Raw genomic sequence first — 144,179 nt, forward strand, 5'->3', positions numbered from 1 at the left:
TTTGTCACCTAATGTGCATGGAACTGTTGGTCTTCCAGGGTCCTTGTATTTAACTATACCATTGTATTCGGTGATGGACGGAAACTGTTCGGTGAGGAACGCTTGTTGAGAAACATTGGTTCTTCTTTTTGTGGTGCACATATCTTTCAGAAATTTTGCATGTTTTGGCAATTGTTTGAAAGCATCGAGAAAATGTAAGTTGATCGTTAAATTCTTAAAAGTTTTTTGAATTTCATTAAAATTCTCGCCAGGTTTATTCTTTGCCAAACGGGCAAGAAACGGAGCCTTGGGGCGGAATTTGGCATAGGGATCCGTTGGCTCGCTTCCCAATTTTTGAGTTGGTGACTTTGTCGGACTTGGTGCTTCCACCATAGGTTAATTATCGGAAACAGATTCATTGAAACCTCCGATTACATTTGGTTGATCATCTAGCATACGTATTTGATTGTTTACGGTTTTGGCAGATCGAAGAGTAGTGATTGCATTCACCTCACCCTGGTTTGGAGCATTTTTACTAGGTGCATTGGTGAGTTCAAAGGCAGTGTTTGCTAGTTTAGGGTTCGGAACTGCTTGTCCAGGAAACACGCCTTTCTGACTCTTTTCTTGTGCTAATTGTTAAAGTGATTGTTAGATAGACGTTAGTATTTAAGATTGTTGGTTCATATAAGCTAAGAAAGTCTCGTTTGTCCTATCAGTAGCGAGTGGCACAGGTTGTGCAATAGGGACTAGTTCACGATTATTACTGAGAAGCTGTTGATTATAGCCAAAACTAGGATTTGCTGGAACAAGGTTGCGGTTGGTTTGGTAGTTAGCATTGGAATTACTTTGAAACTGATTTTGACTTTGTTGGTACTATAGGAACCGTTATGGTCGCAGTTTACAAATCGTGAAAATCATGCGCAGCGGAATAAAGGTTCTCACAATTTTGTTTAGGAACATACCTTTGATCAGCTGTGATAACTCTGAGAATCCAAGCTCTACGAATCAGCAACCTCTTGATCTTCTGTTATATTCCTATCTTAGAATGGACGTTGTGTGAGCAACGATCTACCAGCCCCTTCTTTCCCACTTGGCCTCTCTCACTCACAAGATTATAACCGAATTTGGAACTTGTCTTTCTTGAGCAAAACCTGAGTTTCTCTTAGTGTAAAAAAAAGGGCCAAGAAGAAGGGTTTCTTTTTATAGGCTACAATAGGGACCATGAGGAGAAATTAAGGTTGGGCCCCCAGACTGGCTTGGGCTTCCCATGTTCGCCCAGAACACACGGCCCAAGTTCGTCAACAAATGACTTATTCCACTAAAGGCCATTGTTGCACTACTGCCCTAATCCCAAATTACGTGTATTACGTTTATGAGCTCCATATTATATGCTCGTTGATCTCCCCGTGTTTAAGATATCGAATGCCCGTTGATTAAGTCAAGTTACTGACAACTACATTAATCAACTTCTTATGTCCTTGAGTAGTACCACTCAACCTCATTGTCATATCAGATTAAATCCAGTTGCAAGGTTTACATGACAATCATTATGAGCTCCTCAAGGGGACATCATCAGCCCGACTTCCTGTGGGTCACGGATTCCTTCTATAATCAATAGCACACCTTACATACAATGTCATTACCCAATCCATCGAGTTTGTTAATTCACAAATGAATCTCACTCATTGATGATTTAAAGCAATGTACAATGCACATAAGTGTTTGTTATTATATCCGGATTAAGAGGACAAACATCTATAATAACAGAGGTGTTTGTTCTCTTATATAGTCAGTATAAAGAGAAACAACCTCCCTTGGTCCTGTTCAATACACACAAAGTGTACTAGTGTAATCCTGTAGTCAAGATAGACTAATACCAGATTATACTACAATCGTACCAATGGTTTGTCCAAATCCATCTAGGTTGTAAACGTTTACTTATACTTTATAAGGTACTGATGATATGATCTTCTGTGTGTCACCACACACCATATTATCTACAACATAAAATATTAGACGCATGCATATAACTAATAATATATATAATATGCACAACATTTGCCCATATGATTCTCATTCAAAATATAAAGAATTAGAGTTAATACAAATGTAATGCTTTTAGTATATAACCCTATCAATCTTCCACTTATACTCAAAGCATTGCTTTTTAGTATACTACTAATAGGTACTGCTGATTATTTCTTTAGTGGTATGGAATAAATTTGGTGGATGGTCGAACAGGTGGATTGGCAAAACCTGGAGGAGCCATCTGTTGGGTATTTGGGCACCAAACAAAATTCGAATGTTGTCTCCAAGGTGCATTAGGAATGTTGAATGCACACGCCTCTTCTGATGGTTGGGAAGGGGAGCCATATAACAAGGGACAATAAGTATCAGGATGATCAGGACTGAGACAAAGAATACATAAGGAAGTGTCAACGTTCATGGCCTATTTTGGGAGTTGATCATTTACTTGAACTGCAAGGGCATCTATTTTTTTAGTCAAGGATTCTATCAGATTTTTTAATTCGGGATCGGGTTTTACCTCAAAAATAGATGTAGCTTCTGTAACAATGTCCTTAGATGACCTAGAAGAATCAGTGTTACCCCAATGTGTACCTCTGGTTGCTTGTTTTTCAAGAAAAGTATATGCTTTAGTAGCTCCTTTCTCCATGAAGCAACCTCTTCTTATTATATCGAGAGTTTCTTTTTGATGATCAGAAAGTCCATTAAAGAATGAACGAACAAGGACAGCGGTGTCGAGCTGATGAACGTAAGGCGGGATCCAAAAATCACCGGCAATATCCTTAAGTTTGATACAGGAAGAAGGTCCTTCCTGTAATGCAGTATAGAAGTCCGAAAAGGGTTTCTTAGCTGGTGGAGGTTCAGCAACCATAACGAATGAAGTTAATGGCAGCAAGGGATCGTGATGATTTTTATTAACATATGAAGAACTATGTTGAGGTGAGAACTTACACAATTGTTTATCTTATTTTTTCCTACGATAAGTATGTTCAAAGTCTTTATTATTACCAGATCTTAATCTCTTGCAAGCATAAAATTAGATTTGAGGCACAAAAGGAACTTATTATTACTTGAATTTTATTATTGTCTGAAGCATTAGAGCCTAAGTTGCTGCTAACGTAGCAATGAAGCTATGAATACGTGTGCATAAACCAACAGCCAGGTCACAAAAAAGATATGAGGGAGATTTTCCGTGCAAGCACGGTTCTAATTAAGTAACCTCAAACTTTCAAGTTTCCTAGACACCGTTGGAATATGTTTAAGATTTATGAGATTTTTTTTATTTTTAATTAAAATTTATGCAAGGGGTAAAGTACAATCATGCAATCATGCAAATACAACTCATACGTATAAAATTGAAGTACAAACATACAAATACAACCTACTCATACATACTAGATACAGTAGCATGTGAAGATACTCTACTCATACGTATAGAATAGGCAAAGTTGTCTCATTAATAATTATTTCGATACGCACAGGCAAATACACATCAGTAATACGTATACGTAGGCTAAGAGGCAAAAATATATTACGTATACGTATATCTACGCTAACAGACAAATTGTAACTACTCATACATATCTAGATATGGTAGCAAGCAAAGATAATAGATGTACACGTATATATATTGATAGGTAGAGATGTAACATATACGTAAAAACTAAACAAGCAACGTATTATATATAGACTAATATACTACTCGTGTTTTGCATAATAATTCGATTTTGTCAATACTCATTGAGATTGCGAATGTCATATAGAGAGCAACTTCACCCCTTAGGGTTTAGAAACAACTTACCAAACTCAGATTTTAACCCTCGTTGGAATGTTCTCCTCTTTCATGACAAAATCAACTTATTAAACAAGACAGTTTACGCCTACGTAGATAGATACTAAACATGCAACAACAGCCACTTATACGTATAGATAGATATAACCAGGCAAAACAGTACCACGGGCATGTATATATACATTAATATACAATTCATAATCATTTAACCGCGTATATATATTAACAGGCGTATTCACATGATTCATACATATTTCTAACCTAATACGCAAATAATAGTCCATTACCTACGACATAATAGATAACACATGTGAATCATACAATAGTATATTAATATTAGAACCTATTAGCGTCCCGCAAATCCACCAAAGAAATGAAACAGTCATTTCAACCCGAACACCAAAAGGAATTTTGAAGTAGCTGTTGCAGTTGCAGAAACATTGGCCCTTTATTTGAATGACAAAGACCAGTAGGTGATGCTATTAAAAAACTAGCAAGAACATAGAACATCAACCAGCTCACGCGGTAGTCTTTGGCGACGCCTTGAAGTCAAATATCGCGTCAGACGCGGACTAGATCGTGTCTGATAAGCCAATTTTTTCACAGAAGTCTTAGGTCAGTGTTTAGATTAGGCTCCAGGTCCAAACTTTTATTTTATGTAAGTGCCACCAAAAATCGGATTTCGGATCAATACCAAAACGCGGGAAAATTCAAAAAATCGAAGGAAAACGCAAGAAAATGAAATGAAGGAAAGGTATGAGATTGGGTTTCCCTTGAAGCAATTCCAGCTTAGAAGGGAAGATCATTTGGTCCTTAGGATGGTAGTGACGCCATTTGATGTTAGAAATTTTTGCACCTATCCCCGACAGCGGCGCCATTTGATGATAGCACCTTGCGGTAATCGCATATATATATTAACATGTATATTCACATGATTCATACATATTTCTAACCTAATACACATATAATAGTCCATTACCTACGACATAATAGATAACACATGTGAATCATACAATAGTATATTAATATTAGAACCTGTTAGCGTCCTGCAAATCCGCCAAAGAAATGAAACAGTCATTTTAACCCAAACACCAAAAGGAATTTTGAAGTAGCTGTTGCAGTTGCAGAAACTTTGGCCCTTTCTTTGAATGACAAAAACAGTAGGTGCTGCTGTTGAAAAACTAACAATAACAGAGAACATCAACCGGCGCGTGCGAGGTAGTGCTGGCGACGCGAGTCAAATATCGCGCATGCGACTAGATCGTGTACAATAAGCCAATTTTTTCACAAAAGTCTTAGGTCAGTGTTTAGATTAGGCTCTAGGTCCAAACTTTTGTTTCCTGTAAGTGCCACAAAAAATCAGAGTTCGGATCAGTACCCAAACGCGGGAAATTTCAAAAAAACAAAGGAAAATGCAAGAAAATGAAATGAAAGAAAGGTATGAGATTGGGGGGTTTCCCCTTTGAGCAATTCCAGCTTGGAAGGGAAGATCCTTTAGTCATTAGGATGGCAGCGACGACATTTGATGTTAGAAAGTTTTTGCACCTATCCCCGGCAGCCGGGATTGCGGTAACCGCATATATATATTAACAGACGTATTCACATAATTCATACATATTTCTAACCTAATACGCAGATAATAGTCCATTACCTACGACATAATATATAACACATGTGAATCATACAATAGTATATTAATATTAGAACCTATTAGCGTCCCATAAATCCACCAAAGAAATGAAACAGTCGTTTCAACCCGAACACCAAAAGAAATTTTGAAGTAGTTGTTGCAGTGGTAGAAACTTTGGCCCTTTCTTTGAATGACAAAGACCAGTAGGTATTGCTGTTGAAAAACTAGCAAGAACAGAGAAAATCAACCAGTCGCGAGGTAGTCTTTGGCGGATCTTGAGTTAAATATCGCAAGACGCCGACTAGATCGTGTCTGATAAAGCCATTTTTTCACAGAAGTCTTAGGTCAATGCTTAGATTAGGCTCCAGGTCTAAAATTTTGTTTCCTGTAAGTGCCACCAAAAATCAGATTTCGGATCAGTACCAAAACGCGGTAAAATTCAAAAAAACGAAGGAAAACGCAAGAAAATGAAATGAAGGAAAGGTATGAGATTGGGGGGGAGCAGTTTCAGCTTGGAAGGGAAGATCCTTTGGTCGTTAGGATGGCAGCGGCACCATTTGATGTTAGAAAGCTTTTGTACCTATCCCCGGCAGCGGCGCCATTTGATGATAGCACCTTGCGGTGTAAAGAATTGAATTTCCTTATCCATTTCAGTACTAACTCAATGTTTCCTTACGGTTCGTCGTTTGTCTAGTTCGAATAGGGATTTGTTCCAACCTAAGTTCTAGGATACATTACCAAACTTTAGTTTGCTCTTTTAAGAAACTAATGAGTAAGGTTTTTATGTTAAGTCTCAATTTATATTTTACTTCCTAACGGACACTTGTCATGCAAAACACGAAAACGGATCAAAGTTGATATTTAACAAACTAAATAAAAAGAGAAAGGGTAGAAGGCTTATGCTACTCATGCAAGGTCTCACTATATTCCTTATAGAATAAGATTACTACAATTTCTAATCTGTTTTGGGGTCATTAACAAACCCCAAACGGATTAAGAATCGATCGTGAGATGAACTCATCTCTAAGTCCATCTTTCAAGCATGAGGAGTTGAACTGATATTTCATCTCTGAAATACCATTTCAACTCATGGACTCATAAAACATACTCCGGTCAAATAGAGGAGTATGAGGTCAATTAAGACGCGCGCGCACGCGACTAGCCCAGGCATGAACGCGAGTCATTCTCAACCTCCAAGCCTCAAGTTTGGCCGGACACTACCATTTTGGGGTAGGGTGCTAAATGGATCCTAAGTTCTAAGCAATTAATTATACTTTTAAAAGACATATAAAAATCCTCACATGAGCATCATTAACACTCCACCTTTGAGGGTTTTAGCTCATGATCATGGGATTAATAAAAGACTACAAGTTTATCTATACTAATATAAGAGGGGAAGAAGAAGAATAATAATACACACTAATTTACCTAAGGGAATATTGAAATTTTATTCAAGAACTAAGAATGTTCCACCTTTAAAACCATTATAAGTTTTCTAATATAAAATAAAAAGTAAAAGTAAAATACAAGACAAGGAATGGAAAGGAGTCAAGGGAGTAAATGCTAAAATCAGCCCCCTTCAATACATATCATAGCTTTCTCCCTTCTCCCACGTGAAAATCCCCTCCTCTCTTAAATTCAATCCTATCTAAAACCAAATCAAGCCAAAATAATCAATATTCTAACAATCCAAATTCAAGTCTTCCTAATTAATGATATGCAAGGTGTCATGTGGTGCCAATTATTTGTTTGACTTGTGAGCTTGACTTGGGACATGATGACTCATCCACTCTTGCAGGCTTACAAAGTGGGTCCACATGCTGCGTCTAGTGGCGGGCTGGTCTTTTGGCATTTTTACAACTTCCTGCCTTTGCGTAAAGTTCGTCGCACTGATCGTCTGAGCAACTCACTTGCCGAATTCGGAGTCCTAGTTCGAGAGATATAAGCTTCAGAAGCTTGATGCTTCTGTGCACGTAATCCCGTTTTGACTTGATTATATTCTGTTTGAGTCTTTGGGCTTTAGTTCGGATTTGTTGGGCTTCACATGAGTTTAATTGGAAAGCTTTATGTATACTCCCTATTTTGTGCTTAAATACTGACTTTATCATCATTTTTACGTTGGTTGCGCCAACCTGCAAAAACACAAAAATACGATTATTTCATGATTATTAAGTACATAATTAACTGAAATGTTACGTCTCTACGGGGTTTTATAATACAATTTTGGGTGCTTATCAATACACCAATCAAGCCTTTGGTCCAAACTAAAGCTGGTTAGACTATTTTCTGGTTGTGTACTGGTGGTCAAAGCCCAAAATAGCGATATCGATGAATATATCGGTGTACCCAAAAACTAATATATATCAGATATATCGGAAATATCGGATATATCAATTTTTTTTCGTGACCAGTCCAAATTATCAAAAATATTATATATATCAAAAATATCAGATATATCGGAGGACATAATAGCAACATTTATTTATCAAGAAAACCATAAAAAAAATATTGACAAATAATTAACCACAATGTCATAATCTAATGTACTCAAAGTCTCAAATTACAAAATAAGATAAATAAGTTACATCAAGTCATCAATACATAAATGAGTGACGTGGCTGGTCAACTTCCATACCTGATTCTTGAATCCTGACTGCTTCACAATACCCTACCCAAGTGTATACAAAGTTATACCCACCGTCAAGAAATTGTCGAACATGCCACTCATTTTTTTGTGTTGGAAATTCTAACATGATTCCAATTCGAGGAGTGTTGGTGTAACTATACATTGGGCGCAATGCAACAAATCCAGGTGTAGTTCCAATAGGTTCATAACTTAGATAGATTTGTCTATATGTTGGTTCAGGTTGTGGTGCGCCATAAGATTGTTGATTAACCCCCATCCAATATCCATATAAAGAACCATATGACGCACTACTCGCAGGGTAATTGATCATGCCACTAGAAGAATCGTTATCTCTTGATTGGTTGTATCCCCAACCACTACCATATACACTCTCATTGTCATGGTCATGTATCCTTTAACTCATACTCATTGCTTCAAAATTAGAAGAAACTGAATCAATATCAACATCATTTCGTATAATGTGTCATCGTTGTCTTCTTTGACCAACACTTCCACGCCCTGGCTCATACATTCTTTGGGAATTGTCATTAAGAACTCCTCTACCACTATTGTTTTTGGGTGCAACCTTATATACTTGTGGGTCCAATGGAGTTTCCTCATCAGTTGAGTCATGCAATTGAACGTTAAAATTACCTTTACCACCACCACCACCACTATTGTTGTCACTATCACAACCACCACAATCATCATCATCAGTATCAGGTTCTTGTGTCTCGTCATCACTAGAGATGTTCTTGGACAAATTATCTTGTGTTTGGAGAGGTGTGTCAAATTCAAATCCAAACTCAAACTAGGGCGATCGTCATCTTCTTTATTACTCATCGACCATATCTTCAACATCCGGTCAGCCCTACCTGATTCTCAGATCCAACACAGCGCTAAAAAGATTTTTATCAATAACCCAGTCAACAAATGGATCAACTTGTTCACTATCCATAAATACTTGGGTGAGGTCAATAATTTGATCATTATCTGTATTTTATGACGCCTTTGCTTCAAACGCAAGTTGTAGCGGACCTTTACCAACATCATCAATTTTGGCTACCAATATGGTTCCTAAGTTTCGTGTGAATTAGGCCGAATGTGCTCCAATTGCGCTCACACCCAGATGATGAAGCTGTTTGAGAAAGGATTTTGATCGCCAACTCCTTTAGCTCTTCTGTATCACCACCATACAACTCCCACCATTCAGATGCATTATTTAAACAAAAAAAGCACATATTAATTACCTATAGACAATGCATTTGAGTGATTGAGAGTATGAAAAAATTATTTCATTTACCAGGGTGTTAAATTGCTATTCCAGCCTGTGCTGCAGGTGTACCAAATTCCCCAACATGATCTCGAAACGACATCATCTAATAGACCAAAGTGTTAGTGACCCAGCATAAATGTAAAATTCAAATTCTAACTTGAGAATATCAATATTCTTATTTTTACCTGATGCAATACTTTTGCTTGTTTGCTACCATCACTAAATAACACTTTTGCTACTTTTATAACTGCTTGTTTGTGGGGATCGGAGAATCTGAACTTCAATGTGTATTGGTACTCTGGGTTCAGATACATTGCTAGTAGAAATAAACATAACTTTTAGGAATATTTAAAATAGAAATAATTTAATTAACTCAAACTAAATCAAGTAAACTCACCAGCTGTGTGTAGCACATGCAATAATTGTTTTGTCCATCTTTTGTCGATAATATCAAGGACCCAACCACATCTAGGGATTTCAGAGATTTTCTCCCTCATTATTTCAAAGGCTTGCTATACATATGGCATTGTTGGCTTCTTGTCACCATCTAACAACCTTAGGCATCTGTACAAAGGTTCAAGAATTTGTAAAACATAGTTAACATCATTCCAAAAATGCTCTTGAGCGACTTTATAACACCCCGTCTTTTTTATTTGTTTTTCCTATAATAATAATAATAATAGATAATAGATAAAAATAATATATGATAACTATCAGCTTAGGAATAAAAGTTTCGTAAGTAATAGATAAGTGTTGTCCTTGTTTTTCGGTGAGTGTTTTTTTAAACTAATAAAAAAAGGAATTTTCTCACGTAGAGTTTTTGAGGGAAAAACACAACGAGAGTTTTAGAAGAAAAAAAAATAGTTTTACTGAAAAGGTTTTGAACGAGGAAGATCGTTTTTTCGCCCGACAGTCGACGTCGGTCTTTCGGGGTTTTTCGCTTTCGGGAAGCTGTTCGGTTTATAAAGTCGGACGATGTTTTTAAATATTTATTTTCTGCTAATCATATCCGTAATACTGGTTTCTTTTTTTTTTATTATCTTGTAAACTCTATTTATGGTGCCGACTCTGTTAATGGTGCCAGCTGTTAGATACCATTTTGAACTACTACAGTAAATAAAACTATGACGAATGTGAGCATTGAACTGTCGAAGCCTTGACACCGGTTGTTAATGGCATCGCCATCAGCACCAAACCGTCCTATTATTTGTTGTGTTTGAATTATGTTTTATTTGATTTGTGGTGATGTTGAACTGTTGTGGTCATAATTGGTGATGTTTGGTTGTGTGGTGAAGTGTTGGGTTTTGAAGTGGTGTTTGGTTTGATTGGGTGCTGGAGAATGTGGGGGGAAGCTTTTACAGAAGCATTAATGGCGCCCATTTGAGTTTTTCACAGTATAATGGAATCACGAATTGTTGGTATAGGTGTTTAGGGGTTTTCTAAAGGAACCCAACCGCTGGGTTCAATATGGGTGGCGAGTGATGGTCGGTGGTGGTTGTGGTGGTGGAGGCGCTGTGAGGGGAAGAAGATGACCAATGATTTCTTTTTCTGTTGGGCTTGGGCCGAACCATTCCTATTGTGGTTTGGGTAGAGCCAACTCATCTTGTTGAATGGGCGGTGGTGGTTGGAGGTGGAGGAGAGGTGCTGGAGGAAGAAGAATGTGAACAGTGAATTTCGATTTGGGCTTGGGCCAAATCGTGGGTGGGCTTATGTGTTTTTTTTTAAATTTTAGATTTTCATTTTGGACTTAAGTTTAGACTTTGGGCCTTAGGCTTTGGGCTTTTGGGTTAGAGGAGTTTAGGTCTGGTTGACTGATGTTGACCATGGGCAGGTTGACTGTTGTTGACCATGGGCAGGTTGACTTTGATTGTTGACCAGGGTTGACTTTGACGAGTTGACCCAGTTTGACTTTTAACTCGGATTATGATTCGGTCTATTAGGATAGGTCTAGGGTTATTAGCATGCTTGGCTAAGACCTTTATATATATACGTGTGTACGTGTATTAACTACTATGTGATATTTCAGTTTTATATACGACGCTATGACACTTAGACATCCATGTAATTAATAACGCGTAAACCAAAAATGCAAGAAACAAGATACTCCTTAGTTCTCTGAAATAATATATACAATAAAGTTCAATAATGCGTAAACAAATTTACTGCACCCTTTTAGAACTCTCCACACCTCAAGTTTTGGAAATGAGTTTTATGACTGATGATGTCATATGTTAGGTGGGCATTTATTGAATGTGCCATAAATGGCCCGTTAGCGTTATAAATGGGTATTCATTGAATGTGTCATGAATGACTCGATTGTTTAGACTACCTAAGAGAGGAACTAAGGTATTCGCCTTGCGGGTTAGTTGTATTCCTTGAGTGTACGGGAATGTAGGGTTGGGTATTCCTTGAATGTGGTGGGAATGACCCAGGGCATTCATTGAATGTGGCGGGAATGACCTAAGGTATTCATTGAATGTGCCATGAATGACCTGAGTTTTTGTGCCCGAAGAAGCTGTGAAATATGTGTATGAAAGCCCAGAGATGGCTATGCTATTGTGGTATTCGGTGGGAGAGAGGCACACATAAATGTGTGATTTGGTAAATGTGTGGAGTGCAAATCGTGGAGTAGGTACTAAAGGGTGGGTGTATAAGAAAAGTAATTGATTAATTGATAAGAGAAATTGATTTGATTATGCGAGTGTGTTTGGGCTTACATTTGAATACCTATAGGATATCTACATATGTTATATAAAATTTATAACTTTCTTTTGCAGGAGAGTAGGACTTAATAATATTTTGTGCAGGGACGCGGTCCTACCCTAATACAGCAGTGGATATCAGTAAGTTTTAGTTCAGTTACTTAGTTATTAAAACAAATTATTATAACGAGCTAATAAGATGGGAGTCTTGCTTGGGAAGAAACTATGCCAGTTGAAATGACGGAACTACCTGTCTTCCAAGCTGAGAATGATTATATTATGATATATTTAAGGTGTTAGTTGGATAAGTAAAGATTGGAAATGTTTATATGTGGTTAGTCTACTCATACCAAAGAAATTCCATTTTTGTTCGACCCATGTTTGCTTTTTTAGCGTGGGTGTGTTCTTGGGAACATAGGTGAAGGCAGTGGAACCGCGGCGTGTGATTTGGATTCTTGCCTCGAGCAGTTCGTCAGTTCTTTTATTAGGTCTGATTCTTATTGGAAGGATGTAATAACGTAGTTTACTTTTTAGCATGACATGAGAACATGGTAGTGAGGTTTTTATTCAAAGAGTTTGTTTGATGTTTTATTTGGACGGAAGATAGTTTAATAAAGTGATGGTGGTAAAATTATGGGGATTATGCAGTTTAAGTTTTTTTTTTGGTAAAGATTATGCAGTTTAAGTTGATTCTTTTATGATATGGTTGTTAGGGTTTTGTCATGTGTTGTATCAACCCCGTCATAGTCTAGGTTTTTAAACAAGTGAACATAGTGATGTTTGAGATATTTATATTTCAAATATTCACTTTGTTATTGTTTAGAAATTCGGGATATGACAGACTTGCTCCACAGCCATCATACCCTCTACAGAATTAGCCGATAGGGTGTCGAGATATCTTTGATCCATGAACATCTGCCTAAGCGATATCTTTTTCTGCTGGAGACTTTTGAGAGACAAGTAGTTTGTGGCGAATCTAGTTGCTGCAGATCTAACTATTTCGCCACCACATGTCTCCCTCATTAATACTATGACCCTGGATGCATTGTAAATGAACTTTGTAATTGAATGAGCTTTGTTGATACACCCCGCCACCCGATGATACTTGGCAATATCTTTTAACATCAAGTCTATGCAATGACAAGCACACGGTGTCCAAAATAAATTATATCCTGGTGTCTTCATCAACAATTTTCCAGCCTTTTTGTAGGCAGAACCTTGATCAGTTACTATATGCACCACATTTTCTGCACCTATCTCATCAACAACCTCTTTCATTAACTTAAATACGGTTTTGTGATCTTTCGGCTCAATGCTGATATCGAAAGACTTCTTGAAAATTGTTTCCACAATAGACCATAAAGTTAACGAGGGATATCTTTCTTTTGTCCCACCAACCATCACACATGATGGTGCATCCATAAGTTGGATACTTCTCTGCCACTTCCATTTCGAATTTGTCGATATCATCATTTTCCATCTTTAAATATTTTCCCAGTACCTCTTCAGCAGTTGGCTCTTTCACTCCAGTAAGACATTTCGTGATGAAATCAATAGGTGGTTGGTAATATGGATTGTTTGTCGTTAATGCATGTGGAGGTACTCCGGCAAAATTGAACCATGAACCGATCCGTCTACCCAATTTCTGCGTCCATGTCTTCATTTTACCCATGTCTTTGACACTAAGTTGGTCGTGTCCCGACTATCTAATAGTGTATGGATCAATTGTTTCTTGTCTCATGGTTTTGGACCTCCGCAAACCCATGAATCCCTTTTCTTTGTTGCTTGATCTAGAGCCACTTCCTGACACAAAAGTAGTACGATGCTGAAAATTTCTTGCATGTTCTCCTTCCCTTTCTAGCTGTCTTTCTTCCCATTGGTCAGCTACAGAGTTTTTTCATGCATGTTGCATGCCCTGAAACTCCTCACCCCTCCCTTCGTTTGCTCTTGCTTCTTCTTCTGCGTCAGAATCATTGGAATCATCGTCAAAATGAGCGCACATTGTCTCTTCAACTCGAGTTTCACGCTGCCTTTTTTTAAGTGTTTTATTTGTGTCATCCTGTAGTAGGTCTCGCATTGCAATTCTTACTTGTCCGGGGACTTTCTTACACCTTACCACTTGGCTACCAACCCCAGATAAATACTGTTTTAGGCGACTGACCCCACCACTATGAAATTCTAGTTGGCAGTAATTGCATTTAAACTTCCCCTTTGTTGTTATCACAGTTTTTCCGAACACGTTGAAATGTTGTACGTAGACAAATATAACTAATTAATCAAAATGATTGAGCTATGCATAACAACATAAAAGTCCAACATTCTCAATTTATCATTCATTTTCTCAACGTAGGTTTATTTATTTTCTCAATTTAGATCAATTTAGTTCTTATGAATTTATGAGAATTCTTTTATTTTAGCATAATAGCTACCTTAATTTATAGATAACATAATAGCTACATTAATTTTTGTAGGAAACTAATTAAATTTTCTTTGTGATCCTATCATATGCCCCATCAAAATGATCCCTTATGAGGTATAATAAACTAGTACTACCTTAACTGTCAAGTCAATACCCATTCCACGATAGTTTATTGCCAGCAACATTGGAATATAAACTCCTCAACTCAGCACAGAATACCAATACTAACAATCGATGAAAGAAATTGTTTTGATCTGCCGTAACTTTGGACATATACTACCACTCTAGGCAGGCACCACCATCAAACTGATAACAAAAAGGATTGGAAATAGAAAAGGTAGAAAAAGATTCAATATTTATCACTACTGAACCCAACCCGCCCTCAATCGGCATATATTTATCTAAACAATCGCCTAGACCTCTTCACTGTTTCACCACCGATGTCATCTTTACTGCCAGATTAACCCTTGTAACCTCAATCGAATCTCAATCAAAAACACTTGTCCAAAAGACGAACAATACCCATAAAAAACATTGATAAAATCTATTTCGGTAAAAGCAATCAACATTAATCACTAGGTAGCTAGCTAAGCACAATAAAAGGAAAGAAGAAGCTCTAATCTAAGGTTGAAAATTTCGGACGACAAATTGATATGTCGCTGAAATATTTCATTTTTTAAGCAATCCGAAATTGAAATATTCGATATTTCACAGCCGAATATTTAAGCCTTTTTTGCCCGATATATATTGGTAAAACCAAAATATATCTTTATATCGATGATATAATCGATATTTCCGACTTATTCGACATATATCTTTTGACTTTGTTGACTTTGACCGATGTTTGACTTATTTTTTCGATATATCGATATTTCTGATATATTTCATTTTTTGAAGGGTCTGAAATATCGTCTGATTTTGAAATATTAGGCCTTGGAATCATGGTAATTTACATTTTTAGTTGTAAGGTGCATTTTGGTCACACATGTCCTATCATTCGGAAAAGCAATTTGGCCCATCCGCCCATGCCAATAGCGGGACCCTATGACCTTATCTTATGTCCAATCCGTTCTTTTCTCTTATGTCCCATATCAAGTCCACTTTTTGTTCTTTTAGTTTTTTTTTTTTTTTCAGAACTATAAACTAAATCAGTGTTTCTTCATCAGTTCATCCTCAAAATTCAACCGACATCTCTCATCAAGTAACACAGTGATCATGAAGAACACGTTAGCACTATTATTCCAACACATTTTATGTTTCGTTTACTCACTTCATCATGGGCTCCTTTTATTTATTTGTTAACTAATTATAATGTGGTAGGTCTAATGTCTAGAAGAAAGAAAATAATCTTACTTAGATCAAGCATGAATAATGAAATTTGTAGATGTATCATATAAAAGTTATAAACAACTCACCCAGCACTCCCAAGTTCAGATTGAGTAACATTAACAAAGAAGATTTTTGATTAGATTAATAATTTGTGCATCACCATATAAATTATAAAGTAATCTCATGAACAAAGTTATTGAAAGCTCATTTGAGTACAAAAAATGAAAATGAGTACCTGGATACAGAAAATGCCGCTATATTTTTTCCCCGTGGGTTATTGAAATTTGAAAGCTCATTTGAGTACTAGACTTTGGTTTATATTGGTGATGAGTTGGTGTGAAGGTTGAGGAGAGATGTTTTTTTTTTGTGAAGTTTCTTTTTTTGTAGATGTTTTTTTTTTAGGAGAGTTGGTGTGAACTGTGAAGATTGGTGTGAATCCGATGATTTTTTTGCTGACAAAGGGAATGGACAAAAAGTCTAAAAGAGATGCTAAAGCATAAACTTTTTTTTTTCACTTTATTCCAAACTCTGTAATCCACCAAAGACCCTTTGTTCCAAACTCTCTAATCTCACCGATATATATCGGATATTTTGCCGATATATATCGGAAATCTTTATATTAAAAAATAGTCAAAAAGTCAAATGATATATATCATAAATATCGGATATATCGATTACCTTGGTGATATAAAGTTTTATATCGGAAATTCGGATATATATCGGGAAAAGAAGGGTTCTATATTCGGTGGATATATATCGAAAATATCGATGTCGGTATACCAAAATACCAATATATATTGGCGATATATCGGATATATCAACGATATTTTGGTCCATGCTGGTGGTGGGGTGTGGTTTGTGTCATATGCTCTCGTCTATGCATTCCTTTGAGCTCTGTTTTGGAGCCAATTAAGAATGAACTCATTTGAGCATTGCAACTATGTTTTGGAGCCCCTGGTTGTGTATGTGGGGCATAGTTTTCACTATTGCCAATGTAGTTACTTTTCTTCAACACTATATGTCTGGTGGTTGAAGAACCTTGTAGATCTGTTGACAAGATTTTGCACGGGTCTCGGTTGTGCTGTTGGTTGGAATTCTGGTGAAGTTGGGGAGCTTTGTGAGTTCAGTTCGTCAATAATTTGTCCCAAACCTATTTACTTGTAATTTGTTTGGTTTATTTGAATTTTTATTGTAAGGGTTCACTGCCAATAATTCTACGTTGACACAAGAAATTGACACATTGATCCGACACAGTGATATGACGGTCATGTATCATCATTCTTTTAGGCTGGGTGTAATGACTCCCCATTCCCTCAAAAGTGGAGGGAGTGACGGTGGTTCCCCCTCATCTCAATATAGCTCTCTATATATAGAGAGTGTTATTAAGGAATAGAGAGTGCATTCCACGCCACTTGAAATGGTGTGGTTTGTAAAAACTTAAACGACGCCACTTGAAGTGGCATGGAATGGAGTCAATTGTTTTGTGTCCCTACCAAGTCAGAAACTAATTATGACCAAAAATATTTTGTGTCCCCACTAACCCAAACGGTGCCATTTGAAGTGGCGTAGAATGGTCTGAACCATTGGACACCAAAATTGACTCCCCATCCTCAAAACATTGTTTTTTGGTGGAATGGAGATAGAGGGTGGATGCACCATTGGAGTCAGCCTTAAGCTTACACAATGATACCTGACATTAGGGCAAAGAACGAGTCGAATATGGCTATATCTGAATTCGAACCCGAATCCGAAATTTTATATCCGAATCCAACCCAAACCCGAGCTGAACCCGACTAACCCGATTGGATAACACTAAAAATGCAAAAAAAAAAAAGCCCAAAAAATATATCCAAACCGGACCCGATTCCCATATTATCTGCCACGTCACTTAGTTAAGTAAAAAAAACGCCTATACCAAAACATCGGAATGTATTACAATCGACATGTCGATATTGCCCCCCAACATTTTCATACATTTGTAGCTACCATGCCTGTTATAATCGAGGGATAGTTTCGTGACAAAACCGCATAAATTGGGCGGGGTTTTAAGCAAAGATTCAAAGGCTGCCTCGTATTATAATTAGGGTTTTAGGTTCAGTCCAAAAAAAAAAAAAAAAGATGAGCGTGGCGGTGGATGCAGCATCTGGCCAATTATTTGAGGACCATATTCTTCATCTCATCCAGCCCAAGCCCTTATATCAACAACAGGTCCTCTCTTTCATTTTTTTTTTTATGCTGACTTTGTGGGAACTTTTTCACAATTTAACGTGCTCCATCTTTGATGCATTTCTTGTTGGAACATTGGGAGCTTGATGATCAGAATAAAGGATAAAATGTTGGTCTCAGATCAGTGTAATAAAAATATGATTGTCTCAATACTGATTTTGTCATTCTTGATGATTGTCTAGGTGAATTCACTGGCAGAAGTTGATCTTCCGGAAGTAAGCTGGCACCATCATAAGCATATTTTAGCATTTATCTCGGGGCCTGATCAGGCCACTGTATGTGATTTTGAAGATTCAGGTTGGTAATTTCTCAGTTTTTTCGATCCACATTATTGATATTTGTGGAATTTCTTGTGCTGTAACTGCTTCTTTTAATACTTTGTAGTTGCAATCTACCTCAAATTGTAGTCTATATAATTTATGTTGAAATTTAGTACAAATTTTTGAACAGATGGCAAGGATCCATGCGTTTTAATCAGTGAGTCGCAAAGAGATATAAAAGCTCTTGAGTGGAGGCCAAATGGTGGGAAGACACTCTCTGTAGCATGCAGGCGAGTATTGTGATATTGCACATTTTAAATGATATTTGAATTATTTCATGTTTAGTTGTGCACCTGAATCTATCAGGGCCAATAATGAGATTTCTTGGTTTTGTGGTAGGGTGTGTCAGTTTGATACTGTGATATCTGACTCATGTTGATCATGTGAAGGTTTCCTTCATTGTTTTTTACACCATGTCAAGGTTGTTGCATATAAGAGTCTGTACTGTTTATGAACATCACTGTGATGAATGCTCCTAAGTTATGTTATACGCAGTCTGAGTATTCATGATAATTGTCAATTTAATAGCACCTTGCTAATGCAGCATTATCTCGCATTGTGAAAATCCATGTGGTAATTCAATGACTGTTTCTGATTTTTCCAGGGGTGGAATTTGCATGTGGTCTGCTTCTTACCCAGGCAATGCAGCCTCTGTGAGATCAGGGGTTGTTTCTTTTGTGGGAACTTTCTCTAGAGGCTCAGGAATACGATGGACCCTAGTCGACTTTCTCCAAAGCCATAAGGATGAACAAATTAGTGTACTCTCTTGGAGTCCTGATGGGAGATATCCTTTCCAACTCCAATCTTCTCTGTAAACTGTTATTGTGTTTTTAGTTGATATTTCTTTCAACATGTTACCTCTGGAACTGTGATCATCATAAGTGCTTCTACCTTGTCAGGCAGGTGTCTAACCTGATCCAACCCAGAATGTAAACACTCACTCATTCCAAGTAGGTCAAAGCCAGAATGACTCTAGGATCTGATAACTTAGGTGATGGACCTTACTTTTAGGGTCCAATAACAGGATATACATGGTGGTGATCCAACTAACGAGTGATTGGATTGGTTTGACCTTTCTTATTTCATACTTCAATCTGAGAAAATCAGATCTGACAATGATGAAGCTGTATACTTCATACTTTGAGATTAAATACAGCGAGGATGCAGTGACATCATATAATGAAACTCTTCATGTGACCCTGAAGTTAATAAGTTATGTTCTTGCATTTTTATATTGCATTCACGTGGAATAAGATACTCCAGATTAGTTTCTAATGTTATATTTTATATACCGTTTGAACTATCCTTGACATTTATATACATATTTGGCATCTGCTTCACATGAAAGCTCTTCGTTCACCATATGGGATGTTGCTCAAGGTACTTAAAAGCTTTTCTGTATTTTGTTTTGAATCAAATTTCGTTGGATAATTGAGAGCAATTTATTTATTGATTCTTTAAAGATAAAATTAGGATCGAAAAAACGTGCCCCCCCCCCCCCCACAGACACACAAACACACATATCAAAAACCCAAAAAAGGGAAAATGAAAAAAGATGTGAGGGTGTACTGGTCACTATGAATATTCAATGTGCATATCAATATAACTTTTGCTGCAGAATGAGAGGTGATAATGAAAATTAAGATAGCTTGGATTGGTGATTGGGAAAAGATTTGATTGATTGTGATTATCTATTCTTAAGTATGTGCATTTTGTATATTCTCCTCAAGAATACGATATCTTATTTGGGGCGGCATCTGTGCACATGAACTTTCTCTTCATTACTTCTTGTTTGACTTCTAGTACCAATGATGGGGATTATGCTCAAATCTGTCTAATATCAGACGAACTAAAAAAAAAAGCCGTGTCTAGTGACACCCTTCTGTTCTAGTGACAAAAGTCTTGGATATATGTCCCGAGCCGCAATAATGCTGTATTTTCTTGAAAATTAACACTTGGTGTGCTAAAGAAAAGACATTTTGCACTAAATAGTAATTTTTGTTGGGTTAAGTATTTTTGATGAATTTCCTCACCAATTCCATCATTCACAGGATTGGGAACTCCTATTCGACGGGGATTCGGGGGCACATCAATGCTAAAGTGGTCATCGCTTGGTGATTATTTTTTTACCTCAAAGCTGTAGGGTTGTCTTCTAAATGTCAGAATTTTGTTTTCGCTTGATTTATGCTTAATTGTAGTCAATCTTACTACAACTTTTGATATATAAAATTTTATCAACATCCATTTAGTGATGGAACATTTTATCTGTGGGAGACAAACACATGGACGTCGGAGCTGTGGTCTTCCTCGGGTGGGGTTATCACGGTAGGTGAAAATTATCATTTTTTTAAGACAAACTTTATTAGCATGTGGTTTATAATATTATAAAATTTCAAACACGGAAGGCCTTGTATATTGGTTATAGTTAGAGGGTTTCTTTGATACTGATGTGGACATAGAGTCATGGTCATGGTTAAGCCCAAGGGTGCACACGCATTAGGCGTCCCCCTATTAGTTGGTTTATTTTATTTTAGCAAGTTATTGCCACATGACATACTTTAATTGGTTTGCTCTGTTGTCAAGGTGAATCCCTATTATAAATAAAGGGTTTGTAATTAGGTTTAGTGAGTATTGAATATGGGCATCCAACTTTAAACCCATTGGTAATAAGTGGAGAGGCTCGTGAACATTTATATTATACTGCAAGGCCTCACACACCCTATGTTGGACTATAACAAATATGAAATATCTCAACACTCCCCTCACGTGTGGTATCACTTGAGCCTAACACGTGGACAACACACTTGGGTGATGTGGAATAAATGGTCCTTTAAACATATGACTGTCCAACTTAAAACCAACTGGTGATAAGTGGAGCGGCCCCAAGATTTATGTATTGGTTGGACATGCTTTAGACTCCCGATGTGGGATTAATAATCTCAACAGTAAGAGTTGATGTTATTGAGTTATTTGAGATTAGAAATAAGGTGTGATTTTAGGGTCTATGAAGAACTAGGGTTCTTGATTATTTTAAAAAGTGTGGAACTTTTATAGTTGTTGCTTATGCAAATTATTATCCGCATTGGATACACTGTTGAGGTTTACTACAGGGCATTGGTTAGTGTGAAAACCCTTCCAATCCAACCACAAATTCAGTTCCTTCATCCCACTTAACCAAACCATATGGGAGGTACGACAGTACGAGGTTTCCTCAAAAGGCCTCTGTGCTTAAGTAGAGATTGTCCATATGTTAAGTGTTAGAGTTCTATGAGGACATCTCCCGAGTGGGGTTACTAGGGCCGAAGGCCGCCACAAATATTATAGGCAATTTCTATTTTTGTAAACACTGATTTTCATATATATATCGAAGTGATACAAGGCCAAACTTACTAAGGCCGTATTCTCTTTCTCTCCAAACTTCTTCTCCATTAACATAGATACAATTTCACTTTAAGAATCCCAGTTCTTGGAGAGAATCTAACCAATGTGGGAATATAACAGACCTGCACCAGGTGCAACCTTCACCTCTCCAGGCTAGACGCCTTTCAAGCGTACCCTTGGGTATCATGGTTACGTAGGCTAGCCAAGGTGGGTGCAGTAGAGTAGATTGAATTAAAGCTTGGTCTCGTTGTTGTTGTTGTTGTTGTTGTGAGGAGGCCGGCCATTGATATTTAACAAGCTCCAAATTGTTAGAAACCAGAACCTTCTTGTAACGATCGCGCTCCTGTTCCCAAAAAATTTCCAATGGACTTTATTCAAACCTCTTCTTTAAATGTTAATTTGGTTGCGTCTACTTCTTGTTGCCAGCTCTTTCTTATTTTATGGGATTCCCATACTTTAAGTCTTGAACGTTGCTGCTCTGACTACCAGTCCCTTCTCATCGATTCAAATTGAAATTTATTGGTTCTTGTTTTCTTTTTGCCTGTAATTCTAATGGTTTGTGCATGTTTTTTGTTCACAGACAAGTGGGATTTTGATCAGTTTGTTTTGCATTTTTTGCTATTTACTCCACTTTTAAATTTCTGTTATGCTTTTGTTCACACCCAATTGTTTTTTGGCTGTTGTTGTCAGGGAGCATCCTGGGATACTGATGGGTGCATGATATTGATTGCTTTCTCAGAATCCTTAACACTGGGTTCCATTCACTTCGCGTCTAAGCCTCCATCATTGGGTAGTGTGTTCCCTATTACTTCTAGTTCTTTATAATATCAGTTTTTCTTATTTCTTTCTTGGCTATACTTTTAGTTATTTGGGACGAAACAAACTTATGACACTTCAGCATGGCAATGTCAATTATATTTTTGTCCGAGTAGAACTTCTCTTAAGAAAGAATCCTTTGGGTATTCCTGTGGCTCTGTGTTGCATTGATTGGATCACTAGTTTAGTTTGTTTGGTATCATCTCATTATTATTGGTCCAGTGATGAACATTTTGTAACATGTTTATAGTTTGTTTAGTATTTTCAATTTTTTTGTAACTGCTTTGTTAAGGAAGCAAATGCTCTTGGGTGGGGTATTTTCTCTTCATGACAAATTGTAGTTTCACGTGTAGGAAGATGGAATATACAATCCCGGTAAATTGAGGATGAAGTGATTAGTTACTGTCTTTGTGCTCCCCTTGCCGAATGCTAGCAAAATTGTCTAAGCATCTATTGACCTGTCACCTATGAATATGTTGTTGGTTGTTATGTGATGCCAAGTCTAAGATTTATGGGGTGGGTGATGTGGAGAACTTAGAGGGAATTGCAAGTGTTTTGGGATGTTTCCAACCACATACTTGGGTCTGCCATTGGGTGCTAAAGGTGATAGAGAAAGTTGCATTTCGGTTGGCAGGGTGGAAAGCTAAGTGTCTTTCTTAAGGGGGAAATTGACTTTGATCAACCACTCTTTTGAACCTTTCATTATTCCTTATTCCTTTGGGGGGTGGTGAAACATTTGGAAAAGTTGTTTAGAAGACTCCTATGAGTTAGTAAAGGAGATAAGCCGAAGATCCATTTTGTAAATAGGATAGACTTTGTGATGTAAATAGCAGTTGCTACTTATAGTAATTTTCAGAGTTACTAAAAATAGTAAAAATGAATATTACTAAAAATTATACTCCGAATATTACTTTAGATAGCAATTTTTCTTTGCATCACTGTCTTCCTAAAGAAGAGGTTGGTTTGGGAAAGTGGCTTTGCAGATATGGGGAAGAAGAGAAACATTTTTGGGGGGAAGGTGGTGGTGGATAAGTATGGAGGAGGATAATAATCAATGACTATTAACTAATTGATGAATTGATATGTTATTCTTTACCGATTAATTAAAAGCTCATTTAATAAGTGGGTTTTGTGTGGTTCCCAGGTTATTAATAGATCAAAGTTCTACTGTAACTTTTAAGATGTATATAACCTTTCAGGGACATTAAATAATAGTTTCCATGATTCCATCCTAATAACTTGTTTGTACAGATGCACACCTACTACCAGTTGACTTGCCAGAACTAGTATCCTTAACAGGAAGGTAAGGACTATGCTACTTTCTTGTTTAGTTTTCTTGTTTTCTCAAGAAGTGTCTGATGTCAAACTATGTAACTTCATAAGAATAATTTTGTCTTTCTGTTTGAACATTTAATAAGAATAATTATAATAAAAAAAAAAACACTGAGATATGGACCCTGCTTGTTTCCAAAATTTCTCCATTAACTCCTAGTAGGATTAACGAGCAAGAATGCTGCATCAAATAGTTTATTCCGAAATCTGTAACTCTTGCATTGCTAATTTAACGCCGCATATGTATCTAGTTTCTGTGAATTTCCCAAGAAAACGTGACAAGTATTCTTGTTTGCTGTGTTTCACCAAACCTGATCCATGACATGTCCAATCAAGAACTGAACCAATCACCTATTTCTAAGTTTTTGCACTTTGTAATTTATCAACTACTATTCTCGAAATTGGAGTCACTTTGTGTCCTGGATCAACCTTAATAATACCTCTAGGTATGCTGATAAACAAGTAGTCTATATGGATGTAAGCATTCACACTTACTTTAAGCTATTCCAATATCATGCAGCCAGGGCATTGAGAAGATTGCCTGGGATGCCTCAGGGGAGCGTTTGGCTTTATTGTGTAAAGGAGGCAATGAGATGTACAATGGTCTTATTGCACTATATGATGTCAGAAGGAATCCTCTCATTTCTGCATCACTAATGTTATTTTCTTAACTCTTTTCTTTCTTTGTAATGATTATTCTCTCTCTCTCTCTTTTCTTTTTCTTTTTGCTTCACAATGAAATTCATTTCCGGTTATTTCTGTTGATTGTAGTCGAAAGGAATGTGTTGAGGCATTCTCTAATCTATGTTTTTGTTTTGAATAAATCCAGTGGTTTCATTCGAGGGCCTGGACAGAGTCCAAAACCGCTAGCATTCTCGTTTCAAAACAAGTTTAAACAGGGGCCTTTGCTCTCTGTGGTAAGTTCTTATCTCTTTCTTTGTCTCAGTTGTTGATGTTGCTGTGAGATTTCACCTTCCCTGAATGGAATTTTAGCACTAGAGGATTTTATTTTTTTGGTTTTTAAATAATTGTATAAGAACCTCGACGGGTTCATTCTACATGTACAAGCCTGTACGTTAGTACCAGCATAGAAGTAGTGCTAGGTTGATTGCTGCCCCTAGTGTAGAAAATTTCATGTGACAGGCAGGCATTTCTTACCTGGTTCTATGTTCCTGCTACCCAATTTTACTCGTCATAACCATCTTCGGCCAATTTTGTATTGCAGTCTTTGTTGCTGCACATTCTCAACATAAGTAGATCATTTCACTGTAAACTCACCTGATAAGCTAGTACATCTCCCTACTGCCAGTCCACTTCAAATGTTAATTAACTACAAAGATGCTTGGCCCCTCTGATGTGTTCCCAAACACTGCAGACTTCTAGTGATGTTGGTGATATTTTATTAATTCTTATTGCCCATTTTGATGCTCTTGTTGAGTTTTTCCTCAAGCAGTGAAATATATGTTTTTGTAAAGGGATAAGTTTTCACAATGAAAAGGGAGGTTTGCCATTTCATCACAGAAAAGTTAAGATCTGTGTCTTTTGGCGTCTTATATGTTTAGGCGCGAAGCTAGGTTTTTTATGAGCAGAATCCTTGAGGCATTCGCCTTAGGGTGTGTTCAATTTCAAACAGGACAAAGTCCCATGGAAACCCAATCTTTTGATTAAAATTTATAAAATATGAGCATGCATTGGAGAATCTCCCCATCTTTTAGGACTTTTCATGAACATTTCTACCATGAAAGTTTTCATTGACCTCCTTATGTAATTTTCTCCACTAGAATTGTTTTTGAGGGCGCAAAAAGTTCCCCAGCATGCTCATTGTTTGTGATTTAAAAAAAAGTGGGGTTCCCATGTGTTTTTTTTCCTATGTGATACCAAACATCCCCTTAGTTTGTAATTTTAAACCTCACTAGTCTCGCTTTTAAATATGAGTGATATGAAAATGAAGAAATAATGTTTGGACAAATCAAGAGAGGAGGTTAACATGAATAGAAGATAGGATATCAATAGAAAATTGAAATGTATCGATAGGTTTATTCCATTTCCCTACTTTAGTCAAGAGGAAGTCTGGAGAGGAAAGAGAAAGGGAAGATACAGCCTTATTAGTTTCGGCCTTGTGTCACTTCAATATGTATATGAAAATTAAGATTTTACAATAAAAGAAACTTTCTAAAATATTCAAGAGATGTCCTCTTAGAACTCTGTCCTTAAATGCCCCCGGGAGATGCTCTCTTAGAACTCTAACAAAAAATGCAACACTTGTGGTATGAAGTTTGCTTTAACCATCAAATTTTACAGTGCTTATAGGCAGGAAGCGTATGCAAAATTGTAGGTGTGGCATAGTAACTTGGGCTTAATGAGCTTATGGAAAATGTAAGTGCATGTACAAAACAGGTGGTGAAATGTAAAAGAAAGGAAGTACATGCACATGTCTGTAATGATACTGCAACCAATAAGAGAGAACATACAACACTTTTGTGAAGGCCTTAACCTTTCCTTATAGTGGGTATATTGTATACCCAAATACACAAGTCTTTTGACATACTCTGTAAGGTATAGGACTGTCCTTTCCTTGGCAACTCTTTCCCTGAGGCGTTTGTTAGGTACCACACTGCTTTCCATTAAGTTTTGATTGGTGAGATATTAACATTTGAGTACTACTGATGTCAATGACTTGGTAAATAAAAGCTATGACCTAAAGAAAGTCACTTCTAATACCTCGGCTGGAAACTCATACCAATTGTGAAAAGAAAATAAACCAATTTGTTTCATTTGGTATAACAGCTGGCAGTCCTGATGTTATCATATCTGCGTCTCACCTAGAAGTGTTAAGTATTATAAATCCGGACAGTGATATTTTGACAATATAAAACACATCTATGACCAATTTTCAGTCTGTTGCTTTTTGGCCTTCTTCTGAGCATCTTTTCAGTCAACTTTTTGCCGTGCTGGGACTACATGGCACTCTCTCTCTTCAAGAATTAAATTTTGGGTTTCTTCTTCTGAAACGTGGTAAAACTGACTGTTGTCTGGCTTGATATATTGTGATATGACTGGGTAGTAATTTTTCTTTCGTTCTTTTTATTCTTTCCGTATACATATTTATAAATTTGTATTTGAATCGTGCAAGGGTATATTTTTAATCAAAAATTTGTTTCAGTGCTGGAGCAGTGGATGGTTCTGCACTTACCCCCTTGTATGTCAGTGACATCTGCTCCTGTACTAAAGGTATTGGTCTTCTTTGTAAGAATTGAATGCTGTTAGTAAGGTATTGGTGTGATTATGAAAAGAAAAAAAATAAGGTGTTGGTGTAAGTTATACGTTTTAGTACGGTGCATCATATCACCTGTTGTTTCAAATGTATAATCCACAATAAGTTCAGTAAGTCGGCTATCTCCTGCACCTAATAATTTGGTTCGAGAACCTTTTCGAAAAACTTGGGCGCTCAAGCACACAATAGTTATATATAACTATATATGACTACCTTGCCTTATTCTCTTCAAATTTCTGTTTCCCGATTTGTATTGAGTCAATTTTGAATTTCTTTTGTAGGTCTTTGTGTATTTGCGTTGAAGGAACTTGAAGTCATTGACAAAAGGGGTCGAGGGATTTGCCTGCAAACAGTGACTTGCAGTTAAAAATACCAAATGTGTTGTCTTGGTGTTAAAGCAGTTATATCTTCTATTAATACCTTTAACTAACTGCAGATGAAACATTTTCATGTTTATTTTTATTATTTTCTTTTATGTTGCGGTGTGGAGTGAAAAACTGTTATTCGCTTTGTTGTTACAACTAGTCCACATGCGCGGTGTAACTAAAGAATATATAGAGGCAGATTAATTCCATTTATTTATTTTTTTGGAATTGATGAACTGAACTTATTGATCCGTCATATTATAAATTCTGCGGAGAGTCTGCCAGGTAGTTACAAAAGGAAAGAGTTCCCGCCTCTTAACCTAAGAGCCAAGTTTATGAGCCTTGAGGAGTTGAGGTTAGCAGTAACTGTAGTCCCTCTAAATGTAAATATGGTCTGTCATGGACCTCAGGGCCTAAACAGAAGCAATGTTCTAAAAAACAAACGCTAGGCAGTAGTCGGAAGGTAAGGGAGCGCCTAGACTTTCTAGGCGGTGTCTAGATGGGCTAGGCAGTTTTATTTAATTAATTATTTAAATATATATGTATAATTATTATTTTTTCTTAGGATAAAACATCTTATTGGAATGAAATGATGTCACTAAAATTTGGAATAGGGGTATTAAGGTAATATAGTCTTTTTCTAGAAAAGTGTGGTTATAATTTTTGTTTTTTTTTGTAAGGGCATGTAGTGTGCACAGAGACTAGTTGCAAATAATCAACTAACATCATCTCATATCCATCAATGCATGCTTGAAGTTCTAATCCGGTAAGAATAAGATGGAGTAATCTTTATTTCAAGAGGTATTCCAGTAGAAAATTTCAGATTGATGTAAAATCCAGCATACAGGATCACAAAAACGATCAGATCTGGATCTGATTTGAAGGAATTTGAATTCAATTCAATCACCCATATTTGTCTTTTGTTTCCATCTTCAATTGAGGTTGAAACCAGGTACGATTTACCAACTCTCTCCAATTTCTTTCCACTCATTTTCTTTCTTCTCGGCACCCCAATTCTTATTTCAATTTGATCTCATCAGATCTGATCTAATTTGGACTCTATATTTTTCTTTCCCAACTCTTTTTTTCTTTCTCTTCCTTGAATCTCTCTAAAATTTCTTTTCAGAACCCGAGAAGAGAGACTGCCGATTGATTTTGTAAGTTCTAGTGGGCCTTTTTAATTTAATTGGGCTTGTAACATTTAAGTCTGTCTTTTTTTTTCTTTTTCTTTTGGACCCTCTAAACCGTCCAGTCCCGCCTGGCCGATTAATCACCCGCCTGGGTCTTTCTAATTGGACCGCCAATTTATAAAACGATTACATACAAAATCAGTTCGGCCAGGCACCGTCTAGCTCCTAGGTGACGCCTAGACGGCCGGCCGCCTAGGCCGTATTTTAGAACACTGAACAGAGGAGGTGCTCATTTCATGTTGCAATCAGCGAAGGCATATTTCTCTGTGCGGTCTTGTTACAGTCTCTGCTATGAGGTGAAGTGTCTGACCCACTTCTAGGAGTGAAGCTATTTTCTTCCACTCTCAAGCCTATAGCTGAGCACAGCCTTGAGGTTTCTCAGCTTCTTGGCTTCACAGTTAAAGTAGCCGTTTTCTGCAATCTTCAGCTGCTGGCCTGGTTTGAATTGAATCTGTGCAATATATGGGTTATATTAATAAACCCAAGTTGTGGGGTGTCCAATTTCAGGTCAACAGTGAACCACAGTCCGCACATTACCCTATACCCGCCATTGTGAGCATACACACCAACAGAATGGATAATTGGATATGGTCGTTTTGCTGGTGTGCGCCAGCCTGTATAGCGTTCACTTCCCTTGCAGAATTGCAGATATAAAAAGTATTGAGAATAATAACAATACAAAGTTTAGATGAAGCTCGAAATAATTAAGATAAATCTTATACCAATTGAGGCGCTTTAGAATTATGTAAGACCATAAAGCAAGAAAAATTGATCAATCAAAAGAGCAGATTATGCTTAAATCATGATTTGCTTTTGAATTCAAAAGGGACACAAGAAGAAAATATCCAGAGAAAGTATAAATTTAGTAAGGTTCGTGGAGAACAGTTGGAAAAAGGAGAGGTACAGTTTTTTCATGTTTGCCTTTGAACCAGTGTTATCAGACCCGGCCCGGTGGTTTGACCCGCTGAACTAGCAAACCGGTCACCTAACCGGGTTGGGTCTATTATTTGATCGTTTGAGGTTCTCAAATCGCACAAATTGAAAAATTAATACACTGACTTGCGGTGTTATCAGACCCTGCCCGGTGGTTTGACCCACTGAACTGGCAAACTGGTCACCTAACCGGGTTGGGTCTATTATTGGATCGTTTTAAAAACAAAAATTGGTAGGGGTTCGAACCTAGGGTTCTAGGGAATACAGAGGACATAGTGTTCACTGAAGCAAAAATATCCTTACTTAACAATAGAATAATTTATATATTTGTATATAATACTTCCTGCAGTTCAACCCAGTAATCTAATCCAACTCACCAGTTAATCGCCAACCCAGTGACCCGGTCTCCTGGCCGGGTCTGATAACTATGCTAGGAACTTGGCTGGTCTATAAAGAATTCTAGGTGGGAAATTCTAGAAGTATAAATTTGGTTTTAAGTATAGTTTACTCGACATTTTTTGACATCAAGTGGAGATGGCCCAAAGCTTGGATATAAATCAATGATTAACAATACGAGCATGGGTGGACCCAAAGGTAGGGCTAACAAGTGGTATAAGAGCATCATCAATACGTTGTTATTTTTTATTTTCAATGTGACAGTTGACAATTTTTATAGCAATTTTCGTCACCAACGCGTTGTCAAATGGTTGTTTTGATTTTAAGAATTGTCAAAACTTGAGCCAAATTGTTGAAGAATATAGAAATGGTGTGCACGGGACAACTTGACCCGTCCAAGAGTGGGATGGGACTACTTTAGCCATCCAACATTTTTTTGTTTTCTTTTAATAAAAAATTCAAACGGTTTGATTTTGTACCGTTGGGCTTTAGTACCATTGGGCTTTTGTACTATTGTGCCTGAACGATTTTAGAAGATTTGCAAAAAAATGTACCGTTGGGCCTGAACGATTTGAAAGGATTTGCAAAAATTGTATCGCTGGGCTTTTGTACTGTTGGGCCTGAACGTGTATTTGAGTGGTATTAGATTATGTTTTAGCGTACTAATTTATTTAAATTTTATGTTGTAATCTGTTTTTATTGTTTGCATGTATTTCTTTCTTTAAATAAAATTGTATTTTGTTTTAATGAAAATATATTTTTCTTGAAAAAATGTGTTTGTTTATAAGTTGAAATTAAAAACAAATCAACTCAACTAGAAATGAAAAACATTCAACTTAATTTGAAATAAAAAACAAAACATCTTATAAAATTATACCTTAATTAAAACACATTACAAAAACAATTAAAGACAATACACTAAGGAATTAAACAAAATACAAATATTACATATCCTACACTTAAATTCTAAGAGGTACGACTTGTTTCTCCACCACACATTGAAGGATTACATTGATCGCACAAGCCACACCTAAGGCATAAATCTATTGCTTCCTTGCAAAAATGACATATAGGTATGTCAACCGTTTTTGAATGATAGATGTTGATATTTGAGGGACAATCATCAACATCACACTTTAGAAGTTTGTCTTCCAATGTTCCATCATCATTGCTAGTTATGACCACTATCATTATGCCGTTGTATTCAGGTTTTGGGAATTTAATGTTAATGTATATACATGAAGTAGCGTAATGACCAACTTCCTTACACCACTGACAAATCTCAGGTGTAGAAATGTGGACAATATTTGATCCCCCCATATTGGTAGTTGAAGTTGAGATAGAAATTGAAGCTGAGAAAGATTAGATAATGAAAATGAAAAGCTGAAGTGAGGAATGAAAATGACTTTGAATATATATGCAAAGGCCCAACGGATAGAAATATATCCGTTATAAATAAATTTCAATGGATAGAAATATATCCATTGGGAATAAATGCCAACGGATATAAATTGATCGGAGGAATAATAAATTGATCCCCCCTTGGGAATAATGCCAAGATATAACGTATAAATTAATCCCTTTGTTTTAGTGTATTTTTCCTTTATTATGCAATGCAGTTTTGTTTGGAGGCCCATGGGCCTATTAGTCACGTTCACATGGGCTTGATTGTTCACATGAGAATTTCTTTGTCTACATAATAAAAAACATATATAGATTCTAAGTAATAATTAACGTAATGTAATAATTAATTTAATGCATAAAAAAAATTGGACATAGCCTCATTTGTTTAATCAACATAATTCATATACCTAAATCTGCTAAGATTCTCAAAAATCTGTTCAAATCCTAAAAAACAACAACAACCAACAACAACAACAATGACATCACTAAATTATTACAAAATAGTGCAATATAGCACTATGGAGCACTGCCTGACTACTCTGGCCATTCCTTCTCCGTTTTCGCCCTCTCTTATTAGGAGCATTGTTTTGCTGCATGATATCAGTAGCAATTCTTTGAAACATTAGCACAATGCAATTAAAATCTAAAATTGGATATATAAAAAAAAATGAAAATGTAAAACATATAATAAAATTACCAAAGCTTCCAATTCGTTTGTCATCTTAGCCATCCTACGCTCAGCGTTTGCTATTTGCGATTGTTTTCGTCTAAATAGCCATAATACTGTTGAGTGTGCTCAATTAAACTAGCTCGATGCCCCTGGTTGATTTGCATTTCATCTGATAATCGAGCATGCACTGTTTCCTGCATTGTGTCAATATTGTATCTAAGTTAAATATACATAGTGTGTTTAAATTAACATAATGAAATATAAATATACCTCATTAAACTGTTGTAGCTCAGGTACAAGCACCGAATGCTCCAAATGAAATGTGGTCTCCATTCCTTGAGAACTAACAACGCAGTATGACCATGGGTCATATGGATCATTAGGTAGGGGTGTATAACCATGATATACTCCAGATGTTCTTGTCGAATTTGCGGGTTTAAATTGATTGGACGCCTCGCCCTAAAAACTCGACTAGTTACTTACATCCATGTTTGCACCTCTATACAATGGACCCGCAGATAGGTTTTCCCTATAAACTTTCCGCCAATAAGTCTCATAATCAAGACTAGAGTTCACATCAACATAATCTGTAAAATACGGCCACACACTCTCAACGCGATACTGTTCAATCAAATTCTCTGAAACATCCATGGCACGCATATCTGTGGGTGGGGGAGTAGGAATATATGTATATCCAATGGTTTGCATAGTCACCCTATCTCCAAGGAACAAAGCACGTATATCAGGGGCTTGCAACATGAATCTTTTTAACGACATTAGAGTACTATGCTGACAGATATGCATATTCTCAAATTGAGAACCTTGCCACGAACTCCAAACAATAGATTTCATACTTTTCTTCTCTATTTGGATCCTAGTAGCTTGAAGATCATTATGGACCTCATCCCTTAATCTAGCATGACCGTCTGCAGCCCATCCCTATGGGCGAGGCCATAAGTCCTTATCTCAATCCTCTCTCAGTATAGGGTTTAAGCAAGCCAAATACTCATACCACCAGTATTGAAATAATAAAATGAAAGTGTATCTAATTAATTTAAATTATATAATATTTAACTAACAAAATAAAAGATTATATCTTAAAAGTTAAATCATATTGAATTATTTGTAGTATCCAAGTAATTCCGTTGTATTGCTTCCCCATTTGATTTGTTTGTACAAACAAATCAAGCCCTGTATATAAATGTGTCATGAAAGCACCTCCCCAGTCAAAATCTTCCAAGCTATCAAGGTCTACCAAAGACGCTAACCAACCATCCCGACCCCAGATTTTCCTGTTGTAAAACCAACTTGGCCCAAAAAATATAACAAAAAAATCCTGATAAACTCATCCTCCTCCATAGAGTTTAGGTCTAAATATAGGGCGTCAACTTCATGTTCTAAACAATATTCAATATCCAATCGGTGCATACATTTTTCTCTGATGTGCAGGTTCAAAATGTATCTGCCATCCATATTCCCCGAAACAAGTCTACCTTCAAAATCAAACAACGAAGGCAGTAGAGTCTTCAACCTTTCAAAATCATCTTTGATACTTGAATCAAACAAAACTGGATTCTTCTCACCCACACTTAAACCCGTTAGCATTGTAAAGTAAAGTGGTGTGATACCAATCTCACCACATGAAAGGTGAAAAGTGTGCGTGGTGTGCCACTATCGTTTCGCCAATGCAAATATCAGTAGACGATCAATCCGAATGCTCGTACACGATATCAATGGACCAAAATGTGTTCCCAAAATTTGAGCTCTTACGTGCTCTATTTCCTCCCCTCTTTCCACTAGATGACTCCAGAAGTCTTTAATACTCGGCATTGCGCATCTCCATCTCGTCGAACTCATTTTCTACACGTTGAGGCATTTAATTAAACAGTTAGTAAACGTTAAATTCTAAATACGATTTTAAATCAAAATCAATTGAACAACGTTCATAAACTCATACTTACTCCGTCAGTGTTATATAAACACGAAATATGTTTGTCTGGATCGGGAGCCAACGTTGGATGATCAACAATATTCAATCTCTGTGGAAAATTGAAATCATTTTCCGGTACGAGTTCACTCTCATTTTTCCGAGGATTTGAACTTCCCGAGCCACGCATAATAGTCTTCTTACGACTAGCTCGACGACGTTGATCCATTGCAAAAAACAGAAACAAATTTTGTTGAAAATCAATTTTTTATTGGGTGATTGAAGGTTTGGGTTTTGAGTTATCTTGCTGAGTTCTTGCGGAGCAAATGTCACTGGAACCTTGTCCGCGCGTTTTAAATAAAATGGGTCAATAGGGGGGACGGGACAACTATTCCCGTTTTAAAAAAATTTAGATTGGGACGGGACAACTTGACCTGTCCAATTTTTTTTACTCAAATTTTACCCAAACCGCACTGGTTCTTCCATTCCTTTTAGAAATTTTGAACTGCCAAAACTGATGATGTGTCACAACGCAAAATGGAAATGCGTTATGATGCTCTAAGCCCCATAAATTACCATATGAGCACTCTTTTGGTGTCATATTCCCCCCCCCCCCCTCATGATGACTAGGGGTGAATCATGAGAGGGTTGTTGGTGCTAACAATTAAGTGATGGTGCCAAAGTGTCATAGATATAAGAGTAGTGCTACACGGATTTACTTTTTAGATTTATTATTGTGCGACTCACTATTTGAATAATGTTGGTTTGGCATTACAATACAGATGGACACATCTCTATTTAAAATATTTTAATGTCGTCGACTCTCATAAACAGTTGTGTAATAGTGAAAAACTATTTTTTTCTGTATCTCTCCATCTTTTGGTAATGTCACTATTTTACTCCTGTTTTTTCGTAGAATTAACAATATTACCTTTTTTTGTTTGAAACAAAACGAATCTGCATGCATAAATCTAATATAAATGAATGATTAGGACTTTTGACTCATTATAGTGTTATAGTAGGTTCAAAATAGTAGGTTAAATAAATGGATCGGTGTAAATAAAGTAACCTAAAATTAATGAGCATGTCTTCAGTGCGCGAGATGTATGGTGCGTAGGTAATGTGGGCCTTTGGATCAGTACTTTTGCCATGCAATATACACGCACCCCTTGGTATGAGTGGCTCAGATTTGATAGCATACCATACGACCTGCGCACCATAGATTTAGCCAAAATTAATATGTATAGGAGGTTCTAGTTGCAGAAGAGAGTAAAAAAGGCAATGCTTTTGGTTTGTCTAGATCTATATATATATATAAAAGCTCGCGCACATTTTCTCTCCTCACCATATCGCTCCATTTTGCACTCTAAACAATATGATTGGCTCCTACAAAATCGGATGTAATAATAATTAGTGACACCTCCCTAGATTTGTTTAAATCTCCCTAATCTATTTTTATATTATTATGACCTCCTCAAATTAAAAAAAAAATAACAAATTAAATGAAGGTGAACATTTAATCTATTTGATTCAAATCTGTACAATCGTCGGTGTTTTCTATGCCCATATTATACTTTAAGGAGTGGCTTTATTTCTGTGCTGGGAGGAAATAATAGAAATCTCACCTAGATATGTATAATAACATGAGCAGTTTATGATTGCTTTTTGGTTTATATGTCTCCTTCAAAATAATAATTCCAATTATAGCAATAATAATAAGATTAAGAAATGAGAACAAATATAGGACAAAAGAGTGGAGCATAGAATGATTAAAACCCATATATAGTGACTCACTCGCTCACTGCACAAACAGCAAAAACTGAAACGAAGAAAAACATGCAGACATTAAAACATACATGATAGTATGATACATTATTCAGGTGAAGGCTGCTTATAGGTAGCCAAACAATAATAATAATAATAATAACAAAAATGAAACAAGGGTGGGTAATTGAATAACTAAGCTAATTAACATTGATAATAAGGTCGCTATGCATGCTTCTGCTTCCATATCTTCAAACAGAAATTTTATTTTGATTAGTCCTATACAAATGAAATCTTAGTCTCATTTTGTATTTCGACTCTACAACGAATAGTTAATTACAAATAAAGCATCTTAGCTCTGTTAATTCTGTTGTGGAAATCACCATGATAATAATGGGGAATGTTTTGTGTATTCCAGTGTAAAACTAAACGTACAACTAGCTGAATGGAACATCCTCATCTTCATTTATATTCACCATTTACCCCCACATCTTGGTAAGAGAACTCTTTCATAGGCTATACGCCTACATCAATACCATAGTAAGCCTGTATAATAATTGTATTCATCGTAACCGGCCAGAGTTATCAATTCAACGGTTTAGATTGAATGAGCATATAACTGGTAATGATGGAACACCACAACAGCCAGACATGAGGAATAAATTAAAGCAATGTATTCATACGTAGAGTACAAGTTAGAATACTCTACAAGTAGCTTTGATACCAGAAACCAGTTCTCAGAACATGCACACAACTTTATGTCTAGAACAACTCTAGCTGTTGATGATAAGCTAAACTGCTAAAGCATGCAAGAAGATAGGTATCCTTTAAAAGCCAGGTTGCCATGTTTTTTTCGCTTTTGTTCAAATGCCATAGTCACAGATTAAAGTTGGCTAAAGGTTTAGGACTTTTGTAGCCAATGTGAATTCAGGTAACAAAGTTTTAAGATTCTAAAAAGACATTGCTCTTTCCCAAGATCTATTTCTGAAAACAATATCTTCTTCATGTCCCACAAAGTATTACACTTGATTGAGGACGACCGATGTGTTGAGTGGAGGGACTTCAATAACCACATATCTCGGTACTTTGTTCATATTTAGAGGCTCAATATGAATTTCAAGCATGACAACACATTTTCTATTTGAATCAAATAGAAAATGACCAGCAAACAATTGACTTCTGTACAACATAAAACAAATGACATTCGAGAAAAACTAATCATACGATATTATTTAGAACCAAACCGAGTCAGCACAAAAAGAACTTGCAGTTACAATTTCTAGCAAAAACCAGATTCAAACCTTCGTCGGAGTGATGGATACGAATATATATTTACCTTTTAGTAAACAAAAAGTTGGAGAGCGGAGAAGGAGTAAACACGTCGATCAAATCAAATCAAAACTACTATGTAGGTTTCAACTACTACGTGTCCAAAACCAATCAAAACCATCGCCAACTCCAAATAGAGACATGCTAGCACCCCGATTCCAGAATCAAAACTTTCAGAACACTGGTATGCCACAATCATCATTACAGAATCAAAGTTATCAGAGCAGAGATATCCCACCTCCAATTCAGAATCAGACTTTCCAAAATAGTTATCCGCAATCACATTCTCAGACTCGAGAATTTCAAAATCGGGACATGCAAAGAACCAATTGAGAGGCAAGGATATCATAATGGAAATGTTCCACCTCCAAATCAGACTTGGAATCACCGAGTGCACCAATGCAAAGATCCCAAATCGAACCATAATTTCTCGGGTAGAGACGCGCCACTTCCAACACCTAACTCGAACAACCAGAGGGATAATGTACAACCTCCTCCACAGGACCGAGAATTTCAACCAGTAGGTGAGATATTGTTATATCATTATAATTAATGGGTATTCTATAAATAATTATATTTTAAGTAACTTCATTCAAGTAACCATATTCTTAATTGTATCCCCTTCTTCTTTTGTATGAAATAAATACTAATTTATAATCATAATGAAACTTGAACTTTAATTTATCTTATCTCTACTATTTGTATACAACCATTGAGACGGGTTGTTTTGAAGTTGGAAAATGGGTATTATCAAAATAAAGAAAAAAAAATAGAAATTGGCAATATTTGATTTGATTAAAGGGGCTCTGATTTTCCAGCCACTGCTTTGAAATGAGTTGGAAAAAGTTTCGGGAAGTTTGATTGTAATAATTGGAATGGGAAGAGGATTTTCATATTGTCAGAGGTCTTGAGAGGCTTGGAATTGGCTGCATCTCTTTTGCTTATAGATTGTTTTGTGTACTCAATGCATTTGACATTAGAAGTACGTCTAACCGTCATGAATGTCATTAAAAGCTGATTCTTTGATATAGTAAAAGCCATTATTTTTTTCATTTGTTTTACCACATAGGCCCCATTTTAGGATCTAAGCCTAGGATATATACTCATAATGATGTATATCCTTCTCATTATGAGTTCCTTTGAGTTTTCTCGTTGAGCTATGTTATTGAACTGAAGTTGTACATGAGTTTGTGAAAGTGAGGTCTCTGAATCCCTTAGTTATTTCAATTTTTGTTATTGTAATTGGACTTTACCATTTTGGTTAAGGTGTTTTTGTCATTCTTCAAGAACTAATATGTTATAGGATATGTCGAGGTTCTTGATTATATCAAATTTTAGTTGGCATATAGGTGTTTTTGCTAGGTATTCCATGTATAACCCCTTGAACTTCTTTTGTATGAAATAAATACTAATTTATAATCATAATGAAACTTGAACTTTAATTTATCTTATCTCTACTATTTGTATACAACCATTGAGGCGGGTTGTTTTGAAGTTGGAAAATGGGTATTATCAAAATAAAAAAAAAAAAGAGAAATTGGCAATATTTGATTTGATTAAAGGGGCTCGATTTTCCATGCCACTTTTGAAATGAGTTGGAAAAAGTTTAGGGAAGTTTGATTGTAATAATTGGAATGGGAAGAGGATTTTCATATTGTCGAGGGTCTTGAGAGGCTTGGAATTGGCTGCATCTCTTTTGCTTATAGATTGTTTTATGTACTCAATGCATTTGACATTAGAAGTACGTCTAACCGTCATGAATGTCATTAAAAGCTTCTTTGATATAGTAAAAGCCATTATTTTTTTTTCATTTGTTTTACCACATAGGCCCCATTTTAGGATCTAGCCTAGGATATATACTCATAATGATGTATATCCTTCTCATTATGAGTTCCCTTTGAGTTTTCGTTGAGCTATGTTATTGAACCTGAAGTTGTACATGAGTTGAGAAATTGAGGTCTCTGAATCCCTTAGTTATTTCAATTTTTGTTCTTGTAATTGGACTTTACCATTTTGGTTAAAAGTGTTTTTGTCATTCTTCAAGAACTAATATGTTATAGGATATGTCGAGGTTCTTGATTATATCAAATTTTAGTTGGCATATAGGTGTTTTTGCTAGGTATTCCATGTATATACCCCCTTGAAATCATTTTTATGAGAATTCTTGCTCTTTGACTTTCGAATGCGAGATACTTGACCCGACTTTGATTACTTTACCAGTAGGCCATTGGACATTATGTTAAAGGATACAATTATATGCTTTATGTATTTCACTTTCCTATGGATATACTTAAGTTCATGACCACCCTTTTTGATGAATTTTTTACTGTGTTATTGCAGTGGCTCTATTTCTCATCCTTTTTCTCTATGCCGAGTTAGTTTGTCAGTATATATGGCTCTATTTCTCATCCTTCTTCTCTATACGGGTTAATTTGTCGATATACAGCAGTACCAATTGTCATTGGTGGATTATAGCACCATTTGAATCGGTTATGTAAGTCTCTTATTTTTGAGTTGATTCAGTTACTTTTACAATTTCAATGTTGAACTAGCATGTATTGTTTAGATTGGTATTGACTTTTGTTTTGGTGGTTGTTTTAGACTTTTATTGACTTGAAAATAGCACTAATAATCAATAAAAATGTTCGGATAATGAAGTTGAGGAGGGTCTTAAGCTTAAAAGACCATGGAATCAAATAAATATATGATACTCCACTTATAAGCTTCATTAGTTCACCATGGCTTATCAACTTCTATTGTCCCTTTCAACCAATTAGAAATACTGTTATGAGATTATGCCATCCACACACTTCGTCACGTTAATTGGTTGTTTCTTAAAGTTGTAAATAGATAAGCTAAATGAGGTTAGGTTCTACCTTTTGTGTTTCACGGTGTTCTATGTTGTTATTGACATGCATATTTATTTTGACTATGTAAGGGATAAGAGGTATTTATTTAAACGGAGTTTGCCCTATATAATCTCCATATGAATCTATTCAAATAATTTTAGGTAACTAGCTAATTTTGTACTCATCATAGCTTTGAAGATAGAATGTTTCATTGTTGAGCTTCGACATCATATAGATTGTGTGGATCTCATTTTGAAAGTCGAAACTCTCATGCCATGCCTTATTTGTTTTGTAATAATATTCTTCTTCTTATTATATTTTTCCTTTTTTGTGTCGACGTGGGAATGATATATCCTACTTAAATTTTGCGTTTGTGTCTAGGAGACTTTTCTTTTCTCTTTATTAAGACCACATGAATTTAATTCTTAATTTTCACCTAAAGCCCAATATATGATTGATCTCAATAATGAATGGTCAAGTCTAGATAGAAGAGGAGCAATTTCAATAATGATGGAGTGGAACATGGTAGTAAAAGCTCAAAGTTAAATTGTTTGTGCCACAAACCGGGTGCTAGAGCTCGAGTATTGAGAGGTTATTTTGCCAAGAGAGGATTTTCACTAAATTGAACACTATAAGATCTTTATCCAAGGCAAGATTACTCAACCAAACATACATATATGAACCTATACTATTCTTGCAATGCAAGTTGTAACAGATTTCATGGCAAAATACTCAGATAAAAGGTGCACACTCACTTAAATTCATTAATCATGCCATCTATGAGTTTTACTTTTGTGCAGCTTAAAAGTCGATTTGTAGACTTCGGTTTTGATTTGATTACGTCTCACGTTGATATGTAGTACACGTTTAATATATACTTTCTTTAGTTTTCATATAGATTTTATTTGGTTTTTATCAATGTGATGCTTTTTATAATACAAGATCTGTAAATGAGTCTCTGCTTTGATTTGCTTTTATATTATGTTTCACAGAAACATATTTTTTAACCACATCCCAAAACTGAAAAAAAGCGGAGTTTCACACTTAAAGAATGGGAATAAGTTGGGAGTAATGCATATGCAATCCATATTGCCCTTGGTTCTTTGTTTTAAATATTTCCCCGACAAAAATCTATATCACAGCTCATCTTTTCATTGTAAGTGCATTAAAACCTGTACATCCATCTTCGTTTGAATTTGTTTGATGAGTGGAAAATTGTATTTATTACTTCAAGATCATTGAACTTTAAATGGATCTAGATCCAGTTGGAATAATCAACGGGATAGATATGAATGGTTATGCAAGATGTTAGAGCACATCTATATTGTAGGTTATAAAATCATATAGTTATGTTTTGTTGTTATTGGTGTCTTTCACATAATTGTTATGTGGCTGACGTATATATGAATAGGTCTCTTAGATATATAATCTAAGACATACTAAGGAGTAAACATGTCAAATTTAGGGTGTACATTGAATGACACAGTGGAGATTTAACAAACTTATTAATTATTATCATGCACAATTCATTGGTCTGCTATTTATGTTGATAGTGCGTGTTGTGCAAGATATTGTTTGTGCTTAACAAAGCTACACAATAATAGTTTCGTGGTTATTTGTAAATTTCTAACATAGCTATATGCGTAGAATGCATAGTCTTTTACTTTTATATTTTTTTTCCTTAAGTCAACACATTTGGAAACATGCAAAAAGAGATCCCTTGTGGTCGTAACATAATGATGTCCAGGCTATGAAAATAAAGTTTCCAAATAAATTTAACAAGCCCGGCCATATTATATTGGGTATTTAGATTTTTGAATTTTAAGTAGACACTTGGATATTAAAACTTAATATTTGCTTGCAGTTGTGCATCGTACTGTACCAAAGCATTTTTGTCCTCGCTTTTATATGTATTTGACTTTGCTTAGTCTTAGTCTTAGTCTTAGTCATTCTATGCGTGCTAGGCATTAGTGGTTTCTTATGTCAATTATTTTTTTATTTTTTTATTAGATATATTTCTTAAAACTCTTTAGAGATAACCTAAGGAAATACAACAATGCACCTTGCAATGGGAAAGTTGAACTGAGTAACCCCATGTGAAAGTTATGAAGGTTGTGGTGGCAAAAGCCAAGAAGGCGAACCATAACACACCAGGGATTCAAAATTGAAGAATAGTTGGAGTGACCAATCATCCTGTTGGTATGGTAATTATGCTCACAGATTGTATTTCTTTAGTGATTATCTATATAGTTTTTCTACGTTATATTTTTTATTTCAAGTTGCTAATGCTATAGCCTAGAAGATTCTGGGTTTTTATTTCATTTCTATTATTGTAAATGTATATAATTAGTTGATTCTCAAAAATTGGGTCCATATTCCATAGAATCATGTTTGTGCAACTCATCATGATGCAATGAAATGGGTTTAGAGTTTTCATGTGAAATGGGTTTGACAGTTTTGTAAATTCGATATTGAATACTTTATGGTCATGATGATTGTTCAATAGACACGTCTTAATCTATTAGATGAGTTTGAACGTCTCCATACAGTTGCATTTTGAGGTAAAAAATATTGTAGTTTCATGGCATTAATTATTTATATTTGGGTGTTTCATTGCATTATGAGTGGGTTTACACGCGCAAAAGCGTAGTAGCACTTATACAAGTATGCATTGGTAAGTATACATCATGCATTTTCACCCTTCAAAACTAGCTCATGTTCAACATTATAGGTGCACAAGAATGCATTTGTAACTTTATTGTAGTCGGATATTGATTTTCATGTATGACTTTTAGGTCATTGGTTCATTGATTCAGTTTTCTGAGCATAAATAAAAAATGTACATGAGTCATGAAATAGAAATGTCTAGAGTGTTTCATTCTTTCAAGGTCTTCCACAATGTGATAAGTATGGCAATAAACTATATGCTTACTGTAATGACCCATCTTGAGACTTTGTATGACCTTGGTGCTCATCTTGAAATAGACTTCCACGATGCATTGTAATAGTTGAGGTGTAGCTTGAAGCTGACTCTATTATTATTAATTACTTGATACGGGAGCAAAGGAACTGCTATTGCAGATACGATTGACAACTAGCTGTGAATCTATTCTTAATAGTATTGTGCTACACTTCAATCTGTTTAGTGTTGGTAATAGTGGCTGGTACTTATATTGTATTGTAAATTATCAGTCCGAAGTAGATCAAATGGCAAAAAAACCGAATGCACCACAATTTGAAGAGGATGATAAGGACCCACTTTTAGATATATCTTCAATGACTAATAATAAGGAGCTTTGGCTTATTCAATGGCCAGTTAATCAAGTAATTATGTCTTCCCATTTATTAATTATCTTTTTTTTTTTTTTTTTTTTTTTTTTTTTTTTACTAATGTGAATAAGGAGCTTTGGTACGGTTTTTTCAGAATACTGATCTTGATGGGCAAGAGATAACACTTAAGTTGCAAAGGAATGGAAATTTTGCTAGCTTTGAGACTTTATCGGGTAAGAAGATTATATCGTTTGTTGTTGTTGTTGTTTTGTTTTTTTTTTTTTTTTTTTTTTTTTGCTTGAATTTGTGGGTTTTAACTTGAGAATAATGGCAGGGAAGTCTTCACGAGTTGGTTGACTTTGCTTCTCAAGTACATGATGCTACTTGTGTTTCAATCTTTAAGCGTCGGACACAAAAGTTGGTAAGTTGGGCATGTTATATCTCTACATATGGATATGAATGTGTTTATTTGTATGTATACTCCATTGACGAGGGGTTGAATTCCTTTAGACTCCTTTGAGTCCTCTGTTTTTTAGCTTGCAATAGTCTTTTAGGATATTATTCTAAGGAATTTTGCATAAAAGGAGATTGAAAGACTCAACATACACTTCCACGATGCATTGTAATAGTTGAGGTGTAGCTTGAAGCTAACTCTATTATTATCAATTACTTGATGTAGGAGCAAAGGAACCTAGCATTGCGGCATCTGATTGGCAACTAGCTGATTTTATGCCCATGAAGATGCAAAGTTAGTGATAGTTGTTGTCTTTGTCAACCCACGCATGTGAGAGGATACTATAAATTGCTTATAAATGCGACCAATAACAAGACTTTTGAAGGCAGTTGGAGTTGTGAATCTATTCTTAATAGTATTCTGATACACTTCAATCTGTTTAGTGTTGGTAATAGTAGGCTGGTACTTATACTGTATTGTAAATTATCAACAAGGCTTCTATCGTATTAGAGACCTCTTAAGTGATAACTATATGGAACTTATTTTTGTGAATTCTATATACTTGCCAATAGTATCTTGACAGATCTTAGTGCGTTTTCCAGATGCGGAGTGCACTATTTTTTTTTCCTGATAATCATGGAATGCTCTAAATGCTACATGTATATATATGATCTCAAAAACAAAATTGGAATTGTTTACATGGCATGCAATTATTGATATGTTTGTGTCAAAGGCGCGAAGAAGTCACAAACAAATTTTGATGCATTTTAAGGGAAAGAAGAACAAGAAGGAAATGGTTGCACAAAACATAGCAGTTTAAGAATTTTTGCTTGCATTAAGAAAATTAAGAATACGATAGAATTTGGAAAGCAAAAAGAAAGCATGAGAAGAAGAGAAGAGTATAAACAATTTAAGTGAACTTAGCGACAATAATCATTAAAAAGGGCAAGAATAAAACTTGAGATGAAAGGACATTCAATTACATAATGAGCACAAGAGAAACTTACGGACATAGGTGACATTGATGGGCAATAATATAAAGGTAATGAATTAGATATCAAATTCTCTAGAGATAAAGGCTTCTGTTAATGTGAAAGCGTTTGTTATTATTTGTTTTAAGCGTAAGACAGCATTTATATATATCGTAAGCAATAAGTGAGAATGCACCTAAAACAATCGAGTAAACGTCTAATCGGCCTCTAGAAGTTCAAATTACAAGGCCATTAGTATAAGGCACACCAGTCTGAGGTAACCATGTGTCCCCAACTATAAGTTATGAGACAGTGAACTTGACCGCATTAGTGGCATCTATGATATGGTAACCAGGCCATGTAACTCTATTTGAAGTATTTGATCCTAGGTCGGAATTGTTGTATTCGGGCGAATATTAAAGTAGCCGAGGCTTAAATCAACTCAGAAAATCCCCTGTAAAATCCTAGCTTCAAGTTTCAGAATCGTAAAATTAAATATTATAGTAGCATATATAGTATATATTGTAGTCCATTATATTATATCAAAGGCAAATCAGAATGATATTGATTTTGTTAAAAGAGGTTAAATGTGGATACTTGAAGTCGTGAACTATAAGTCTGTATAATTTTATCTTGATCTAATTTTTTTTTTCCTTCTTTATGCTAAGTGGGCCAACCAAGATATCAAGTAGTCCTTTATCACATGCGTATTTCATTGAAACTTTTTTTTTTATATATATATATGGCGTTATGTTGAAGTCATGCTTCCTCTTGGTTGAATAATATGTAATTCAGGAGTTCCAAATCTTTAATTATGGGAATAGAATAGGAATTGGATGAGAAAGGACCCCATAAATAAAAAGCTTAAGACGTGCACTTATTTTGAATTGTGAATCGACAATTTTTTTGATAGGAGCTGAGGCTTCTTTTGTATCGTGAAATTTGTTACATAATGCAACATCAGTTGTACTGCTTAGGGATATGGTAGAAATACTTGGAATCTAGAAGGGGTGAAGATTTGTCTTAGCAATGAATATATATTCAGACTCTTAAAGAGCTATCCAAGCCATAAATAGAAGAAAAAAGATCGTTCTTAGAGCTGCTACAATTTGACACAATAACACATCACTTGGAACACGCATAAAGAATTGACACAACAATTTTCAGACATCTACAAAGAACTAATGTTATTCATTTAATTACAAATAGTTGCAAGTCTTTTAACAAAAAATATATATTCATTTAACGGCACCCGTCCAAGTATGAGAACACATCATTAATGAATAGTAAAAAAATAAACAACCACTCAAGAACATCAGCAGATAAACCAGCCATAAATTAAACCACTCAGAATACGTCAATACTTTGACAGATTTAACTCTTCGCGTAGCCATTCCCAGCGCAAATGCTTTAGAAATTCAAATGCTTTAGAAATTAATCAAGAGATGAAAAACCTATAAATTTACCCACCAACAACCTATAAATTTCAGCATTGAATTTCTTTTCCGTGACAGATGAAAAACCTTACTTTACACATTACATGTACATCAGTACGTTTATCATGAACTTGGCAATGAACAAACGATAGAAAATTAGGAAACTATAAAAAACAAGAGCAAGTTCAAGGGATATTGAGAAAAATAAAAGTACCTTTAAGAGTGACTGAATTTACTTATTCGCCAAAGTCAACTGAAGATAGATACTCGATAAATAGGTTAACCCATTTACTTTCTTAAAAAAGTGAGAGTGAGAATACACGTGTGGAAATTAGAGATACAAGTGGTGAAAGTGAGACCACATGTTAAGTATACTAATTAATGGGCTAAGAATTAAGCCAACATTTATCATAAAACCCATTAAAAAAATGATAATTAAAAGACAGCCCAAAATTTGGATATGTAATACGCTATAAGGCCCATTGATAAAAAAAAAAAAAAAAAATCCTTTTAGTCTAACAAATTATTAGGCGATGGGAACTTTGATCAATTAATTTACTTTCTGAATTTCAATATGGTTTGGAAGTAAGATTTTTGATACATAATAAAAAAAAAATTAAAAAAAATAATATAAAAACGGTCCCCGTTCGTTGAACGGGTCCAAAAATCTAGTTGCATCAAATAATGTGCGATTAGAAAGGCAGCCGTTAAATGGACCTATAGAAAGTCTACACTACCATAAAAAGGAAAATATGCCACGTCACCTTATATACCAAACGTAAAACTTTGCGTGATTCTTTTTATAGGCTTTTTCTCTCTTTTCTCAAAGCTAAAAAAAAAAAAGTGGAGACAGCAAAACTGTACTAGTAGTAGTTAACATTAAACAACAGAAACAAACAGTCCTCTGAGTTTATCTCTGTAAGATAAGAATGGTGGATTACGCTCGAGTGCAGAAAGAATTGGTTGATTGTAATAGAGATAAAGGCCTGTCTGGTGTTAGTATAGAGCTTCACGGTAGTAATGATAATCTTAGTCATCTTTCTGGTAAAATTACTGGTCCTATTTCTTCTCCTTATGAAGGTGGTACCTTTCTTATCGACATCCGTTTACCCGGTAATTTTTTCTTTGTTTTTTTTTTTACTGAAAAGGATAAAAATTTACTGTCAATAATAGATGCAATTTACTAGGCAGTACATATCCCATGAAGCACGATGGAAAATGGGGCAAACATTATAGATCGAAGACTATGCATTTAGCACAAGGGAAAGAGTGCATTCTCATTTTCATTGATGGTTTTCTTGTTTCACAGATGGATATCCATTCGAGCCTCCAAAAATGCAATTTTTAACGAAAGTTTGGTGAGAAGCCTTTTCTTTGTTTTCCATTACCTTTTAAGTTTTAGGTTTCATCATTATATGCTACAACTGCTTCCATTACATGCTTATGCTGAAAATGAAAGAAATTGACTAGGAATTTCTTCTTTTATATTATTACCATCGTACTACTTTTCGGATCATTTGTAAAATGGCTGTTTTTGTTAGTTAAATGACAAAGGTAGGGTGAAATAATTTTGCAAATGAAGATAGAAAGAAAACAACATTACATTCCACAGAAGCAACCATTGCGTGTGTCATACCTAAAGACCAAAAATCTTAAAACTAGATTGAATCTTATGTAGCTAGAAGTGAACAAGCAATTTTGTAAAGTCTTTAAACACCATTATTCACTGAAAAATAAGCCCCTTAGTGAACTCTTCAAGTGACTGCTTAAATTTGACTTTGAATATCCCTTCCCTTGGTAGTGCGGGACTTCATGGAAATGGTGCGGGACTTCTATGAGACAAGTTTCTTAGCTCACAGTCTTAACAATACGTTCATCAAGTTGATTCTTAAGAAGCATGGAGTGAAAGACATATCTGATTTACGTCCCATTAGCCTCATTGGTAGTGTGTATAAAATCATTTCTAAGGTCTTATCCATCAGGTCGAAGAAAGTGTTGTCGAAGGTCATAGCTCAGGAACAAGGGGCTTTTGTCTTTGGACGTCAGATTCTGGACGGCGTTTTGATTGCTAACGAGGCCATATACGATCGAAAGAAGATGGATAAGCCGGGAATGGTATGTAAGATTGATCTAGCTAAGGCTTATGACCATGTGCATTGGAACTTTCTTGATTACATCATGAGGAGGATGGGGTTTGGGGCAAGATGGAGGGGTTGGATTCGGAGATGTTTTTCTTCCGCATCTTTTTCCATTCTCATAAACAGAACGCCAGCGGGGTTTTTTAAGAGCTCCAGAGGTATAAGATAAGGGGATCTTTTATCCCCTCTTCTTTTTATCATGGTGGTTGAGGTGTTTGGCAGGATGGTAGACAGAGCAAATTGTCTAGTGGTGTTGGAAGGATTCAGGGTGGGTAGAAATCAGGTTTTGATATCGCACCTCCAGTTCGTGGATAATACCGTGGTGTTTACGGGGCATAGCTTAGAGCAGTTGAGGTTTATTCCGGGCATTTTGTGCTGTTTTGAGGTGGTGTCGGGCCTCAAAGTTAATATGGGGAAAAACACCATTTTTGGAGCTACGGGAAAGGAGGACTTGGCCTTTATGGCTTCCTCTGTGGGATGCAACATAGTTTATCTCCCATCTAGATATTTGGGTTTACCTCTCGGGGATTCTTACAAATCTGTATCTATCTGGGACGGGGTTATAGAGCGGTTTAGCAGGAGATTGTCAGGATGGAAGGGTCGTTTTTTGTCCACGGGTGATCGGGTCATCCTTATCAAGAGCATCTTTTCGAGTCTTCCGGTGTACTATATGTCTTTTTTCTATATGCCATCCGCTCTTGTCAACAGATTGGAATTGATCATGAGATTTTCTGTGGGACGACAACGATGATAGACACAGATTTCACCTCATGCGATGGGACAGGATTTGCAAGCCAAAAGAAGATGGAGGACTTGGCATCAGAAGTCTATGGTAGTTTAATCAAGCGCTTCTTGGTAAGTGGCTTTGGAGGTTTGGGGAGGATAGAGAGAGTCTCTGGAAGAAAGTTATTGTATCTCGGTTTGGGGAAAGAAATGGGGGCTGGGAGAGCGGGCCTGTTCATACTGCTTATGGATGCGGAATATGGAAAGGGATTCAGAAGGTCAGAAAGTTTTTTCTCAAGAACATTGGCTACAACCTAGGTAGTGGGGATAGTATCAGCTTTTGGGAGGATGTTTGGTTGGAGGAGAGAACTCTGATGATGGTGTTACCTCGGTTATATGTTTTATCTGACTCAAAGGATAAACCAGTTCGCTGGTTCATGCGGGAAGATAATGGTTCGATTGCTTGGAATCTTGGGATATATGGGGCTCTCTGTGATAGGGACATTGCTAGTGTGGCTGCTCTTATAGGGAAGTTGGAACTCATTCCTAATGTGAGACCGGATAGAGATAAAAGACTATGGCTCATCGACAAGAAGGAAATTTTTTCTTGTAGATCATTTTATTCCATCCTTCATTCAACGCTTCAATGTCTAGGTATGAGAGTGCTGCATGATTTCCTGAGCCATATTATATGGTGTTCTAAAGTCCCTTTGAAAGTTGCTTTTTTTGTATGGTGTGCATCTCTAGACAAGATTCTGATTGTGGATAATCTTAGGAAAAGGCGTATTAAAGAGATGCTTATTAATTTCTGCCCTCTGTGTTTGAGGGATGGTGAGTCGGTCAGTCATATCCTTTTAGCTGTCTTTTTTCTTGGAGTATTTGGTGTTTCTTTGTCTCGAATCAGCGTTTAAATTAGGGTATGCCCTAAGTCGGTAAAGGCTTTACTAGCATCATGGCACTTGGATGTCTATTCTCGTAAAGGGAGACGCGTATGGAATATGCTACCTTTTGCTATCTTATGGGGGCTATGGCTAGAGAGGAATAACCGCATTTTTGAGGGGGTGTCTTTGCCTAGGGAGAAGGTGGTGTTGACCATCAAGGCGCTATTTTGCTTCTGGCTGCGCATTTATGATGAGTTCCGGATGGTACCTTTTGAGAGTTACGTCTGTAAATGGGAGTCCATTATGCTATGAGGACTCCCATAGATGTTTTTCGTTTTGTTTTTTTCTCTGGTTTCTTTCCTCTTTGTTTCTTTTCACCGTGCATGTTGTACGCATAAGGATATCTCATCCTTTTCTATTTTATTTTTAATATATGCACTTTTACCGAGCAAAAGAAAAAAAAATATATCCCTTCCCTTGCAGTGCTAATATTTTCATTAGGATCAGTCTTAGTCTGCTAAAAGCATAGGAATAGTCTTATCTTATTAGGCAAGACTCCACCTTTAATTAGTAATAAGCACTAAACTGAACTCAATAAGGATACACAGGGCGATATTGTAGTGCATCAATTCACTCTTTGTTAAGGCCCTACTAACTAGGTAGAATATAACCTCCTCCTTCTAGGCAACCAGGTCGGATTCCTTGCCCCTAGTCTGAGTGTCAGTAGTTTGATTACAGTAAGGTCATCAGTGTTAGGGTTTTACTTGCTTGCTTACGTTGTTCGTAGGCGTGAAAGGACAGAGTTTCATAGTCTCATTCCCAACCCAGTGATAAGATAAAAACAGCCCTGCTTACCAGTAGTCCCCAGCAATTTCAAAAGCGTAGAAATAGGTAGAGTAGATTAGATTACTCACTATTAACGCATACAAGCATAGGAAATGGTGCCCACGGGCCACGTCACTTAAGAAGAAAGGCATGAGGTGATTAAACACCACAAACAAGCTGAGTTTGAGATAGATAGAAATGAGTCCAATCTAAGCAGGTTTAGTGGATGGAGAAACTCGTAAGCAAGTATAAGCAAGCGAGGAATGAGACCCTGTTAGTATTGGTTGGTGTTACTTTTTCATACATAGGATTGTGGCAAGCAACAGAAACTCAAGTTAGTGTTAGGTGTTTGGAGGCTATATTCGGTAAAAGACAGGGTAGGAGGTAGTATCTGTGACATGGACATCACTCCGAGGAATAACGGGAGGGAAATACTGACCATAGAAGAATTGTTTCGATGGGTAGGAATTTGGATGAAGAAGAAAAGGTACTTGAATTTGGGAGAATCTAGGGTGCTAATGTAGATAAAAGTTGAAGTGAGATACTTAGGTTGATGGAAGAGAAAGAAAAGAGGAATTTATAGGAAATTAAAACAGATGTGTGGAGCAAATTCGTTCACTCCAACATTGTTACTGCTGTTTGAGTTTCTCTGCAAGAAGTTACATCAGTAGCACACATGACTTTGGAGAGTAAATTTCTAGAGATTTGTTCGGACTTCAACAGATGATTTGTCATCCTATAGTTTACCATGTTTTTACTGGTGCTGTATTGTTGCATAGTATATACAAGGAAATAAGTAAAAAACTTGTGAATATTAGATCTTAAAACAATTCACTTACCCTTGCAGAATAGGGAAAAGAAAAAAAAAAGGTCCTCCCTAAAGGGAATAATAAACAGAAGTCTAGTTAATTATAATAATGATCACATGGAAATCAAAGTTGACCTTGAAGCGGACTTCAGGTGAGGTGATTTGTTTTGCTCAATGTGCGCGTTAAAAGATTCGTCTACCCACTCTCTAATATGCACAAAATTTGCAGTGATTTATGTGCTTAAGTGTTCTTTTGAATGACTCTGTCTGTTTAGAGTTTCAATGCCTTCTGATGAATTGTTTTCTCTCTAGGAATTCAGAATAATCATAATTCATTCAAACAGCTCTTGTTAATATTGTTGTGTTTATAACAGTGTAGTCAAGGCATAAGGAAGCGCGCACCGAAGGCACAAGGCGCGGAGGGGCGTTTTTTTGTGCCTCGCCTCAGCCCAGGCACGGATACTAACATGAGGCGTGCGCTTTTTATGCTTTTGTGCGCTTTTAGTTGAGGCGCGAGGCGCACAAGGCGTGCGCCTTGTTAACTTTTACAGTTTTTTCATTTTTTTTTACAATTTTTGCTATTTGTGACACATTTACACTCAATCCAATTGTTGTATGGTACAATTTTTTTTTACAAATTTAGTAAGTTTTATTTTGGAGTACACTATAAATTTAATTTTGACTAGTTTTTGTTAAGTTGTATGAATTGAGAGAAAACATAGAAATGAATTAAATGAAATTTTACGGGATTCTAAAATTTGAATCATGTGTTCTATTTCATAAAGAACTCATTTGGCTCAATTCGATTGGTTCATTATTTTAGTTTATTGAAGTTGAGCTAGATTGTTTTGGGAGATACGAATTTTATTTTGCTCTTTACTTATTGCTTAAGATTTTTCTTTTAAATGACTATAATAGTTTCATGTTTACAATCACATAAAATTAATTTTAAAGTTTGGGTAAGCAATTCAGTGATAATTCATGTCACATTTAATATTTATTTTATTTTTTATTTGATATATCTATTTTTTTATTACTATGCGCCTCACTTCAATCAGCATACCACACGCCTTTGCCTAAGGCCTGAGAGGGTATTCATACTTTAGGTGCTTTTAACGCCTTGACTACTACACCGGGTTTATAATGACCAGACCTACTCTTTGTGTGGTTCAGTTTGGACACATTTGAATGTGGACATTGTTTTGCACAACTGCAGTGTGCGCCTTGTAATTAATTGTTTTATCTCTATGAATATCGTAAATGTTTATTGATAAAATCTTATAATCCATTCAAAAGCTCTTGTTAATCCTCGTGTTTTAATATAAAGTGACCAGACCTACTCTTTGTTTGTTTAGCTTGCACATAGTTGAATGTGGACGTTGTTCTGTATGAATGCAGTGCGTGCCTAAATGATTTATTTATTTTTCCATTTTCTCTCTTTCTGTTTTTAAGTTTTGGTGAATATCGGACTTTTAGTGGTAGAATCCTAAGTGGATATGACCAAAATGATTGAGAATTGTCACAATAACAGTTAGGCCCTCTTTAATTGTTCCCAAGTTCTCCAGAAAATAGAGGAGATATTTTCGATGAATTTATTTTGAGTGAACTGTCACAAGAAACAGTTTGGCCCCCATTGATGTGCACATATGAACTATTCAACATCTTTGGCATTTCAATATTTGATTCAAACTCATATGGGATTGCCCCGGGGGAAGTCGAAGGGAATGCTGAAACTCATAAAGGCATTGTGGGGGTTGTAATGGAAAAGGTGCAAACTGACTATACCATCGAGGGGGTAGTCGATGAAGGTGAGGAGTTTGTTAACGTTCTCAATTCTCAATTCAGGGAGCAATGGGGGTCACAAGTGGAGCGTAACCGGGATAAAATTAATTTTTTTTAACTGAGTAGTGGGAGATAATAGCAGTACGGAACAATGAAGGTGAGTAGCTTGCTAACGTTCTCAATTTCGGGGAGCAATGGGGGTCACAAGTGGAGCGTAACCAGGATAAAATTAATTTTTTTTTAATGAAGTAGTGGGAGATAATAGAAGTACGGAACCAATGGTAAGAGATGATGGTGAAGGTGAAGGAATATCCTATTCCGATGACTCGGAGGAGGAGCATATCAACTTTGAGGATTCGGAGGAGGAGAACATTAGTGACAATGGGGAGGGCACTATTTTTTAATGGAGCCAAAAGTCTTTTCATGGAACTTACCGGTGGGGTGGGGAGAAGAGAAGATGGGTGAGAAGGATGAGACAAAGATCGAAATCAAACATGTTATGGGTGCAAGAGTCAAAATGGGATGTGGTTAATGTAACAAAGGCAAGGCAACTATGGGGGTCAGGAGATGTAGGATTTCATTTTTTAAGCGCTAGTGGAAGGTCCGGAGGTATTTTTTCAATATGGGATGAGGAATTGTATGAGGTGGGGGATGTGAAGGAAGGTGTTTTTTCTTAATCTTTCCGATGCCGAATGAGAGGTAAAGATGAGTGGTTGTTGATGACAAACGTTTATGGCCCGGTTGACTATGAGCACTAGGAAAGTTTTTGGAAGGAACTAGGGGAGGTTAGAGGATGGTTTGGAGGTCCGTGGTGCATTGGTAGTGATTTTAATGCAATTCGATTCTTGTAGGAAAGGAGAGGACGAGGTGGATAGGGATATGATAAATTTTTCTTTGTTTGTGCACGACAACGGTTTAGTTGACATTCCAATGATGAGGAAACATTTTACTTGGTCTAGGGGGTCTCATAATCCCTCTATAAGCCGGATTGACAGATTTCTTATCTTTCCAGATTGGGTAGAGTTGTTTCCTAGATTGGTGGTGAGTGTTATTCCGAAACCTATTTCGGACCATTGTCCGATTTTACTTGATTGTGAAGTTATGGATAGTGGACCAAGGCTTTTTAAGTTTGAAATCATGTGGTTTGAGGAGGAAATTCTTATCCCCAAAATGAAAGAATGGTGGGAAAGCTTTGAGGTGGAAGGGAAAGCTGGATTTGTATTTTGGAAAAAGTTAAATGAGCTTAAAGTAAGATTATAGGTGTGGAATAAAGAGTGCTTTGGAAACATGGAACAAAAAATAAAGGAGGACTTGGAGGTATTAAAAGTGTTAGATTGGAAGGAAGAGGTAGTGGCATTATCGGAGGAGGAAATTGAAAAAAGAAGAGTAGTAAAAGAAAAATTAAATGTATCGCTTCTCATGGAGGAGATTAAGTGAAGACAAAGATCGAGGGAGATGGAAGTGAATGATGGAGAAAGAAATACGTCATACTTTCACAAGATTGCCAATGCTAAAAGGAGATGGAATATTCTTGGTATGTTAATGGGGACCTAGTAGAAGATCAGGAAATAATTGCTACACATGTAGTGGGGTATTATGAGAAGCTCTATGAAGAACCTTATAAATGGAGGCCTAGATTGGAGGGTGTCGATCTTGAACACTTATCTTCGGAGGAGAAAACAACGCTAGAGGATCACATTAGTGAGGGGGAAGTGTGTGAAGCTATCAAGAACTTAATTGGAGACAAGGCTCTAGGGCCCGGTGGTTTTCCTTTGATTTTCTTCAAGAAGTGTTGGGATTTCGTGAAAGATGATGTGATGAGAGTGATAAATGAATTTCAAGATGCAGGGTATTTGGATTGGCGCCTTAATCATACTTTTATTACACTTATCCCTAAGATTGAAAGAGCGGAGAGGATCAAAGACTTTTGGCCTATTAGTTTATTGGGTTCTATGTACAAGATTCTCACTAAGGTGCTTGCTACTAGGTTGAAAATAGTAATGGGATCTATCATATCTCATTTTCAAAACGCATATCTCATTTCCAAAATGCTTTTGTTGAAGGAAGGCAAATTCTTGATTGTTGCCTTTATTGCAAATGAAATTATAGATTCCAAGGTAAAGGAAGGGGGTGGAGGAATGGTGGTCAAAATTGATATGATGAAGACATATGACCATATTTCGTGGAATTTTCTTGATCATGTCATGGATAAGATGGGGTTTGGGATCAAATGGAGGAGATGGGTTCAGATATGCATCTCTAACTCCCATTTCTCTATTCTTGTAAATGGTTCTCCAAATGGCTTCTTCAAAAAGTCAAGGGGGATTCGACAAGGTGATCCGTTATCTTCATTTCTTTTTATCATGGTGGCGGAGTTTCTTAGCAAGATGGATTGGTGGAGAATGGTGTGTTAGATGGTTTTAAAGCTTCACCAAGAGAGAATGCTATCGCCGTGTCTCATTTACAATTTGTTGATGATACCATGTTTTTTATTGGTGCTACAATGGAGAAAACTCATGCATTAAAAAACCTTTTTCTTAGGTTCGAGATAGTGTCCGGACTAAAGATTAATTTGGGGAAGTCTAAAATCTATGGCATAGGAGAAGTGGATAACTTGGGGAATATTGCTAATGTCTTGGGATGTGAAGTGGAGACTTTCCTATCAACTTACTTGGGGCTTCCCTTAGGGGCAAAAAGTAAGTCGAAACCTATATGGGATAAAGTATGTGAGAAGGTGGAGGCGAAGTTGGCGGGGTGGAAAGCTAAATTCTTGTCCAAAGGGGGGAGTCACCTTACTCAATGCTGTTCTTAACCAAATTCCCAATTATTTTCTTTCAATTTTTCCTATTCTTAAAGGAGTGATTGACCAACTAGAGATGGCGTTTAGAAGATTTGTGTGGGGAAGTAGTGAGGAGAAGAGAAAAATTCATTGGGTTAGATGGGATAGGCTTTGCGTAAGGAAGAAAGGGGTCTTGGGTACAAGTATATATAGGCCATGGGGGAAGCATTACTAACAAAATGGTTGTGGAGATATGGAGAAGAAAATGAACATCTTTGGAGGAGGAATGGAAACCAAAGCAACCGAAGAGCATCATGAAAGTGTGGGATAATTTTTCTAAAGGGGTAATTCTTTTACCAGGTGAGTAGTTTCATATCTATTTGGCATGACACATGGCATAGAGAGACCACTATGTGAACAATATGCCGCTATCTATGGTATTGTGGTGAACAAAAATGCCAAGGTAGGAGATTATGCTAAAAAGACCGTGAATGGGATGGAATGGGAAATTACCTTGAGAAGGAGGTTAAATGATTGGGAGGCACCTACTTTTGTTAGCTTGTTGGGCACTATTTAACAAGAGGGGGATACGTTTGGGGAAAAAGATAGGCGCCTTTGGAGGTGGGATAAAAACAAAGTTTTCACGGTAAAATCGATGTATGGTCTCGCCAAGAATCATGTGAGAAGAGTGTTGAAACCTCAAGAGATTTTAGTGGATTTTCCATATAGGAGGATTTGGATGCCCCCTATTCCTTTAAAGGTGGCATTCTTCACTTGGATGGTGTTTCTAAGGAGGGTTCAAACTGTAGACAAACTAATCTCTAAAGGAATGACTATTGATAATAAATGCTCTTTTTGTATAGGGATTGAGGAGGATGTGGATCATATCTTCATCTGGTGTTCTTTTGCTATGAGGATGTGAGAGGTACTTTTTGTGTCATTCAACAAGACTTGGACATTGCCGATTAGAATTGAGGATGCATTTGGTGGGGATATTATAAAACGCGCTGCTCTATTGTCGAAGTGAAGGTGGATTGCGGAACACCTTCCTAGAGCAATTATTTGGGTTCTATAAAATGAAAGAAATCGGAGAATATTTGAGCAAAAAACCAAGGAAGCATTTAAAGTCGTGTTGGAGATCAAAGAAGTACTTTACAATTAGTTTAGGGAGTGTCCGATTTGAAGATTTTAAGACTTTGTGTGTGATTGGGATAACATTATATTTTGTACTTGAAGGGTATCTTATGTTTAGGGTGTGGGTAATATTGTAACTTAGCATTTTGCTAAATGGGGATTAACCTTTTGTAACTTTGTTTATGATTTGGAATATATGAATACTTTTTACTCCTCATATATAGGAGCAGGTTCTGTTTACCATATTTTTTATACTATATTTTATACCACACCTCTTTACAATATGAATTAATCGCTAATAATTTGTGGATAAGATCTATTAACCATAGATAACATCTCTACAAAAATTCATCTCATTTGGAAATCTCTAACCTAGTTAAAAGTTGTTGTAAACTTTAAATTGTTCTTAACGGTCCAGATTTTTCGAATTTGCAATCATCTTTTGACATAGTTAAACATTATCAAATGAGGTGACATTTTATAAAAGTGATCTTCATGGTTAGTTGAACATATTCACAAAAAAACTAGGTTATAATTCATGTTGTAGGTAAAGTTGTAGGACATGGTATAAATTATGGTATAAAAAGTGTGGTATATTTATCGGCCCGGTTAGGTTGACAGCGAAAATCGAGACAACCATCTTACAGATGAAATGCCACAGTTGGATCATCCCAAATCCATATCCGGATTAAACACGAAATTTTGAAATCAAACATAAAACTTGCGTTTGCGCTCCTATTTCTCTCTCCTAAATTTCCTCTAAAATCAAACCAAAATCAAATAACGAATTTGATATCTCTAATTTGGTCCAACAAAATCAAACAACACAAAATTCAATTTGCTCCAAAAAAAACCACCGAAACACCTTCAAATTCAAGCCAAAAGTTTTATTGTATACCTTCCCTCTCTGTCCATCAAAATCGTTAGTTCTAACAATTTTATTCAACTAGTTATCGAGCAAAATTCTTCTAAGAAGGTCAAATTTTATTTATATATTTATTTTTTTAATTTAGAAATGGAGAAAATGGTAGTTTAAGTTATAATCAATTATGTTTATGAATTCGAAGGTAGAATTATGAATTATGAATTTGTGAATTATGTTTATGAATTATGAATTTATGAATTAAGTTATAATTAAAGTATTGAATTATGACACTTTTATCTGTTTTTACAATTTCTCTTAATATATTGAATTACAATTTTTTTTTTACAGCTACCATTATTACCTGTTGTTACAACTTCTCTTAAGATATGATTTTTTTTTTTTTATTTTAAATTTTCGTTTTTTTTTCCATATCAATATTACCTGTTTTCTTAATAGTATGTATTATTTTTTTTTTCTTCAAGAAATGGGTGCTCAAGATGTGGAAGTGTATTGTTTCAGATAATTTCAAAAACACCAAAGAATCATGGACGGAGAAATTTTCCGAGAAAATCCGATGGAAATGAGATGTACTTATTTCTTCGAATATCAATGTTAAATTAAATTATTTTTTATTACTCCAACTCCAACTAAGAGTTTGGTTTCTATTTACGCATGGAGGATAATGACTGATTCAGAGATTAACTTTATCAACACATAACTACTAAGATAAGACAAACTAACAACAATTTAAATATAATGCGAATGCCGATAAAGTTGTTCTCTAAATCAGTCGTTATCCTCCTTGTGTAAATAGAAATCGGACTCTCAGTTGGAGCTGGAATAGTCGAACAATAATTTGATTCAACATTGATATTCGACGACGAGCAACTTCCATAATTTAATTGTCCGTGTTATTTATCCACTTGAAGTAAGTTCATCTCATTTCCATCAAAAGACGATCCGAATTTTTCTCGCAGACGTTCAAGATTCTTTGGAACAATATACTTCCTCATCTTGGGCACCCCATTTCTTGAAACAAAAACAATACATATTGTTAAGAACACATGTAATATTGATATAGAAAAAAAAAAACTGAAAATTAAAAAAAAAAAATGCATACCTTAATAAAAATATTGATAGCTGTAAAAAAAAAATTGAAACTTATAATTCAATACCTTAAGAGAAATTGTAAAAACAGGTAATTGTGTTATAATTCAATACTTTGATTATAACTTAATTGATAAATTCATAATTCATGAAAGAAAAGAATTGATAAATTGATAATTCTGTATTCAAATTCATAAACATAATTGATTGTAACTTAAACTACCGTCTTTTCCATTTCTAAATTTAAAAAAAAAAAAAAAAAATGACCTTCTTAGAAGAATTTCACTCGGTAATTTTTTGAATTTCTAGTTGAAGAAAATTGTTAAGAACTAACGTTTTTGATGGATAGAGAGAGAGAAGGCATATAATAAAATTTTCAGTTTGAATTTGGAGGATTTGGAGGTGTTTTGGTGGTTTGATTTTGTGTTGTTTGATTTTGTTGGAGCAAATTGGAGATACCAAATTCGTTGTTTGATTTTGGAGGAAATTTGGACGAGAGGAATAGGAGCGCAAACCCTTCGTAAGTTTTATGTTTGATTTCGAAAATGGCTTGATTTTGAAATTTCGTATTTGATCTTGATTTGGATTTGGGATGATCCAACGGTGGCATTTCGGCTGTAAGATAGCTGTCTCGATTTTGGTTGTCAACCTAGCTGGGCCGTATATTTGATTCAAACCAGTACTCCTGTCGAAAGTTGCATGAGTTGTTAATTATTTGGTTGGAAGTCTGGAAGAAAGTAGCTGACAAGGGGAAATATTTCTTATAATCCTCTTAAGAAAATTTTCCTACGGGTTAAGTTAGTTTTCTAATGAGGTTGGCAATTGTTGCGAGTAAATTTTCCACCCTACTTTTTTATCAAATAGAAAAGTTCATTGGGTGATGTGGGATATGCTGTGTCTAGCAAAAGAGGAATGGGCCTTGGGTGTAAAAAATCTTGTTCCAATGAACGAAGCAATGGTGGGAGTATGGTGTAGAGGAGCATCTTTGTCAAAAGGTGGTGGTGGGGAAGTATGTGTAGTGGAGAGCATGTGGAGACCCAAGGCACCAATAGGTTGATATGACCACCATTTTATACAGAGGGATTAGTATTGTATGGGATGAGTCTCAAAAGGCGTTGTGTGCAGTGTATAGTGTATTCCGGCCTAGGAGTGGTAATTCCATATTTTTGGAAGGACATTCCACTATGTATGAGATTGCATTTAGTGAAAATGCTGACATTGAGGATTACATGTCTAGATGTCTAGAGGTGAGAAGGGGGTGATGAGGTAACATTGAGGGTTACATGTTTAGAGGTGAGTAGGGGGTGGTTAAAAGATGGCGCTTCGTACAAGTCTTAGTGATTGGGAGGTGAATATCTAACCTAGTTATTGACTATTCTTTATCAAGAGAGGGAAAAGAGTGGTGATGAAGACGAGAGGGTATGGGTATGGGACAAGAACAATGGCTTCTCACTCAAGTTTTATTATGGAGTATTACTTGTTACCAAAAGAAACAAGCCATGAAAGTGTTGCAACCAAATGAGATCATTGCCAACTGTCCTTACAAGTAAGGGTGGAGTTTGAGCCAAGCTCGACTGAAAAGGATGTCTTATTCATTTTTCTGTGGCTTTCCTCTCTTAGACCACTTATCTTCGACTAATCCAAACCGTCGATAAGCTTGGGCGAAAACGAGTGTCCATTTTGTAATGAGCAAGAGGTGTGTTTTTTTTTTTTTGACAAGTTTAATTTTATTGATGGGGTCAAGTGCAAAGCACAGATACAATAGGTGAGTGGGCTCCTCACACTGTAAGAAGTGAGCTAAACATATGAACTCCTACTGAACCTTAAAATAAAATAAGTTAGCTTCCCAGTACTATACCAGACCAATATCTCTTTCTTTTACAAGCCTTGGTCTCCACCCAACAGCATCAAAGAAGTAACCTGGGGAAGCATTATCAACCACCCTTTATCATCCAAGGCTAAGTAGGTAGTGGAACACCTTCCTAAAGCTATTTTTGTAAGTTCTTTGGAACAAGATAAATCGAAGGGTGTTTGAGCACAAAAGGGAAGGATCATGCCACATTTTACTAGTGGTCAAAGAAACCTTATTTGATTGGTCTAGGGGGTGGGGTCAAGAGTTGAAGACCATCTATGTCTTTGGGATACTAATTGTATTTTAAAGTAAACGTTGCAAGTGGGTTCTGTAAGTAGATATACCTAAGTTGTTTGTATACTTGTGTTAGTAGCTTCTTGCTATGATTGCAACCTTGTTACAGAGATGTACTTCATTATTATTGGATAAATTTTTGATATAACAAAATTAATCAACCAAGAAGATAAATAGGTACATTAACTATTCTCTAATTAAATAGGGCTGTTATTTATGCGTTTCTGTTAGTGATTGGAATCTACTTGATGCATACTCGATGCATGATACATATGTATCCTTGGTTAAGTCCTTCCAGAAGGATGGCTGACATCTAAGTTGACATGTTTTAAAGGCACCCCAACATCAGCAGTCAAAATGGAGCAATCTGCCTTGACATTTTAAAGGATCAATGGAGCCCAGCTCTCACACTAAAAACAGCCCTGCTCTCTTTACAAGCATTGCTTTCTTCTCCAGAACCTGATGATCCTCAAGATGCAGTTGTAGCCCAACAGGTGTTGTTTTGGTCACGTTATCTATAAGGCTTTGCTTTATCGTTCTTTAGTTGCACCATCTTTCTTCTTAAAGTAGTATCTTTATTTTTATTTGGGTGTTGCAGTATCTTCGAGACTATCCAACTTTTGTTGGCACCGCTCGCTACTGGACTGAGACCTTTGCAAAGAGAGCATCCATGGGAACTGAAGAGAAGGTTCTAATGAAATTTTATAAGTATCAATACAACATGATATTTGTCTCATAAAGCAGAAAGTTGAATCTTGATTATTATGATTATAGGTACAGAAGTTGGTTGAGATGGGATTCCCTGAAGTATTGGTGAGGAAAACGCTGGATAGTGTGGGTGGTGATGAAAATGCGGCTCTAGAAAAGCTTTGCACTGGTTAAATTGATTAACACAGTGGTTTCCATCAGCTCCATTACTCCTGTCAGTTTCTCAATCTCCTGGACCGCCTGCGATTCAAGATTAACACAAGGGAGAAGTCCCATGATTAGTTTATATAGCATTTCATAGAATTCCGAAGAATATGTACTTTTTTCTTACTCACAATTATAAGTTGCGGTTGTTTCAGCCATGGCTTCTGTTGTCATTGCATCCATGTCGAATACTGATTTACCAAATACTTTCTGGCAAAAGCAAGAGATGATTATCAACTAATGGCCAAGAATTATCGTTTCTTGTTGAATTTCTGAGTATATGTACTGATGAAATGAGCTATGGGCCTGAGTGTCACTCCTAAATGGTACTAAATTTTCTAGCTGTTAACTGATGATCTCTGGAAGGGAAACTCTGCTGTGGATGGAGTTAGCTGTACTAATCTACTAGTGAGACTTACACCCTAGAAAATTTGATTTAAACTTTCTGCCTCTTAATAGATCCTAGTATTAGTATCCATAAAATGCGAAGTGTAAACCGATTTTCTTTCCACTTATTCCCTTTTCCTTTTTCTCATTTATTTTCCCGACAAATCCACTTTAAATAAAAAAAATTGGAGTCAATTTCTTAAACTGCTGGTGCTTTTAAACTAGATGGACTCAAACTGCTTAATGACATTGGGGTTGTCTTTGAACAGGTTCTGATGCTCATAAAAAGACCCGAGCGGATTCGTCTAAGTTAAGATTAAAGGATGACGGTCATTATTAGTTGCAACAAGCTTACATTTTCTAAAAGTATTAATCTGATTAAGGAAATCAAATAATGGGATTGAAAACCAAATCCAACCGGCAAGACGACATCCAAAAATACTCGAAATGAATTGAAGCAATAGAAGGGTTAAAGAAATTGAGACAAAAATGCATACCTTATCGATCCAGATTTCAAGTAATTTTTAAACACTCATTTTCAATTCTATCAGTTTTGAGGTGAAGGAGGAGGCAATGAAGGTTGAGAATGAAGAGTAATTTTCTTTTTCTTCTTTGGAAGCCGGGAGAGAAATCAGCGAAACACGTAGAGATTTGGTAACTTGGTGTAGCCAGTTAAATGGGGCAGCACTACTCATGGGGCACAACTATCAACTCCAGACATGGAGTAGCACTACTCATGGGACAAGAGGTATGGTGGGATGTTCGACCTACATTCATGAGAAATTTGGAGAATCATTATACTACCTACTTTAGGTTCATCAACTAAGATTTAATGTATTGAGCAGGGTACACAGATGAGGATACCCTACTTGAATTCTTCATATCTTTCTTATTTTTTCATCTTGTAATCTTTATTCTTTTAATTAATCAATCACCCTTTTAGCAAAAAAAAAAAAAAAAAATGGTGTAGCCAGTTAAATAACTTATCTACCGCTTTTACCCTTATTCAGTTTTGACGAAAGATTCGAAATCGACGCGCATTGAGCGCATTTACAGTGTTGCGCATTGAAGAATAAGTATTTGAGTTATCTATATAATTTTGTACAAGTATGCACACCATGCTGCGCATTGGTTTTCTTTTTTTCTAAAGTCTTAAAACCCGTCATTCGAGTTCTATAGTTAACATGATTTTTTTTTATTCTAATTGTAATTGGTAATTGTAATTATGTAGGAAATGCTCATTTTTTTTTAATAGGGAATAATTATGTTATTTAAGTTACATTAGAAAGATTTTTCTAAATTATTAATAAAAGAGAGCTTGTTCTAATATTAGCGAGGGAAATTGGGAATAATTATATAATTTAAATGATATTAGGGAGGTTCCCTTTTCTAAATTATTAATAAATAGAGGGTTTGTTCTAATATTAGCGATGGAAATTGAGAATAATTATATAAAATTGGGATTAATTATATAATTTAAGTGATATTAGGGAGGCTTTTCTAAATTATTAATAAATAGAGAGTTTGTTCTAATTTTTGTGAGGGAGGTGTTTCAAAATTGAGAAAGTATGGAGATTACAAATTACCTACTAAACAGTGGAGAGGAATTACTAAATACCCGGCTATCATATAGTGTAGAGGTTAGGCAAAAACCTCAAGGCAGAAGACATACATTTGTCCTTACCGCTTGTTCTTTGGAAAGTGGAAACAAAGAAATCGTTTCTAATTATCTAGAGGGCCAATGTTGTCTAAGCCTTTTCACAGGGCCCCCAAAATAATGCAAAACCAAACGCCCCAAGAAAAAGAAAAATGAAACTCTGGGCCGGCCGAAAGTCGCCTAAGCTGGTGGAAGTGTGGAACTAAACATAACTGGAAAAATACAAGTACGTACTCGAAACTGAAACTAGAAAGTAGAAAGTAGGAAACTATTTTATATAAACAGAAACCATTCATTTCTCATAGAGAAAGCGAGAAGATGGAAGAGAACAAAAAGTAGGAGCAGTTCAAACGACAAGCGAGACTTCCGAAATTTGCAATCCCAAAACGATATGATCTCAAACTCAAACCTGACTTCAATGCACGCACATTTACTGGAGCCGTTGAGATTATTATTGACATCATTTCTGAAACCAAGTTTCTTGTTCTCAATGCTGCGGACATTGCATTTGATCATTCTTCTGTTGTTTACTCTTCTTCTTCTTTAAAGGTACGTTCAAATGTTGTTATATATCGATTTATGATTGTCTTTATTATTTTTTTTTTTTCAGCAGTATGGAGTGGTGGAAGTTAGTATGGTGGAAGAAGATGAGATTGCTATATTTGAATTTAATGATGAACTTCCGGTTGGCGAAGGGAGTTTGAAGGTTGGCTTTAATGGAACACTTAATGATCAAATGAAAGGTTTCTATTGAAGGTACTACACTGCTACTCTTTTAAATCATTTATATATTTTTTTTATGTCCTACAACATTTAGTATTGATGTGATTTTGCTTTTATGTGAATGTAGTAATTATCCCTACTACTAGCATAGCCTATAATGATCGTGGCCTCTTAAATTCATCCGGGACTTTTTCTGATGCATAATATCCTTGATGCATAATAAAATCAGATGCTTAGCTATTTATTAATGAGAACTACTTTGTCTTTTTATGTGTTTATAAATTTTCAGTACCGATATTGTCCTTAAATAAAACAATTGTTTGACACCTTTAAATAGGGCCAATCAGTCTTTTCATGTGGGAGTATATTAGAAAACCAAATCCACGCCATTCTCATTTGTACATTACTATTAATGTCATTTAATTAGCAATAATTACGTTATTTAATAAGAGGTTAAAAAATAGAAAAGTCTAATCAAAGAATAAGAACCTATTTTTTTCCATTCTCTCCCACATTCTTGAACTAGCACATAAGCCTAAAACCGATGTTTACCCCTTCTTCGTCTCACATAAAATTTCTTAGAAGACCTCTCCCATCTCAAAAAAATAAAGGGGGTCAACAACACGGCTAATCGAGCATAGAAACAGAGAAAAAGATGGGTGACTAAAAGGCGGATATTGTAAGAGTACCCGAACAAGAAAAAACTGAAGCAACTGATTGCTCAACAAAGCTCGACGAAGAGATTGTTGAGGAGCAGTGAAGGTGGGGGTGGGTGCTGGTCAATTACGTGCCGTTGTACCCTGGCAACAAGAGGTATTTTTTTTCTCTCTTCAAATTCCAATATAATTGTATGAACAATTCTTTATGATGTGTTTTTTTAAGAAATTTGGCTGAAGATTGGAACTCTGTTCAGCAAGGATGAAGTCATATTGATCAACCATATACTAATTGCAACATCAGAAACTACTAAAAACACTTTCATACTAAATAATCCACCGAAAGAAAAAAGAAAAAAGTCGAGATCTATGCTAATACCTAAGTTTCCTCTAATTCTTGCAATAATTATTGGTTAGTGAAATTCTTTGGTGATATATAGAAAATTTTCTTTGGTAGCTTATCAAGGTAAATATAAGCTCATAAATTGTATTCACCATAATGTTTGAAGAGAACCCATCTATATAATCACACAGTCACTTCATTCAGTTCCATCATCAATGAAGAATTTAACCACACACGAGCTTCGTTGGACATCTGATACAGATGACGTACAAGATGACGACACTGTACTTTTTTGAAGCATTGAACCAGCAACTTCCACCAACCATGATGGTAATGGCACAGATACACCCATGTCGTCAAAGCTATCAACAATGAAGAGAACTTCATCAAGCAAACTTCTACACTTTTCGCAAGAACTCAAAGCAGAAGCTATCACGAAAGCTAAGCAGTTTTCGCAAGAACTTAAAGCTGAATTTCAAAGGAAGTTTTCAAGGAATCATAGTAATCAAGGCGAAAAGCACTTTCGAGATGTTCTTCTTCTTTAAATCATAACCAAAATGGTGATCACCATTTTGACTCTGCTAAATGCTAGAGCTTTGAGACGACAATGAGCCGAGTTTAACAGACTCGATCGGTGCTCGAAAAGCACTTAAGGGGTTGAGATTTATTAGTAGTAATGCAAGTTCAAGTAATGGTGCTAATGGTTGGAATGATGTTGAGAACAATTTTGATAAGCTTTCGAAAGATGAGTTTCTATACCGATCCAATTTCGCTCAGTGCATAGGTTGGTTTTTCATTTTTTGTTAATTTTTATTTTTCTTAAAAAATATATATTTTTTCCGTTAAATTTAAATAGTTAATTTATTTGTATGTTTATTTGTTGACATTTTTTTTTTTGTGTTTGAAGGAATGAGAGATTTGAAAGAATTTGCATTGGAACTATTCGATGCGCTAGGCCGGAGGAGGCGAATGAAGGTGGAAAAAATCAGCAAAGATGAACTATATGAGTTAGTTTCGATTCGCATCTTCAAATATTTTTCGACATGTATGTTTGTTTTTATTATTGAATATATATATATATATATATATATATATATATATATATATAGGCGAGTCAACTCAAATTATTTATAAAGAGGTCAACTCAATATTTTTGTTTTGTTGGAGTTAATTATAATAAAATAAAAAACACACGAAAATTTTAAAAGAGACTATGATGTAGTTCTTTTGGGAATTTTTTTGTTTATGAGAATGCTAACTAACTAGCTTTTTTTCTTGGTCATAATTATATATTTCATGTAGGCATATGAATGTATTCCATGTGTTCATGGTATACATTCAAGTTTTGAGTCGAGGATATATTAGTGGTTCATGGTATACTCACAACAATCCAAGTTTTTTTTCTTGGTCATAATTATATATTTCATGTAGGCATATGAGTGTATGAAGAAATGCTTAGGGTCTTTTGTAGCAACTGGTACGGTGGTGTTACACTATAACATTTATGTAGTGGAGACAAGTAGTTTTGCTGATTTTTCCATTATTGTGATCGACTCTATGTTACCATACTTTTTATTAGCATTGTTAGGTGCTATGGTCGTCATATACTATATATGTGAGTAATGTCTCGCTTATGCACCCTGTCAATGCTATCATGCTTATGCGCGACTGGATGGAGACAATCTTGAATATATATATTTTGGACTTATGTTCTTGGAGCTAAATAGGCATACATTGCATACGAGTTCATTGTCCCATCTCCTTTCTTTCAAGCTGTTGTTAGTTTATGCTGAATTTAATTCATCATTCTATGATACTTAATTTCATTGTGACTTAATTACAACGGTTGTTTATAATGATTTAGCAACTTTCTGAGTTTTGATCTTATGCAACTAATGGTTAATGCAAGGAACTCCACAAAATTCACATTTACCATTAAGGGCAAGCGGGCTACGATGCATATGGTGATTGCATACACTTTTGCCACTCAGTGCAAGCGAGCGTAATCCTGCTTTGAACCTATTTTCCCGAATTAGATACCTCTATTTTCACCCGGGGGGGGGGCATAAGTAGTCTCCTTTGCTGCGTGCATGTGATATACTCTACTTTTTTTTTCCTTTCGTTTTGTTTTGTATTGTACATTCAGTTGTCTAATATGGATCTTAATGTAGGTCTTTAAGGAATGCCAGGCACCCGATGACTCTAGAAACTCCTTTAAACTCTCTCTGATTAGCTACAAATGTTTTGGAGCTTATGTGAGAAACAAAAAAGAAACAAAATCCGGTAATTTTTTTTGGATTTTAATCATCTTCTTGACCCTTTATATATTTTTGCCTACTCTATCTACATGACAGTGTGGTATTCATATACGAGCCCTTAGTGCAAAAACTACAAACTGATTTTGCTATATATTTCTATAATAACATGCAGTTGGTTTTGCAAAAGCTTCAGGATTGTGTCGCGTTGTTACTGTAGCACTTTTATGGGTTCCACTTGATTAATTAGTTTTCATATTCATGACACCACACCTAAGGTTTATGCTTCTTCAATTTTCAGATTCACTCCTTCAAATCAACAGGTAATATTTTTTATTTGTTTTAGTTTTTTGTCCCAAATTTTATTTGTTCATGATACCCTATTTCTTTCATTGTTTCATTTCCAATCTACTAAGATTTTATTACTTTTAAATATTGTTGGTTGTAATTCTTTATTTGAAGGTTTTTCTTCAGCATCGTTCTTTATATCGTTTTTTAATTATAGCAAGACTAAATTTTTTGTCGAGTATGGAACAATGAGATAGAGGGATGCATGTTAATGAGTGCGAGCATAATTAAATCTTAGTACTCCAAAAGTCGATGAACTAAACCAATTGCTTCCAATTGGCCACTGTATTGAATTGGCCTAGAGCTGTTTGTTGTTCAAGTTACCACATTTGACTATATGGTGGAATGGTTAGTGCAGTGTTTAATTGTCTATTTCATATAAGGTTAAGTTGCTAATGTAGCAAGTCTTAATTCTGTAATCAACACATGATCGAGCAACCAATATAATTGTCATGTGTACGATAAAACCATTGTGTCTCCTATGTTGAATTCGATCGGAGTCACTCTTCCCCCTTAGAGAAATGCTCTATATGGGCACCTCACTGGAAGTGCAATCAAGAAGTTGTCAGTAAGAGTTTTGTGTTTGATGCGTTGGCTTAGCTACTTTTAAAATCGAATCTACCAGTGAGTTATACATGGTAAGCCCAACGTATGTGTATGGAGGCAGTAATGGCACTCCTACTGCGATGTATAACTAACTTGGCTAAGTCACGACCTGGACCGACAATAAAATTAGTTATTGATAAGTCCACCATTGTCTCAACATTCTTTTGGTTATCTCATTGTGACCGTAGAGTTGCGATGTCTGAAGGAGTCTATCAAGAAGATTGAAGCAAAATATATAAAGAAAGCACAACATGGTAATGGAGCCTTTTTTCCTAATTGTTTTAGATGACAGCTTGGTGCATACTGTGCTACAAAGCCATTGGTCTTATCATTTAGTGCTTGGTGTAGGTGCCCTTACTATGAAGTACGTGGATTTTTTGAGTGGGGAAATCCCATATAAGTAAGTCCTCTTAGTCTGCTTAATGAGAATTTTTTTGTGGTTATGGATACAAAGAATGGTGATAGGATTGAAGCACGGGTGGCTTTACATGTAGAAGACATGCCTACTTTTGAATCTGAACTAGAGCTCCTTGCTTTGAAGAGATGGGAATAAGTAGTCATAATGATACAGTCCCATGTAGAGAATTCTAATGAAGAGCGCAAATGCGCGTGTTGGGGTGTCGGTTTTTGCAAAACCAGCAGCTATGGATCTATAGAGAACAATATCCGGTTAGGGATTTTGATCATACAAGTTTTGGGAATAGTCCATTATAATGTGGTGGAGGTGAGAGTGAAATTGTGGATGAGTTTGGTGAGGATAGCAAGTTTGTTAAGGGTGTTTGATTTCATTATAGATGCTTGGATTTGTTTGAGTTCGGAGGAGTTGCATTTGGATATTTAATTTATAACATGGTCAGGTCCTTTCAAACTAGAGTTGAAAGGAAGACAACTTCATAAAAAAAATGTTTATCGAAAAAAAAATAAAAAATTACAAGCTACTCTTTCGACTTTGTTGAGAACGATTCCCGTCAATTGTATCCAATGGAATACATCAACTCCATCTGTCCAGGAGGATTGCCTCCACACAAACTCAATCTAAAACTAGGATCACCAATTATATTGCAGAGGAACATTAACCCAAGTTATGGATTATGCAATGGAACAAGAATGCTCTGCCGCGGGTTTTTTAGAAAATTTATCTATGCAGAAATAGTAACTAGAAGTTTCTGTGGTAAACCTGTTTTCGTACTGTGTATACCAATGATGTCATCTGCTGACATTAAGCTCTCTTTTGTCATGACAAGGAAACAGTTTCCAGTTCGTCTGAGCTTTGCACTTACCATCAACAAGTCTCAAGGACAGACTATACCAACTGTTGGTATATACTTACCGAATCATGTCTTCACTCATGGACAACTATATGTTGCAATGTCTAGAGGTGTATCCAGGAATACGACAAAGATCTTGGTAAATAATGGAGCATTGCGTGGTTTCACAGGAGTTCATACTAGGAACGTTGTATACACTGAACTCCTCCGCTCCACCACTACATAACAATGTGCTTCATCAGTACAGCAGGTTCTTTTTTGTTTTTCTTCACTGGTAAATTTCCTTCTTTCTAATAATTTCCTTCTACCTTTTCTTTATCTCATCCTTCTTAACTATATATATATTATTACTAACAACTCCTCTCATGTGTTATAGACTTTTGACACGCAACAAATACTTTTGACAAGTAGCAATATTGGCACAAAAGAATGTAAAGAGCCAAAAGAGGTTTGTGGCTTTATATTCTTCTGTTTCTCCCCTTTTTTTTTTGATAAGAAAAGGGTTATAATCATATCCTGTAAATAGAATTTTTTGGTACTATATGCCTTTAACAATGTCATACTTGATACACCTTCTATTCCGCCTACAAAGTTTAGCTTATATCTAATTTAATTGCTTTGCTATTTTGATTATAAAATATGTGTTCCTTGATGTTGTTGCCTAATCATTTTACTATCCTATATCCAAGTCGATTGAAGGTTCGTAAGTGTCTTCTTTTGTAAAGAGTCTTTTGTTATCTTTGTTCAGTATCCATTTATTAAGATTGGTTCTTTGATCTGGATTTAGTACCATTGTCTACATATGTTTTTGACTTAAAAAATTTATAATATGTAAGTTTTTACCTATTTTTTTCACTAATGTAAGCTAATGTTGCATGTGAAAAATATAGCTTCTACATATCTGTTTTATAGATCGGTAGCTAAGATTTTCAAGAGCAGAGTATAGACGAGTATAATAAATTGGTAGCTTCTGCATATCTGTTTGGGACGTGGGCATGAGGGACTATTACTAGAACTAACACCATACCATAAATTTGAATAAACCTGATGGTAATTTTTCGCTGCAGATGGAAGTGTTTTGTCCAGAGCCTTTTTAATTTGCTAACCATTTAAGTGAAGCATCAGGCAATAGGGATTGATCAACGGTAGCTTTTCCTTCTTCCCTCACTTAGCATTTAGAACATATTATGGTGGCTATTAATTTTAGTATATGAGTACTTTGGACTCTATTTTTGTTCCTTTTTTGAGGTTTGACTGGGTAATGTGTTCTTGATAATGCGAAGAGTTGTGATTTTTTCTGTCAATTTAAAAATTGAATTTCTGATGTTTGTTTGCCTATTGTTCATTTGGGTCCTTTGTAGATTTTGTCTTCACTTGATTCCAATTTCACTTCAGGACTTGAATTATTTATGAATTTCACTTTAACTCCGTCAAATTACCAACCTAAAAAAAAACTTTTTGTTTCTTATAGCTACTCAAGAGGAAGCAGCAACTGCATATGACATACTAGCAATCGAGTACATCAACAAGTCAAAATGCACCACTTCTGTATAAAAGTGTAAGTGCAATTTTCTTACAATTTAAATAACTTTACTATGAAGTTTTGTTATCTATAATATATACATTGATACACAATTCTATTCTTGCTTTGCCAGTGATGACATCTACTGTATTCAACGAGGAACTTTGCTGTTATATCAAAGACATGTTTCGATCAAATATTTGGTTATTTTGCATCTGTATATATCTACATGACATTAAGCTTTCTATTATGTGTTTTTTACTGACTACTCTGTATATGATATTATACATCTGTAGATCTATATGATGTTTTGCACTTCTCTGTTTTGTTCACTGGAGAAGCATCAGAACTTTTTAAGACTTTTGCATCTCTATTTTAAGTTGATAATATGAATACGTGCATCCCTCAAATATGTTGCATCTGTATTCATTTAGTTAGGTAAGGTAGTGCGAATGGCAATGTTGGAATTGGATTGTATAGTTTGTACCAAATTGTCCAAATAGTTATTTGCCGAAGGGTGCATTGACAATCGCCAAATAATAGTATAGAGGCACAAACCTGTACATGAAACATTTTTAGCTGAAGTGTTAATAACAATTCACTTCTGGCATTAAGGACCTCCAGCTTTATTCAATTAAATAATCCTAATTAAACAATCAACTCTTTATGGATTTGATCCATCAGTAACTTTGTCCACATCTGTGATGAAACAAAGATTAAGGTTTTCTAATACTTTGAGCTATGGAGTGAAATAGGAATTGCTGTGACTTGATTTGTAATGCTGTGATTGGATATAGAGTTGATAATCACACTAACACGCACACTTTTGTAGCTGTGTCAGTAAATAATAATGGTTATCTTACTTTGTAATCCAACTAATTCATAGTAATTGTGTTACAAGTATGGGACAGTTGCAAAGACATGGTCACAATGTAGGAGATTACACTGCTTTTGTATTGAATGTTTCATTGTGTGTTGAGACTTGGAAATCTGCTCTCAAATATATCTTTTATAAATTGTAAAATTGTATATACATCTAGGTAACTAAAGAGTCATTACGAGTTTATGGATTTTCATTATTTGTATGTATACAACTCCGAATGTAAATAAATGTCATTAAATCATTGATTGTCGTCACATGCAACACAAACAATTGTGTATTAATTTCTGTTTAGTTTGTTTAATTATTAAAATAGGATGTCAACATCTTTCGCACTGCCAATAAAAAAAGAACATCTTTTGCACTTCCTGCGTTAGGGTAGATTTGCTTTGGCAGGTCTTCCATTTTTTACTTTTTATTTTTGATAATCTGGTAGGTCTTTCAGCGGTAATGTGATACGAACTTTTTGGCAATGGGTGGGTCTTTGCCACGTGCGAGTCACGTGCACTTATGCTAGTGAACATAATGGAGAGAAGAAAAACATGGCTGTGGCGCAGTTTGCAGGGCGGTGCTTTCCCTGTTGGGATGAGCCCTCTGCTAAGGTTTTTCACTTTGATGATTTGATATCATTTTTTTATGTGCATTGAAATTACATCTATAATATGGAGCATTATTGGTGATTTGGTGAGGATACCCTGCATTTCTCGACTTTCTCATTTGAAATCCTCGTCGGCCATTAATCATTTTATCTATCTCCCAAACTCCCACTTCACTTACAATGAAATAGACTACCTATGCTGCTAAAATTAATTTGGAAACTAAGGGGTTGTTTGTTTTTTTTGAATTCAGCATTCAGAACCTCTTAAACTTAAGTTTTAAGCATTCAGAGGCTCAAAATTTGTTTGTTTTTTTTAAGTAGTTTAAGCATTCAGTGGTACTTTTAGCATTCAACATTCAGCACCAAAATTTCTTCTGAATGCTGAATTCTAATACTTGAAACAAGAAGTCCCTTCTTGCCCTTTCTTAAGAACCCAATCTTAAGAACCCATCTACTTTCCTACCTTGACTTTTATGGCTTCAAAATAAGTTCTTCAAAATTTGATGTTGGCGTCACGGGTTTTTTCATTTTTTTGGGTGAATGATATCCACTTTGTTAAAAATAGAATTACATATATATATTCTGAAAATAAACAAAATATGAAAATAAACCGTTAAAATATATTTGTGAAAACATATTTTAAATAAATTTATTTATCATTTATTTTTTTCGATAATCCATCTCTTCTCCTCAAATATAATATATATTTTGTTTAACAAGAAATCAAGTTAGTGTTTAAAATAGATAGCATGAGTAAAATTGTCCTAATGATTTATATTCAAATTTTGAGAGCCGAGTTATTCTAACAAAAACAAACATATTTTTAGAATTCAAAGAATCAAAGATTTAACATTCAGAGAATGAGCCATTCAGCATTCAGCATTCATAGGCTCAGAAAAACAAACGACCCCTAAATAGTCCAAATCTAGTTTTCTTAAGTTCAGAGGAAATAACAAACTTTTTTTTTGTTTTTCCTCCATAAGAACTGAAATTTGACATATGTCTCAAATTTCATACTGACGTTTACAATTTTGACCTCTTTTATTAGTCCCAACTAAAGAAGCCAACAAAAAAAAAAAGCTACAAACTAAATCAGTTATCAAAAGAGTGTGAGTTAATCAAAATAACTAAAATTCATCCAAAATCTACAACTACAAAATCCCAATTAAAAATGAGATGAATTTCTAGAAAGACCAAAACAATGTGGAAAACATCAACTTCAAAAACAGAAAAAATGTATGTTGATTACAACTAATTTCAATACAGCTTTAACAATTTAAAATGCATCTCTGATAATTTTGAATAACATATTTAAGCTTTGTTTGATGTAATTCAAATTGTGAAATTATGAAATGACAAATGGTTTTTTTTATAAGACAATTGTATTATTTGATTGCAGTACATCTTGGAGCAATACACACGCACCCTTGCCTGATGAGTGACCTCGATTGACACACACACCTACAGTCTGTGCACATTAGATTTTCGTATTATTTATTTGTAAAAAAAATTGGCAGTTACAAATGAAAGGATAAAAAAGAGAAATAAGAAGTTTTAAAAACAGTTAATACACCTAAAAAGTGACATGTTGTTTAAAATTGGAGTAGAATCAAAAGATAATATTAGTCTTTCTCTAGACAAAAAACACACTAAAGAAAGTGTCTAGAGCCCAATTTCTAGATTAAAAACAGTTAATATACCCAAAAAGTGAGGTGTTGCTAAAATTGGAATAGAATCAAAAGAAAATATTGGTCTTTCTCTGGACAAAAAACACAAAGTGTCTAGAGCCCAATTTCTTACTCTTAATTAGGATCTCGCCAATGAAAACATTAATGTCTCTTCCATTTACGTCGACTGATTTCTTCATTGATTGGATAATATAATGATGCGGTTTTTCTTCCGGATGAATAAAGGATCACCACAATTTTTTTCACCACTATACCACGTATGACCCATTTGGGCATTTGGCAGTCTTTGGTTTTACATTAAACTGATTAAAGTATTTTTTTTTATTTAATTTCTTTGCATAATCTAATGTAGAATATCTAGTGCACTAGGTGTCTCTAGATAAGATAATTCTTGTAAGTTGTAATCACACACCACAAGTTAAGTCAGTTGTGTGTGTCTAGAAAATTCAAGGCAGCCTATAAATACGACTACCTGATGGTGACTTGAATTGAGCAAGCTCTAAGCAAGGACTTGTATACCAAACCTTTGTACATTCTCCCCCTTTTTGACTAATACATCAAGTCCTTTTCAACAGTTGCATCGCGTCCTTTGTGTCTTGTTTACTACTGCCTACACCATCAAAGATTCTGTTGCACTAACAAGACTCAGATAAAATGCAAGATGTAATATGTGATATGTGTAATATGTATCTGTGTTTGATGTCAACTTGTTATTGACGTTTTACTTGATATAAGTGTATGTATCTGCATTGCTCGGAGTGTTGATCCATCTTGCTGTTTCTTTTGTTCTTCTAGTTGAAGTTTGCATAATCTTAAACTTAGTAATAAAATACAGAACCAAGAATTGGGAGGATGAAAAGCATTTGTTAAAACATTAATACTACAAAACAATGGAGGGCATATACTAGAAGAGAGACTACGCGAGGAATTTCATTGATGACTTTTTTGGAGAAAGAAAGATTGCCAAAGGGAATTATGTGGTTCTCCTCGAAGATGGCGAACAAAAAATTTAATTCCTATTCCATTCAAGGGAAAAATCACATAAAGGAAGAGACATGAATGGTTTCATTAACAAGATTGTAACTTATGCAAAGACAGTTCGAACTTCGAAGCAACAAAACTAGACCTGGACGATTTAATTTTGAATTTATTTGTAAGAGCGGCAAATGTAGTCTAGTATTGGGCATCAATGCATCAAGAGTTAGTTTCACATTGCACAGAGAAACACAACAGCAACATTTTCGCTTGATAAGTTTATATTAGGTAGATATTCATGATCAGGAACTTGTTCAATTTCCATTTAAAAGCTTAGCAAACTGCAAATATAATTATAAAAGGGAAAGAAATGAAAACTTCATTGTTTTCTACTTGCAACAAAAATTCATTTCTTCTTTGTACATGTATATCAGTTGTAAGTTTTAACTATTACACTATTACTTATAAATTTGCCAACATATTTCAGGGCATTTTCAAAATTACAGTGCAGTTGCCGACCGAACTGATTGCATTGTCGAATATGCCAGTAATAGAAGATCACTGTGATCAACATCTCAGGACGGTTTCTTTTCAAGAATCACCAATTATGTCAACTTATTTAGTTGCCGTTGTTGTTGGCTTGTTTGATTACATAGAAGATCAAACGCCTGATGGTACGTCTTATACGGATTTAATAACTATTCTTTTATTTTTACCTGCAAAACTGATGTGATTTTACATTAAACCATTTATTTTCGAACTTGTTAACAGTTCCTGATCTTTAGCCTAAAATGAATTTTGTCTCATGTGTACCCTTAACCCTTCTTACCGGAAAGTTTTCAAGAGGCCGCTAACAATGGCCTGCTTGGTCCTCCTTAAATGTCTCCAGAGCTAGGACAGAATGCAAATATAACATTCTCCCCTCTTGAACTCTCTTTAACTTGAGAAAGTGACATCTGCTTTGTTGAACAAAGTACAAAAAAACTCTGTGGATTTACTCTTATGTATCCATGTTTTCTCCAATTTTCCTACATGAAAAGATTCAAAGCGTCAAACGGTGAAGTTAAGAAAAAAAAAAGTTTTATGGGAAATCATGATAGATGAGTCTACAGTACAAAATATCCCGATATATTGCGATATATCACGATATATATTGAGATTTTAGTAAAGGATAAGTAAATATTGCGATATACTTAGAGATATTTACAGCTGCAAATATCGACAATATTTTAACGATATTATCAATATTTTAGAATATATTGCGATATTTATAGATATTTGGCGATATTTTGTATATGTAATAATTTTATTTAATATTTACCATTATATTTCAAATAAATATAAATTATATATCATGATATATCAAGAAATATCCACAATATCTATGATATTTATCGATATTTTAGATATATCTACGATATTTACATATGAAACAATGTCAAATATCCTTAAAGAGAGGGATATATCCATGATATCTATCTATAAATCATGGATCGATATTTTGCCATATCCTGATATTTTGTACTATGGATGAGTCAACTAATGTAAGTTCGCTTTCAATTATAAAAAGTTGAAATATTGTAGTTGCGAACCAAAGCACTTGATCCTTTCATAACCTACTTGAAACGATATATTATTATTTTCATATCAAGTTATTCTTCTTTTGGAGATTCTCTACAGGAAATTAGGCTGGGAGCCACAACAAAGTGAGAGCCACTTGGATGCTCTTGTTGCTTTTAGGCATGTTAGCACACAAAGCGAAGCAATTGAACGATTTCATACTTTTCTGGATGATAGAAATACACCGCTTCTGCCTCCTGACACGAGAGAGGTCAATGCATTTGAATTGCTGATAGACCTATGTTGTCAATGTATTCAATCTAACATTCCATAGTGTGTGTTGAAACTAAAAATGTTGCAGGCTGCATATATTGTTGTGATGCAGAATGTTAATAATGCTGGTAGATTTCACTAGAAAGTCACACCTCAATCTAGCTATTTTCTATCCCAAATAATTTCAACTTGAAGATCACACCAAGAAAATCACCCACCCAAATCTTTTGGTAGTTATCACAACAAACTCAATATGCAAAGCCACTAATTTATCATCACAATCATAACAAACAATAAATATGAAAGTAAATAATGCAAAGAGACACAAAAATTTAAGGTGGTTCGGTAAATGTTACCTACATCCACACAAGAGCCGAGTTTCCTTTATAACAAAGATTGAAGAGTTTACAAGAGATATTAAGAATCAAGAACAAGAGCCCTCACTCAAACCCTAGCTCAATAGAGCTCCCACAATACCCAAGAAATGAATCTCTCAAAGTTGTCTCAAAACCCTAATCTATTTCCTTTATATAGGTACACATAGAAAATGGTGAGAAAATGGGCTTTGGGCTGAAATTTCGTAAAGCTGGCAAAATTCCGGAGAGCATGAGCGTGGGGTGCGCCCTGAGCCCTTGACCAAGGCATGGTCGAGCGCAGGGTGTGCCTTCTCCAAAGCCAACCAGAGCGCAGGTTGCGCCCCCTTCTCCAAGCTGAAAAAATCGAGACCGCGACATTGGACACTGGAGCAAAGCTCGATGGTTCCACAAACCTAACAATCTCCCACTTGGAACCTTCGAGATTTTATATGCACATCACATCTCAATTGTAACAACTCAATCCAAATCCAATTTACTAATGAAACACTCGGCTCATCTATCATGGTCTTCAAGCAAGAAGACCCACTGAAGTTGAACACAACTTCAGTTTCTCAGTAGGCACGGTCTTGGTCAACATATCCGCCGGATTCTCACTCCTTTGGATCTTTTCAAGTGCCAAAACCTCATCCTCCAACATCGATCGGATAAAAGGATACCGGAGGCCAATGTGCTTGGTCCTAGAATGGAAGACGGAATTCTTAGGAAGATGTATAGCACTCTGACTGTCACTGTGTAACACACTCCTCTCTTGCTTCATCCCAAGCTCTTCCATCAATCCCTGTAACCAAATCATCTCTTTGCTTGCCTCTGTAATGGTCACATATTCTACTTTTGTGGTAGATAAAGCAACAATCTTCTGTAACTGAGAAATCCAACTCACTGCAGTAACACCTATTGTAAAGACATAACCAGTAGTGCTTCTTCTGCGATCTACCCCACCTGCAAAATCGGCATCCACATACCCTTGCAGGTTCACAACACCCCTTCCATAACATAGGCATTTCTCTGTAGTACCTCTTAGATATCTCAATATCCATTTCACGCCTTCCCAATGTTGCTTGCCAGGATTAGACATAAATCTACTGACAGCTCCTATTGCTTGGGCTATATCCGGACACGTGCAAACCATGTCATACATAAGACTTCCAATGGCAGAGGCGTATGGTACCTTAGCCATGAAGTTTCTTTCCTCAACAGTCTTGGGAGAGTGTTCCTTGGACAACTTGAAGTGGACTGCCAAAGGTGTGCAAACTAGTTTCGCACTACCCATGTTGAACCTCTTCAATACCTTCTCAATATACTCAGCCTGAGACAACTCCAGAATACCTTTTTGCCTATCTCTTCTGATCATCATCCCTAGAATCTGTTTCGCTGCACCCAAGTCCTTCATAGAGAACTCACTTGCCAACTTCTCTTTCAATCTCCCAATTTTTGATATATCAGAACTTGCTACTAACATATCATCAACATATAGCAATATGATGACGTAGCTGGAGTCGAACCTCTTGAAGTAACAACAATGGTCAGCGTTGCACTTATAGTAGCCATTTCCTAGGGGATTGTTTCAAACCATACAAGCTCTTTTTGAGCCTGCATACCATATTCTCTTTACCCTTCTTGATGAAACCCTCCGGTTGCTGCATGTAAATTTTCTCAACTAGGTCACCATGGAGGAAGGCAGTTTTAATATCCAACTGCTCAAGATACAAATCTTCCGCTGTAACAATACTCAACACTGACCGAATAGTATTAAGTTTCACCATTGGGGAGAATATCTCTGTGAAGTCAATGCCTGCTTTCTGCTGAAAACCCTTGATTACTAGCCTCGCTTTGTATCTCTTGGAACCATCATGTTCCTCTTTGACTTTAAACACCATTTGTTCTGTAGAGCCTTCTTGCCCATGGATAGTTTGGCTAACTCCCACGTGCCATTAGAGATGAAGGACTTCATCTCATCTTACATAGCAAGCTCCCACTTGCTTGCATCACTCGCCTCCAATGCTTCATCATAGTATTGAGGCTCGCCACCATCAGTAAATAGCAAGTAATTCACATAGGTGGAGGATGGATATCTCGTACTCGGTATATGTGGCATGGATGTCTTCCTTGGGGCACGAGGTGGAGATGGACTAGGTGGCGTAGTATCCTCATTATTCTCTGAGTCACTACTATTGTCATCCTCTGACTGTGGGGCTCCCACTATACCACGACTTACATCGAAGTCTTCCAACTCAACATACTCTGTGCCGCTCTCTGTACCTGATTCCTTGGTTTGTGCTTCATCTCTGTCCTTGTACATCACCTTCTTATTAAACACAACATCTCTACTACGAATGATTTTCCGATTTTGATCATCCCAAAAGCGATACCCAAAATCATCGCTGCCATAGCCGATGAAGGTGCACTTTAGTGACTTAGCATCAAGCTTGCTTCTAGCTTGGTCACTAATGTGGACATATGACACACAACCAAACACCTTCAAATGGGAAAAGTTCACATCCTTCTCGCTCCACACTTTCTCTGGAATCTTAAAATCCAAAGGTACTGATGATCCTCTATTGATCAGGTAAGCTGTGCTAACACTTTCTGCCCAGAACTGCTTGGGCAAGCCTGCTAGTGTACGCATACACCTGACTCTCTCTATCAGTGTTCTATTCATCTGCTCTGCAACCCCATTCTGTTGAGGTGTCCCTGGCAAAGTCTTTTCCATCTTGATGCCATTGTCAGCACAATACTTCTTAAAACCTAAATCTTCATACTCTCCACCGTTGTTGGATCTCAGCTTCTTTAGTTTCAAGCTTGTCTCATTCTCAGCCATGGACTTCCAAGTCTTGAACACTTCAAATACTTCTGACTTGTGTCTCAAGAAATAGACCCACACCTTCCTAGTATGGTCATCAATGAAAGTCACAAAATATGACTTTTCACCAAGTGAAGAGACATTAGCTGGCCCCCAGACATCTGTATGAATCAACTCAAGCCTTCTAGCTTTCGGAGTCTGACCCATTCTCTGAAAACTCATCCGCTTCTGCTTTCCAAATACACAGTTCTCACAGAAGTCAATTTCAAATGATCAGAACTTTGGGAGTTTACCAGAAGAGTGAAGGATTTTCATTCCTTTCTCACTCATGTGACCAAGTCTGCGGTGCCAAACATTCGGATCCTCTTTGCCATGTGCCACGGTAATCGACTCACAACCATGTACAGTCATGTAGAGAGTACCATCTTTCTTGCCATTTGCAACAACCATTGAACCCTTCGAGACCTTCCAAGTGTTACCGGTGAATACTGTAACAAATCCTTCACTTGCCAATTGCCCTATAGAAATTAAATTCTTCCTCAAATCCAGAATGCGTCTGACGTCCCTCAATAACCATAACGAGCCATTCATCTTGACATGCACATCACCCTTGCCGACAATGTCACAAGGTTGGTCATCACCGAGAAAGACCGTTCCAAGGTCACCTTCGGTGTAGTTCTCAAAGAACTCTCGATGTGAGGTAGCATGGAAAGATGCGTCGGAATCAAGTACCCAAGACTTCTTCTTTTGCTCCATCGAACATATTAAGGCATCATCTACCATCTCAACAATATTAGCTTCTTGATTCTTTTTCTTGTTCTTATTAATGTTGTTGTTGTTTTTTGGTGCCGGGCAATTAGGACTATAGTGGCCAGGCTTACCACAGTTGTAGCATATAACTTCACTTATATCTCGAGGTTTGTGTTTAATGCTTTGCAATCGAGGGGCTTGAGATTTTGATCTACCCCTCCACTTTTTCTTACCACGACTCCTGTTTGAATTCCTTCCCCTACTTTCAGTGCTCAATGCCAACCCCAAAGTTGACCCCGAAGATGAAGGACAATCTTGTCTCCAGATTTCCTCTGTTAGTACCATACTAACAACGTGCTCAAACTTCAACTTGGTTATTCCCGCAGAGCCACTAATAGCCGCCATGGTCGCCTTCCAACTTGGAGGCAATTGTCCAAGTATCGCCAAAGCTAGCACCTCATCACTAAATATAATCTCAACCGACTCTAATTGGTCCTTAGTTTGGTTGAATTCATTTAGGTGATCCTTGAAGGAGGTCCCCTCCGACATTCTTAAACTAAATAGCTTGGTGATCAAATGACTTTTTTCGTGGCCGAGGGTTGTTCATACATCGTAGTAAGTGCCTCCATGAGAGACTTCGCCGTCTTCTCAGTCTTAATGTTGAAGGCTACCAACTTTGAAAGACTCAATCGGATTGTGGCCAAGGCCTTTCTATCTTGCAAATCCCATATGCCTTGCTGAATCTCATCGGGCTTCTCACTTATCAATGTTTCCATCAAATCCTGTTGATAGAGTACGTCCTCGATTTGCATCTTCCAATAGCCGAAGTTTGTTCCGTCAAACTTCTCTATCTTATAGCTTTCTTTGTCGGTCATCATGACTCCTACTGAACCAAAATAACGGTGGAGAACTTCTCAAATGAATTTCTACAAACACCTAGCCTCTCTGCTAAAGGTGGAGTCTTTCCTTACACACCTTGTTCCAATGATTCAAACCGTGGCTCTGATACCACTTGTTGAGAGATTTCACTAGAAAGTCACACCTTAATCTAGCTACTTTCTATCCCAAATGATTTCAACTTGGAGATCACACCAAGAAAATCACCCACCCAAGTCTTTTGGTAGTTATCACAACAAACTCAACATGCAAAGCCACTAATTTATCATCACAATCATAGCAAACAATAAATATGGAATTAAATAATGCAAAGAGACACAAAGATTTAAGGTGGTTCGGTAAATGTTACCTACATCCACACAAGAGCCGAGTTTCCTTTATAACAAAGATTGGAGAGTTTACAAGAGATATCAAGAATCAAGAACAAGAGGCCTCACTCAAACCCTAGCTCAATAGAGCTCCCACAATACCCAAGAAATGAATCTCTCAAAGTTGTCTCAAAACCCTAATCTATTTTCTTTATATAAGTACACATAGAAAATGGTGAGAAAATGGGCTTTGGGTCGAAATTTTGTAAAGTTGGCGAAATACCGGAGAGCATGAGTGCGGGGTGCGCCCTGAGCCCCTGACCAAGGCATGGTCGAGCGCAGGGTGTGCCTCCTTCTTTGCTGACTTCCAGTAAGTTGAGCGTAGGGTGCGCCTTCTCCAAAGCCAACCAAAGCGCAGGTTGCGCCCCCTTCTCCAAGCTGAAAAAATCGAGACGTCGACATCGGACACTGGAGCAAAGCTCGACGGTTCCACAAACCTAACAAACAAATCCAACAAATGGGTCTATGAATCTCTATTAAGAATCTACAGAGAGTCTGAACTTAGCCAAGAAAAAGCACGTGTTCTAGGTACGTTTAATTTTTATACAAAAGCATCCATGTTAATGTAGCTTTGTAAGAGCATCATCAACGCATTTCTATTTTTTGCTGTGACACATCAGCGTTTTTAGCGGATGAAAATGGTTAAAAACGAGTTAAGTACCAACGCGAAATCCAAAAATTTTTTGTTTTGATTTCGCACGGCACAAGTTGTCCCGTCTAGACATTTTTTTTTTTATAAACGGCAAAAGTTGTCCTGTCCATCATTTCCCTCCATTTCTATGGCGCCAAATCATTTTTGGGCCTATCGTTTCCCTCCATTTTCTACGCTATATATTAGATGAATCACAGGTGAAACATCAACGCATTTTTTTCATTTCTTTAACTCCTCTCATCAGTCATAATAAACCTTATATATTTTTTCTCATGGGTTCTAGTAGTCATAATAGCAATTGGTGCGAAAGAGTAAGTGAACTAATTTTCGACGATGATGATGAAAATACAGCAATCGTTCAACAAATGCAAAGTGATGCAGTTGTAGTGGCGTCAATGATTCCGGCTTTCAATGCTTTATCTGTACCAAAATGAGGTGGATCTGTTGATGGTAGAGAATACACTAACCACGATCGTGTTAGTGTGTATGAATGGTTGGTGGCTGATTATTTTGCTGCTAGACCAACTTATAAAGTAGGTAAGTTTTGTCGTAGATTTCATATGAGAAGACCACTTTTTAACAGTATATTGGAAGTTGTCACTAATTTTGATCCATATTTTAAGCCTTTTTGTGATGCTCTTGGTTTGCCTGGGATTTCGGGTTTGGTAAAAATGACAGCTGCAATACAAATGCTTGCTTATGGTTGTCCAGTTGATTCAATGGATCGCTGGATAAAACTTGCTGAGAGTACGGCCTGAGAATCACTTCATCATTTCTGCAATGCAGTTGTCAACTGTTTTGAAGAACAATACCTGAGAAGCCCAATGGAAGAAGATGTAACACGTTTGCTTGCAGTAGGTGAAGAACGCGGTTGGCAAGGTATGTTGGATAATTTAGACTGTATGCATTGGGTATGGAAAAATTGTCCAACTGCATGCATGGAACTCATTTGGGCCATGCTAGAAAAGCGACTGTGATTTTGGAAGCAGTTGTAGACCAGGAGCTATGGTTTTGGCACGCATACTTTGGAATGGCTGGATTATATAATGATCTTAATTGTTAGATAATTCCCATTTATTTGATAATTTAGTCAGAGGAACAGCTCCAGCTTGTGTTTATCAAGTTAATAACAATCCTTACAACATGGGTTACTACCTTGCTGATGGAATATATCTACCATGGGCTACACTGATTCAAACAATCTAATCTCCTGCTACTCCCATGGATACAAACTTTGCAAAAGCGCAAAAAGCAGCTCGTAAAGATGTGGAACGTGGTTTTGGTGTTTTACAGGCTAGATTTGCAATTGTTAGCATGCCTGCTCGTCAGTGGGACAGAGGAGCTCTATCCCGTATAATGAAGACATGTATTATACTTCACAACATGATTGTTGAGAATGAACGTAATGTAGAACTTCCAAAGTGGAAACCACCTTTAGATGAACGGTTGCGGCATGAAGTTGAGATGCAGAGTAATGACCATTTGTTTGTGCAAAATATGGTAACCAGGACATTAAGTATTTGTTGTGGAGCTACTAATCAACACTTGAAGAATGATCTGGTTGAACATCATTGAGCATGTTATGGTGCATGCCACAACCAAAGGAACAACTAATAAGTTTGTTTAAATTTGATTTGTCTTAGTTGAATTTTCTGTTTACTGTGTTTTTTAATAAGTGTGCATTATGTATTTTATGTTAAGTGTACTTTCATCAAGTTTGTTTTGTTTAAATAAGATTGTGATTTGTTGAATAAGATTTGCACATACTTGAAATTAACAATGTTACAACATACTTGAAATTAAAAACGTTATAAATAAAAATCATCATTTTCATATTCTTTATTTTCATCCCTCAGAAATGGATTGGGAGAGCGTGCTCGCCTACCACGAGACTTACTAGCACTGTTTGTTAATCTAGAAGAAGAAAAAGACCCAAACAGTTGAGAAGGATGGGTTGGAATGTATGGACTAGGAGGGGTTGGAATGTATGGACTAGGAGAGGTTGGATAATTAGGAATAGAAGGAGCAGCAGGAATACCTTGTTCTTGTTCAACCCACTTACGATAGATAGCTGCTTGCTTAGCTTTCCAAAATGTCAGTTGAATACCGCTAAACTTGCTTAGATCAAGCATCATGATATCTTGTTCTTTCTGTGCTTCAAGCCTCAATATTTCGTCTTCTTTTTCCTTTTTCATTGAGAGGAACATTTGTCGTTTTAGCTCTGTTTGTTCTTGCAGATATTTTGCAGTTGTAAGTTGATTGTCTCTGACCTCCTCCAGAGTTTGTGCGATTTGGTGCGCAACTTCATCAGCATCTCTTTTCTTAAACTTTCTTCCCTTTGGTCGTTTTTCTGATCCGGGCACTTCCTTCGATGGTTGACTTTCTTCATCTAACAAAATATTGGTTATTCCAATATGGTTGTTAGCGGTTGATCCACCAATGATGCCACCACTAACATCACTACTAGAAGTGGTTCTCTATTTTTTTTTGAACTACTATCACTTCTAGCTTGATAGAAATGATTCCATTTTGGACTTAAAATTAAAATCCAATAACAATGCTCAAATTTAAATTGTTCCCTTTGAACAGTTAAAAAAATAGTACTAGCTTGTGACATTGTATCATCCGCATTAGTACCACTAGTATTTACTCTCAATTGTTGATCATAATAACCTTGAAATAAACTTACCGCATGTTGGATGATGTGAAAACGCGCTTGAACCGATCCACCAGTTCGAGGTTGCCCTACATGACCAAGCTGGCTCATACGCTTGTTCATTTCATCAGCAATTTTCTCAAAAAAAACATGTCTATTTTGACCCGTTCCAACAACTGCATCTTCTAAAATAAAAATCCAACTAGGATATAAAATTTCATCTTCTACAGCTGTGAAATTTTTTGAACGACCTTGAACATAGGTTTGTTGGCTGTTTTCTTGGCTTTAGTTTTCACTATTTCTACCACCTCTATTTCCTCTACCTCTAGATCTTTGTGAAGATATTTTGTGATTTTGGTGAAGAATACAAGAAGAAAGAAGAAGATAAAGTGAATTGGTGAAAAATGAGTTAAGCAAATATGCAATATATATAGGCCCAGTCCAACGGAACTAAATATAGCTGTTAATTCTAACGGTATAAAATCGAGCCGTTTGAATTTTTTATTAAAAAAAAAAGAAAAAAATGCTGGACGGCAAAACTTGTCCCGTCCCACTCTTGGACGGGACAACTTGTCCCGTGCGAGTCACTTCTATATTCTTGACGTATTTGGTTTCAGATTTGACAATTGTTAAAATCAAAACGATGTTTTGACAACGCGTTGGTGATGAAAATTGCCAAATAAATTGTCAACTGTTACATTGGAAATGGATTATAACAATGCGTTGATGATGCTCTAAACGATCTATCTTTTTATGTTTCGTTTTGTTTTTTCTATTTTTTGTAGGCTCACTAACTTCCTGTCCAGATACTGATATTGTTCTTGAAGCTTTGAATTTTCTATTGTCCTCCGAGGTGCATCTTTCCTGTTTTTCTAAAATGTCGGAGAATAGATTACTCTCTAATCAACTAACTTTATGTCATTCCGGAGGTAAAATTTCTAAACTCAATTTTATTCTTATGTAGGTCCGAATACAAGATGCCGCTTTTGGAGTTGGAGGAAGCAGGGAAGGCCGTGAAATTGCATGGATATGGCTGAAGGTACCATTTTCCTAAATATTGTTCTTAATGTGGAAAAATCTGCATGAATGGAGACACAAGCACACTCTCAAGCAAGGGTGTGCATAAAACCGGCCGAACAGACAAAACTGACCAAACCGGTCAGTTTCGGGTCGGTTGTGCTTATTAGGCAGTTCGGTTCAGTCATCGGTTTAGTCTAAAACCCGACCAGTCATATATAATATATATTAGAATTTAAATATTTAATTGATTTAATGTAAAAATACATGAAAACCGGTCGGTTCGGGTCGTTTAATATTGGTTAAATTGTAACCCAATCAGTTTGGTTCAGTTGGAAATTAGTTCGGTTCGATTCAGTTCCAAAAAAGTATAAATTGATAGGGTCGGTTCGGTCATCGGTTTAGTCCCAAATCCAACCCGAACCGACCCGTGCACATAGCTACTCTCAAGTATCTAAACACCTTTAAAGGGGTGTGCCCGCGCTATTAAGCTTGGCTTTAGCTGCCACGACATAGAGGCTTTCACGAGCTAGCCTTCCTTCCACCGCCATACCCTCTTACTGCTTTTGAACATCTGTTGGTTTTAGTCTTCTAAGCCTTCCGGTTGTGATTTCGTATGTCCAATCCTACCAGAATGGAACACGTATTTTTCTCAGCCACTAAATCCTTCAAGCCGTTGTTTAAGGCTGTTCTTATCTTCTGCTTTTCATCATCGATCCTAACCAAATCTCTTTTCTCGCTAAACTCATAAAGCCTCCAAATAATGCTAAACTCATAAAACCCCAAATTTCTTCTTACGCAACTGACAACTCTCCTCCAGTCTTCCTCCAAACCTCTTGCCTCGCTAACCCAAATCACCCGAACTCCATTGTCGCAAGCTGTTTTATTATTTTTGTTCTACACTATAGCTGAGCGAAGCGTTCTTTGTTTTTTTTACTTCGTGTTGGATTGCTTTGAAGAAGCGGAACAACAAGGTCAGACTTAACAACTTCGGTGCTTTCTTTATTTTGTTTAGATTTATTATTTTTGTGCGATAACTGTTAATACATTTTTTTTTGTTCTACACTATAGCTAAGCGGAGCGTTCTTTGTTGTTTTACTCTGTGTTGGATTGCTTTGAAGAAGAGGAACAACAAGGTCAGACTTCACAACTTCGGTTCGAGTTGTTTTGTCCTCTCTCAGCTGGCTTAACGGTTTTTCCCTTTATTTGCTTTTGTATACCAATATCGCCGTCGTAGCCTTACTCTCATATAGGTATCCTGCCCAATCAGTTTTGATGGATTCGCACATTAGAAGAATAGTTGTCCTGTGCCACCTTGGTATCACAAGCAAACCTCCTGTGTACCAACGATGTGCGAATCATTGTCAGTCACTTTACTTACTTTCTTAGTTGCAAGGGTACTTTGCTGTCAGGTTTCGTCTTTATACTATTACAATATAGATATAAGTTTAAGTCTTAATAGTATTAATCAAATTTACTATTAATGTCCCTACCCTTGCAGTGCTAATATTTTAATTATGATCAGCCTTACTCACCTAAAACCATAGCCACAATTATGTGCTTTATTAAATAATGACAACTTTTTCGATAGCTAAGTATATTTATAACAAATGAATGGAATTTAATAATTTGCAGAGTTGGTATTGATAAAGATAATATCATCTTGGTTAAACTATAGAAGAAGACGTTATTCAAGATTCAACTTCAGTCAATTTCCAGAACTTCTAGCTGATGAAAAACACTCCCGCACCATGTTAACTCATTTTCTCCCAAGTAATTGTATTGACGTGGATGCGAGCCAGTATCTCTATAGAGAATTTACTCAACATTATACATGGAACAAGTCATTAAGACAATCACACCCAATAAGAAGCCACCTAAAAGTCATCATCGCGGCAATTGCAAATTGTCTTTTAATTTTGGTATGATCCCATATGTTGTTTTTTTTCATCCAATTTAAAAAGTTATCATTGCAAATACTCATAGTTGTCTTTTTTAATCATGACCAAACAATGTCAAAAAGCAGGGGAAGAACTGACGATTTTAAGGACATTGTACGTTCCGTGGCTATTTCACTAGGGTACCCTGAGGTTAGTAAAAACATTTGACTGCTGTCACGATTGTATATATATCTTAATCAGTTTTGTCTCGGCAGTCCAAAATGCCATCCATATTGACATCCTTAACCATGCACAAGCCTCGACAAAAGTTACCCTTCACTTAATCTGTACGACTGTACTCAATCCGGTACATACAATATACATCTACTTCCATTTAATTGGATTGGATTGGTTTATTTGTTGCTCATATCTCAAATTTTTATTATATATTGGTAATTTGAAAACATTGAAGCTTTGGAACAATTCATTATTAAGCATCGAAAGGATTATGTGGCTTTCCATAACACAACTGAGCAAGAAAGGGACAGTATTGCGTCCGAAGTCACTTCTTAAATTGCTCCATGAATTAAGAGAAGGTATTTGTTCTTTATAATCCTAAAATTATTAGTTAACGAACAATATATAACGATACATAATGGTTATTTCTGTTTCAATTTTATTTGTTAATCCCAATACTTTTGTCTCATTTTTAAGTCAGCCTCATTTCAATATCGATATTCCCCGTAACCTTGAAGAATCAATGTTCAAAACAAAACCATGACTGGGGATTTTCAGTGTTTCTTTTTTGCCTAACAAGGAAGACATTTTTATATCCTTCAGGTTGACTATGCTTAAGAAATCATGGGTACATTGCCATTGCAATGTCAACTTCAGGTCTTGCAGCAAGTATGTTATCTGGAGGTCGTAGAGCTAACTCAAGCTTTAACTTCCTCTACTGACGTTTGCAAAATCAACCTGCAAGGTGCGTAGAGAATCTCCTCTTGCTTTTGCACAAAAGATTAATGCATGTATAACATATTCTAAGTCCTGGTAAACTGTTATAGTGCTTCATCTGACTGAAAACATGCGACCCAGGAGAGATCCATTCTTCTTAGCCTTGCTGTTTCACATTATATTTGTGCCACAGATAACATTGTCGAAGAGTTCAATGATTTGTTGGAAGTAAATAGACTGATTTTGGAGAGCGGACAAACATGGAAAACAATCTTGAAGAAAAGATATAGACCTCACTTGATCATCATATTGGTTCTTCCGATATTCCAGCAATTTACAAGGATCAATGTCATTATCTTCTATGGTCCAATCATTTCCAAAGTGCTTGGGTTTGGAACCAATGCATCTCTTACTTTTGTAGTCATGCCTGCAGCTATATAAGCTTCACTGCCTTTTTGTACTTTATTTCTTTGGTGGACTCTCCTATATAATTCAGCCTCATTATTTTATCACTTAGTCTTTTTGTAGCTAGATTTATTCTTATTTGCGTGTATGCCTCTATTGTATTGTCATCAAGTATTTGAAATTCGTTTTCAAAAAATATGTCTACCTTCTGGACATTGTCAGAGAATACAGAGAGGACTTCACTTTGTAGAAAGGAAAGATGCAAAACAAACGTTACATAGTAGACATGGATTTGGCTATATTTTGCAGCATGTAAAGGATCAACATTGATTGATCATTCTGATGAAAACAAATTCCAAAAGGTGAGTTGCAAGGCGGCCCTTACTTGAGTATCTGCTTTCTTCGCTTATTCCCTCTTCTTTTGCCTACAACGTGCGGAGCACGTGCACTTATACTAGTATGCTTAATTGTGTGGTGATCTTCACACGTGGATATGATCACAATGTAAGTAGCTGATTTGTGGTTCACTTGGGTTGACTTTGGGTTGAGGTGGGATGGGGGAGATGAGCACATTATTCCTTTGGTGTGAAAACCATTTCTTTTTTCTTTTTTTTTCTTTGTTATAGGACTTAAGTGTCATTTTTCTCTTTATTTTAAGTTAGTGCGAGTGTGTAGACAATTAGGAGGAGTCGATATTCATCAGTCCATGGATCCTGTCCTAGACCATATATATATATATATATATAGGTAGTTTAATTGGGCACTCATCAAATTGGATTGGGCAACCCAAAAAAAATAATAATAATTACAAGTTTGCCATATTACAAGTTTGCCATCAAAGCCCAGGCCCAACAACCAATTTAACCGGTCTTGCCATAATGAAACCTTTGGGTCGTTTGAGTGTACACTCAAACGGTCTCATCATGTCGTTTGAGTATACACTCAAACGATACCACCATGTCATTCTGGTGTACATCCACATGGTCTGAGCTTGTCGTTTGAGAATTGGCTCCTGGAATCTCCATGGAACGGTTTGACCAATGATCATGTTGTTTGAGTGTACACTCAAATGGCTTAAACATATCGTTTGAGTATATACTCAAACGGCTTGGCCATATCGTTTGAGATAGAGCTCTCTGTTTTTTCCATAGAACGATCTGATTAGGTCGTTTGGTATCACATGCAAACGGTATAGCTGGGTCATCTGATTAACCAATGATTAGCCCGATTAACCAATAAAAATTGATTACATAAACACCAATTACACTTTTCTTATACATAAACACCGAACACTTTTCTTATAATACAAAATCATTAATCGATCATAATTGTACAATAATTTATTTAAACAATGATCTGCAAAATTGAATTAGTAATGATCAATTATCAACACATCCCAATTAAATTAGCAAAATTGAAATCAGATTTAAAAAATTGGGTTAGGAACAACACAATTAGTTGCACTAACACAATTACATGCACTCTGCACTCTTTATCTGTTATGACATAGTGTCTATATAATCAAGTTAAAACATGTAATCAAACATGCCAAAATCTAAAATAATGTAATCAAGCATACCAAAATCTAAAATAATAATTTGCTTTATATCTAAACTTGTTATTTTTCATTTTTTTTTTCAATTGTGAATCATAAATTAGTTTGGAGTTTGGGGGTTTAGGGTTTAGGGTTTACAAATTTCATACCAACATATTTCACTCAATTATTTGAAATAATAATATGTTTTATATCTAAACTTGTTATTTTTTATTTTTTTTTTAAATTGTGAATCATAAACTTGTTTGGGGGTTTGGGGTTTAGGGTTCATGGTTTACAAATTTCGTACCAACATATTTCACTTAATTACTCGAAATAATAATTTGTTTTATATCTAAACTTGTTATTTTCCATTTCCTTTTTCAAATTGTGAATCATAAACTAGTTTGGGGTTTAGGGTTTACAAATTTGATACCGACATATATTTTTTTTAATTTCAAATATATTTTACTCAATTATCCAAATCTAAAATAATAATTTGTTTTATATCTAAACTTATTATTTTCATTTTTTTTTCAATTGTGAATAATAAACTAGTTTAGGGTTTAGGATTTAGGGTCTACAAACATATTTCACTCAATTAAACTACAAACATATTTCACTCAATTATTCGAAATATATCAAAATTTCAAATATCTCTACATAGAATACTCAAGTTTCTCATTTACTCCTTACTCCTTTTTTCATACTCAATCAAATACTCAAGTTTCTCATTTACTCTTTACTATTTTTATACTCAATCAAAACCCAATCAAAATCTTAAATAGAACACGAAGATGAAAAAAAAGCATTTGAGGTAATGCTTGAGGTGCAACAACAAACTAGAGAAAGAGAAATTAGATGAAATGTTGAAGGTGAAGAACAACCAATAGAAAGTGAAGAAGTGGCAAAAAATGTTGAAGGTGAAGGTGAAGAAGTTGAAGAAATAGAAGATGCGACTAGTCGAGCAAATGAGATTCCGAGAAATCGTTGACGACAAAGACAAGCAAACCTAAATAATGAGGTAACACTTGATTAGAATGAATACAAAACACTTGATTGATTGAATGAATGCATTAATATACAATAGAGCATTGATTAGAATGAATGCAAAACACTTGATTGATTGAATGAATGAATGAATGCAAAACACTTGAATGAATAAATTAACAACATTTAGAACCCGAGCCCAAACGACACCTCTAGGTCGTTTGAGGACTCTAGCAACCAACATGGCTGGGTCGTTTGGGCCCTCTATGGAACTACATGACTGGGTTTAGGAACCCTATTGGCCGATGTGGTTAGGTCATTTGGACTCTCTATGGAACTACATGATTGGGTCATTTAGGAACCTTATTGGCCGATGTGGTTGGGTTATTTGGACTAAATTTAGTGAGAATTTTTTTTTTGGTGACTTTGAAATCCCTCGTTACACAAATTGTTTTAGACTCTTATTTTATTCTATATATAGAATCCTTTGGCGCTATCCGAAAATCGATTCTCTGTAAACTCGAATGATGTGGATTGTCAACTGATTTTAAATAGTACAACAGAAATATTTACTACAGAAAAGGTATGATGGAGTAGACATTGATTTCATTATTTTTTTTTTTAAATTTTCTAAATGTAATTTTATTACTGTATTATTAATAGTTGTTGTTTTTTATGTGTTTAGGTCTTTCATACACGTAGCGAGGCAATTGGTTGGGCAACCGTTAGAGGAAAACAAGTTAATGTGGTTGTGGTAATTGAAAAGTCGGAGTATGCTAAGGGAAACCTAGTAGCAAGATTGAATTTGGCTTGCGAGTACTCGGGTGTGTATTGGTCACACAAGAAGGAAGGCGAAGGGAGGGCTAATAAGAGAAAGTCGGGAACCAAGAAATCGGGATGTCCATTTAAGTTAAAAGGTGTTTTCCAACGCGGCACTGTCGATAGTTGGAAAATATAAGTTAGAAATGGTATTCACAACCATGTATTGGCGAAGACCCTTGAAGGACATACATTTGCTACTCGTCTGATCGTTCCAGAGTTCGAGTACTTGTCAGAGATAAGTAAGTGTGGAATAAAGCCTAAACAAATTTTGGATTCCATCAAGAATAGGTATCATGAAAAATATATCTAGTATATCCCAAGTCTGCACTGCAAGGCAGAAGGTGAGAAGACTGGATATGAACGGTCTCACACAATTGCAGAGATTGCACAAGTTGTTAGCAAAAGAATATTATTTTGAGGAGTTGAGAGAGGATGAGAATACCGAGGAGATAGCGGGGTTGTTATGGGCCCATCTAGAAGGTGTTAAGTTGGCTCGGACTTTTCCAACAATTTTCATGTTAGACGCTACCTACAAAACTAACAGGTATTGGTGGCCTTTCGTACAATTTGTTGGGGTGAGTTCAACATAAAAGTCTTTCACCGTGTGTTAGGTGTTGCTTCAGTTTGAAACAACAGTCGACTATGAGTGGGCCCTACGTCAGTTTAGTAGTTTGTTTGGTGACATAAGCCCATACATGATCGTGTCTGACAGGGCGCTGATAAAGTTTTCCCTAACACACACAAACATCTATGTAGATGGCATATCGCTACATGCGTCCTTTCAAAATATTACGATATTTTTCAAAGCACAAAACTTGTAGAGAATGTTTAGTTTTTGTGTAACATTGTACTCAAATCGAAGACAGAGGTTATTTTCCAGCGTAGATGAGATATTTTGAAAAAATATTACAGGGTTGAGTACTCCAATTTTGTTAGTTATTTGCGAGAGACTTGGTTTCCTCACAGGGATCGATTTGTATGTTGTTGGACTGACCAACACATTCACTTTGGGAGTACAATGACCAATAGAGTTGAAGGGTCTTATGCTCAGGTGAAGCGTGTACTAGGAAATGCAAATTGTCATGATTTTTTGAGTATGTTCAGCTTAATCACCCGATTCTAGAGATCTAAATGTCCGAGATTAGAGCTACCTTCGAGAGGAGTATGATTGTAACTCAGCACCACCACAAGATTCCTTTGTTTCGTGAACTCAGAGGCCTTGTCACACGCAAATGTTTGGACTTGCTATTTGAAGAAATAGATACCCGTGTAAAACGTGTTAAAGATGGAGAGATCATGTGTTGGTGCTATTTGCGCACGAGCCATGGACTGCCATGTGCTTATGAATTAATTGAGTTTGAAGAGCAAAAGCTGTCCATCCCTTTGACTACTATCGACCCCTTTTAGAAAACATTGTCTACTTCTCCCAATGTGTTAGTGGGTGTTAGTCCCGATGTTAGACCTTTGATCGACTTGTTCATGAAAAGGTTTGCAATGGTTTCTGAAGAAGAGCAGAGGGTTATGATTAAGAAGCTTATGAAGATTGCCGTACCAGAAAGTACATGGCTAGTACCGCCTTGTGAGGAAACAAAAACCAAAGGTTGGCTGGAAGGTAGTTGCAAGAGAAGCTTCCAACTGGAGATGAGAACTCTTCAAACCGAGATCTATCTCATTTTGAACATTCTCAATGTGACCATGAGGAGTGGGTCTCGTCACAACAAAATACTACGCCCACCCAAAACACCCACATCACACCAAGAAAGAAGCCTTCTCCAAAAATACAAACCCAAAACACCCACACCACACCACACCATGAAAGAAGCCTTCTCCAAAAACAACCACCCAAAACACCCACATCACACCAAGAAAGAAAGCTTTTCCAAAAACAATAAAAACAACCACACCAAAAAATAAGGCTTCTCCAAAAACAACCACACCACGAAATGTGAAAGATGGGGTAGACTTTGGAAAGATGAGGGGTCCTAAGGATTACGGGTTGGATATTCCTGAAGAAATGCACGAATACATTGTTAGAGTCAATGACCCTGTTGGCGATGGCAACTGCAGTTATAGAGCTTTGTGCATTGCATTAGGAAGAAGTCAAGAAGATTGGCCGCAGATGAGAAAGGACTTGTACCAAGAGCTTATTGACTACCTCCCCCTTTATTGTAGTTTGTACACTCAAAATAAGGTTGTTTATGTGAAGAAAACAATCCCACATGAAGAAGGCTACGCACCCTTAAATAAGTGGATGAGCATGCCCTTTGTTGGATACCTATTTGCTTCAAGATTTAATGTTGTCTTCATGCATTTAGGAAGTCATCAGTGCTTTCTTATCATGCTGCTGAGAAGCCAAGCAAATCCTAAGAGAGTGAAAAAAGTGTTGGGTAGCACACATGTTGGTGGAAATCATTTTGTCAATGTTGAACTTGTTGAAGATTGTCTGGTTCCTCCAGTAATAATGCGATAATGGCTTAGAGCTTGATATGATATTGCTGAAAGTTGGAATTTGGCATTCACAGCAAGTCAATTGCAATTGCAATTTATGGCATTGAACATTCCCAATCTAATATGTGATGACGAGCCCGTTGAAGACCCAACAATACATGTTATCGACTAAGTTGTTCGTATGTTGTCGATATGATATTTTGATGTAATTTGTAAATTCATTTCGACATGTTATTTTGATATAATTTGGAACAAATGTAATTTGATTTGATTTTTATGTTATTTGGAAATAATATTTGGGCTTTTATTTGATTTGATTTGAAAATCGAGTGATCGACTAAGTTAATTCAGACGGCAATTGAGTGATTTGGAAATAATGTTCGTATGTTGTCAATATGATATTTTAATGTAATTTGGAATAAGTATAATTTGATTTGATTTGATTTGATTTTACTTGATTTTACCCCAAAATACATGGTAGTATCGTTTGACCTTTGAACCAAACGATATGGGCTGGTCGTTTGACCTTTGAACCAAACGGTCTGAGCTGGTCGTTTGAGAAAAGTTCTCTGTTTTTTCATTGAACGATCTAAGCTGGTCGTTTGACCTTTGAACCAAACAATCTGAACTGGTCGTTTGACCTTTGAACCAAACGGTCTGAGCTGGTCATTTGAGAACAATTCTCTATTTTTTCATGAAACGATCTGAGCTGGTCGTTTGGGAATTCAAAGGAACGATGTTGCTGGGTCATTTGAGAATTCAAGGGAGTGACATGGCTGGGTTGTATGGAAATGAAATATAGAATTTCATTTTATTTTTATAACACTTTCATATCCATACAACCACACAAACATCCATTCATTCCAAAATTCATTCATTGTAAACTCATATAACAACAAATTTCACTTAACATACATTCATTCCCAAAATCAAAATTCATTCATTTAATCCATCCATTCCTTCCAAAGTTACAAATTACAAAGTTAACAAAGTTACAAACCCTAAACTGAAACAAATTATGAATTATAACGCCCACCACTGTACTTGCACCTAGTCAAGTTGTACGCCTGTTCGGAGGAGGACCTTGCTTCCTCTAGAATATTATTCCCACCCAATTGTAGACCTCTCTCTAGCATGTGACTAGTTTCATTGATGATGTCGTTCTGTCGAAAAAAGGGAAATCAAGATAAGTTACCAATCGAATGCAAAAAATCACAATTAGAGAAACTCAATTAAAAATCACAATACTCATAATCAGTGCATAGTTGGGAAGTGTCTCTAGGGAGAAATGAATAGGAAGACACTCAGGGTTTACTAATCGAATGTGAGAATTCCTCGCATACCAAGTCATGTAGTTTGGATAACACTCACATGGATAAGACGAGATAGGTCCTCGATTGCAGGGTTGGATCACGTGATTCTGCCATGACTCTCACTAAGTTGGCTCAATATTGGTCCATCTCACATCATACCCGCGTCTTGCTACAATTCTTGTCCCCCAATTTGGTGTTGGAGGAACTATGAGTATAGGTTGCACGTGACCCAACTGACGCACAACCTTTGTGACAACGTAAAGCTCGACAATGTTGAAAAAACATATCAATCCCTCAAAAAATGCAATGTCATCGATCGGGCTTGTAGCTCTGACATATTGTAGGGATGCCAATCAACCTGAAACAAAATCAAATGTGTCATTAACAACTGCAATGATCAATTACTAAAATAATAATAATATAAACAAACTTAAATACTTACATTGAAACAATTCATATCATCAAGTATCGCTCGATAATACTGCAATGCATACGTTGTATCGTCATAGTACAGAGCAACTACTGTGTGTCTATGGGCATGCGCCTCAGACAAGCTATAGTCCATGCTTGGGATTGGTTTGAATACCGAAAAATACTCATAGTTTCACGCCTATATATATATACACACACAAATAGTTAACATATTGATAGAGTAATAAAATTAACATTAAAAATAATGAGTTTTACCTGTAGAAGTGTCATATAGCCTGTAACCCCTTTCACCTTAGCACATATGGCAGCCCCAAGACCTCTATACAAAAACTCCAAAATTGCTGCACCCTATGCATACTCTCCTATCTCACTGAATTTCAACAACGGCCTCAGATAACATAGAGGCGCTCCAGTCCCAAACTTGTCAGTAAAAACGGCACATCCAAAGAAAAACAGGATAAAATCTCTGACAGGCCGTTGAACTTCCTACAAACTCGAGGCTTTCTCCACCACCTTCCTAGCAGCGTTACATATGGGCTTATCATGAACCTTGTTAGCAAAATGCTTCAGGAGGAATTCTAGCCTTACTTTTGAAATGAACTTGCTAGCTTCCATCTCAACCTTAATCAAAGAAATTGGGAGACCCAGAGCACGGTGTAGGAGATTTACCGATTGTTGTAAGTTCAACTCACTGTCCCCTTGCACTGCTCTTCCTCTAACTGTGACTCCACAGATTTGCACAACATCGTCCAAAGTCACAATCATCTCCCCAAATGACATATGGAAGGTGTTGGTCTCCGGATGCCACCTTTCCACAAACGCAGAGACCAATGGTGGATCCATATGCTTGTGATAACTTAATACGAGATCATATAACCCAGTCCTTCTCAGCTCGTGCTCTGATCTCGGAGACTTTCTAAATTCGTTCATGAAATCCCATTGGCACAACTTTGTTAAGTGCGGAACACACTTCAACGCTCCGCGATCCTCCTGAAACAACCAAGCAGGCATTAGACTTAATGAGCATAAACAAAAATTTTTGTAAAAGAAAATCAAAATATTACCCTCTTCTCCCAAACATTGCGAGCGATATGCACCGCATAGTCATACAATAGCTCTGACTCATACGGGCCACCCCCTTACTCACCGCTTTTGAACTCCAAATCATAATTGGATTTTCTCACAAAATCCAATACTAGAGGTGCTTCTTCCACTTGTGGTATGACTTCTACCACATTTTCTTCCACATCATCATCCTGCTCCTCCTCCTCCCCATTGTCATCCTCTTCATCACTCTCATCTTCCCCCTCCTCACCCTCATTATCACTCTCCTCTTCCCCCTCCTCTTCCATTATACTCTTCCCACGATCTATATTTATATCTAAACCTATATTGTTATCGCTATCTACACTCGAAACTTCAGGAACCTCTTTTTCTTTGTGGTCCCCTCTACTCGCTGATGTCGTGGTGCCCTCTCTCCTTTTTCTCTTTCTTTCAGCCGCGTCACCACTAGAGAAACTGCCGCCAAACAACTTCTGCACACCCTTGAATGTAGTTTTCGCTACATTATTCACATTCTTTGATCGATGACCCATTGCTACAAAGAAAAATAAAACAAGTATTAGTAACTATAATAAGTTTAATCAAATCTAAATCAAATCTAAATCATATTCTGATTTTTAACACTATTATTACAGTTCCAAAACTTCCAAAAATCCCAACAAGAATTACTTCGCAACAAGAATTACTTCGCAACGAAACAAATGCCATAATTGGTATACCACTAAGATTATTAAAAGAAAAATTAAATACCATTAAATTCAAACAATTTCCAATATCATTCATCTGGAGGCCTACTTTGAGTAGCATAGATATTAGGACATAAACTTTCTTCCCCGAATTTTCGATCAAGAAAGCAAGATTTATCTCAAATAGCCGTCCAATATCCTTTTTACTGTAACCCAATTTTTCAAGAAAACACATCATGTCATGCATCCTACTCCAATCATATACACTTCCATATGACAAATGCCCCACAAACCAATCACTACTAACTCCTAGACCCTTCAACTTCTCAAGAACTCTGACAAAATCCTCATTAATACCACCAACTAATAGTGATGGACTGTAACTTACTAACTTAACAACAGTAGGTGCACTCAAACCCAATTTTTTATAACCCGGAAGTTTCAAAGCCAAGACTCCCTCACTGTACCCAAAAATATCTCTCACCTCTTTATAAATTCTATTGATTTTATTATTCATCTTGTATTGTATAATAATCAACAATAGAAACCACAAATTGCATTGTATAATTTGTCATTTTGGAGTCCAAACAACTTGCATTGTATAATAATCAACAATAGAAACCACAAATTATTCAATAATACAAAGAATATTCAAGAATATTAAAAAAAAAAAAAAAAAAAAGCATTCAAACGACCTCACTGGGTCGTTTGGGCCATTTCCAAAATGATCTCCTTGAGTCGTTTGGGGCATCTTCAAAACGACCTCACTGGGTCGTTTCAATGTTTTTCAAACAATACTTTGTTTTAGACTCCAAACAACTTGCATTGTATAATAATCAACAATAGAAACCACAAATTGTTCAACAATAACAACCATACTTACTTATTATTTAACAACATAAACCACAAATATAATTGAGAAACTAAAGTTGAATTAAAAAAAATTAAACAAAATGCACTCGCAAAAATTGATATTCGAAACTGAAGACAATGATTAGTGGAGTGATTTTTTGTTTTGGGTTTTGTTTTGGGTGTTTTTGGTGAGAAATCGTGAGAGAGATGACTGGTTAGAGCAAGTTGTGGTCAGTATGCGTTGAGGTTTGGGGGGGTGGGGGTATTGGGCTTTTACTGTTGGGCTTCGTTGTTGGGCTTGGGCTGGAGGCTGCCCAATCTAATTTATGTGGCGCCCAATATATGACTCTATATATAAACCCCGTTACTTTGGAAAGGAGTCCCCTTGTTTTTTTTGCCCTGATAAACTGGATATCCTCCTTGATAAATATAGCTAGTAAGATGATCTTATTTCTTTTTTATCATTGTTCTTATTGGAGAAAACGATACCAATCAATCCTAACTAAGCTTGTATTTGAACACTCTAAACTCCAAAAAAAGTCTAACATTTCACTACAACCAACAACCTAACTTTCTAAGCAATCAACAACTTCACAAACAAGTAATAATAATGCAAAGAAAGTAAAACAAACCATAACACAAGCAATATACATGGCTTAACCAATTGTGTCTACTTCCGATCCACAAGACGGTAATGATCTTCATATAAGAATGGGAAGAACAAGGGTTACAACACTCTTCTCTCAAGTCTCCCAGCTTACAAAGATCTCTCCTCTCTAAATCTCTTTCCTTACAAGGTTTTCTCTTTACAAGGTTTTATCTCAATTTTGGTTACTCTTAAAATTGGTTTCTCTCTCTTGGGTTAGAAACCTAACTTCTTTTAGGGGCGGGTCAGGTTTGGGCTAAAACCAACCACCAAATCGACCCTGTCAGTTTATGCAATATTATAATCAAACTGACCCGACCCTATAGACTCAACCGACCCGCACTCGACCCGACCAGATTCTGTCTTAACTGATACCCGACTAAAACCGAGTGTTGGTCAGTTTACCCGATTATAATTGACCCGACCCCAAATTCTTATAACCTCTCTGTGACCAAATTCCAATTATAACAGAAGTTATTGAACTAAGAAAAGGGAGATATTTCCTAGGCCCCGCAACAACCCCCAGAACATTGCTAATGTGAAATTGTTGTTCAATCATTTCAAAAATGGCCACGTATCTAAAATGGACTTGGTCCCTGTAGTTGTAGGCAATTAAACAAGAAAGAATCGATTTCGACAAAATGTCCTCAAGCAGATTCTAAACCTGTACCATGTGAAGTTCTACAAAAGCCCTCGTCATTTATTCCTGAAAAACTAGGCAAGTTCTGATAACTTACAATAAGCTTTATAACAAATTGTGTTGCAGACATACCAATATTCTGTACACTATAAACTTCTATCACTTATCATTATCATATACTTGCAGACAAAGGGCCACAGACACCAAGTCAATCCTATTCTCCTTCCTTCCACCGTTCATCTTGGTCAAGCACTAACTTCTGGTAGTAGGACTCCACAATTTCATATTATCTCTATTGCATATAGCCTTCGAAGCTGCCTCCATTGCATTCTCAGATACCCCTCTTCTGCTGGACATCAAGACATGCAAAACTGAACTCCAATTGAGTAGTATCTGGCCAGGGATAGGACTATAGGAGCTGCAAATTTGCAGTGTTATGGCTAATGCCATTAAACCAACTATTTCTTATGTGAATGCTGCATCAAAGCAGTGAAGAAAAAAAGCATCTGTGACAGTCCAATCTTAGAATAGATATAAGCATCTGAGTCTCAAATATTAACCATTTCACATCACAACATTTTTTTCCAATAATAACAGCACACAACACATGATAATATGGTAAGAGCCTAAGAGGATTCTAACGGCAGAAATATATACAGTAAACAAGCCACAGAGATTGAGAGCAAAACAGATAGTATACCAACACCATAATACTGAAGAAGTTTAAATATAACCAAAAACCAATAGCATCCACAAAAGCCAAAACTATCCACACAAGCCACATCTATCAAAACAAAAGCTATCCACATGATCCACATCTATCTGCTTATCCATACCATCAAGCTCTAAGCACAACCACATTTCCTAACAAAAAAAAATAATCCAACTTATTCAAGTTCACAAATAGACATAGTGAATGAACTTCACAAAAAAATAAACTTAAAAACCTGATTACCAATCAATTCTCAGTAGCATTAGGCTCAGAAGAAGTCAATCCAAATAATTCTGCAAAACAAAAAAGAACACAAACATATACATACGTAAGTCGAACTACACAAGTACATATTTTAACATAAGAAAATAATGATAGACTAAACATTGCAATGCAAATTATTACCTCCATCTAGTTTATCATATTGCTCGATATCATCCATTGACTGTCGAAGATTAATTGGAATTGATGGAGAACGAAGCCAATCTTGTGCACAAATAAGGGCTTCCACCGTGTTAGGAGCTAACGAATTACGGAAAGGGTCAAGTATACGCCCCCCTGTGCTAAATGCAGACTCAGAAGCTACGGACACTACTACATAAAAGCTCATTAACCACTGTTATATACAGTGGTAAAAACCATTTAACCACTGTTTCTAAACCGTGGTATCAGCTGGGGTGGCAAATACTTCTAGCAAAACCGTGGTATTAAGTGCCCCTTATTTACTACGGTTTAAGAACAAACCGTGGTATTATATTTTCAAAAACCGTGGTTAATAATCTATATGATGTGTTATTTCTTATGCAAACCGTGGCTTATATTAGTCTTCTTATACCACTGTTCTTGCAAAACCGTGGTATATAGTATATATATATATTTTTAAAAATAAATGAAATTAAACCTCATTTAATTCAATAATCAAAACACCACCTGATTAACAAACAACCTGCAAAATAGATTTTGAGCCCATTTTCCATCTTGTTCAATTTTGAACATTCTACATTCAACTTAAAAGTAAAACATAGGGCAACTAACGAGAAAGAAAATAATTAATTGACATCTACCAAGCATGAAATACCATTGTAAACTAATATTTCAAATTATTTCAAGTACAATAAGAAAACAACCTTCCAAATCTACGTGTTCCAGCTTGTACAAATTAAAATAGTAATCTAATTGATTATGCTAATAATCAGTCATTCAATTTGTGCAAGAATTGTCATCCCTTGTTGAGCATTCACCGCAACAATAAACAAATGCTAAGATTACGTGTATATACATGTATTCCTAGAGCTAGTTTCAAGTTGATTTCAGTTGTTCTTGTGGAAATAAAATGTGTAAGTTAAGGGGAAAGAAAGCGAGTCCAAACCTAAATAGAAGGGGGTTCAATACATGTCTTGCCTTTGATAACATCATAAGTTTTCAATTTTCATAATAATGTGAAAGAGAGGATCTAATATTTTAAGCTAGTGAATTAAGACTAGAAATACAAATTAAATAGCGGGTTTCTTGAAAGTATATATACAGTCACAAAGAAGTAAAACCAATAATATTAATAATTTAAAGAATTAATTAAGAAAAATCAGAATGAACCTTTTTGCCCTCTCCAAGCTTTTCGAGGAAATTAGTGAGTGGCTTTACATATTCAGTAAGACTAGTAATGCTATTTGTATCACACGAATGAACTCCTAAACCAGTTAAGTCTATAGCATCAACTTTGAATCCTCCTTCCTCTAAATGTGTTATGGTTTTGTACCAACACCAAGCACCAAAGCCTCCTCCATGTACAAGGACAAAATGGTTGGTCTCCAGTTCTTTAATCTTCATTTCCTGTTTCAAAAAAAAAAAAAAAAAAAAAAAAAAAGAGTGAGAAATTAATTGTCATAAATGCTTCACCACTGCAGCATGTACAAGGCGATCAGAATAGACGATAAGCTTTTATTACGGCCACATATAACCACGACTTGGCCAATTGGACGCCCCATCGATTCATCGAATAGTGCATCTCCTAGAGCCTTGGCAGTTTTCTTAACAGGACCCATCCCTTCACCGCCTCCCATTAGCAGAACTGCAGGAAGTTTTGGATCCATCTCTAGCTTCGTCTCTTAACGATCCTGTTCGATAAAATTGGGTTGGAATACATTGCTGTTGTTAGTTATAAGAAACCAGGTTATATACTAATACATTCTTCACAAAACCAACCTTCGAGATTATTGCAACAACAAAAGAAGGCCTGATGGGCAAGCCAAATACTCGAATATGAGAAGACTCTAGGCCATCTAATAAAGCCCTCTTGGCTACCTCCTCCGAGGGGCAATAGCATCTCGTCACACCAGTGTTGAACCTGGATAGAAATGTTTCTTTATTGACCCACTCCACCAAAAAAATAAAGGGGGACGGTAAAAATGAAACTTGAAATTAATATAACTAACCATAATGCGGTGGCGGTATTAAGGTCTCAGAATGACTGTAACAAAGACTGGTTTCTTCTGAAAGGCCCCGCCACTTGAGCACCCACAAAGGAATATGTTGCATGAGAGGATGAACACTAATGATAATGTCCGGCTTGTACTCCATCGTCGGACCGACCTCCAACTCTCTTCAGTTGCACAATAACAAAATGTTAAAAATGAGAAAAGAGCATACTTGAAAACACAATTAAGATTCAAATAGATTGACGTTAAACTTCTGCAGTCTTTCTAACAACTAAAGCAAGGTCAATAATCAAAGTGTGAGGCAGAACCTTTACAGTTCAGATGGTTGAGTGAACTGGTACCTGAAATCGAAACTTAACTGTCTTTCATGTCAATCCATTTAAAGACAATATGAAGTTGTAGAATTTTGCATCAATGAGAAGAGGACATACTTAGCGTAAAAGGCAGCTAGTGCAGCAAGATAGGCACAATGAATCCAACGAGGTGAAGTGCTATGAAATGCAACCTTCCAAAGCTGAACATGTTTCACCATGAACTTGTATTGGCTCTCCATGTCACAGTGGCCAGCCAGTGTACTCTTTCCATACATCTTTCACAAATATCATCTGCATGCAAGCAAAACAAAACAAGAATTATAAAAACTGACCTAGAGCTTGAAAGAACAAAAAACAAAACGCAGGAATTAAAAAATTAGAAAAGAATGATCTTTTTCGGGATTAAAAAGAGCAAAATCAAAAAATTCAAACCCAAACGAACAACAGATCAACCCTAATGCACTGAATGATTTTAATTTCAGAGAACAAAACCTTGAGAAAAAAAAATACTAAGAACAAAAACCCCAATAAATTGAATGGGATTTGATATTGAACATAAAATTACTAATTACCTCGAACCTCGAAAGTCTCGATCCAAGATGATTAAGGATGGCTGCAACCCATAGCGATGCAAGTAGATTAAGGAAGAGAGGGAGATGTATCTCAAACAAATTTAGAGAACTTTGTTGGTCCCTATCGATTCAAGGCCAGGAAATTCTTAGCAAAGGTTGCCCAATCTTCAAATTTTTTTTTTTTTTTTTTTTTTTTTTTTTTTTTTTTTTTTTTTCGATAATAATTTCTTAAGAGAAAAGTGGCTACTATTGCATGATGACTACTTTATCCACGGTAGGGCTATTTTTTGCAAAACATTTGCCACCTTTTCTTAGAAACAGTAGGGTATATGAATATCAAAAATCGAAATTAGTCGATATTGGTAGTACCGTGGTATAAGACAATTATATCCCAATCGCTTTTCTGAGACCAGTGGTATTTGGCTTGTACCGAAATTAGAAAAATCATATGTACCGTGGTAAGTGACTACTAGCCACCCTTATTAGAGAAACAGTGGTATATGCCATTTGACTAACCGTGGCTAATGTGTATTTCTGTAGTAGTGGAAAAATATCAGAACTGCCAAAACATCACGTGCAACAAGAGAAAGGATCCGATACCTAGAAGCGTTGATCTTCCACCAACCCAAAATGTCAAATTTATCCCCACCAACTTCATTAGTTTCAGCCAAAAACCTCTCAACCTCAGACTTATTCTGTAAGTTATCTTCCTCTAGCAAGTGTTGCTGAAATTCGACCCCGGCTAGTATAGTAGGATCTTGCTCATCATCATCAACATCCATTCGGCTTGTTGTTTGGCTCACGTTCACATCAATAAGTGGCTGATTTGAAGAAGGATAGTGCCCAACATACCACTCATACAACGCAAACAAAGCATCTTTCACTTTCTTTGCTTCATCATTAGCTTTAGTTTCTTCATACAACTGTTTGAAGGAATACGACACATAATTCATCTTGAAGTGGGGATCAAGCACAACACCAACATATAAAAAAATGTTAATCTTATCCATATCCCAATACTTATCAAATTTAGTTTGTATACGCAGCGCCATTGATAAAACGTGCATCCTCACTTCCATTAAACTGAATCAATTTCTTCTGAACAATTAGAATTTCACTAAAGAAATTATTCGAGGTAACATAACGAGAACCTGAAAATCGCAATGTTGCCTTATAGAAAACTCTTAGAAATTTCACAAATAATCTAGCACTATTCCAATCAGTTAAGGTTGGAGGCCCCTTGATCTTGTCATCATCAAAGTAAAGGGTGTACTGTGGGTCTTCAAGCTCCAATATCTCAAAGGCATTTTGGAACTTCTCAGCAACTTCTAACATCATGAATGTCGCATTCCATCTAGTTGCCACATCTAAGCATAAAAGTTTGGTGCACTCTATTTGTTCTTCCTTCACACACTCTTTGAACCTGGCCAACCTAGATGGAGATGACCTCACATACCTCACTACAGTACGTACTCGGAAAATAGCATCATTAACATCTTTCAGGCCATCACAAACAATAAGATTCAGGATGTGAGCACAACATCTCATATGTAAATACTTATGTTCCATAACGGTGTCTTTCCCAATTTTTTTGCTTTTCTTCAAGTAATCAATGGCAACAGAATTAGAACTTGCATTATCAACGATTCTACGATAAAAGACTATGGACACCCCAATTAAGAAGACACTTCTCTACCATCTTTCCAATGGTCTCACCTTTGTGATTTGGAACTAGACAAAAATTCAGAATCCTTTTTTGTAAGTTTCAATCACTATCGATGAAATGAGCAGTCAAAACCATGTAATTTAAGTTTTGAATAGATGTCCAAGTGTCAGTTGTTATACATATTCTATTACCATGCAGAAAACTCTTTAACTTTCTTCTCTCCTCCATGTAAAGTTCGATGCAATCCCTATCAACTTGAGTCCGATAAGGCAAATTTGTGAACTTGGGCTGTATAACCTTCACAAAATGTCGAAACCCTTCACCCTCCACAAAACTAAACGACAACTCATCAATAATAATCATTCTAGACAGAGCATCTCTACAAGCTTTTAAGCTAAAACTAATAGCAACAAGCTCTTTATCTTTGAAAGATAATATTTGTTGCAATTTATCAGCCACCACCTTATTGTTAGGATTCTTCTTACATACTTTCATATGACTCAACATATTAGAAGTTCCACTACCTTTCGAAGCACAAGCATAACTAACAGGGCAATAATTACATTTGGCTTTTGGATTTTTGGGATCACAACCCTCTATCTTATGAAAATGATCCTAAGCAGGGGAAGATAAGGATTTTCTTTTATTACCTGCCATAGTAGGATCGACCGTATTCGTAGGATTTTCGACAGTAGACTGTAGAGATGGACCATCACTAGGAACCTCAGTAGAAGCCATCTAATAAAAATGACACATATCAACAATCGAGATAAAACAAAAAGCTTGTGACAGATGTTGTTGTTAATTCATTAATTAGATTGGTTTTGGCATACAAAATTTTTTCACTCGGTTGTGAGTATTCATCGTGCTCCATCAGTTTAGGTCATACATACAATGTGGTTTTCGATAGTAGTCAAACCAAGTAGAGTATGAAAGAAAGCTCAAGTGATAACAACCGGCCGGCTGTGTAAAAGTTAAAAAGTAAAAAATGAAAAAGTGGAGGACATAATTTGATAAATAGCAACAGAGTAAAGAATAGTAAGGTGATTGTATGTCTTTTTTCTCTAAAGAATTGAATGCTATTCGTTCACTAAGCAACCATATAATTTGATTATTGAATGAAACTATGTATCCTACAAAAATAAGATGTGTGTAGAGTTGTAGACATAGAATTATAGTGTAAATGCTACATAGTATTTTCGGAGTTGAGCATTGATAATCTAATGAATAACAAAGAAAAGCTAGGTTGGATGCATACCAAAATGACCAGAAGTGAAGATCCCCCGTTTTCTATGATTGGTGTGTTGGAGAAATCAGTTGGGTACTCAACGGTTGACTCTTATTGGTTTAGCTTTAAAAATCGATTAAATGGGTGCTCGTCTTCAAGAATAACGAAATAATGAATAATATAATGACCCAATTTGATATAGTCTTTCAATATAATATATGGTCTTCAATCTTGTTTTTTTAATGCAACTTGTTGAGCTTTTTACATTCTACGTTCTGACTACAATCGGCATCAATGATGAATTGTTTTTGAGAGAAACACAGAAACAAAAAACAAAAAAGAAAGAAAGAAAGAAAGAAAGAAAGAAAGAAACCAAATAATTAGTTATTACCTTTGTTGATGATGGTGTCATGGTGCTGACTGATGGAAGAGTGGTGGAGGAATGGTGGTGGCTAGACTAGTGGGGGATGTAGCAGCTCAGCCCTAGTTAATGGGTTTTTACTTTTTACTAATTGGTAATTTGGTACGATACATTTCTAATTTTCTACTAATCTAGTATATGAAGATATTGCGGACCGGGTTGGTTATTTTCGGTTATACCAAATCCAAACCGAGCACCGAACCGACTATGTCGGTTTTGTTATTTAACAAACCGATCCGAACCGTCTTAAATGGATAACAGACCCATATAGCTCGGGTCGGGTCAGTCGGTTTAGTCGGATACATTGGTTTTATGCACACCCATAACTTCTTTTATATAATAACTAGCTTCCGAACCCATCCTACGAATGGGTGTCGTTATATTAAATTATTCTAAAAAATATTAGCAACTATTCATAGCTATGAGATATGTAAATTTTTAATATATAAAAAAATGAGGGGTCGAGTGAATAGTGAAGGTGTGTGGACGTAGGGCTATTTTGGTCATTTCACATTTTTTTATTATTTTTTAAACTTTTGAGGAGTAAAATAGTAATTTAACGTTTATAAAGTTTAAAAAAAAATCTGTGGATCCCACGTGGGTACCACGTGCACAGTAGCTAGTTATATTAATCACTTGTTCAAATTTATTGCACCACTCTCTATCAAAAGAAAACACCAAACCTTGGTAAAACCCATCGATTTTTTGTTGTTGTTATGTTTAATAATAGAAGTTTGATTGAAATTTTGTAAGAATGTCCAATGTGGCGAAAATAATATTGAAGCTACTTAAATAGCAAGTCATTCACAATTATAATAAAATAATTATAATAAACACTACTTAAAATGCAAAACTATACTTGTTGAGATATTATATTTTCCCTATATATAATACAACTATGTTTTGAGGTTAGTTCAATGCATTTGCATCAAGTTTCCGATTTTACGTTAATTATTCTTTGAGGCTAGTTCAATGTAGTTGGATCTAGTTTCCAATTTCTCATTAATTATTTTTTGAGGTTAATTCAATGTAGTTGTATCAAGTTTCTGATTTTCCATTAATTATTCTTTGAGGTTAGTTCAGTGCAGTTGCACCAAATTTACGATTTCCCATTAGTTTTTCATTAAGGTTAATTCAGTGCAGTTCCATATAGTTTTCAATATTTCATTAATTATTCTTTGAGATTAGTTAATTGCATTTGTATCAATGTTCTAATTTCCCGTTAATTGCTTTTTAAGATTAGTTTAATACATTTGCATCCAGTTTATGATTTTCCGTTAATTATTTTTCGAAGTTAGTTCACATCTAGCTTCCAATTTTCGGTTATTTATGTTTTGAAGGTAGTTCGATGTAGTTACATCCGGTTTCCGATTTCCAATTAAACTATTTTTTTAGGTTATTTCAATGCATTTGCATCCAGTTTCTGATTTTTTGTTATATATTCATTAAGGATATTGCATCCGATTTTTTATTTCCCAGCCTGTTAGTTAATATATGATTTTAGTTTAATGCAATTGCATCCAGTTTTCGATTTTCTGTTAATTATTCTGTGAGGTTAGTTCAATACAGTTGCATCCAGTTTTCGATTTTCCGTTAATTGTTTTTTTAGGTTAGTTTAATGCATTTGCAGCAAGTTTTCGATTTCCCGTTAATTATTTTTTGAGGTTTGTTCAATGCAGTTGCATCAAATTTATGATTTCCCGTTAATTATTCATTGAGGTTAGTTCAGTGCATTTGCATCCATTTTTTGATGTTTCTATATTCGTTAATTAGTCTTTAGATTAGTTTATTGCATTTGCATCCAGTTTCTGATTTCTCATTAATAACTCTTTGAGGTTAGTTCAATACATCTACATCTAGTTTATGATTTCTGATTATTTATGCTTTGAGGTTAGTTCGATGCAATTTTATCCCAGTTTCTAATTTCCCGTTAACTATTCTTTGAGGTTATTTATATTTCAATGCATTTGCATCCAGTTTCTGATTTCCCATCAATTATTCTATGAGGTTAGTTCAATGCAGTTGCATTTGGTTTTTGATTTTCTGTTAATTATATTTTGAGATTAGTTCAATGCATTATTTGCATCCAGTTTCTGATTCAAAGTTAATTATGATTTGAGGTTTATTTGTAGCATTTTTGCATACCATTTCCGATTTTTCGTTAAATATTTTTCAAGGATTTGCATCCAATTTCTAATTTCCATTTAATTATTTTCTGACGTTAGTTTAATGCAGTTGTATCCAGTTTCCGATTTCTAGTTAATTAATTTTTGAGCTTAATTTATTGCATTTGCATAAAGTTTCCGATTTCTTATTTATTACTCTTTAAGCTCAGTTCAATGTAGTTGAATCCACTTTTCGATTTCCTTTTAATTATCCAATTTGGTGTGTAATACCAACTTTCTACTTATCTATCTATAGTGTCCTTGCAAACATGACATAAAAATAAATTATGCTTGATTTACTATATGAGATCATCAAAGATTATCTAGTTCCTGATTTTCCGTTAATTATTATTTAAATTATATACCTGACTCACTATGTGGGATCTTCAAAAATTATCTACGAACGGGTCTTGTCATATTAAATATTCTAAAAAATATATGCAACTATATATGCATAACTATTATATACAAATATTGTATTGCTCACTCATCCAAATTTCTTATAACATGAAAACCCCACGTACTCTCTATTAAAAAAAAATAACTCACCATTGATAAAACCCTTCAACTTCATTTGTTGTTTAATAATAGAAGTTTGATTAATGTTTTGTGAGATTGTCTAATAAAACGAAGTTCATATTGAAGCTACTTGAATAGCAATGTGTTTCCAATTATACGAAAAAAGATAAGATAAACACCGTTTTAAATGCAAAACTATACTTATCGAGACATTCCCACAACATATAACACAACTATATTTTGAGGTTAGTTCAATGCATTTGCATCCAATTTCTGATTTTCTGTTATTTATTTTTTGAGGTTAGTTCAATGCAGTTGCATCCAGTTTCCGATTTATTGTTAATTATTCTTTGCAGTTAGTTTAATGCATTTGCATCCAATTTCCAATTTCCTGTTAATTATTCTTCAAGCTCAGTTCAATGCATTTGCATCCAGTTTCCGATTTCTAGTTAATCAATTTTTGAGATTAGTTTAATACATTTGCATCCAGTTTCTGATTTCTTGTTTAGTATTCGATGAGGTTGCATTTACATATAGTTTCTGATTTCCCGTTAATTATTGTTTGAGATTAGTTCAATATATTTGCATCCAGTTTCCGATTTTCCATTAATTATTTCTTGAGGTTAGTTCAATGCATTTGCATCCAATTTATTTTTTGAAATTAGTTTAGTGTAGTTGAATCCAGTTTCCGATTTCCCGTTAATTATTTTTAAATATTAGTTTTACGCATTTGCATCCTATTTCCAATTTATAGTTATTTCTTTTAGGTTAGTTCAATACAGTTGCATCCAGTTTCCGATTTTCTGTTAATTTAATCTCTGAGGGTTAGTTTAATGTATTTGCATCCAGTTTCCGATTTTTTGATAATTATTTTTTGGTGTTAGTTCAATGTATTTGCATCCAAGTTTTGATTTTCCGTTAATTATTCTTTGAGGTTAGTTTAATACAGTTGTATCAATAATCTGATTGCCTATTAATTAATTTTAAAGATTAGTTTAATGCTTGCATGTGCATCCAATTTCTGATTTCCCGTTAAATATTATTTGAGATTAGTTCGATGCATTTGTATCTAGTTTTATGTTTCTCATTAATTGTTCTTTGACGTTAGTTTCATGCAGTATTATATATATTTTAAAATATGTGTTATTATTGTTTTTTTTTTAAAATTTGCTATTATATATTTTGTGATGTTATTTTTTGTATAATTTAATTTTCCACATGTAATTTGTTTTGGTTTGGTTTGATATATAATTTATTTAAGCCCAACGTCCATTTTAACTAAATCAATAGTTATATAATCTATTTAAGCCAACGTCCGTTCTAACTGAATCTTGTTACTCTGCTAAAATTGGGAATTATAAAATTCATAAATTTAATTAGAATATGTTGTAATTATTGTGACATGTGGTTTTTCGAAATCCTTAACTATGACTAAATGTCTAAATCCCACAGTGAATGACACCTCAAATTGATCCAACTTTATTTGTTAGGCCCATATATATAGTGCATACAATACAATTTTATTTGTTTTGGGTGTACACTATTTTATTTTATGATTAGTTTACTTTTTTTTTTCTTTTTCCCCAGTCACATGTGTGGTTAACAAATGCATAAAGTAAATGTTCAAACAACTCAATTCATTTTTTCTTTTGTTCTTCAATAGTTTCATTATCATTTTCTAGAAAGAAACTTTGTTATGTTAAACTTCATCTGAGATTAGTGTGGAAGATATTCTTTGTGGTGTAAGGGTTTTAAGAAAATCGTTTTTGGTTGAAAATATTGTTTTTTTGCAATTTAGTTATTTTTATTTTTATTATTTTTTTCCGTAATTAACTATATTGTTTAGGAAAAATTGGAGACTCTGTGAAACTCTAGATGAGATTTAGAAAAAACTAAAGTCTGTGTGAGTGCTCCAAAAAATAAATTGGTGAGGGTATAACTATAATATATATCTAAGAATTTGGAATTTATATTTTTTTCGTAATTAGTATTAGTGTTTACAAAAAGTTGGAGGCTCTATGAAGCCTTGAAAAATAGAGCTAAGAGGGTATAACTATAATATATATCTAAGTGCTCCAAAAAATAGATTGGTGAGGGTATAACTATAATATATATCTAAGGATTTGGAATTTATATTTTTTCGTAATTAGTATTAGTGTTTACAAAAAGTTGGAAACTCTATGAAGCCTTGAAAAATAGAGCCAAGAGGGTATAGCTATAATATATATCTAAAGATAATGTACTTGAAATTTTTGACAGTTTGTCAAAATTTCAAAATATTTCGACAAAATGAATCTTGGTCCACAATTCTTAAAGTTAGTCAGACCAAACTGTCTTCGATGCAGTAACTTAGAAAGTGAGACAGTTCGGACGGGCCGTCAGAGTGGGAATGTTGGCTATGCCAAACTATCCATACTTCACAATGTCATCCAGACTCTCCTCCCAACACGATGTAGAATCTTCTTTTTGCCAATCTTCCTCATGTGAGGAAAACACCCAACAGTTCTGTCATGATTGTAATGCAGGATAATTGGGATAATCTTATGAAGACTTGTGGTGCTGGGTTTCTAATAAGGACATTTATCAGTGCAGTTGTCTCAGCGGTTTGTCACATTGCCTGAATATTTTTTATTATTGTTTGTCATTTCTTTACTTGATTAATTCACCTCAACATGTTAGCCCAATTGGCCCTTGTTTCCTTGCTTCAGTTCTCTTCATATGATAAGGTAGCCGAGGTAGAGGAGTTCTTCGCTAGTCGTACCAATCCTTCGATGGCAAGGACTTTGAAGCAGAGCATTGAAGATATTCACATCAATGCAAAGTGGGTTGAAAGCATTCAAGAGAAGTCTCTCGCAGAAGTGGTGAAGGAGTTAACTTCCACGAAGTTCTAGAGAGCTAGGTGCCTAGGTCCCTGAGCTTCTTCAAACATGGAAGTTAGTAGGCATGCAACTGTTTTCTTACAAAATTGTTGCGAGTTCAGATTTCCTATTTAAACGACCGAAGTGGGTGCCATGGAATGCGACATTAAAAAGGTCATGCAAACAGTAACGTGCCTATTAACTTCCAGTTATGTGAGATATTATTTGCATATTCAAAATTTGTGGGTTGCTATTCTTGTCAGTTTCATTGAGCAGTGCAAGAGCATTCATGCATTTCATATTCTGGTACGAGTATAAAAGTTTTTATTTTTTTCACTTTGGTTTCACTGATGCTCAGTTGTTACAGAAGATAGTTCAAACGAGCCCCCACCTGGAGAAATTAAAGAAAAAGAACTTCTCCATGGCTAGAGAAAACGGACTCAAACTAGTGTACCACTTCACTATAGGAGTGGCTGCTGTGCGTTCCATGTATGTTTATTGTGTAAGGGAGGCTTTGTCCTGCACCATACTCCTGAATGAGATTCCTCATTATTCTTCTAATTATCCACTTTTACTCTAGAAGCCTGATAATCAGCGCATTGAACTTCGCCATCTTGGAAGTGACATGCAGAATTGGTTCCTCCTGCCTAGCGTCTAGCGAGCACTCTAGCCCCAGCTCACCCTGGATTTTCACTTGAGGAAATCATCAACATGAGTTAAAGCTTATTTTACATACTCTTTGAAGCCTTTCAAAAAGAGGAACTGTGCTTAAGAACCAGATGCAAGAATGTGCAGACCCCCACCTGTTACTTGAAATAAAACCCCTGTTTACAAATTCCCCTTATGATTGCAAACATAGACTAGATTGGAGTCCTCATAGTTCACGTTTCCACAACTTTAAGACATCGTTGCTGCAGCTAGCATCGAACATTTCTGGCTGTTCCTGCTAACAAAATGTTGTTTTCATTCCATATCACAACACCAATTACTTGCATTGTTTTTAGTAGGTCTATCCACAGTTTTACATCCATTTTGAGCCAAGCGGCAGGGGGTTTCTTACCTTAATTTTTCGAACCAAACACATTGAAACAGAGTTATATACTTTGTCTCCATGAAACCAAACAGTTAGTGCAGGCTTTCTTTACGACAAGAAAATACAGTACAATGCATCAAATTGACACCTTATTACAATTTCAACTGATATATAAAAGCAACATAAGAGAGAAACGCATCCTAAGATTGTCTGAACCCATCCATTGTCAACCACCAACGGCACAATTTGCTTCCAAGATATAACCTGCAAGTAGCTCAAGGCCAAGGCCTACTCCGTAGGGCATTGGATCTCTTGCGCCTCACTGACCTCGCCTAATAGAACAACTCTAACACTACATATGGAGTATGGTTCATGATTAGGCTTTGGCCCCTTATAATAGGGGTATTTCTAATTGAACCCATGGTTCCATGACATCCGTCCATAGGTTCACGTTTTCGCCATCACCAGCATTCTTCAGCCATTAGTTTTTGTATGTAGTTTGTGCCATCACCATACTCCATGTGTACCGAATGCCTAATTATCCCATGAACTTGGAATTCGAAATTTGAACATTATGCAGAGTAGTCTGTGGCTCTGTGCAATGTGCAAAACTGCGAACACATTGGTGATTGGTGGCAAAGTGTTAGCCATTCCAAAGCCCAGCCCAACCCAACCCAAATCCGGTTTTGGAAACACAGTATTAAAAAGCAAATGTCAGTCTTAGGCCCTGAGCTAGGAAGACTAGTAAAGGGCATCTAATAATCTACTATTAAGCTAGTTTGTTTGGTAAGGTTGGCCTGTTGAAGAGTCTTTTTTTTTAAGGTAATTCCTGTTGAAGAGTCTTCAGCTCATTAAATAGGCTAAAGAAAAAGTTGGGCAGAAGAGAAGGGTAGGAGGCTTCCCTCAGGACATTAAAGGAGTGCATTCAAAGCTATATTAACCACAAAATCAAACAAAGGAGACATGCGTGTGGACTCAACACGTCGTACAACGAACTTAAAGTTAGATTCTCTCGCACAACAAAGTTAATTAACGAACTGTTACTACATATGTTAACACCACAGTTCTACAGTTTTACCTGCAACAATAATTCTCATTGTCTTACTCATAGTTGGGAAATTCGGAATTATCGGAATTCCGATAAATTCAAAAACCAAAATTCATAATATTTCGACCCAGGTTATATTTGGAATTTCAATTAATTTTGGAATTATTAATATTTCAATTCTATACTGTTTTTTCCTGTGTTTTTTGAAAAACCAAAATAATGGACAGAATTTCAATATTCCGTTTGGAATAATGAACACTGGTCTTACTACATATATTCATAATTTGTGATTTCGACAGAATTTTCAAAATTCCAGAAAATATATCGGTTTTTGAGAAATTTGAAATTTCAATTTAATAGTAAAAAATTTCCGAATACACTCCGAATATAGTGGAATAATTGTTGAATTCCCATTTTTGTACACTTCTACATTATATTTTTAATTTCTCTATTTAAAGATTTTAGAACCACCTCTCTTAATTATTTTAATCAGTTCTTTTATTTTTCAATAATTTATAAAAAAACTCTCTCACTTTACTGAATTATTCATATTAGCCGAGAGATTTTAGAGCGATCAGATTTAAAAACTTGAAAAAATATCACTGCGTAGTGCACATACTTGCCTTGGGGGCTATACTGTCTTCATTGTTGAACGAATCATACCTGAATAGCACAATCATTCATGCTGTAATGCTGTATGATATTGTTGTGCTTCTTGTTAAATACTAGAGCAGATTAACAACCGATAAATTGGGAAGATATTTACCAAAATTTGAAAAATCCAAAATCCCATGTTTTTTGATATAGACGTATGTGATTTTGCAACTTCTCTGCAATGGCAGTTTGGTAATTGAGGCAAAATAGTTGGTTGAATTTAATATCGAAAGGAGCAGACAGAAAATGATTGATCAAGAAAGACTACTGAAACGGCAAACTACCTTCTCTCACTTCTCACTACTCAGAGACACTCACTCAAAACTCAACTCAATGCTAGCCACTCTCCTTCTTCCAACATGGTGGCAACCGGATAACCACTTAAACACTTTCTAAAAAAACAAAAAGAATGGGTTGCATTCTAGGCAAGAGAGCAGCTGGTGATGGCCCAAAGAAACAAGAACCGGTTACAAACCTTGAAAACATCAAAGAAGAAGAAGAAGAAGAACCAGGCCCAGTAGTAGAGAAACAAAGAGAGAAAAAAAAGACACTTACTCAAAAACCAAAAGTAAACTTATTAAGCAGTAGTCATCACTCTTTTATTAAAACTCAACAACAAGGTTGGCCACCTTGGTTATCTGCTGTGGCAGGTGAAGCTATACAAGGTTGGATACCTCGACGTGCTGACACGTTTGAGAAACTATCCAAGGTATGTGATAATAATGCTTAAACAGTTAAACTCCCTAGTGTTAAAGATCTAATATTTTGTTTTTATATAGATTGGGCAAGGGACATATAGCAATGTGTATAAAGCAAGAGATCTAATAAGTGGAAAGATTGTGGCTTTGAAGAAAGTGAGGTTTGATAATTTAGAACCAGAGAGTGTTAAGTTTATGGCTAGAGAGATACTTGTGTTGAGAAGACTTGATCATCCGAATGTTGTTAAATTGGAAGGTCTTGTTACTTCTAGAATGTCGTCTAGTCTTTACTTGGTTTTTGAATATATGGAACATGATCTTGCTGGACTTGTTGCTTCTTCTGGGATCAAATTTACTGAGGCGCAGGTATTTTCTTGCTCCATTGAGTGTTAACATTTTGTTTTCGTTTTCGGACTACTTGATTTACTTTTTTGATTTGACTTCTGTAGTATATTAAAATGCAAAGGCTATTTACCAGTTCTCAGTGGTGAGGCAATTATTTATCAGTAGAAAGGCAAACACACTTTATTTCGAATTTGGAATATGTTATCCATAAATTTCATAAGTATATGATGATACGAATACTCATTTACACATATTTTTAATTCATTTCGTACACTCACCTACCACACTGAGTCTAGTTCGACATAGATGTTTTTACCTCTGGGATGTAACAATTATCTGAAACTAGATGGACAACAAAAAAGAGTGGGGAGCAAGACAAGTGACCTGGTGGTTGGATTTCTGTTGGGTGGAGGGGATCTCTATTTAGTGGGGGTGCAATATCCATTTGCGGATACTTAGATTTTTGGCAAGAAATGACTTCCTTCAGTCGAACGAAAAAGGTGATCACCAATGTGGGAATTTCAAGCAGGTCACCCAGAGGTAGTTGGTCCATTTCCAAGCCTTCTGAAGTGAAGATTCCAAGCCTTATAACGGTTTTTGCAGTGGTTATTGTGACTCCAAAACTAGATTTCTGCACCACCATTTTCGTGCTAAGAACAGTATTATGGGGAGTTTATGTCTTCCATGAATTGCTGATAATGTTCTTTGTTAGCTGATTTGGGACATTTACGACTTTAATAGGTTCCATGATTTGGATTGTGCCATTGTCTGGTCTTTTAGAAGAAGGTGTTGATATTTTTCATATTCTTGGTTTGCTTAATTAGTTTGACTTTCTTGGTGATGGTGTGACTTCTTTATGCCTGGTTAGAGTTGTTTGGGGTTCTCACAAGTAGCCCTCTAGGTCTTTGTTCCTATGTTGGTTTCAACGAGAAAAAGGGTACTTCTCTAGGTGAGAACGATTCTACCTTCAAATGGATTGGTGACAACTCCCTACAGACTTCTTGGTGTAATTGTCTATGGTCTCCACGACAATTAGATGTGTGGCAGAGACCAAAAGTTTTATATGTCTAATCCATTTGATGCTAATAAGAATCCAAATAGGATCAATAATCAAATCTTTCTTCACATGACCTTATCAACTCCCTAAATGGTAAAGGTAGAGTGGGTTAACCCTAAATGTTTCAACACAAATGTCTTGTTGAAATTTCACTTTTTCACAAAGTAGGTAACACCCTCCCTTTCATAAAATTTTAGCTGTATAAATCGCAGCAAAACGAAACCATATGGGGCTGAATAAAACTTTGTTGAGTGGTAAAGGTAGAGAGGGTTTAATTGAAAACATATTATTATAAAACTTTGTTTTGGGGGGTTCAATCTCTCATTCAATGCAATAACGTTCAAACGTAAGTACGCTTAAAGAAAAGCAAAAGGGTTGCCAAAATTATTATAGGAAAGGGAACTAAAAAGTGACTCACATGCCTGTGGAGTAGAGAGATGATCTACATGTGGTGGAGAGTGAAACTGTTGTACTGTCCTTATCTCAGGATGCCATAGCTTTTAATTTGCAAGTTGCCTTGGTATCTTCTAAAAGTCTATATATGACACCTTTCATATAAATTTCAAGACATCATCCTTTTTCTTGAAATGGGAATGAATGTTGGTCTTCCTTTCTCTGTTTCAGGTCAAGTGTTATATGAAGCAGTTACTTTCAGGGCTTGAGCATTGTCACAGCCGAGGTGTTCTGCATCGTGACATCAAGGGTTCAAATCTTCTTATTGACAATGAAGGAGTACTTAAAATAGCTGACTTTGGATTGGCTTCCTTTTATGATCCTGACCAGAGGCATCCCATGACTAGTAGAGTTGTCACCCTATGGTACCGCCCCCCTGAGCTCCTATTGGGCGCCACTTTTTATGATGTTGGCGTTGACCTCTGGAGTGCTGGATGCATTTTGGGTGAGTTGCTTGCTGGGAAGCCCTTAATGCCAGGACGGACGGAGGTACTGCAAATCTACAACCTTTTAGTTTTCCAATTCCTACTTGTTGAGGTACTCTTAAGCGTCCATGAAGTCAATTGCTTCAGATCCGACACTATGAATCACTTTGTTTGTATACTGTAGCCCTTTCTTAAATACAAGCAAATTTGTGGAGATACAAAAATATTAAAAACGCACTTGTCCGGTTGAAGGATTGACTACCTGTTTAATTGGTATTAAAGGAAGTGACCTTACTTGTGGTGCCTTGGTCACTACTTACATTTTCTGTCTAAGACAAAGAAATGGATTACTCTGATACCATTCTATTTCATTAGGCTTTGGACCCCAGTCCATATTTGTTGGTTAGGCAGTCATGATTTGTTGAGCTACCATTCTGCAGTTGCAGCTGGAGATGCATATACCATTGTTGGCTGGATGATTTCAAAATACTAATTTATACATTTCAAAATTATAGGATCTGTGAGACACTTAACTTAGTCATGCTAATTGTGTGTTTTAATAGTGTGTCTGTGCACAAATCTCAACTCTGACTATATTCGAGACCTCAGTCTTTGAATTTGTATTTCTAGCTATATAATAACATATGAAAGTGACTTTTTTCATTTCAGTTTCATCTTCATATCATTGGTATTTGCTTTACTGATTATTTAATCAATTTTCTGTTAGGTGGAACAGCTGCACAAGATATTCAAGTTATGTGGATCACCATCTGAGATATATTGGAAAAAGTCAAAGTTGCCGCATGCTACTATTTTTAAGCCACAGCAGCCGTACAAGCGCTGCATTAAAGAAACGTTTAAAGATTTCCCCTCATCTTCGCTTTTCCTGATTGAAACTCTTCTAGCAATTGACCCCGATGAAAGAGGCACTGCCACTTCTGCTCTCAAAAGTGAAGTGAGTTCTCGTGTACCCCTTTACAAGACGAGTTAAAAGTTAATATTTTGTGGATATGATCTACTAACTATGGATAGCTGCTCCACCAAAATTTGGCTTATTTGGAAACCTCCAACCAAGTTAAAAAATGTTGCTGACTTTGAATTTTTTTTAACTGTCCAGATTTTTCGATTTTGCAATCATCTTTTGACATTGTTAAACACTATAAAATAAGATGAAATTTTGTGGAGGTGATCTTCATGGTTTGTTGGACATATCCATAAAAAATTAGGTTCTAGTTTGTCTTGTGGGTGAACTTGTGGGGCATGGTTTATTATATTGATCCCTCCCCTACATATATATCAGCAAGCGAGGTTATTATAGAGGTCCTCTATCCCTTTTCATTAATAATAAGAGTGATTACATTCTGACATAGACTTTTCCTATTGCATCCTCAAATACAATTTTCTTAATGCCCTCTGCAAAGGAACTAGGGATGATCTTTACTAAACAAACATTTGGTACATTAGAAGCTAGAGCATCTGCTAGTCTATTATTTTCCCTATAAACATGTTACATGTGTAATAGAGAACTGCTGCAATTCAGTAATCATCTTCCTGATCTCCTCCATCATCTTATTACCCTGCCACGGATGCTGCCCCACATTTCTAATGATGGAAACAACATTGCTAGAATCTGTTTGCACATGTAGTCTTCTCACTCGATGTCTCAAAGATAGCTTCATCCCTTGATGCACTACTTGTAACTCAATCAAGACAATTGAGTTATATGTTGATTTTGCTTTAGCTGCGACTATGACCTGACCCTCATGATCTCTAATTGCTGCTGCCCATTCCTTTGAGTCACCATTAAGTGTCCCATCTGTATTCAAAACATGCCAATCTTGTTCTGGTTTCTGCCATACACAGTCTTATTTCAGTAGCCCTTGCTTGTACTTGAACATTCCAAACATGCATGAATTGTTCTCTATCTGGTCCTTCATAAGAATATTACTTATTTTATTATGCATTTTTTCCGCCTTTGGTGTTCCCTGTTTTTATTGCCTTGATAGTTTGACGTGATTTGCTTCACAGCTTGTTTCTTGCCTACAGTTTTTAAGGGCTTTTTACTTTTTAGACATGCCCCTCTCAACTATGGTGAAATTAGGGATGCCCCCTCAAAACCATCAGAATTAGACGTGTACCCCCCAAATCCAATATCCAATGGTGAAGTACTTCAAGTGAAAGAAAAAATTCATGTCGTAGCCGTTGGATATAGGATTTGGGCGGGCATCTCTAGTTCTAATAGTTTCGAGGGGGCATCCCTAATTTGACCATAGCTGTGTGTGGTATGTCTAGCCCTATTTTTAAATGTATAAGTGCGGTGTTTTGGAATATGCAATTATGTTCAACCTGATCTTCATCCCCTATTTTTGGCCTTACTGGCCTTAATGGGCAGATGGTTCTAAATTATGGGGAGAAGCGTGATAAGGTGATAGGTTAATGGAGGCTAGTGGGCAAACCTAAAATTAGTAGGTGTCTGTCGCCGCGTCCGCATCCGACGCGTGTCCAACACTAACAATGTAATTTTAGCCGTGTCCATGCTTTAGAGAGTAGGACTAACCTTGGTTCATGGTCATAGTTCGGGTACTTATGGGTGGGGTACTGTGGTGTGTGGAGGGGTATCCAGAGATGTCTCAAGGAGTTTGAGAGAGAGATCAGATTTGATCTAGAGATGTTTATATTTTGGAATGTTAAATTGGTGAGTGACTGTTATTTTTAGATTTTTCAGAGACTGCCAATTTTCAAATATCGCTTTATTTGCGAATTTATACGCCTAAATAATGGTAATCTTGGTTGGGACTTGGGCATTTGTGGCCCCATGACAGATTAGTACATTGCGATTTTGCTGCCCTCTTGTTGAGATTGGAGATGATTTTTGCTGTGAGACCAAAAAGAAATCTTCGGCTCTGTGATGTAGGGATGAATGAGAGATTTCAGCCAAATCATTTTATTTCTCCATGGTTTCTCATCTTCCTATTAACCGTTGAGTTAGCACTGTTCCTATTTTTCCTAGGAATTATATCTGGTCAGCAAAAATAATTTGTCATGTCTCCTTCATGTGGTGTGCATCTCATAACAAGATCGTTACTGTTGATAACCTAAATAGGAGAAACAAAATAATTGTTAATTACTTCCCTTGGTGTATGGCTGATGGAGACTGGAGTGTTAATGAGTCACACTCGCATCTATCATCCTTTCCCATGGGAGATTAGGAGTCACTTTATTAGTCAATCTGGGTTGTATTGGGTTGTTCCTTGGCTAGTGTAAAATTTGTTGGTCGATGTGGAGCATTCTACCTTTTGTTATCATGTTGGGGTGGAGAGAAATAGGAGACTTAGATTTGCAGCGCCCATGGTAGACATTTGGTAGAAGTTTTGGGAGTTGACAGATACCTTTGGAGGATTTAATATTTAGATGGAATTCCTTGCTCGACCAAGCATGATTGAAGTTCCTAATTTATTGATTCTCTTTCCAGTGGCTGCTTTCTCCTTGTATTTCTCTTGTTTCAATTCTTTCCTTGTAGTGGGATACTACCTCATTTATGTGAGAATTTGATTAGGAGCATACAATATAGAATGCTTGAATTAGCTTCGCTGTAATAGCTGTAGGATCTTGATATAAAAACAATAACAATTTGCCACTAATACCCTACTCTCCAAAGGTAATTAGAGTCCCTTTAAAGGAATTGAAGCGACTAAGGAGGATATATCTTTATTAAATCTCTTTTATTTTGGTGGTTTAAGGTTGATAAGGAGTTTAATGCTTATCTGTTTGAGCTTTTTGTTGTTAGATGCAATCTTTTGTTCTTGGACATGTGGTGTTTATTTATTTTTTCTTCTTTTTTTCTTTTCTAGTTTGTTGGTGTTGAGAGATGTTTAGTTTGGGATATGTTAAGCCTTGCATTGAAATATATAAGTTCTTGGGCCTTTCCACTTGTCACCAATTGGTTTTAAGTTGATGTCCATTTTTTTTTTTTTTTTGCTAACTAAGTGTTCAGGCCAGCTTATGCGAACCTCGACTAATCCCGGGGCTCTGGTTGGAAATTCGATTGGGTATTGGCCTTAAGGGGAATCGAACTAGTGACCAATAGGGAGCAAACCCAAGGCCGGACCAGTTGTGCTACCCCCCAAGGTTAATGTCTGTCTTCGTCATGGTATCAGAGCGGGTTATTGTTGTTGGCCCAAATGGCCTGTTTCCTCCCCATGCTACCTAATGTGTAGGTCCATGTGTTAGGCTCAAGTAACGCCCACATGTGAGGGGGTGTGTTGAGAGATGTTTAGTCCCACATGGGATTTGCTAAGCCTTGCATTGAAATATATAAGTTCTTGGGCCTCTCTACTTGTCACCAATTGATTTTAAATTGGATGTCCATCTTCTTCAGTTGTCTTAATAATGACGTTTCTTTTTACTATTCTATTAAATAGAGAGATTTATGATGTTCTATTACAAATTGGAATCACTTATATTCCATGAAGGATCTATCAAGATACCTGCCAATTCGAAAAATAAGTGTTGAACAAAACGATATTTTAAGCTATTCGGTCATTAGTAGCCTTCTATTTTATGTATATTGTTACTTTTTCCTTTCAGTCGATCTGTAGTAGTAGCCCGTTTTGGTTGTTTAGAATTTGGAGTTTGATTGGACCTTTTTGTTGGTTTTGATCCTTTAAACTGCCACAATCTTACATAGCTGCATTTGGAATGACGCATTTATATGGAATTTAAGAAATAATCTAGCTCTTGAACAATATGAATTTTGTGAATAGAAAATTAAACATTACAATTTGAATGTGGCTTTCTGGGTGCAGTTCTTCACCACGAAACCTTACGCTTGTGAACCTTCAAACTTACCCAGATATCCTCCAAGCAAAGAGATGGATGTGAAATTGAGGGATGAAGAGGCTAAAAGGTGGGTATTGTAGTATGCGTTCAACTGGCCTGTCTTTACCTGTTCTCAAATGCCTATGACACTTAGTTACAGATTTGCTTTTTTACTCCACAGACAAAGAGGTTTGGGTGGGAAAGTTAATGTTGGAGATGGTGCAAAGAGAGTCCGACCTCGTGATCGTACTGATCATGCTGTTCCAGCTCCAGAAGCAAATGCTGAACTCCAAGTAAACTTAGATGTATGTGAGATGAGCCCTGCATATGTATTGGTTTTAGTTTGCGTAGAAATATTTGCTTTTCAAATCCCATCTTGGTTGCTCTAATCAATCTTTCTCACAAGTGATTCTTCTCTCATACTTTCATATTTGTCAAGGTCATGAAAAGAAGAAAATTGAAAAAAGAAAATGAAAAAGAGATAACGAAGGTTGAACCTCCAATGAATGCAATTGGTGATGTATATAAGTATATGTTATTTTGTCATCCTTTCCAGGACTATCATATCTCTTATCTTCAAAGCTTGTCTCTTAATGGATTAGTTTTACGAAATAGACTTTTGGTCAATGCATCAACTTTTGGGCTAGAGAACATTTTGTGCAAGAGATTACTAAGATTCTGCGCTGGTCTGTCAAGAGTTGCATATATAGCTTCTAAGTAACACATACACTTCATATTCTTAAAAAAATCTGTTTTGGACACATAGACACGCAGACACTCATGTCTAACACATGGACATGTTGCACATATGATGTTAAACTACGGTTTCTTATATACCCGATTCTATATCCGAATGGACTAAGAAAATAATCTATTAGCATAGTTACAACTCCATGATACACTTTCATAGTTTTTTATTTGCGAGGCGCTTTGCAAGGTCTTGAGCCTAAGAATTAGTTGTGTAACTGAAGAGAAGTAAACGTTTTCTTTTTAATTGGCTGTGACCCTATGTCCTACTTTGCATTGGTCGCCGTGTCAAACACTCTGTATCCGTGTCAATGTGAATTACTAAAACATAATTACCTACTCCACTTGAATAGACTCGTAACATCTTCATTGTTGTGTTTCCTATTTTTGACCCGAATTTATAACCTGGACATTGTTTTCATTTCTTCCTTTTTGGTTGATTACCAGCGTTGGAGATTACTCACTCAAGGAAATGCAAAGAGCAAGAGCGAGAAGTTCCCGCCTCCCCATCAGGATGGAGCAGTTGCATTTCCATTAGATACATCACAAAATGGCCCCGCTTCATTTGCTGCACCGGACATATCTTTTACCTCGTCGATTTTTGAACCAAAATCATCGAATGTATCACATTCAAGTTCCTTGAGAAATCCCAAAGCAGTTGAAGGAGCTGCTAGGAGAAAAACTAACAAAGCAGAGTCACGCATGACCTCATCACAGACATTTATCCGTGCGTTCAAACCATCGTCATTTGGACGTTCAATGGACCGGAGGATCAGAGGTAAGCAATCGGTTTCTGAGATTTTCGGCGGCTAAGTGTTTGTGGCTTAGATGTTCATTTTGACTATAGTTATTGAACCTTGCATCTCTTTCTTTTTGACCAATTCTATTGGTCCATTTGTATAATATCATCCTTATAATTGTTCAGTGTATTTATTATACACACAATGCCAACCTAACTTGGTTCATGAAGTGTACAGGTTTATTACGGCCTAGAGCAATGTAGGATTATATGGTGTCTCCCTATGTAAAACTTTGTTCATATTGCTTGTTTCTGTTTAGGAATCTTATTTTTTGCTGATTATATTGTCTGAAACGTCTTTTTTGCAATCTTTTAGCTGATTACATTTTAGGTACATTTGTTTCCGTTTTTTATTTACAAATTAGTTACTGCCTCAGCTGCCCTGATACTTACTGTTCCAAAAATTGATCGATTTGTAACCAACAACTATTCTGCATTGCCAATACCTTGCAATATTTAACGTTCTGTGCCTGATACTAATAGCTAATGGAAGGCCATGCTCAGAATGATGTTAGAAGAAGATCTCTTTCATGAAAAAGGATGGAGAGTTGTCAAAAATTGATGTTGACACCTCAAATAGTCAAATAGAAATTGATATTTGGGAGATGAGTTAAATTTAGTACGATGAATGTGCTAATATGAGTAGTTTAAGAAAGCTATTAATGTGCTCAGAGATGTAGCGTATACTTCCGGGGATTAGTCTAGGAAAGCTCATAATGCACTTGGCTATTAACGCACCTAACAATTAAGAGCTGGATCACTAATTCTGGTGAGCTTTGAACTGAGAAGAACCCTTTCTTCTGTTATTGTTTGTTTAGCTTGAGTACAGTGCTTGGTGACTCTGAATACAACAGTGGAGACACAACGGTACCCCACAATGCTTCAAGCGATATGATAGGGGTGATCTTTTGCATTTCAAACTTTTGTTTAAAGGTTTATAAACTTTTGGAGTTTAATGTTGTTAAGATAGAGCTGCCAGAAAGAATCTACATGTGGTAGCAGACTAGCAGGTGTCAGTGTGTCACTGTAAGCACAGGCTGGAGGATGGACTGTAGGGGAGGATATATACTGACAGAAAAAGAAAAGGGTGAAAACGTGGGTGTATGGGTCATCTTATAAGAAACAATAAAACTGAAGTATATTTAGCTTTGGTCCCTCTGACAATAGGGTAATCGGGCTTTGATCAAGAGTTCATAATTTATCAGTTGTTTTTTTATTTATTTTTTTATTTTTTTTAAGTGGAAATTTTATTAATACTCTGATAACGAATTTTATAAATAATTAGGACAAGCGTGCAACAAGCTACACCACAAGTCCTTTCTGAATAGCAAATCTTAACATTCTAAAAACAAATTCGTTAGAACCAGTTGTCGTAATGTTATTATCCATAACTTTCTGAAGTCTCTTGAGGAATTCAACAGATTGTTGTTCTAAGAGACCAAAAGTGTCGAAACTAAATGGAATGAAACAATATCGGTTAGCCATGCAAGTTTTCTCATATTTCTCCATCTTTTATGTCGCTGCTCTCTTAGCTACTTCTCTCATTTCAAAGTCACCATTCTCCAACCCTACCGACAGAGAGACTCTAGTTATAACAACACATGTATGTTTTTCTTCAAACCAACTGTAAATCAAGACATCCGCAGGCCAAAGTGTCGATCTGCCTTCATTCGGATCAGTGAGAAAGTTCTTTCTTTACTTGTATTCCAACCCTCTAAAATGCATCACACAAAATGTCTCTAATTTGATCATGTCAGTATTTAAAACCCGAAAAATGTCTATAATATGTTGCATGGTCCCCATAAGCATCTAATCTACTTATTTTGCATACAGGGCAAAGACCACCATCAGGGTACAGAGGAATCATAAGACTGTACCAGAGAATGGCACGATACTCCACTTGTGACATACGCTGTCCAAGTCCCTCTATCGGAATAGCAAGTAGAAAATCTTTTGCATGTTCCGACTGCAAGCATCCTATGACTGCTTTTTGACGAGCAGATAACTCAAACTCCCTCTCAAGACTACCAACAATTTTACCGTGCTCCTCAAGATTAGATGTTTTTTCGAAACATGTCTAATATCATTAAAACATCAAAGGGACAATACTACATGCAAGTAGATGATTAGGTAGTGTGCTCACATCCTGGTTATGAGCAGCCCAGTTTGCAAGTTCATGAGCTTCTACATTAGTCACCTTATTAATCCAATTAAACTTACCAAAAGAAAAAGGCTGACACAAGCCAAGTATCATGGCTCTGATAGGCTCTAACCGCCAATTATAAGAGTTAAACTCTAGAGTGTTTTGTAATTCCTGGATTACAGTCTTACAGTCACCCTCAAACAAAAATGAGTTTTCCCCAGTACTCCTTGCCAGCTTTGCCGCTACTTCAGCTACCATCTTTGCTTCTTCTGCACTTCCAGCCTCAAATCTCCTAGTGGCTGCTCCCTTTAGGTTTCCTTCCTCATCCCATGCTAAGGCCCCCACTGCCGCAACCTTAGTATCCCAGCAAAAGGCCGCATCAAACCTTATTACAAGAGTGTTTTTCTCTATCAAAGGGAATTTAGCAGTATATGGCATATAATGAGTTAAGATAGGGGATTGAGTGTTAGCATTTCCAACTCCCTGATTCTCTTTGAAAGCTTGGATGCAGCTGTTCCATTTCGCATAAGCTCTCCTGATGAGGCTATCCTTATTAGGGGCTTTGTCTTCAAATTTTGCTCTGTTCCTCATCTCCCATATTTCTTGTAGAATAATAGCTGCTAGCACTCATTTTTTTGTTATTCCAGTATCTTTGGCCTTGATCCATTCCAGCAACATGTCCATCCACTCCTTTATGAACTTATCAGCCATCTCCTCCACTCTACCTCCCAAATCAGAAGCAAACCAAATTGGTTGTATCTATTCACACTTGAAGAAAATGTGTATGGGTTCTTCTTGTTCCAGCCAACAAAAAGGGCAAGTGTACTCCCTTTGTATATTTTTCCTTGATAGCAGATCTCCTATAGGGAGTATGTTCATATACATCTTCCACAACATAAGCTGGTTACTAGTTGTTATCTGAGCTTTCCAGAGGGTTTTTATAGTTTTAGTATTAAAAAAGAAGTGCACCCTTGCCATTCCTCTTTTTTCAGAAATTGGTATGCAGATTTAACAGATAGTACACCATTCTTGGTTCCTACCCATATGACTTTATCATTAGCTGTAGTAGTTGGTCTAATAGCCACTTGCTTTACCAGTTTTGCTATATCATGTGAGAAAAGATTCCCCACCTTACTATAGTCCCATCCACTACCATCATCAAACATCAAGTCCCCCACTTTGAGGTCCTCAAGGTCTGGTCTATCTGGTCCAATATCCTTGAGAGTAATTGGAGCACCATTAAGGAGGATCTAAGGTTGTTTCAACACATTAACCTTTTCCCCCTACTAATGCTCCAAATTACCCCTGGAAGAATATCTGTAGCTGTTCTATGGACACCTTTCCAGAACTAAGAGGCCTTAGGTGGAAGGTCAACTTTTATGTCGAACCAATTCTTTCCATAAGTGGCCTTGAAAGTTTTAGCCCAAATAGAAGAAGTATCAGTAATAGCCTTCCAAGCCAGCTTAGCTAGCATAGCTTTATTCATATCATCAGCCTTCCTTAGCCTTAGGCCTCCCAAGGCCTTAGGTTTGCATATGCCATCCCACCCAATGGTATGGATGCTTTTGCTATCTTCTGTGCCATGCCACTAGAAATGTCTGCAAGCTTTATCCATTTTTTAACAGGTTGACTTTGGTAGCTTATAAGTGGACATAACATATAAAGGTGTGGTCTGAGCCACAACTTGGATGAGAGTAGTCCTTCCAGCTTGTGCTAAGACTTTTACTCTCCACCCTTTAATCTTATCATGAACTTTATCCACTAAGTAATTAAAGTCCCTTTTTTTTTTATGTGATAAAACAATAGGGACACCTAAATATTTATCTTTTTTTATCAAAACACCTCATTTTCCAGATTTTTTTCAATTTTTTTTGTGATATTATGTATGTTCTTGCTACAAAAGATACTAGACTTACCATAATTAATCTTTTGTCCAGAATCTTGACAATAGTCCTCAAAAATACTCTTGAGCTGTCCACTTTCAGCAAGGCTTGCTTTAGTGAACAAGATGAGATCATCAGCATACAAGAGATGGGTAAGGGTAATAGGGCATTTCTCCTGATTTTAATGACATGGATATCCCCCTTGTTCTTAGCCTTGGCTATCATCCTAGATAAAGCTTCATAAACAAGGATAAAAAGGTAGAGGGTGAGAGGATCTCCCTGTCTCAGACCTCTTTCAGGAATAAACTTTTCAAGGGATGAACCATTAAGCAACACTCTAAAGGAAACAGTAGAAAGACATTGGGAGATGAGGAGTCTCCATTTATCACTAAACCCAAGTTTTTTAAAAATGTTATTTATAAAGGACCACTCAACTCTATCATAAGGTTTTGCCATATTTATCTTAAAAGCTACAAAATCTTTTTTGGTTTTTATATGTTTCATATTATGAAAAATCTCACTAGCTAGACCTATATTATCTCCTATACTTCTACATTTTATAAAAACTCCTTGAAAAGGAGAAACAATCTTATTAATATGAGCTTTGAGCATATTAGCAAGAATTTTAGAAATAATCTTATAACAAAAATTGCATAAACTAATAGGTCTGAACTTAGACATATGATATGGATTGGGAATCTTAGGTATTAAAGCTATAAAGGTTTAATTAAAGCTAGGGTTCATGCAACCTTGAGTGAAGAAATTTCTAACACAATCAATAATAGATGGACTAACCACATCCCAACACTGTTGATAGAAAGTGCATTGGAATCCATTAGGGCTAGGGGCCTTAAGGGCTCCCATCTTCCTAACAACATTCCAAATATCATCCCCAGAGGGGCAAACAATAAGAATCTTATTTTCTCTATCAGTGATGCAAGTAGTAAACAAATTCAGAATGCTATCATTATTGACAGGGTTATCATAAGCATAAATATCATCAAAATAATCTTTAACGGCTAGACCCACCTCCTTTCTTCCTTCCCTCCAGTTGGCCTAATTATCTTTTATTTTATCAATATTATTTTTCCTTCTTTTGTAGACAGTAGACAAGTGGAAGAATTTAGTATTCCTCCCCCTATCTTTAATCCAGTGTTGACTGGATTTCTACTTCAAGAAGACTTCCTCTTTATCATACCAATCAAACAGCCTTGCTTTTAGAACCTTAGCTTTCTCATGATTATTAGGGTTAACAGGTTGTTGTAAGACCCTATCTAGGTCTTTCTGAACCTTTTTTTTTTTTTTTTTTTTTTTTAAAATATTACCAAACACATTTTTATTCCAAGTTTTTAGACTTTGTTCAGTATGCTTTAGTCTATGGATCACATTCCAATATGGTAGGTCATGAGCGACTGCATGCCAAGCCTTATCAATAATAGGTTTACAGGACTCATCTTTTAACCACACATCATAGAATCTAAAAGGTCTATCAACATTCTCTATCACAGGTTTAAGATTGATCAACAAAGAGAGGTGATCTGAGGTAGCATTAACAATATTCTTAACCACCATAGTAGGAAAAAGATCAAGCCAGTCAGGGGTAGCAATGGCTCGATCCAGTTTCTCTACGATGTTAATTGTACGGGATTTTCTGAGTATCCCCTGATCCTCCTCTGTGACTTGTGATTCAGAACTTTTTCTCGATGGTGAAGGGATGAGATGATTTAGTGTTCAGGGTTGAACCGTCTTGCGGCTGCCTACGTATCTTCTTATTTATTTAGAAGAATCAAACCCTATTTTGCATAGTTCCTAGGAGCGAAATCCTGTTGCTTATATAGGAATAGTCTTGAGAGTCCTAGGATTAGGGTTAACTTCACCGCATGTGAGTTCCCTTCCATATTTGGACTCTGCCTTCCTATTAGGAATACTCTCCTTATGGAAGTATGAATCTGGACCATATCTTATTAGAGGTAGGTTTCCTTGTTAGTCATAATAACCCATCGCACATGGGAAGATTAAATCTAAAAAGTAACTCTTAAAGATATGTCATTATGATTCCTTCCTTATCATCAAAGATTGCCTTATTCAGTTTCCTTATGTTCAGGAACTGTCTTCATCAGTTCTTAACGACTTGGAGAATTGATATATTCAAAGGCTTGTCACGTGACTAGCACATGCTTACGACACACTTGTGATAAACATGAGATAACTTATTCCCAGAACTAATCCGATGGTTCTCGTCTTATTATGGGTATCCATAGTCATAGGTCATTTCCCGCCCACGTGTCATCTAGTCATTGATGAGAAATCCCCCTTACAGATGCCCCCTCTCGTGCCATCTAGCACGTGGGCACTTGAAGCGACACTGCTTTTGGCGCGAGAATCTTTTTCATAAACAATTGTTGGAACTACTTACGGACTCACCTAATTAAGGCTCTGAAAAGACGACTCGAGTAGCACGCCGTTTTTCAAAAAAGGTAATAATGACAGTTCCATCTTGAAAAGGTGCAATGCTTGGGTTAATCGTAACCGTCCATCCCATCTGTATATAAGGGGCTTGGTAAGAGAGTCTTCCTTATCTCTTATGCTAGCTTTCCCTGTATATGAACTGTTTGCTTTCCTGTTATGGTTTAACTACAAATTCAAACTTTCTACCCTTTCTGACTATGACTAACCCAAATTGGTCACTTATCAACTTCGGGGATCTCTCTTCCCTAGAGCTGATTAGATAGAGATTTCACATCCCTGCCAATATTAGGCTTGAGTGGGGGAGATTATTTGACGAGTTGGTCAACAAAGAGATTGCGCTCGTCACAATTGGCTAACTTAGGGCCGGTCTCACTCTTCCTTTCCACCCATTATTGAGGGAGTGTCTGATCCACTTCAATCTTGCCCTTAGTCAAGCGGCGCCCATGTTCTATAGAACTGTCATGTACTCTACCATACTGGCAAAGAGGCATGGATTCGTCTTGAACTGATGGGTGTTTGGGTATTTTTATGAGGTTCGTTGCATTCGGGACCAGTCTTACTACTGCCTCATGGCAAAGGACAAGAATGCTCCGATCGTCTTCTTCGAGGGGAAACACAATGATGATGGATGGGCTGATCACCACATTCGGGTGTTGGGTGATGAGTGGGATCTTCGTCCTCAAGATGCTGATAGCGAACCAGTGGGGATTTCTGTTCCCAGAAAACATACTCATGCACCGACTAGTAAGTACACTTTCTCATGAATTTACAAATCCTCCATAAGTGCTTTCAACTGATTTCCCTTGTTATTATCCCTTAGATGACTCTTCCCCATGGAACCAACTTACCGCAACTGATGCTACTACTGTGGATTTCGTCAACAAGATCTCCAAAGACCAGAGGATGCCCTGGGTGGTAGATCCTGATCCCACTTACCTCTTTGAGTATTTTAACATGTCTGTCGAAGAACTGCTGGCACTTGCCCCCGGCTTTTCTCCGTTTGGGATTAACACTGTGAACTCTGGGCGCACAGTATTCCCTCCTCTTGTGGATCAAGATGCTGGTATTCTTCCTCCTCCAGGTCAGGACGAATCTTCTCTTAATATTAGAAGAAAAGGAAACCGTAAAGAGAAAAGTTCTATCGTGACTTCCAGCGACGCTACCACATCGGGTACAGTTCAGGGGCTTGATGTCAGTGATGATTGTGTAATCACTGGTGGGAGGGGCCCTGAACTGCCGCACGAACTTCTGGCTACTAGCAATTTTAAGAGGGAAGTACGTGCGTCTAACCATTCTAAGTCAAATAGAGCTGATTCTGCTCTTGCTCCTGGTGATGCACCCTCAAGTAAAAGAACCAAATTTTGTCCTTTATCTGTGGATGAAGAAACATCTTTCAAGGCTTCTGTGAATGTTCCAAGTTCAGGTAAGTTTTCTGAGGAAGTTACTACACCATTGCCGCCTTCACTTCCCTCTCCTAGTTTCAACGAGCCGGGTGACCATGTACCGGATTATTTGCTAATCCTTCCCTCCCTGATGACCGAAAAGGGAAAAGCGTTGTTAAGACAGCCGCTGTAACTGTTGCTCTCCTTACTCCTCAAGCTGGGGACGGACATAGGAGGAGGAGGGCAGATGATATGCCCTTCTCGCCCCAATCCCCAAACTCTCCTGAATGGGAGATGATCGTGGAGATGAGGCGTTGGGGTCGACCTGATGAGCTTCCGGCCTGTTACCAATAAGCACTCAGTTAATGATGTTGACATCGCGCTTGGAGTTCTGGAAGCTGCGCGACTTCCTGTTAATGGGTGAAAAAATGACTATTTAGTACCATGAACTTTGGTGGTTTTATCAATTTGGGCCATGGACTTTTTTTTTGAGCAAATTGGGCCATGACTTTTCTTTTTTGTATCAGTTTGGGCCACCGTTACCATTCCGTTACTTCATATGCTTATGTGGCGTGCCGGATGTATATGTGTCCGACCAAATGCTTATGTGTCACCATTGAAGTGCACACCTAATCACTGGTGACGTGGCAACAAAATTTCAAAGTGTTTCAAACCCGAAATTTCACATAAGTTTCACAGAAATTTGACCAAAATTTCAACCCTAACATAAAACACTCAAGCCCACATATTAATTTCGGCCCAAGCCCAACAAAACAAAAAAAAAAAAAACTTCACTGTTCATCTTCCTCACCATATTCTTGAGATGAAATTTTAATAACCCATCATTACTCTCTACATAATTAAGGATAACCATTGTCATAAAGAATAGTATTTCAAACTTGTTCTAACTTCTAAGCATTAGAAAAGGTTAGGGAAAAGAAAAAAAAAGTACCATTGGAAAAACGGAGAGAAACTTGGGTATATAAATCAATTGAAGCTGCAACAGCTGTGGACCCATGAACAACTGCATGTTCACCGGATAGTATGATTTTTCCGGGTGCACGAGGAGTCTCCTCCATTTTTTAGTCTTTGTCTGTTTTTTCTGTTAATTTCTCCAAACAAGAGAAAGAAGACAATCTTTTGAAACAGAAAGTTTTGGTGAAAAGTTTTTAATTATATATACCTTTGTTTTGGCATATAGAGTCTTGGATCAGAGACTTAGAAGGAGCTGCTGCGAGAAAACAAAGGCGTGGCTCGGAGAGTAGTCTAACTGCTCGTCTGGAAGAAGTGCTAGTTAAATTGAACATAAAACAAGACATTTACAAAGAGTTGAGAGTCACCCAGGAGTTAAGATATCTTGCAGATTTGGTTTGTAGATTAATGGAAAAATCAGTTGAATTAGACGTACGAATACAATTTGGTGTTATCTAACCATGTTATCCAGTTGAATTCCACGTTCGAGATATGCTGGAAATTGCACCAATAAGAGAAGGACTCAAACGTGAAGCATGTTCAATGCCAGTTTTACCAACTCCATGATCACTTTCTGCAAGTTAAATCTGATAATATGGGGCTTGGTATACAAGCATTGATCTCGAAGAAAGCGGCAGCAGAATCACTCCTTGCAATAGAAAAGTTATCAGAAACTTCCACCCTGTGTGAAACTAAAGTGGTTTGTGCATCCATGTACTCCCATTCCTCGCAAATATTCTTTAGAATGTTTGTACGTACTGCCTATCTGAGTGTGTACTTTTGACATTGCAGCTAGGTTTATTGTTGAAAATATTGATGCTAAACTCCCAGAATCAGTCTTTTTATGTAGCGGATTTGGGCCCATTGGGCCCATGGGTAAGTCCAGCACACATAACAGACGTTTGTACACATAGGCAGCCTTTTGCACACATAGGCAAATTTTCTAACGGAAATACACCGGTGACCCAAACTGATACAAAAAAGAAAGGTCATGGCCCAATTTGCTCAAAAAAAAAGTTCATGACCCAAATTGATAAAACCACCAAAGTTCATGGTACTAAACGGTCATTTTTTCTTAATGGGTTGAAGGTAGTAAGGTTGGTAGTCTGGATCTGTCATTTCATAGATTTGTCGTTTATCTTGCCAAGGTAAAACTTCTTTCTTTGTACAATACCCTATTTTTCTTATTGTGTTGCTTACACACTTTATATTCTTTTTCAGTTAGTGAATAACTTCTTAGCCACGAAAGAACCAATCTTTGGGACCTCAGATAGTACAGCTGCCGATAACATGGTCACTGGTGAGCTGAACTGGGCGAAAGAGGCTACTGAGAAAAGAGCTGAGGAACTACAAACCCATGTCAACCAACTTTTGACCAAAGAGAAGAAGTCAGATGCTGGTTTTAGGAACATGAGATAGACGATTGCCAACCTCTGAAACTCTCTAGAGAAGGCCCAAAAGGGAGCTGCTAAGGATGCGTTTTGGAAAGTGAAGTTCTTGGAGCTGCGCTCCCAATTCGCCACACTACAAGCAAAGAATGACCAAGTCCAGGGCAAACTTAACTGTAGGAATACCGAGATGAGAATCCTTGGCTAGGCCATTACTCATGCTAATAAAGTTATGTCGGGTTATGAGAGGGCCCTCGATCAAAGAGAAACATTTACGCTCTAAAAAGAGGGCTGGTGATCTCTTGGTGGAGACCTCTGAGTTCTATTCCAAGGTGGTGCAAGAAGTAAAGAAGTGGTTAGCTGAAAATGCTATTTGTTTTGCCCTGAGAGTACTTGATGTTTCTGAAGACTCCTTTAATGTAGCCAAACAAGTTAAGTTTGAGGAGGTTATTGAGGCTACTGGGTATGTTTCTCAGGTGGATGATTAGGGGTGAGTGACTAACCCTTTCATCTTATTTCCTGACCTGACTACCTATATTTTAGTGATTCAGAATGAACTTATGCCCGATGCTTCCTTATCCTCTGGAGAAGACACCGATGATGACATGCCAGTCGTCCAACTTCTTTTTTTGCCTGTGCCCATTTCAGGTGAATGTTCTATTCAACCCTCAACTGTCCCAGCCAATCCAACTGCATAGTCAGTTCCTGAGAGTAGCCTAGGAGCTCTTGATGCTGGTGCAGTAGCAAGTAGTGATGCTAAACCAAAATTCGACCCCATCTCAACAAGCTAAGTAAAGACTTAGTTATTCAGTTTATAATTTAGAAAACATTTATTTTGAAACAATATATATTTCTATGGGTTTGTAATATTGAGCTATGTTGCTCACATAGTATTTACTTATTGAGCTTTGCAGCTATTCTAGTTTACGCATTTAAAGCATTCTATGTTATATAACATATTATGACATGAACTACTATGCATATTCTACCCCTGATACCCTCAAAAAATACCATTCAAAACTCTACCATACAGTAGAGTAAATTTGAATGGTATTAAGTTTATTTGGAACAACAATAGGTGACCCTAATAGGCTAGACAGGTTAAATAGAGGCGTAACCAGAATCTGATAAGGATTTCATGGGAGTCGTTCAATTTTAACCATAACTGAAAGTTCGATCGTAATAGAGTAACAATCTCACAAAGAGCCGTATGTCTATGCGAAGGTAACTCGGTGCCTTGAACACGACAGTATGTTCAATAACGATACATCCTGTTTATTTAAAAACTAAATAGGTTATCGCCAAAGCAACAGTGGGGGAGTCTTCCTCAGCGCAATCATGCCAATATAATTTCAGTCTAGTGATCGCGTGCTAGGATTTGGATCCAACCCAAATCTTCCCAACCCCCGTTAGTGATGTTATGGGAACACCAAGGAATTGGCATACTGTTCGGGCTCTCAAGAACACTATCTCTGGTTCTAAGTCAAGGTGGCATACAGTTTACTGAACAGTTAGTGTGGTTAGATTCCCTAAAGGCTTAACCCATCGAGGATTATCTCAATCTTAAAGAACTGGTGTACAGTTCATGCTTCATGGGGACAAGAAAGGAACTAGCATACAGTTCAGCGTCCCCCAACACAGTATCACTGGTTCCCAAGCAAATTGGCATACAATATTCTTGAATAGATTATGAGTATTTAATTCCCTAAAAGCTTAGTCCATTGTGGATAAAGAATAAATAAAGAGCTTGCTCAAGGAAGAGATTCAATGGCAAGGTGAGAAACTTTATTGATAACCGGAGAGAATAAATAATGCATAAGAAAGCATGAAATAACAATTTACTGATAGTATCTGCGGAGGTGCTCTGCGTTCTATGGTTTGACAAGAATGTCCCCTTCAACAATTTGTAAGTAATAAAAACTAGTTCTGCCGACCTTGTTGACGATGTAGGGTCCCTCCCAGTTGGGCCCAAGCTTGCAGTTATGCTCCAGGATCTCACGAAGAACCAGATCTCTAGATTTTAAAGCCCGAATTTGGACTCTCTTGTCGTATGATCTCTTCAAAATCTGCTGGTTGGTAGCCAGGCGCAATGCGGCACCTTCCCGCTTTTCATCTAGGAGATCCATTTCTTTGCATAACAACTCCTCATTGTCTAGTGTGTGCACAAGGTCCGATTTTTGAGTGGGGGTTACCAGTTTGGGAGGTATGACAATTTTAGTTCTGTAGGTCAGTGAAAATGGAGACTCACTAGTTGATCGTTTGGGGGTAGTGCGGTACGTCCATAGGACCTTAGGTAATTCCTCAACCCACAAATCCTTCATGGATGTCATCTAGTTTGCACTTCATGTTATCCAAAATAACTCTATTGGAGGCCTCAGCCTGGCCATTGCCTTGTGGATAGCTTGGGGTTGAAGAAAAATGGGTGATGTGCAACTCTTTGCAGAGCTCGGCCACCGATCAGCCAGCAAACTGCTGCCCATTATCTGAGATAATGACCTTGGGTATGCCAAACCTACAGACAATGTTGTTCCAAATGAACTTTCTAACGTCCTGTTCTCGAATGAAGACGAGGGGAACTGCTTCTATCCACTTGGTGAAGTAGTCCGTCTCGACCAGTAAGAATTTGACATTGTCGGGGGCGGGTGGTAAAGGTCTTACAATGTCAGTTCCCCACTGCGCAAATGGCCATGGGTGCAGCTCTGTCGCGGGAGCATGGATAAGGGGAGCATGTCGTTGACACGTTTCACATTTGCGGGCAAAAACTTGTGCATCCTATTGCATGTAAGGCCAAAAGTACCATTACCTTAGGATCTTGGTAACGAGTGTTCTGCCCCCAGAGTGGTTGCCACAAACTCCTTCGTGAACCTCTCGCATGACCTGTTCAGCGAGGTCAGGGGAGAGACATTGTAGGTGAGGTCCTAGGAATGACTTCTTGTATAGATCATCCCCAATGAGTGTGAATCTGGTCATCTTTGCTGGCAGGCACCTTGTTGTGTTCCTATCCTCTAGGAGTGTCCCGTCCTTAAGGTAAGACTTGTATGGATCCATCCAGTTTGGTGTGGTAACTAGAATAACACAAACTGCTGTAACACTGGGTACATGGATGCTAGGTTTGTCCTCGAACTCTATATGGATGGAGCAAGACTCGCAGTTGCCCAACATTGAGGTAACATATGCCAGCGCATCTGCGTGTCGATTTTCTGAGCGGGGTAGTTGGTAAAACTGAATATTCTCGAACTTACTTTGAAGACCCCTCACTAGTTCTAGGTATTTTGCCATTCGTTCATCTCTGGCCTTGTAACCTCCATTAACTTGGAACACAACCAACTGTGAGTCACTAAAAACGGTGAGGTGTGTTAACCTAGGTCGAGAGCCATCGTGAGGCCAGCAAGAGTCGCCTCATACTCTGCTTCATTGTTAGAGGCATTCCAACCTAACCGAATAGATTTCTCCAGTTGCATGTTGTCAGGAGTAACTAACACAGCTCCAACACCTACACCTCTGTCATTTGAAGATCCATCCACAAACAGTCGCCATCTGGAGCGTGGCTCCCAAAGGTTTGGATGCGCACTTGCCGGCGAGGCACTATCATCTGAACTCGGGATTGTTGAGTCGTACCCAATGTAAGTCATTGGGAAATCTCCCAAGAATTCTGCCAGTGCCTGACCTTTCTCTGAGATTCATGGGACGTAGATTATATCATACTTTGATAGTTGCACGGACCACTTAGCTAACCTTCTTGACCTGTTCGGTCTTTCCAGAACTGATCGTAACTGGTATTCTGAGATTACTCTGATAGTGTGGGACTGGAAATATGGTCGTAATTTCTTTGCCACAAAGATGAGAGCTAAAGCATACATTGTCTCTGCCGGTAGGAGCGTTCGACTCAAGAAATAGACAGGTTTTCAACCTTCTTTTCATCCACACGTATCAATATAGAACTGATACTGTAGTCAGATGAAGAGAGGTAAAGACCTAAAACTTCTCCCTCAACTGGTTTGGAAAGGATTGGTGGTGATCCTAAGTACGTTTTGAGTTAATCGAATGCTTTTTGGCAGTCTTCCGTCCATGCAAATGAAGTATTTTTTTGCAGTAATTGGAACAAAGGTATGCACTTATCTGAACTCTTGGAAATGAACCTGTTTAGAGCTACTAGCCTGCTTGTGACCTTTTGGACTTCTTTCATGTTTTTAGGTGAAGGCATTTCTATTAGCTCCCGGATCTAATCTGGGTTTGCCTCTATTTCTCGCTTAGTAACCAGATACCCTAAGAACTTCCATGATGAGACAACAAAAGCACATTTCGCTGGGTTGAGTTTCATGAGATATTCTCGCAGAATGTCAAATGCACGTTTCAAGTGGGAGAGGTGATCTCCACGTCTTAGGCTTTTGATCAAGAGATCATCTACATACACTTCCACAATATTGCATATCAATCCCTCGAATATCTTGTTTACCAAACGTTGGTAAGTGGCGCCCGCATTTTTCAGTCCGAATGACATGACCTGACAGCAGTAAAGGCCATCCTCGGTTGTGAAACTAGCATGCTTATGGTCTTCCTTATGTAATGGGATATGGTTGTAGCCGGACGACCCATCTATGAAGGATACTAACTTATGTCCAGCCGTTGCATCCACCAATTTGTTAATTCGTGGCAGAGGGTAACTGTCTTTTGGACACGCGCGGTTCAGATCTATAAAGTTGATACATATTCTCCACGACCCATTCTTCTTACGTACTGGGACAATGTTAGAAATCCAAGTGGGGAAATTGATTTCCTTGACAAAATTAGTTGCCTTTAGTTTTCACTGCTTTATATCTGTCATCACCTATTTTCCTCGGTTTCTGTTTTGACTACTACTGCATCACTACGGACATTTAGCCGGTGGCATGCCACATGCGAGTCAATTCGTGGCATTTCTTCGATTGACGAAGCAAACATGTCCTTGTGTTCTCGGAGGAAGTGTATTAGAGCCTGGCGTTCTTTAGAACTCAACAAGGTGCCGATGAATGTGGTTTTGGGTGTACTTCCTCCCATGATTTCCACTTCCTCTAAAGACTCCAGTGAGGGGGGATCCTCCCTCTCTCTTGGGACCAGGTCCGAGAGATGGAGATCTAACTAGAATTGCTATTTGGTAGGTTGCCCCACATCCATTGGTTCGAAAGGGAGTAGGGACTGCTTTGTTGCCAGTGCGTAGCATGTTTTGGCAGCCACTTGATCTCCTTTGATCGTCTCGATTTTCCCATTGTGCATGAATTTTAGATATTGGTGATAGGTCTTTGGGAGCAATAGCGAGTCGAGTCGAACCTGTGTCCCGCCCGCTGCCGGGATCATATGATAAGGTGTGTTAGCTTTTACCACAACAAAATTTATGATGAGGGCTACCGGACCAGTAGCTACGGGTAGCTGGACCTCCCCAACTGTTAGGGCTTTGTCTCCGCTGAACCCATATAGGTTGGAGTTGGTGGCGACCATCTCTGAGTCAGGAATCTGCTGTTTTTTGAATATGTCATAGTATAACACATCTCCTGAACTTCCTAGATCAACTAATATGTGATGCAAATCGTAGTCTCCGAAAGGAAGTGTAAGAACCAGTGCGTCCTCATGTGGACTCTAGATGCTGAGATAATTGGCCTCAGCGAACAGGATGAGGGGATCTTTGTGGGGCAACATGTTGACTTTATAGCAATCCACAGTCAATTTGTTGTTCACGATCCTTATTTGCTTTGCGATGCGCATTTGGTATCGCGCACCCTTCTCTTTGACCTGTCCACTTCATTTGCTTGTGTATCCTGAAATCATGTTTATCTGGAGACGGCCATTGAGTGGTCCAGTACTTGGGGGATCCTGAACTGACGTGCTGATCTCCTCAGGTTATACTGCGTTCACCTACTCGTGTGCTATAAATTACTTCAAGTACCCCCTCTCAATCAGATCCTGTAGTTCATTTTTCAGAGTTCTACAGGCCCTAGTACTGTGACCCTTACTCTTGTGGAATTTGCAGTAAGTTCGCTGGTCTCTGGTACCCAGGGAGCCTGGCTTGAGTGGAGCTGGCCATTTGAGGTAGCTTTGGTTCTTGATTGAGTCTAGGACCTCGTCTGGCATTTTGTTCAGGGGAGCGAAGTTTCTGTCTATCGAGGGAAGAACTTCTTCAACTTCTTCCATCCGTGGCTTCTTTTGTGGTTTTCCATCTCCATTGCTGGCTAAATTTTGATACTTCTCTCTCGTCATTCATCCCTTTGATGGGGATTCAGCCCTTTGGCGACCACAATGACGGTATCTCTTTGGCTTTTAAGGTGAGGAGTTCCTGTGCCCCTCTCATGGGACCATAGGGGTTACATGATTTGTCTTCTTTGCTTCCTGACGTCTGTTCAGGGCATCCTCCTCCCACCTTGCATGAGTTTCGACTCTGTCTAGGAGTTCCTCTAAATCACGGGGTGGTTTCCTGGAGAGGGACCCGAATAAGGCGTTGTTTTCATCTAACCCTTGTTTGAAAGCTATTATAGCAGTCTGTTCATCACAAGACTCTATCTGGATTGATATTTCCATAAACCGTTGCATGTAGGGTCTCAATGCCTCTCTATCCTTTTTCCTGATGTTGAACAGTGCATTGATCCATTTTGGTTAGTGCTTGTTGCATGAGTATCTATCGATAAAGGTTCTAAATAGCTCTTCTGAGGACCTGATCTGCCGCTCAGGTAATCTGTGGTACCACTGGAGCATGGATCCAGACATGGAAGATTTGAACTCTTGACACATGACGTGGTCATACCTTTCATATTGTCCCATGGTGGCACGATATCTGAATACATGATCCACCGGATCTGACTTGCCATTGAAAATACTAAACTTCAGTTATCTCTAGCCTCA

At 36.6% G+C, this 144,179-nt stretch overlaps 4 protein-coding genes, 1 long non-coding RNA gene and 2 pseudogenes across 10 annotated transcripts; 6 read left to right on the top strand and 1 right to left on the bottom strand.

Annotated features, from left to right (window-relative positions):
- Positions 1–17,699: 17,699 nt before the first annotated feature.
- LOC147496528 (Transducin/WD40 repeat-like superfamily protein) lies at positions 17,700–27,748 on the top strand. Its single transcript, XM_086559527.1, has 13 exons — positions 17,700–17,986; positions 18,187–18,301; positions 18,455–18,554; positions 18,929–19,108; positions 19,646–19,704; positions 20,376–20,463; positions 20,574–20,649; positions 22,396–22,495; positions 23,773–23,824; positions 24,374–24,511; positions 24,683–24,770; positions 27,017–27,084; positions 27,409–27,748. The coding sequence occupies exons 1-12, from the start codon at positions 17,897–17,899 to the stop codon at positions 27,062–27,064; spliced, it is 1,134 nt and encodes a 377-aa protein (XP_086415653.1). The 5' UTR covers positions 17,700–17,896; the 3' UTR covers positions 27,065–27,084; positions 27,409–27,748.
- Positions 27,749–46,820: 19,072 nt separating this feature from the next.
- UBC27 (ubiquitin-conjugating enzyme 27) lies at positions 46,821–62,454 on the top strand. The gene is made up of 5 exons (XM_086559528.1): positions 46,821–47,198; positions 47,395–47,443; positions 61,608–61,767; positions 61,872–61,961; positions 62,048–62,454. Exons 1-5 carry the CDS (start codon positions 47,015–47,017, stop codon positions 62,153–62,155), a joined length of 591 nt encoding a protein of 196 aa, XP_086415654.1. The 5' UTR covers positions 46,821–47,014; the 3' UTR covers positions 62,156–62,454.
- Positions 62,455–63,308: 854 nt separating this feature from the next.
- LOC147496530 (aminopeptidase M1-like) lies at positions 63,309–76,876 on the top strand (annotated as a pseudogene).
- A 977-nt stretch (positions 76,877–77,853) lies between these two features.
- On the top strand, positions 77,854–115,028 carry LOC147496531 (aminopeptidase M1-like). Its single transcript, XM_086559529.1, has 7 exons — positions 77,854–77,922; positions 78,013–78,041; positions 83,559–83,644; positions 87,210–87,277; positions 87,389–87,463; positions 114,663–114,740; positions 114,846–115,028. Exons 2-7 carry the CDS (start codon positions 78,031–78,033, stop codon positions 115,026–115,028), a joined length of 501 nt encoding a protein of 166 aa, XP_086415655.1. The 5' UTR covers positions 77,854–77,922; positions 78,013–78,030.
- LOC147496532 (uncharacterized) lies at positions 87,939–90,791 on the top strand. 6 transcript variants are annotated; one of them, XR_015194815.1, is made up of 4 exons: positions 87,939–88,415; positions 88,513–88,577; positions 89,468–90,303; positions 90,386–90,791. It is a non-coding gene; the product is annotated as an uncharacterized LOC147496532 (long non-coding RNA). The 6 variants fall into 6 exon arrangements; XR_015194819.1 differs by having other exon boundaries at positions 90,469–90,791; XR_015194816.1 differs by having other exon boundaries at positions 89,468–89,917; positions 90,162–90,791.
- On the bottom strand, positions 104,479–106,299 carry LOC147496533 (putative monogalactosyldiacylglycerol synthase 3, chloroplastic; annotated as a pseudogene).
- A 2,950-nt stretch (positions 115,029–117,978) lies between the features above and the next one.
- LOC147496534 (Protein kinase superfamily protein) lies at positions 117,979–127,354 on the top strand. The gene is made up of 7 exons (XM_086559530.1): positions 117,979–118,439; positions 118,510–118,794; positions 120,455–120,772; positions 121,436–121,663; positions 125,514–125,614; positions 125,708–125,831; positions 126,721–127,354. The coding sequence occupies exons 1-7, from the start codon at positions 118,140–118,142 to the stop codon at positions 127,084–127,086; spliced, it is 1,722 nt and encodes a 573-aa protein (XP_086415656.1). The 5' UTR covers positions 117,979–118,139; the 3' UTR covers positions 127,087–127,354.
- Positions 127,355–144,179: the final 16,825 nt, after the last annotated feature.

Source organism: Coptis chinensis, chromosome 5 (genome assembly GCF_015680905.1).
Source record: "Coptis chinensis isolate HL-2020 chromosome 5, ASM1568090v1, whole genome shotgun sequence".
In the NCBI taxonomy this organism is placed as follows: Eukaryota; Viridiplantae; Streptophyta; class Magnoliopsida; order Ranunculales; family Ranunculaceae; genus Coptis; species Coptis chinensis.

Bases quoted from the DNA above. Each gene is read 5' to 3' on its own strand.
- LOC147496528 (XM_086559527.1), top strand. From the start codon at position 17,897: ATGAGCGTGGCGGTGGATGCAGCATCTGGCCAATTATTTGAGGACCAT. The intron at 19,705-20,375 runs GTACTTAAAAGC...CATCATTCACAG, and splicing joins CATATGGGATGTTGCTCAAG to GATTGGGAACTCCTATTCGA. The intron at 20,650-22,395 runs GTAGGTGAAAAT...TGTTGTTGTCAG, and splicing joins CCTCGGGTGGGGTTATCACG to GGAGCATCCTGGGATACTGA.
- UBC27 (XM_086559528.1), top strand. From the start codon at position 47,015: ATGGTGGATTACGCTCGAGTGCAGAAAGAATTGGTTGATTGTAATAGA. The intron at 47,444-61,607 runs GTGAGAAGCCTT...CATGTTTTAAAG, and splicing joins CAATTTTTAACGAAAGTTTG to GCACCCCAACATCAGCAGTC. The intron at 61,768-61,871 runs GTGTTGTTTTGG...TGGGTGTTGCAG, and splicing joins ATGCAGTTGTAGCCCAACAG to TATCTTCGAGACTATCCAAC.
- LOC147496531 (XM_086559529.1), top strand. The intron at 87,278-87,388 runs GTGCATCTTTCC...ATTCTTATGTAG, and splicing joins ATTTTCTATTGTCCTCCGAG to GTCCGAATACAAGATGCCGC. The intron at 114,741-114,845 runs GTTTGTCACATT...TCCTTGCTTCAG, and splicing joins TCAGTGCAGTTGTCTCAGCG to TTCTCTTCATATGATAAGGT.
- LOC147496534 (XM_086559530.1), top strand. From the start codon at position 118,140: ATGGGTTGCATTCTAGGCAAGAGAGCAGCTGGTGATGGCCCAAAGAAA. The intron at 120,773-121,435 runs GTACTGCAAATC...ATTTTCTGTTAG, and splicing joins TAATGCCAGGACGGACGGAG to GTGGAACAGCTGCACAAGAT. The intron at 125,615-125,707 runs GTGGGTATTGTA...TTTACTCCACAG, and splicing joins AGGGATGAAGAGGCTAAAAG to ACAAAGAGGTTTGGGTGGGA.